Here is a 144,179-nt window from a genome sequence, read left to right as displayed (position 1 = left end):
TGTCTAATGCATGGAAATTTGACTCAGCCATCAATTTGGCTAGTCCCTAACCTTTGATTAACTTGGTGGGCTTGATTTCTAAGTCATATTCCAGAATGACAACAATCCATTTGCCTCGCTTTCCATCAGGTCCATTCTGTGTCAAAATTTCCTTAACCACTGCATTAGGTACATAAGCAATAATATGGGAATGCAAAATATATACTCTAAAATATTTTATTGCTTTAACCAATGAAAAGGCATGATTTTTGCATAATAGTGTATTTCAAAGGTGCATCTCTTAAAGCTTTACTAAAAAATGTAATACGCTATTCAAAGCCTTCACTGTTTTTCTGCAGTAAAACTGCTGCAATAGTGTGTTCGGAAGCAAAAGAGAAGATTATGAAATCTTTGGTAAAATTTGGGCTGATCAATATTGGTGCCTTGGTCAATGCTTGTTTAACTAAGTCAAAGGATTGTTTAGCTTCAATACTCCACTTGATTTTAAAATCCTTTTTAAGTATGTTTGTTATGTTCCTAAGAAGTTCTACCAGGTTAGGAATGAATCTCCTTAGGAAATTTATTTTTCCAATAAAAGATTGAAGCTCTTTGATGTTTCTTGGATGACTGATTTTTAATATTGCTTCAATTCTATTGGGATCAATTCTAATTCCATCCTTGGAAATAATGTGACCAAGAATTTTTCCTTCCTCAAGGCCAAACATTGTCTTCTTAGGATGAAGTGAGATGCCAAATTTCCTACATTTTTCAAACACTCTTCTCAGATGTGCTAAATGTTCTTCATCATTTTTAGAATAGACTGTAATTCCATCTAGATAAAATCACAATAAAATGGCCAATTTCATTAGGAAATATCCATTGCTCTTTGGAAAGTGTCTCCAACATTCATTAACCCAAAGGGCATTTTCACATACATGAAAGTGCCCCATGGTGTAGTGAAGGAAATTTTATCCTGATCATCAGGATGCACTAAGACTTGGTTGTAACCTGAGAAACCATCTAATAAGGAAATCCTACTAGACCCTACCACCTTTGGAATAGATGATCCATTTTAGGTAACGGGTAGTTGTCTTTAAGGGATACCTTATTTAGATTTCTAAAATCAATACACAATCCAATTTCTCCAGTTTTCTTTCTAGTAGGCACAATGTTAGACATCCATTTAGAGTATCTAAGAGGAAGTATAATTTTATCATCATACATCCTTTTTACTTCTTTCTCAATCAAAGGCATTAGGACATGATTTATCCTACAAAGTTTTTTCTTGAATGGTTTTTGATCTTCCTTGATTGGGATTTTATGTTGTATGATGCTAGTGTCATATGCTTTTAGATCCTCATAACTCCAAGCAAAGACATCTATGAACTCTTTGAAAAGGGATATGTATCGTTGTTTTGTGATAATAGGAAGTGATTTTGAGAGTTTTATCATTTTGGGATTCTTCTCACTACCTATATTGCATTCTTCTATGTCTGTCCCTGTGGGTTCCATTTTTGGCTTTTTTTCCACATCATTAAAATCAAAAAGTTCTTCTAATGGAACTAAACCCCTAGGCAGAACATTATCCTTAAGCTCTAGTACTTCAAATTCTTCTTTTTCCAGATCTATTTCATGCAATTCTAATTTATGTACATCTTTATTGACTGAAATATTTACATCAGAATCATCAAGCTGCTTATCTATACTAACATATTCAACAATCTGATTTTCTACTTCACACTCTAAATCTATGGTGTACTCTTCATACTCATCCTTGGATTGCAAAAAGCTTTCAATTTATTTGTCACTTCCAAATACCTGCCAATGTCTCATATTGTTAGGTACATTTGGACGATGTTTAACCTCCACTATATATTGTTTGTTGGGGCGAGGCATTTTACAAGTGCTAGCTAAAAAAGCTAAACCATTATCCAAGACATTATGATTTCTGGGAATAACAGCAAGATCATATTCTTCAAAAGTTCCTAGAAAGTCAAGCACAACATTTATGTAGGATCTCAACCTAGGATGTTTGGCATAATATTCTCCCTTGATCCGTCTTACAATTAATTCAGAATCCCCATGAACAACAATTATTTTAGCACCTAAATTCTTCAATAATTGCAATCCTAAGAGAAGTGCCTCATATTCTGCTATATTATTGGTGCAATGAAAGTTGAGTTTATAGGAATGATCCTTACCATGGTTTTTCCCTGAATTGGACACCCAAACACCTGCCCCTAAATTCGCTTTGCTACAAGAGCCATCAAATATCATGTTCCAAAAAGGTTCATTTTCAGTGTTTTTTTTGGCACAATTAGTGTTTGATTTTCATGTTTTTCATCAATATCATTTTCTGCTTGAGTAACCTGTGCATTAATGCCCTCATCATTATAAAGAATAAAAGATTCCAGGTTAGAATGAATAGAGTAGAGAGGGTAGTTATGTGGTTTATCTTGACTGCTAACCATATACTTCATTAAAGTTTCCCTATATAGTCTTCTCTGTTGAACAAACACTGGTATAGTGGCATAAGTCATGTCCATTTGCAGGGTTCCTTGTAATTTTTCTCCCCATGAGTGTGACAACAACATGCCATACTTTTGGGGAATATCTGCTACCATTATATCCATCACTAGACTTTTAGCAGGGATTTGGGCTAAAGTAACACATAGGTATTTGATAAGACCTAGGCATATGACTTTGCTCGAATCAAAGGAATACAAATCTTTGTATTGTCTAGTAATGTCTAGTCCTAGTTTCTCCATGACTGCTTTGGGCATTAAATTAAGGGATGCAGTTGAATCTAGCATAGAATTATGAAGAATTTTATCATGAATATTCAAACTGACATAAAATGGAGGGACTCCTCCTTCTTGTGGTTTTCCTTCTACTTCTAGCCCAAATAGGAGCTTAGGTTGATCATCACTCAAATTTACATCATCAATTTTCTCCCCAATGTTTAATGCCTTCAGGACCTAAGTCCTGTATACATTCTTGTTGACTAATTCAGTTAAGGGGATAGAAATTTTCAACTTGGCAAGTTCATTTTCTATACTGAATAATGTTTGATTTTTAAGCAGATTTGAAAAATCAGACTTATCAACAATTAGTTTTGTGGCTAGTTCAGTTTGTTGGCTGGTATATGGCATATCAGTTTGAATATTTCTAGAAGAAGTATCAACTATATTTTTCATGGTAGATTCTGTTGGCTTCTTTCCAAGATTTTCTGTGGTTTTCTTAGGGGATTTTCTGTTGTTTTCTTGGGATCAGAATCAGAGACCTTTTTGACAGGATTTTCAACATTCTTTTTAGTTGCAGTATCTTGATTTTTCTTACTTCTAAGATTATACTGCCTATGAACTTCCATTATGGAATTTTCAAATCCTTGTTTGTATTCCTCTGACTCTTCAGAATCCATTTTAGTCTGGGCTATAAGAAAAAGTTCTTGTTCCTCCTGAGTGAGGAAAATTGCTTCATCATCACTTATCCCTAACAAATTAATTTGGTTATCATCCAAATCTTCCACAATATTCCCCTCATCATTTGTGTAATTTTCCTAAAAAGGAGGTTGAATCTACTGATCTAGTCCCTTTTGCTCTCTTTGTTTAATTTGGGGAGTATTTCTTCTAAAGTTTTGGTTTCTGGTTTGTTGGACATTTTGGTTTTGACTTGCTTGATTTTGGTCATTGATGGTCACTCTTTGCATCATTTGATTCACTACTCTGACTAGGTTATCAATCTTATGGTCAACAACAGAAGTAGAAGGTTCTTCTTTTATGGTTACTCTACATTCAGACTTCAGTTTAGTTTCTTTGGCCATGATGTTGGCTTCAACTTTAATTGCATTTTCCTGCATTTCTTCCAAAGTTGTTGGGTCTCTTTCCCTAATTTGATACTCTATATCTACATCGAAACCATCTGGAAAATCAATTAGGGCTAGGCTAGGGGAGGGCTTGATGTCTTGTGGAATGACATTGTAAACAATATTGAATCTTTCACAATACTCTTCCACAATTTCATTGGGTTTTCTTTTTAACCTTTTATATTCGTTTAGGAGTTGAAGTGGGTTCTTCTTGATCTCCCATCTAGCTAAAAAATCTTGATGGAAAGCAGCAAGGTTGGCTATAATTCCTGCAGGTAAACCCCTAAACCACTTCTTCACATCACCTCCTAAGCTCTGGGAAAAAAATCTCATTTTAACACCAGCTTCGTCCAATTCCTGGAGATCAAACACATCATTCATCCTATCTACATGTTGTTGGGCAGTGTAAGCACCAATATTATCAAAAGTCACAATTTTGGATGGATAATCTACAGGCATAACATTTACCTAGCCTGGTAACACCAAAGGTGCATACCTTCCTGCCATAACTGTCTTGGTAGATTGAGTTGAGGATGGATCTAGTGGAGGTGTAGTCTAGATAACTACAGGATAGTAGGTATAGTAGTTTGAGAAACTAGAGGTAGGGAATTTGAACTACCAAAAGATTAGGGTTGCGAAGCTATAAATGTACAGATTGAGAAGACTGACTAGACAAAGAGGCTGCTGCAACCATTAAAGAAGAGAATTCAACAAACTGCTGAATAAAAGCTTCTTCTATAGCTTGGTCTAATACTGAAACTAGACCTTGTAGTTTGTCAAATTGTTGTAAAGATTCAAGATCGGGATCTGTTTCAAGGTGTTGGGTTTGGGAAACATATGGTTGCAGTATGGCTTTGTCTATGACAATTTGATCTATAAAAGCCTCAGACTTGGATCTAAACAAACTTTGCTAAAAAGGCAAATCAAATTCTATATCTTGTAAAGTTTCAAATTTCTCTGGGAGAGAATTAGACCTTGACAAAGGAGTATTTTCCAGAGGAGAATTGAATCTAGACAAGGGACTATTACTACCTTGACTCTCAGTAAATATTTTCTTTCTCACCAGTTTCTCAGGGTCATCTACAATTTTAGCAGGGTTGGGATCAGGGTGAGATCTAGTGTGAATTCTTTTGGGAGCCAGGGTTATGAAAAATAATCACACAAAAATCAAAATCAGGATCAAAGATACAACAAATATCTACAAAAAAAACCCCAGATCAGGTATTTCATATGGATACAACAATTGCTTACTGAAATACTGATTTTAAACCAGGGAATACTAATGTTTTTTATTAAAATGTATTCGTCCCCAGTATGGTCACCTCTATGTTATCATTTTGTATTTTTGAGGTTCTGGGAGTAAATACATTGGACAACATCAAAACCACTTTTGAAGCTGGGATCTAGCCCTGCCAGCTTCAGAGAGAGATCTCTCTTTATGATTTAGCTTGGTTTTTAAGCTGATTTTAGGTTAGTTATGATTTTGCTTGGTTGTTTGTTTGAATTTGTTTGATTGGTTGGTTGGTTGACCTGATCAAATTACTTTCTTTCCAATGGGCTATGGAGTCAAATTAAGCTGGATGCTGCATCAAAGGTTCAAAGAGTAATCACAGGGCAAGCTAATTACATTTACTGGATCTTTAAATTGAATTATGGAATGGAGAAAAGAGGTGATTCAATAGTGATTGAAAATCATTTAAGAATTTCTCAATCAGACTTCAGAAGAAAACATACATATTGTAAACGCAATACAAATATGGTGCTCAAAAACATATCTTATTTTTCACATCTCCTGTTTTAAAATTAGATTTCAAATGATAAACAGAGAGAGAATAACAACGGAAACACAATTGCACTAAGAAAAACATCACCAGTATATTGCAATACAAGCATCCTGTGAAGAGTCTTTTTGTTAATGATTCTCCAGCAGCGTGGAAAAGTACAATGCTTTGATAAAAAAAGTTACAATGATCAGGAACCGACCCTCAATACTTTGACTGAATGAAGTATTTAAACAAAATTTACAAAAAAATTACAATTAATGCCTCATTGACATGGAATTATATTATTAACTTCAGACTAACAGAAATGAAATAATGTGACCAAAAGAGGTGAATTGGCAAAGTGATATGGACATCTGGCACTGCTTTGGTGGAGAACAATTGTTGAGTGGCCACTATTTGTGTGTCGCGCTAGTGAAGCTAGCCCTTTCTTTAATCCTAGAATTCACACAGTTTATCCCACCGCTCCTCATCTGGAATGGAAATTTTTGTTACTTTGCAGTAGATCTCATCTACCTCAGTATACCAAGAAAATGTGGGTTTTACTACAAGAATGTGTTTTATCTCATTCTGGATGAAACTCATGTTGCTAATAGCTTCATAAAGTGCTCTCCCTGTCATAGCACCTTTGATGTGGGAATACTTAGCCATATCCTTTGCAATGTATTTCAGCTTCTTCATATAGTCTTCCCTGGTCATCATCTTGTCATTGATCACAGATAAAGAAGGCAGGCCTTTCTTATTTAATGATTCTATTCTGGTGAAACACCTGTTAACTGCTACTTCCAAAGTGTGACATTTCTCTGTCAGCTGCACAACCAAGTTCCTTTTGATCAAAACTTTCTTTACTTCTGGGATTGTTTCTGTCCTGTCATCTACTCCCAAATCATCCAATTCACATCTGTTTTCAGAGTTGAGAAATTTGATGATGTGGTTGGCTGTGGTAGGAATTTCTCCCAATCCTTTATTGATAGTGGAAATGGCCTGCTTGGCTTTCTCCATCAACTCTTTCTGCTCAAATATAATTTGGATACAAGGCCAGATTTCATCCATTGCCTCAATGATGTTAATCCATATAATTTCTTTGACTTGGGCTAGTGTGTGGCCAATAGAGGACTTAGTTGCTGACTTCCTCCATACTTCTACCTAGTTTTGAGCTCTCTGTAGCTTTGTTGCATGGAAAGTCTTAGTCTTTGTCTTCTGATCTTGTACAAGATTGACTTGAGCCAGTAATCTTTTGATTTCTTCAGTCTAGAGAGACATGTTCTACACTACATTTGCCAACTGATCTGCAACAACCCCTGTGTTTGTTGTAGAAGATGTAGCTGTAGGAATTGATGTGATAGGGAGTGCTTCCAAAGGGACAACAACCATTTTGGAAGCTTGCTCCTTTTCTTTGATTATATTTTCCATCTCTGTCTCCATTTGCTTCAACTGTGCACTCTACTCCATGATGAGCTTCATCATATCTGCCTTTTGTATTTCTATTTCTTCATTGTCCTTGGCCAGAGGATCTTCTGTGGCTGGTAACTTCAATTGATTCCTTAATGCTACTATGTCTATATTCTTTTTCCTCACGAGCTCTTATGCAACATTGATATTTGCAGGATCATAACCTTCTTTGATCACCAAGTCCTCCAAAGCTTTGATCCTTGTGTCTTTGGCAGGTGTAGAGACCTTCTCCATATTCAATTGTGATTGAACATTGGCCAATGTAACTTGCAATTTAGGCAAACTCATAGCAGTGTTAGTGAGAGTAGATGAAATCATCGACCCAGTCTGCTTGTGCATCTCCATTTGGTCAATGGGATGCATGTGTTTCACATCAAATTCAAATGATGTCTTATTGTAGTATGATGCTCCCTTGGGCTGGGGAATCTGTTCTTAGGGGAATGCCATTTGCATTTTACATTTCTCTGATTAAAGGCTGACATCATCTTGCTTTGAGAATAGGAAGTCTACTTCCAGAAATGAGTGTATGTGTTGATTTTCAAGGCCTCATTCCTTACTTTAATCTCCTTGAAAATGTCAAATATACTCTTTTCTATCTCCCCTGTGGTAGATGTGCTGGTCTGCATAACCTTCTGCTGATCTTGTGAAGCTGTGGAGGTAGTGGGAGACAGTGTAGTCTAATCACCCACTAATGAGGAAACACGTGGCTATTTAGTGGTAATAATGTTCTCTTTCTCTGAATCCTTGGTTAGGCTTAGTTTAGAATGCAGCTTGGCCTTCTTTCTGTAAATGATTTTAAAGCCTTCACTAGAAATCTCAATCACTGAAGGTGACTCTTCTTCTCTGCTCCTCTTTGCTAATTTCTCCTTTGTGATAGGAGTCTACACTGTTGAAGTGGACACTAACTGCTCCTCTGCCTCTTGTAGAGTATTCTCAGTCCATTCTAGTTGGTTTTTATATCTTTCAATCTCTAGTTTGGTTGTGTGAAAATAAGCAGTAGATTTGTTCTCTACCCTCAACTTGGAGATGACCCCCAATGGATCATATGACCAGGTGAAACTGACGCTGAACTAGATCTCTTTCAGTAATTTATTTGCCTCTTCCTCTACTACCATTCCATTGCAAATGAAAGGCCCTATTTGAGTTTTGGTTTTGAATTGGGATTTCTTCTTGATAGCTACAAAGTGGATCTCATTCTATTGAGAATTTTCTTGATGTATTCTAGAGAAAAAAATCCTCATTAGGAGGAATTTTGGCAGCTTATAAGGGGATAGCTCACACCCAAATACCCTCAGCTCTGTGTAATTCTGATAAAGGTACCAATCCCTTGTCTGGACTTGTTCTGATAGCTGTAAAACTTTCCAAATTTCTTCACTAATCCTTGGCTCTGTCCTGTTGCTTAGGAGTCTGAGTGTTGGATGTACAAACATCTCTATGAACTGTTTGTATGAAAATTTCTTTTTTTCCTTCATTACCAGTGTAGTCTAGAAGATGACTGACTGCTGATTTCCTTCTTCATCCATCTTTTTTAAGGAAAGCTTGAGGTTGTCTCCCTGAAAATATAAAAAAATATAAACTAACACGGAAGCATATTTGAATACTTCCTCAGCCTGGAATTTGATAAACTTCTCATGGATAGAGTCTGCAAGAAACTGGCTAAAGTTAAACAAGATGGAAGGCTTAGAATTTGCAGAGAAAATGGAAAGAAATCCTATAATTTCCTCATCTACCCAATGATTTGAGTAATAGCCAAGGAGGTAGGAGATGACTGTGATGATTTTCTTGTCTCTCTCAGGAAAAATGGAGGATGGATAGGGAGGATTTTTCTTGGGTAATGGGACATCTTTAGTCAAGAAAAACTCAAGTGTTTTGGTTCTTCTAGCAAAGTCCAACTTCTAATACAATTCAACAAGTGTTTCATGGGAAAAAGGAGTGGCATTCTCTACTATAGGGGCTTGCATCATTTGGTCTATAGCTTGGGGAGTGATAGTGAATAAAATTTCTCCAGTGGGGGCAATAATAGTTCTTTGGATTGGAAAATAACATGCATGACACTTCCTAATGAATTTAGGGGTGCTGTGGGTACGAGGAAAGATATAGTGGGGCAAATTGGATTGAGTGTATGGTGGAGTAATGAAACTTAGGAATAGGGGATTATATACCAACATCACTTGATATGCTGAACTTTAGAGTCAAATTCTAATTCTTTTTTTTTTTTTTTTCGTTTGCTCTGTACATGAAAATACATTTGAAATTCATCTTAGAATAAAACTTTCATGCTTTTCCTCTAACCACCATAGTGCTTCTACCTACCCTTTCTCATTTCAATTCTTTTTCTAAGCTAACATTTTCTCTTCTTGTTTTGTAGGGTGCATTTAAACTAGCAGACCCAAATCATTTTTCTTTTGTAAAAATCTACCTCATCCTATCACTTATTTCACCATTGATTCAGATTAAACTATTGAATCAATTTTATTTCTACCTAACTACTGATTTACCAAGATTAAACTATTTAGTAAACCTTTATTCACTAACCTATTTAACAGAAATTTAAATGTGTTCAGTCATGATTAATCTATATGACCTAAACATAATTTCAATCATTTTGGCATTTCAAAAACAATTTTCACACAACCTTATTTGCTAATGAATCAAAAGAACTAACTTATTAGTAGTGGCACTTAGACTTGCAACACTTTCAATATTAGTTTCTATTTTTTCTTTTGTGGGGTTCTTATTTCCTTTTTTATTATTTATTTTTTAACATACCCTCTTTTCATTTTTATTTTTTTTGGAAATCATTTGAATATTGAAATTATGTACAATATGGCCCATGGGGCTTTGGATTGACGGTGAATGGGTGTGCTGTTAAGACACTCCTTGCGATAGGTCACCGGTTCAAATCCCCAGTGGGTACTTAGGTTAGTCTTAAACTAGAAAAAAAAAGAAATTATGTACAATATGAAATCTCAAATGCAAAATACTCAATCATCTTGAGATCCTATAATTTATAGGACCCTAACATGACTTATGTTGACATTGCATGTGGAGGTGACTTGGAGGAGGGTTGGACTTTGGAATTTTAGTGGAATTTAAGATCTTGGTCATGGTCGTGGATATTTTATTTTGATACTATTCCATAAGAGAATGATTGTTGTTGAGTTTCCTCCTTATGGGGTTTTTCCCTGGCTTGGAGCTTAATTTATGGTGTCTCTTGTTTTGTGTGCACTATGAGCTCTATTTTTCTTGTTTTGAATGGTAATTTCTTGAATAATAATAAAATAATAACAAAAGAAGAACATTAAATAAATTCACATGTAATTATCATGTTAATAAATTCCCCCTTGCATTGGAATTTCAACACCCCCTCAAAGAGACCCAAATTGGTTTCAAAGGAAGTTTTTAGATTCCTTCTAAAATAAGAAGCCTCCTTGTAGTAGGAATTGGTTCCATGTGATTTAAAGGATGATATAGAAGCAAAAAGCCACACACACATATATATGGTTAATTGGGGTTGTTCTAAGTGGTTGGGTGGAATGACTATTATTTTCCCCTCCTAGTTTCAAACCATTGCTAGTAACATGATGAGCTATATTGCCTTGATAATTATTGTTGTAATGGTTTTGTGCCTATAAATATTGTTGTATTGTCTTCTAGCCTTATGAACTCTTTAATGTGTATACTTGTGGGCTGGCCTAGTACTATCAACCTCACCCTCATGTTGATAGGGAAGTTGGATTCTTTACTCGGAATATATATCTATCTATATATATATATATATATATATATATATATAATCAATTATTATTATTATTTTCTATTTTTGTAGACAAGTGGTACACTACCAACTGAGGGGAAGTTCCAACTTCGTATACAACTATGCATGCAAAAATATGTACATATAAAAGGCACTGAAATGAATTTGGCATTAGTTCCCTTCTCATGTTCAAGGATGTACATAAGATAAGACAAAATATTAGTCAAGTATACAAATGTTTGAAAAATAACCATGAAAGTAGGTCAATGATAATAAAATATTATAGTAGAAAAAGATAACAAGTTAAAAACATATCAAAATCAATAACTATAAGTATATATTATTTATAACTCCAAACTAAACCTTCTTATATAATCATTGAATTTTTCCTCTTTTTTTCTTTTCCAAATACAAATATTAGTCTTTATTCATTGTCATCTATATGCCCTATATTGATAGATTAACATGTACATCATAGAACAAAAAAGTACTATGAAAAATGTGGTATTTTGGATTAACTTACAATAGAGTATTGTTTACTGAAAAATGAAAGATAAATCATATAATTACTCACATTATTAGATTTATTATGGCCAAGTCTTTTAGAAATTAATGCCTATTACACTGAACGCAAGTAACCATTTTCTCTTTCAATGAAATATATTAATATTTCATATGAGGAATACACATGTTTTGGTCCTCGAGGTACTCTCAGAAAAAAGGCTTGAAGTAATTACAAGGATATACTCATTATAAGCTCAAGATGTCACATCAAAAGGCTTGGAAATGGAATATTTCCCTTAAATTAAAATGTCTCATTTGGTTGGTGGTTCATAATAAAATTTTTACTTGGGAGAATTTGTATAAGAGGGACATACATGGTCGAGGTAGATATGTACTATGTTATAGTTCATCAAAAGATGTTGATCACCTCTTTTCACAGTGTCCTTTTTCAGATCTTGTATGAATTGATAATTTTCAGAGCCTTAACATCATAGTCATGTGGGGTAGGTCTTTAGTGAGTCTATGTCTCCAATAGTGTTTTCGGGATCAAAAGGAATACAAAGCCTTACCTTTTTTTATGATGTGGGGCTTATGGAGAAAAATAAATGCTCAAATCTTTGAATACATTGAGCCAACTATTAGTAAGACACGTCATAAGATCCTGGCTTATTTTTTGGAGATTGACCCGATTAAGGATAAGCTGCCCAGAAAAAGGTGTATTCACAAGGACAAATGGGCTTATTTTCCAGTTGGTTTTATTCGATGGGGCATCTTCTACAGAGGTATGTCAAAGTGTCATGCATATTGTTATCAGTTTGGGGGATTTCTACCATTTTAAATGGTCTAGCGATAAGGGTTCTAATAATAGATCAAAGATCCTCGCTTTTTGGGATGTACTATTTTGTGTCAAGTGGCTAGCCTTGGATGAAATGGTAGTCTTTGGGGACTCTAAATTGTCCATTGATTGGGTTAACAAGGCATGCATTCTTGAGATTCTTGAGCTTCACAATTGGATGAACAAGATCAGATTGCTGATCAGGTCATTCTCAAGGATATCTTTCTTCCATATTTACTGTGAATAAAATCAAGTTGTGGATCATCTTTCAAAAGAATGTTTCTCTTCTATTCCAGGCATGATCAAGTATTTTGCATAGGAAAATGATTCATTCCTAATCTTGGGTCATATTCAGATATGAGGGTTCCAATATTAGTATGATATTTTGGTATTTGTATATCTCTTTTTTTTTATTAGTCTCTACAAGTTGGTAGAGTCAACACTTTAGAGATATGCATCATTAAGTTTGTGTTTTTTGAAGTCTAGGAAAGTGATAGGAATAGGTATATAATAAGAGATTAATAGAGAAATATGTGGTTAAGTTGTAGTATCTTTGTTGTGAAATGTTAGTGACGTGGTTGGATCAATTGAAAACACATGTAAATGAAACTTCTTTTATAATTAAAGCAAGTTGTTTTTCCTTTTTGGAAAAAAAAAACTCAACATGTCACATGCAAGAATTGAACTTGGATGGGAGGGATAACGACATTTCCCCCAAACACTAAAACTACATCCAATTGATGAATGCAAGTAATCCATATCTAAGTATGGTCTCTTTCTTTTTGGTATACTCTTTATAAACATTGCAAAAATTTCATTTTTTTGAAAAAATAAGTCATACTGTAGTAAGTAATGATTATGACTATAAATATAACTTATTATAAAATAAATACATATTTTCCAATACTATATAATAATAATTAAATATGTAATTACAACTCATGATGATGTTTTTTCTATAGTGTTTCATTGAGGTTTGCAAAGTCCAAGAACTAATCATTTGATGTAGTTACTATGTTGGTCAAAAGGTTAACCAAAATATTTCAATTGAAAAAGATGAAGAAATTGACCATTGAATATTTTTGAGTTGATGCCAAAGAAAACATTATTTGGAGGAGTTAAGTTGAAATGTTACTCATTTGAGTATCCTTACTTGCACCAATTCATTGGATTTAGTTATTGTTGAACCTGCAATAGAAATACTCTACATAAAAATGTTGGTACTCAAGTGTGGACAATGTTTGACATTCTTTTAGAATTTTCATGATTCATTCCTATATATTTATATTTTCTCACATATGGATTACAGTGTAGATGGCACACATGTTACACACAAATTTTGGATGGGCTATGATTAAGATACTCTATTTGTAGCTTTATATGGCATTATAACATCTAATTTTATATGCATATGGGTTGATGTGTATATTATTAACTTGGATGCATATGATATTAGGTAAAATGAATTGAAGGTCAACATAGGATTTGACTAGAAAGGTCAACTAAGTAGTGAAATAATCAGATGGGATGAGGAAGGTGGTCTTGACTTAATGGATTTGTGGGTAGTGCAAGGTATAAAAGTTGGAGATGGAGACACACTTAACGTGAACAAAGTTAGTATGTCTTCCTCATTCTAATGGATTTAGTTATACATCATATTATGTATAGATGATCATATGTATTGATTTATCAAACAATTTTTATGTGTTATTCCATAAATTAATCTATGTTCACTTATGTTTTTGTGTTATAATGATGTCTTTAAATACCATCTTTTCTTGGAATTTATTGTTCTTGAATCTTATAATTTCTTGGTTCTCCAACACCAACGATTACTTCTTCCCACTAATCACGAATAGCTATGTAAAAAAAATACTTTTGTACTACATATATAACTATTAAGATATCAATGCAACTAAAAGATTACATCTTTCTGATTTGATTTATGTAATCTACCCAATTTGGTATTATCAAGGTTAAAGAACCACTTACATTAGCTTAATCCTGGCCTCTTAGTGCCCCGCACTGGTGGTAAGACTAGAAATGAGGCAATTCCACTACATTCACTTGCTAAATATTGACCATGGAATACAAGTAGCTTTATTCCTATCCATTCCTTGAAGGTAATATTTATAAGTTTTTGCATTTGTGGTCAAAACATAGGACATAGTTATTTTTATGTAGCAAAATATGGAAACTTGCTATTGACCTAATGTGTATTTTTATTTTTTTACTATCCCTTGAAGCTTAATGGTGGGGGTCTTCCTATTAATAGAAGGTTAACATACCTAGAGTTCATAATCTATGTTAAACTATATTTCCCACAATGTGCACAAGCTAAAACCTTTTTATAATTTTCTCCGCTTAATAGGATAGTTTGGACATTGGGCCAAGGTTCAATTTTCATGTCAACAATTTTTACCTCCCTCCCTACCCTAGTGGATTACCTTATAGGGCGATTACCTACCCTAGGCCATAAAATTTTAGGCCACTTGTTGTTGAAATATGTAACTAGGTTCAGTCTTCATAATGACATACATAAACATGATTTTATGTATTTAATGTAAAAATAAAAATAAATTTATTGTTGTTGTTCTTGAGGCATCGATTTCATGCTCAAGAGAAATTTATTTTTAGGTCAAGCACCCATTGATTGCTTCTGGGTCAATTGAGTCATTATAATGTATTTAAGACCATTTGGGCATGTTACATATTGTAAATAAATTTTTTATTTGAGTCCAATGCAAGTCAAAGACCCTACAAGACCTCATCATAATGCTCCTAGACAAGTTGACATTTTCCAAGTGTCAAGTCAACCTAGAGAAAGTGATAACTCGACCCTTAAAGTAGGACAGTAATCCTATATATATGAGGCTAGTTGACCACCTTGAAGGGCATCCAAGCATACACCAAGAGTTCGATCTAAAGCACAATAATCACTAGAATATCCAATGAAGAAGGAAGAAGATAAAATGAAGGAAAAGTTGGATTTATTTAGGACTGTTTTGGGTAAATATCTCATATGTGTGGACTATTATTATGGCATCATTTCACCTACAACAAGATCACGTTACAGTAAGGTCAAGGAGTCACGTGAAGGATTAAATAAACATTGATATTCATTCTAATTTTTTGAAGAGAGAATTGCTTCCCAAGCGAAGAAGAATAGAGACAATATTCACCATATTTCTGTCACACGTGTGAGCTAGGGTTACTGCAAGAGGGTGCGAAAATCACAGTCAAAAGTGCAAGTCTGAAATTGAGGTTGAAGAGGAAGCAAACATCTATTGGAAGGCTAGTTTGAATATCATTAAATTTATGGAAGACGATCTGATCCGTGAGAAGTTTGACTTGGTATTGGAGGGGTCTTGGTCAAGGGTCATAGGTCTTGGAATTTGTCAGTTGAAGTTCTCTAAGAAGAGAAGAGTTCTTGTGGGTTTTCCTCTCAAAATGAGAGGTTTTGGCCATGGATAATAACCTACATATTTTGTCCTATTGTCTCATTTATTTTATTTTTTGGTATATGTTTGATGATAAATAACACTAATAATAATAAAGTGAAAGGAGAATATAATCAAACTAAGTTAAAAATACATCACAAACAGTTATCAAAGAAGAGAAATCACCTAACTTGTTTCCCCTAGATTTCTCAACACTTGGATGGTTGCCAAATCTTAAATTCCCGTTGGATATGGAAGAAACACCATAATGCTCTATTTATAGAGGTTGTGTCATCTAAATAAATCTTGTGGTATGATATGGATTTTATATGTGTTGATTTGATTATATAGATCAAAATATATTCGTTAAGCATGTTGTTGGAAATGAAACACCTCTAATTGTTTCCAGACTACTTGAAACACCCCCTCCCTACCCCACAAGTACCATGAGTAGGGTACCTCTTCATCGCCCTAGTGTGTACTCTATAAGAATGTTTGACCATTTAAGACCATATAAGCTTCCCTCATTGTTTTTCAATTGGATCTAAGTTTGATGACCTAGTTGGATTAACTCATATTTCACCTTTCCACCATGTAGGCCAATATATTTGGGGGTGGTGGGAGAGAGCATGCAATTGAAATCTTAGGCCCTTTGTAGGTAGACAAATAGTTCCCTACACTAGTGTCGTTGATCTTAGAGGAGCCCAAGCCCCTAAAGCATCCTATTGATAAGCAAGGCCCTTTTGTATCCATTAATGTGGATGCTCTAGTGATAGGTTGAGACAAGGGCCTAGAAAACCATGGTTGACATCCTCTAGGAGATGACATGATCATTGTGTTGAGTACACAACACTCAAAATTTTGAAATTTTGGGTATCAATTTTCAAATGATTTATTAAGTAAATTTGAACATATTTTTCTCTAATTAATTATGCATTTCATACAACATAGCAAGTATCTCTGGCCTTAAGAAAAACACAAAAAAATTTATATATCCCAAAACTCCCTTTTAAAGCTAAAGTAGTATTGATGTTGTCAAAGTTCTCATTAACATTAGATAAGAAATTTTGAAGTTCGTTGATACAAGAAATAATTTTGAAAGTGATGATAAGAAGGACTTTTCAAAAAAGCCAATACAAAATAAATGTAAGTTCACAAATATTAAAGTTTTAATGAGCATCGAAAAGAATATTCTAAAGTCCACCAAAAGGGTAAGGAAAAGAAAAGTTTGCCCATAAGACAAAGATTTGGAAGCATTGATGCAAAAGATTTATAACAACAATACAAAGTTTCAAGGGTGACATTATAAATATTTTTAGAGAACCAATAGGAAGTTTTTTAGGTGCCAATATGAAGGTTAAATATTTGGTTGATAAAAAAAAGACCCTTTTGTGTATTTTCATGATACTTTTTCATTTTGAACATTTCAAGTGTTCCTTGCACCATTGGGAAGGTTTTATCAAGATCTAAAACTTTGTAGTGATACTTTTTCATTGATTTAGCACCATTTGTTTCAAAATGTTGAAATAGAGCTATGGTATGGAAAAAATATTTATATATTTTATCATAACTTTTATTTTCGATCCTTGTTTTGAGAGTGCTTTATATCATTGAGATGGTATGACCAAGACTTACAACTTTATTGTTATATAATTTCATTGAATTGGCATGGTTTGTTTCTAATTTTTTGAAATAAAGATATCGTATAACCGATGTTATAACCCATTAAAGGAAATCGAACTCAAGAAAGTAAACTAAAAAAGGCTTCTTGTAATATCAACAAAAAAATTAATGGTCAATGTGCTTTCTAACTCATCTATCTTGCAATGTTGACATTCAAATCCTTACCAGTTGTAGATGTGTTGGAAGCATTGCAAGGAATGTAGGATGGGGCATGAAAGATAAATTATGAAATTTCTTCCTTAGCATGTAACCACTTTTGAATTTTTTTTTATCATTAAAGATTAAAATATGTCTCAGATGGAGTCGATTCGCCTAGAGAAAAAAGAAAGAAGAAAGAAGAAGAAGAGAATCATTTATGGGACCACACCTTTTTGAATTTACCAAAAGAACTTTAAGTATTTCCATGCTATAGTATACGTGGTGAATTAGTTAATCAATAAATTTTTTATGAGGCTAAGCATGCATGAATTCAAGATTTTAATTGATTAGAGATATGGTTGATGCATGAATTTTTGCATATGTTGGGAATCACTATTGCCGTTAGACTAAAACCTGTAGGTGTTAGTCAATATTCACATTTCCAGAGATAAGGATCCACGAGAGTTAGTGTGTCCATGTCATGAAACACACGGGGAGCGTTGATTTATTCAATGTCCAACAATCTCCCCCCCAATGCAATATGCATGTGTATCAAGCTCATGACCCATGATCTAATACCACTTGTTGGGAATCACGATTTCTATTAGACAAAAACCCACATGTGTTAGTCAATCATCACATTGCTAGAGATAAGGATCCACGAGAGGCGGTTAGTCCATGTCACGAAATACACAAGGATCGTTGATTTATCCAATGTCCAACAATATCAATACCAAATGTAGGTGTTAATACTATAAATAAATTACCTGCAAATGAATTCTTCAAATAGAAAAACAAAAGTAGAGAGAACAAAAAACCAAATATACACAGATATTTTCCCTTGGATCCAAAAACTGGGACTACCACATTGATTTTTCTTTATGTTATTTTCAATGTTACATTACATATACATGCTGAAGCATTCATAAACCCCAATCCATTAACCATGGATTAGAACATAACCGTAGTTCTCTTGACATAAAGCCATCATGCCCAGAACCATGCATGTGGTGCTAGTCATGGAAATAATATAACACACCCAACAACAAAGTTTTTTTATTAAGAATTTTTATTTTTTTTGAAGATGTAAATTGCATGAATAGATTATGTTGGAAATGTAACCCTCAGGGATTATGAGAATTTCATTTTTCACTTGAGAGGAAGGTAAAAATACTTTAGTGAACTTGAACAACCATCGCGGGTCTAAGAGATCACTTGGAAGATGAAACCAACGGTAATAAAATTGTATCTATGTGTATCATATGAATGAATATTGAATTTCACACCTTATCAAATTTTGTATTTCAATTTTGTGAGACTAATAGTGTCATCAAAGCTACTACGTGTGTCCTTCTTCGACCATTAGTTTTGTGCTCTTCCTTGATTTATGTTGAAGAATGTAACTAATGTCGATGTTCGTAGTTATATTTGAGTTGTGATGTAATGTATTTTTCAAAAGAAAGAAACATGAATTTTATTATTTTAGAAATTGACTAAGCATGGGTTTCATGCTTGGGTCAATTTTTTTAGGTAAAAGCCTCCATTGAAGGCTTTTAGGGCTTATGTCAAGTGTCCTTGTCCATTTCATAATGTAAAATACCCTTCTTGGATTTCATTTAACAAGAAAGAAAATCATTTTAATGTAAAATAGGTCAATTAGGCCTCCAACAAGTCAGCCTTAAAATGAACAAGTCGACCTAACTAAGGGGTATAATCTCCTATATAAAGGAAGCAATTCAACCTCATTTGGAGTATTCACTCACCAAGTTCGATCTGAAGTTGTTGGGGTCGTAAAAAGTGTGAAATTCAAGGAAGAAAGTGGGAAATGCTATTGAAGTAGAAGGAGGTCTCTATCAAGCACAAGAAGTCGAAATTCTCTCTCTCTCTCTCTCTCTCACACACACACACACACACACACGTTTGATGTTGCTAAGTTGTTGGAAGGGTCAAAGTTGCAGTAATATAGTTGGATCGAAATTCTAGTTCTGCTAGGGGCTGAAATTATGGGTTGTTGTTGGGTTGAAGTTGTTGGACAAGAAGAAACTAATGAAGTTTGTTGAATCGTCTTGAAAGGTTGACTTGGTGGAGGATGAAGGTATTTTGGGTCTACGGTCTTGGTCTATATCAACTTGAATTTGATAGTGGAAGAGTTTGACTGAGTTTTCCCCTATAGAGGGGTTTTATCCCTAGAAGAGTGCCTGCATTTAGTATATTTGATCTCCATGTTTTGCTTGTGATAATTGCTTGATGAAACAAAGATAAAAGAAAAAAATAATAAAGTTAATAAGAACACAAATATATCACAAGTAATTATCAAAATAAGAAAATATTTTTACCTTTCTGATTTTATAACATGGTATCAGAGTTAAGGTGAAGAAGGAAGAAAAAGCAGACTGAAGATGTTCAAGGAAGGTCACAAGGAGTAGAAGATAGAAATATGACAAACTAAATGAAGGGAGAAATCAAACTAAAATGATCCTCCAATTACAAGGTCTGGAAAAAGAGGATAGATCTTATCCTCTCTAAGCACAAAGTTTTGGATCTTGTTCAAGGAAAAGTCAAGAAGCCTATAGATGAAGTAGAGAAAGAGAGGTTTAGAGAAACCGAAATATTCGACATGAATATAATAGTAGATGGAGAAAAGGACAACCTAATTCCATACATATCTAATATAGACTCCGCTCAAGAAATGTATGAGGCTCTCTCCAAATTATGCACCATTAAGAACATTTGTCAAATAACAAGCCTCAAGAATGAACTAAGGCTAATATGGATGAAAAGAGACGATAATGTATCATCTTAATTGGTAAGGATATCTATAATAAGAGATGAAATCCAAGCAATAGATGAAGATGTACAAGAAAATGAGCTTGTAATTGCTTCTCTTCTAGGACTACCAAAAATTTGGAGTGCTTTTTCATTAAGAATTAGTAGTTGGAAGCATAATCCAACATTAGAACAAATGTAGAATGCATGCAGTCAAGAAGATGTCTGAATATCATTAGTAAACAAAAAGAAGGAGTATGAAGAAGAAAACACCTTTTTTTTCCCATGGAGAAAATTCGTAATATTCATTTAAGAAGATTACATATTGTAGATGCTTGAAGCATATGCAGAAACGTGGGTAGTGCCACTCACAAAAAAATACTCCAAAAGAAGTATCCAGAAAAGCCCTCAGACAGGGCAGCAGACAAAAGGGTATGTAAACCCCAGCAAAACTGCTTCAACAGTGCCCAAATTAACACAAGGCCAATATTGAGCCCCTAAAAAACAGAGCTGTAGAGGATACCCATACCTATTACAAAAAAACAACAAAAAAGAGCAGAGGTGCAGCACCCAGAAGATCCGGCACCAATGCACCACATGCAGATAAAAGCTCCTGTGGAGGCAATAATAGAACAGAAGGTGCTAAATCTGGCTGCAGAAACAAGAAGGAGAGGCATGAAATGAGGAAGAGAGCAGCCAGGGTAGCCACTCCTTCCCTGCCCCCTCAAAACTCTCCATCCGAAGCAGGAAACCAGAGGAAGAACAACTGCCCCAAACATCCACAACAGCCTGCAGAAACCCCAGCGAAATCAACCATTGTTGCGGCACGAAACAGTGCTGAGTCAGAACTCGATGCCCCTGTTCCCTCAATGCACCAAAAGGATAAGCCCGCGTGCGGCCTAAACAACACCAACTGCCGCCGCGAAGGAGAATCACCAACCGGAGCAGAGGCCAGTCCGGGGGCAGAGGCGGCAAGGGCAGCCACCTCACCCCCGCTCAAAGGAAAAACAAAGGACCAGATACGATCTATTCCACACCTGCGCCGCTGCCAAGCTAGACCTTTGCCTGCGGGTCATGGATGGAGGAAGCTCTGCGGCGATGCCTGGTGAAAACCTTAGGCTAGAGGAAAAACAAATGACCAGATACAATCTATTTTGCACCCGCGCCGCTGCCAAGCTAGACCTTTGCCTGCGGGTCATGGACGGAAGAAGCTCTGCGGCGACGCTTGGTGAAAACCCCAACTAAAACTAAGGAATATGAAGTCGGATGATTCGTAGGGATTGAAGAAGAAAACACCTATAATTCCTATTCTTCTCATTGCAAGAAGAAGGGAACCTTCAAGAAGTTCAAAGGACCAAATAAGAAAGTTGACCTATCCAAGATTGAATGCTACAACTGTCATAAGATGGGTCATTACAAAAATTAATGTATTAAGAATCCAAGAAATAAGAAGAGAGATAAGGAACAAGCAAATACCACCGATGAAGTTCAACCTAAGAAGAACAAGACTGAAGAATCAGAAATCAAAGACTTATACTACTAAGTCCTCTCTTACATATCCTTCTTAGTCTTCTGTTCTAAGTTTTGTATTGCTTTCCTTTATGTGAGTTTGTAGGTATAACATGTCTTGTTAGAGCATTTTTGAATTATTTTGATAAGCTATAGTTGTCCCTCAGAAAGATTAAATTAAAAGGGAGCCTCTACCATTTTACCAAGAGATAAGTATTTTGTTATTTGTCTCATATTTTCATGTTTGGTTTCCTCCTCACATCAATGTTTGTTTGTATTATAGGCTAATAACCTTTTATGTTTTACTTGGTAGGAAATATAGCAAGATACACAAAGGTTATGGAGGAGACTTCAAAGGATAGACTTGAATCAAGGAAAAGTTTTTTTGCAAAGGAAGCCCTTCAATATTTGATGTCCTACAAGGTTTGTTAAGGAAAAACTCAAGGTATGTCTTAGACTGTAAGTTTTGTTATAATGTTCTCTTCATGTAAAAGGTACGATCATTATTATTTTAAAATTTGCTTTATATTACTAACATCGTTATGTCTATGGTTTTGAATCACAAAGATTCTTGTTAGGGTGATTAATCATTAGATTGAATCTACCCCTATTATACTATCATTTGATCATTTTTGTGAAACCCTAACCTTTAGGGTTCACTGTAAAACCCTAGCCTTTTGGTGCTTAGGATGTGTTAACAATAATGTTGAAACCCTAGCTGTCTTAGATGAAATCTAGAACCTATTATGAAAACTCTATTCCTTTGATATTATTTTAGCAAAAACCCTAGTCTTTTAGGGATTGTTGTTATTGTCCAAGTTATAAATTGAAACCCTAGATCTTTAGGATTTTGATAAGTTAGGGTTTGTTGTTAATAATTTGAAATCCTACCTAGATTTTAGAGTTTTGGTGAATTAGGGTTTATGAGCAAGACCCTTAGCTAAAATAAACTCTTAGGAATGAAACCATGGGTATGTATTCTTCTGCATAATTGAAACCCTAGCTTGATTGAAATCGTTGCATATCTAACTTTGATATATTGATGTTTGTACCTAAGGGTTTACACAAATAAGTATTGATATAAGTCTTTAGTATATGATAATGCATATGCTGGCGAGATAATATTCCCTAAGGTAAGGGTTGACAACCTCAACAAATCGAAGGCATACTATGAACAAGAAGCATACATCCAAGAAAGCAAACTATATAAACTACCAAATTTGGGTTTGAGAGGAGTACCTGTAGGTCCTACGTTTGATGTCGATCCTGTAGGGTCCAAACCCTCTACTTCCTCCAAAGTGATCAGACCTGCAACACAGTTTAGAGAAGCATATATATAACAAGTAGTTCAAAGTGCGTGCATAATAAAAATGTTATATCATCAAGCATAAACATATAAACCATGATATATTACACATGAATCATAAAAAACATGAGATCATAACATATCAGGAACAAGACAAAGCTTCTTTATTAATATCAACAAATAGTAGTGGATAGATACAACCTAATTTGACCATGACACCAACAAAACCTTCCTCTGGATCCGCCCAACCCAAGACTCAAATATCACCTCTCAAGCATGTGCAAAAGCATGCCATATAATGGAAGATGACCATCTCTGTAAGTAAACAAGGGTTTCCTATGACTAGGAGTACAAGAGGCACATGGAAAATCAGACTTGATTTGGGGACAAAAAAGACTATAATGTCAATATCCTATCTCCTCCTTCTATTAGGAATTCCGATGAGGTGTATAAATACCACCAGAAATTAGTTGATTCAGTTAGGCCACAAGCTCATGTAAGTGCGATTTCGGTGAAACCCGTAAATCCCGCCCAAAAAATAGGATATATTTTGATTTTTTTCATATTATAAATCATGTACACAAGTTCTATATTATGGTACCCGCGTGTGTACATCCTTTTTAAAGGGCTGAGTCACGTATGGAATTGAAAATATTATTTTTTAATAAATGATCAAGTCTGAATGGGGATGGGATGCCCAAGGCCATATTAGAGCATTAAAACTACAAGAGTGTTGAATGATGCTATAACATATGCCCCCTAATATATGAGGTCAGAATGGGTACATGACGGCCAAATTTTATTAAGTACAAAGAGAGATATTTTGAGGACCTAAGAGGAGATCACCAGATTCCAGCTCACTGAATACCTATAGAAGGAATAAGAAAGAAGACTCATGTCTGAGGAAAGCATATCCATGCTCAGAGATAGTAAAGCATGTCCAATGATAAAGTACAAAGTAGATCCATCATGTATAAATAAGTGTACAAATAATACTGAATAATACACTAATCATAGATGCAAAGGAACACAATGAAGCTATGTCTCAATATCACATATAAAAGAAAATTTGATCAATGATGTTCGAAGAATGCATGATCACTAATGCTACATAACTGATCGTCATAATAGTACCATGTCATGCAAGTGGAATAGTGGTACTGCATAAAATCAAGTGTCAACATATAGGATGCTGCTCTGATGAACTGCAACATATAATGGTGGATGGTAACAATGGTAGAAAACTGAAAAAGCTGACAAATGAACCAAGAATCTGACACAAACCGAGGTCTTCACCGACCGTAGATGGTTAGTTTCTACACTATGGGAATAAATGAGTTGAAGTCGACCATGTGATAAATCGTTTGATTACCAGTCATTGATGCATGTAGTTAACAAACGTGAGACAACTCACCAATAATGATGATGATATTCAAGGTTCCCCAATACAATCTCACAAGTGCGAATAAATGTGTTGAAGTCGAACACTTGAGACAAGTTATCAATCAGGAGACGATGATGTATTCCCACTGTCGATAGAGAAGGAGTCTGCCACTGATGACTACAAACCTGTTGATGGTGCTAGACTTGCCAACATTCAAGGGATCTCCCTAGTATTAATTCCCAACAAGACCTCACACCGTTTGGTGGAGGAGTCCCATCCGGTATGATGGCCTAGTTTCCATTATCTTAAAGGTATTCCTTAGCTCTTTCTTGTCAGCACATGAGAGTGGGATACTTTGTCTTCAAACAACGAGGTTTGTGTGTCTAGTGAGTGCTTAGTGTTGCTTGTGTCAAAGTTATTTCACTGTAGAGGGAGAGGGTGAGAGTGAGTCTCAAGTCGAAAGGGAATAGTCCCAACGTAGTTAGAGACACAAAACAAAACAGGATCTGTGCAACTTCCAGATTGAGAGGCTAGATTAACTAGTCCAAGACAACAGTGACATCTGCAGGATCTAGCTCATATGGGAGGCAAAACTGCACATATTTCCAGCGGAGGCCGAGAGCGCGTTGCGAGAGCTTGCTGGCCAAAACTATGCAGATCTGGGAGGAAGTCAAGCAGGAAATATCTGCACAGTTTCTAGACTGAGTGGGGTGTTGGGAAGCAAGTGGGTTGTCCATGAAAACTGTGTAATTTTTAGGAGGAGTGGAAAGCAGGTCGACAGGGGGGACTGACTAACAATACTGCACAATTTCGAAAGACGTTGAAGTGAAAGGAAGAGAGTGCATGTCCCTCTTGTCTGCACAATTTATTCAGGCAGTGCAAGTAGGTGGGCTGAAAACTTGTACGTAATTTTGAGGATGAGTGTAGCCCTAGGTCACTGCCCACGTCAAATATTCTTGTTGACCAACAGGAGGCTTGATGGATAGGCTTGTGGGAAGCGCAAACTGAGATATCTCCTTGGGAAACTTCTACGTTGTTTTGGGTGACAGTCAACTAGGTTGATTCTAGGATTGCACGGTGTAGACTGCATGGGGGGAAACCTCAAGCTATGCATAGTTCTGGGCAACAATGCTTGGTCACTGAGAGCTGAGACTATGTAGTGCTACTCAATGCGGTCTGGCTGATGGAGGGTGGTCCGGTCAAAAGATATTAAAAAAATGGTTATGTGTGTGGGCGAGTGAACTCGTGTATACATGAACACACACTCAACATGTCTCAACGACAAGACACCTCAAACCAACAAGACAACATGTGTCAGTGTGACTTTCTAAAGAGCGACAAGTGCGACACTTGAGATAGATCATTGAATGACTGTGACAACACTTGTGCGACATTGCTTACTAATTTGTGTGAGAGTGCGATAGATGTTTACATAGTGAACACAACTCATACACACAAAGAGAAACCTTCAACATCACCAGAACAAGGTCGCAATCATCACATAAAAGTCAACATGCTGAAGATGACAGTTGGTCAAACAAGTGAAAAGGAAGCAAGACATGTAGAGGAAAAACATGAAATGAATTATTTGTTTGTATACATGCATGTTAATGAAGACATGATAATATGACACTAACAAGCGGTCCTGTAAACTCAACTAAGAGGTGTATTTCGAAAGGTTTTCTTTACTTCCCATATTTACCCTCGAGATGATAATGCATCCGACGGAGTTTGCATGTGGTCCTAATCTTTTTCCATCACTTGGTCTCTTGGTCCTTCTCCTCAAATCCTTGGGAGTGATCTCATCATGTCACCTTTTCTTGTTGTCACTGAGAGATAGGCCAACGTTGTTTCAGCGGGCGGTCATTGTTGCTGGAATGAGGCCTTGAGAGGCCCATCTGCGCAGTTTCTACATGCAAGATAAACAGGGAAGCTTGGACAACATTCCGTAGTTTTGAGGCATAGGAAACTACTGCGGGATGGGGGTCTCAGGAGGAGACCTCTGCACAATTTCTGAATGCAGGGAAAATAGAATGATCTACGCATTTCTGGAGAGCAATGCTAGATGCCAGACTACTCTGTGCATTTATGGAGAGTAGTGCTAGCTGCCGGACTGCTCTGTGCATTTTTGGAGAGAAGTGCTGGTTGGGCAACTAAGGCACAATACTACGCAGTTTCTGAAGACAGTGAGGGAGGACACTGGAGGAAACCACTGTGCAATTTTGGATGCCAAGGGAGGTTGGGGTCTCTGTGCATTACGGAGTTCTAGTAGGAAATGGAGGAAGATTGAGGGTTGAAGAAGCAAAGTGCACAATTTTGAGAAGTTGGATGAGGTTAGGTTGCTCGGGAAAATGACTAAGTGTGAGATCAATGAAATTGATGTAAACAATAATAGGACTCGACTGTGATCGCACACAGACACTTAATGATACAACGTAGACCATCCAGAATGCATAAGACATACTATGATTGATGCAACAACCTTCGTGACAAGAGTGCGTGAAGTGAGTGTGAAACATGTCTATGTGATGATATCAACTCATACAAACATGATTCCCTTGAAGCAAAACAACATCCCCTTTGCATGCCAAACAACAATCCCTATGCCCAAAGGTGACACATGCTGCATAAAGATGAGAACATGAACAACTCTTATGATCAAGGAGGGGAGCTTGAGATCATCAGCTTACCAATAAGTGACCAAGGAATGATCGATCGCAAGATCGAAGGTAGGCTCCAAAATTTGCATGTGAGCCAAAATTTTGGAGGGTGGTTGTAGCCGCTACAACATTTGTGACACACTAGTAGAACTCCAGCTCTTTGTATGGACCTTGTTTCGTGAAAAGTGAGTCTAACCCTTCCAGAAGTATTGTTTGATTATTTGATCGTGATGGCTTCCACACTAGCTTGTGTGAAAGATGTAGTCCCTACCATTCTCTTGATCGGTTAGCACACATTCCAAGCCAAGTCAACTTAGTTGTTTTGATTGGGGATGAGGGGTATATTGATGCACAAGTAATATAATTGTCAGAGTTTAAGTTTCATCTATGTGGTTTCTCTGCTACTAGCAGGCCTCGATAGTACCCCAATAGAGTCACGTAGGAACACAAGCATCGCTCTGCTGCCAGCGAGCCAGGTCAATACCCTGACGAAGTTACTTGTATCATCTCTCTGTGAAAGAAGGATTTCTCTTCTTTCACCTTATTCATTTATCATTTCTTCATTTTTTTTCATTTTTCAAATAATTGTGCATAGGCTCTTATTTATTTCAGAGGCAGAAGAGGGATCCCGACTTAATGAGAGTAGAAGAGGTTGTTCCTTCAAAGAAGTATTTTATATATACCTCTAACATACTTGTTAAGGTTTCCCCCCTCACCTTATTCTACTTGACTGAGCTGACAAGGGTTAACAAAAAATAACCGATTAGAGTAGGTGGTACTAGTTAACAATGCAAGAATTGTGTTTTCACCAAGACTCACTTTGAATAGAACGTATTTTCCATCAAGGCATCATCGACTGAGGATAACAAGTTCTTCGTAAAGAGAGAGGATAATAGACAACCATATGTTGATAGTTGTACAACTCCTCTTAGATTTTTCTAGCTTGTCTCAAGAGCTAAACATGGTTTCATGAGAGGCTAACCTACAGGTGCAAGAAAGAAAAGAAAGAAAAATAAGAAGTAAACTAAAAGAAAAACAAGTAAGAAAAGCAAGAAAGCAAGAAAACCAAACCAAGTAAGAAATCAAAGCAAACATGAAAACTAGGAATTAACGCAAAAGAAAGAAAGAAAACACTACTCCTACTCCTATGCTAAATAGTGCATGGGCCTACTCACGTGAAGTGATATGTCCAATGCAGCCACTGATGCATTGGCTGGACCATGTTGGCGAAGGCATGGTAAACATGAAAGATATACATGTAAAACAATGAACAAGAAAGATGGAACAACGAAGACCAACACGCTATGAGTTCTAAAGCATCTGCAAAAAGTAAAAGAGCGAATGCATAAGACAAACATTTTGTAGACGTACCATGGTATTGTGACGTTCTGCATGTAGACAGTAAATATAAACACTCTTTGGACTGTGACATATGAGTGAACATGAGAAAGACAAACAACTTATGTTTTGCAAGCATGCTCGTTGTGTAAGATTCCTCCAGGGCATGAGCGAGGGGATCACGTGATTCGAGTGGAGGAAGTAAAATCTATGTATGGGATTGATCATTAGTGTAAATCAGAGAGTGATGAGGAGCTTTGGGTGTTTCAAATTTTTTCTAATCGGAAGTGGAACTAACCTTAGGACAACGAGGGCCTGACATAACCATAATCTCACGCTGAAGTGCCTCAACAACTTGCGAGGTTTCCACTTCGTCAATAGATAGATCGTCGAAAACCAACGGCTTAGGAAGATTAACAGTGAGTGAATCAACATCATGATCAAATGAAGAAGTAAAAAGATCACAACAACCACGATCAGAAAATTTGGGATTTTCTTCGGTATCCTCATGATTTGATGAATCACGCAGAGGGGTAAATGAGAAACAAGGATGTTCACCCTCTGTGTTTTCATAAATGACAGATGATAGATGAGACTGATTTTTAGAGGAAGATGTGTCCTCTCCGCAATGTAATGACACACTAACATCTGGTGTGTCTTGTGAATGGTCGAAAGGAGAAACATCCGGAGATGAGTTTTCACAGGGGAAATCAAAAGTGGAGGAATCACAAAGGATGTCAGGCTAGAGAGAATGAGGTGCGGATGGAAGGGATTCATCCTACAATGCGGGTTCTTCTTCAAATTCTCGCACACACTCATCATGAAAGATAGCATAGGTTGGTTGCACAACACCAAATCCATAAACAACTTGATCCTTGTGAACACAAGATGTGGAGTCTAAAATGGGAGAACACAACATAGTACAATCCAGAGGGTCAATGGAACATGGGGACGAAGGTTGAGGTAACACTTCCACATGAAAACTAGTAGGCTTGTAAGAAAAATTTGCGTAGATATCAAGAGTAGGTGGAGTAGGAGGATGTGACAGTTCAACATATGTGTGCGCACCCAACTTGCATTACAGAGCTAGAGATGTTTGATGAGAAGAGGATGGAAAGTCATTTGTGACAATGACCTTGTTCGTTTTAGATTTGGCAGCTCTAAAACCAAGGTATGCTGGGAGGGGTTCGAATGGTTCTAAGAATTCTGGATTTTTGGATATGTAAATAATATACTTAAATATTCCATTGAGGAATTCCCAATCAATTTCATCTTCAGGAAATTGATATGCAAGATTACGAAAGCACATGTGAAATTTTTCAACAGATTCATCAGGTGCTTTCCGTAATTTCAGAATTTCTTTATTGAGTGCTTTATAATAAAAATGACTGAAAGCACGGGTTATCTCTGTGAACAAATGATGGAAAGAGTGAATGTATTTTTCAGGAAGCGTGGCACACCATAGAAATGGGTTCCATCGAAGTGTGTATGTGAACAATGCACAGGTCATGCAATCTTCATGGAGTTCATGACTTTCATAGGACCCTACGACACCAACTGTGTGTCTAAGTATGAATGCTCCACCTTCACCATCGTATGTATTACGTGACAAATCATTTCAGAGATCTTCCGAGATTTCAAAGTTGTTTCCATAAGACATACTCTCCAGAAGATAGATTCTATGGTTAGTCAAGATAAGTATGCGAAAATTCAAAACAAATTGTGAGGACTCAACTTGTCATATGGCCCTCCTTCTAATGCTAGAAGGTTGATGATACTGGACCCACCAACATTCAAGGGATCTCTCCAGCATGAAGTCCCAACTAGACCTCACACCGTTTGGTGTAGGAGTCCCATTCGATATGATGGCCCGGTTTCCATTATCTTAAATATATGCCTTAGCTCTTTCTTGTTAGCACATGAGAATGGTATACTTAGTCTTCAAATATTGAGGTTCGTGTGCCTGGTGAGTGCTTAGTGTCACTTGTGTCAAAGTTCTTTCATTGTAGAGGGAGAGGATGAGAGTGAGTCTCAAGTCAAAAGGGAATAATCCCAACTCAGTTAGAGACACACAACACAACAGGATCTACGCAACTTCCAACAGAGTAGTCCACACGGATGTGGAAGTCACAAACACAAAGTGAACAGATAGCACATACAACAACCAATGGAGGAGTCCACACGAGTGCGATGGTTGTTTATAACAATTTTACAAGAATGAGTCTGTCCAATGTCTGGCGGAGTAGTCCACACGAGTGAGACAACGATAACAATTGATACAACACATCTCCAACAACATATGCACTAAAACACTTAAATAGTTCAACTATCTTAGTAAAAGTTAAAGCAACATGCATTACAAGTGTCCAAAGAATAGTCTTACAAATGAATACAATACATGTGTCAAAACGTGTTGGCTTGTTAACAAGCTTCTGAATTAAGTGAAAGTTCCAAGACACATCCATACACCATATATCACTAACCCCGATAGCGGGGTGTTGTAGCCACTTCTCACTCCTTAAAGAAAATATTACAGACTCTCAATGCTATGTGGTAGGAGCCAAGGTGAAAAGTCTTTTGCATGTACAAATGAGGGGTATATATAGTCAAGGGTGAAACTGACCCTTGTGACTATTCGACTTCCCTCATGACTATTCGACTTACATGACTCTTTGAATTTATCCGTGGGTATCTTGGACTTCCATGTTACATTACATTGGTTACACAATTATGACCCAAAGTAGTGATGTGGCCAAGGCGACTTATGACAAAAATCAACATAATGCTACAGGTATGCACATGTTGGATGTGTTGTCCGTGTGGAGTTGCTGTGCTACTGAGTGATGAGTGTGCCCATGGTGTACCATAGCTTCACCTCCACATGGCAGAGTGTGTGGAGTCTTCAATGGTCTTGGTGTTCGCTTGATAGTTCATGCGTGCGCATGTGTCTCCTTCGCTTGGTACTTGGTATGATTTATGTGTTTGTCCAACCATGAGAAAGTATTCTAGCATGTGCTCCTTGTTCATCCCATTCGTTGTCACGTTGTGTCTCATCCATGTACCTATTTCTGCAATCACTCATGACGAGACGACATCAAATCCAGAAATCCCCCAGTCTACCATGATGCATTGTCTTTCGTTTCCAAGTGCAGGTGACTCGGAGAAAGGACAAGGTTATAAAACAACGCAGAGCACATTTCAGGCCGGGATGCAAGGCTCAGCTGGGAGGCAAAACTGCGCAATTTTTCTAGGTAAGGCAGGGTGGGCTGTAGGAGGCATTAACAGTGAAAACTATGCAGATTTCCAGAGGAGGCCGGGAGCGGGTTGCGGGAGCTTGCTGGCCAAACCTGTGTAGATATGGGAGGCAGTCAAGCAAGACATATCAGTTTAGTTTTGGGGTTGAGTGGGGTTTCAGGAAGGAGGTGGACTGTCCATGAGAACTACACAATTTTGAGGAGGAGTGACAAGCAGGCCGACAAGGGGGATTGACTAATAAAACTGCTCAATTTCCAAAGATAGTGCAGTTATAGGTAGCAAGTGCTTGTCCCTCTTGTCTGCATAATTTCTTCAGGAAGTGCAAGCGGGGGGGCCGCAAAATTCTGTGCAATTTTGAGGATGAGTGTAACCCTGGTTCACTGCCCAAGTCAAATTCTCTGGTTGACCAGCGGGAGGCTTGATGTATAAGCTTGCGAGAAGCGTAGACTGAGATAGATCCTTGGGAAAATTCTGCATTGTTCTGGGTGACCGTCATCCAGGTTGATTCCAAGATTGCATAGTGCAAACTATCTGGAGGGAAGCCTTAATATTTGCACAGTTCTGGGCAACATTGCTTGGTCATTGAGATCTGAGACTGCGTAGTGCAACGCAGTGGGGTTCGACTTATGGAGGGTGGTCTAGTAAAAAAAATATTCGACAAAATTTTTAAGTGTGTGGGTGAGTGAACTCGTGTATACATGAAAACAAACTAACATGTCTCGATGACAAGACAACATGTCTCAGTGTGACTGTTTAAAGAGCGATAAGTGTGACACTTGAGATAGATCATTGAACGATGGTAACGATACTTGCACAACATTGATTACCACTTTGTGTGTGAGTGCAATAGATGTTTACATAGCAAACATAAATCATACACACAAAGACAAACCTTCAACATCACCAAAACAAGCTCGCAACCATGACATAACAATCAACATGCCAAAGATGACAGTTGGTCAAACAAGCGAGAAGGAAGAAAGACATGTATAGGAAATGCATGAAATGACTTTTGTGTTTCCACACATCCATGTTACTGAACACATGATGATATGACAATGACAAACGGTCCTGTAAACTCAACTAAGAGGTGTACTTCAAAAGGTGTTCTTTACTTACCATACTTGCCCTCAAGATGATCATGTATCTGACGAAGTTTGCATTCGGTCCTGATCGTTTTCCATCACTCAGTCTCTTGGTCCTTCTCTTCATCTCCTTGGGAGTGATCTCAGCAGGTCACCTTTTCCTGTTGTCACTAAGAGATAGGTCAATGTTGTTTCAGTGGGAAGTGATTGCCAGAATGAGGCCCTGGGAGGCCCATATGTGCAGTTTTTGCATGCAAGATAGACAAGGCAGCTTTGACAACACTGCACAGTTTTAAGGCACAAGGCACTACTGCGGGATGGGGGTACCGAGAGGACACCTCTGTGCAATTTCTAAATGCAGGGAATCTAGAATACTAAGCTCATTTCTAGAGAGCAGTGCTGGTTGCCGGACTGCTTTGTGCATTTATGGAGAGAAGTGATGGATGGACAGCTGAGGGACAACACTACACAGTTTCTGATGACAATGGGTTCTAGCTGGAGTAAGGACACTAGAGGAAACAAATGCGTAGTTTTGGATGCCAAGGGAGGTTGGGGTCTTTATGCACCGTGGAGTTCCAAGAGGCAAGGGAGGAATCTTGAGGGTTGCAGAAGCAAAGTGCATCATTTCGGGAAGTTGGATGAGACTAGGTTGCTCGAGAAAATGGCTAAGTGTGAGATCAGTGAAACAGATGTAAACAATGATAGGAATCGACTTTGATCGCACACGAACACTTAGTGATACAACGTAGACCATCCAGAATTCGTAAGACATACTTTTCTTGATGCAACAACCTTTGTGACAAGAGTGTGTGAAGTGAGTGTGAAACATGTCTATGTGATGATAACAACTCATACGCACACAATTCCCTTGAAGAAAAACACCATGCCCTTTGCATGCCAAACAACAATCCCTATGCCCAAAGGCGACACATGCTACATAAAGATGAGAACATGAGAAACTCTTAATATCAAGGAGGGGAGCTTGAGATCATCAGCTTACCAACAAGTGACCAAGGAATGATCGATTGAAGGATCCAAGGTAGGCTTCAAAATTTTCATGTGAGCCAAAATTTTGGAGGGTGGTTGTAGCTGCTACAACAAAACCCTAAGGTACTGAAAAGACGACTATAGATATTGTTCCTAGAGAAATGAGTTGGAGTCGATGGGAAAATATTTGCTAGAAGGAAGGCATTAAGGCAACCCACATCAACCAGCGAGAGTGTAACCCGCAGGCTAAGAATTTGGAAGAAGTCAGACAAAATGAGATGAAGTAACCATTTCGAAGTACGCTTCTGGCATACATAAGATGTGGCTAGCGCATGCTTTAACCCTCTGAACCAACCAATAATGAGAGTTGAAACAGAGGCTAGGAATCCACCAATAGGGTCAAATGGAACCAAGGTACTTCACGAATCCTAATGTGTGATAATGTAAGTTGATGTTGAACACAAGGGAATCCACTTCGTCAAAGACCCATGATACTGATCGATTCTGAGCACAAGGTCACATATCAATGATGTAAAGAGGGCCAGGGTGCAACTCTAGGGCTACTCTCAAAGAAATTTGTTGGAGTTGATAAGAGTAGACTCGCCAACAAGAAGTTAGTGGAGACCTTCTTAACCAGCACGAGTGAAGGACCAAATAACTGATGTGATACTGAAGATAACTTGACAAACCGGGTATGGCCAACAAAAAAAATGAGACAAGAGACACTGCAGAATGGATAACACGGGTTGACTTCCCTTGAAAAAATAATGACTCATATGTGAGTCTATGGTAGCATAAAATAACTTTGTATAAGTTTGCAATGTAGGAGGCATTAAAAAAATATCCATATGATTGGAAGAGATAACCAATTGAAGGAGGACTGAATTAATAACAAGGTTATGGCTTACCTACGGTTAAAATAAGTCCCATCCCAATGGAGGAAAGACTTATTTTGAGTGCTTTGTTCACAGGAAAAATAACTAGCCCTTGCTACCATCAAATATGGAAGTAAATGTCCTGTTCCCGCTATTTTTTGGAATATATATATATATTTTTTTCTTTTTTCACATTTAAAGCTTGAAAAAGAATAAAAGACTTCCAATAGTACGATGGAAATAATTATTGTTAAAGGCATATGCACTAGTTCCTAGGACTAGAACATTCCTATGCTCAATGCAAGGTGGTGAAAACTAGTTGTCAACACTCAAAGAAATGTTCTTTCCACAAATACAAATGTGTCAAGTTGCAGAGGCTAATGAATGCATGGTTTGAACTTATAGAAAGGTTATGGTAAAAAAGTGGCTTATATACGAGTCCAAGTGAAGTCAACTTAAGGCCAAAAGGGTACAAGTAGTCAATATGCAATGCAGTAGTACAACTTAACACATGGGAGCCTCTAGGGTATAAAGCCAAAATGATAGCGAAGAAGAAGAGGAATGAGGCTTCATCGCAAAGTCATGGCGGGACTAAAGAGGACTCCTGAGCCTAAGCAATTCGTGCAACATGGGAAACATATGCTAGTGAGGATCTAACTAGGAAGCCCATGTAAGGAATGGATCTACCACTATGTTACAATTTTATAAGACGGCGAGTGAAAGTGGTTTGAAAACCACAACATAATGGGGTCGACCCTATGGAAAAATATTGCAGTATGAGGTTAAGATGCATAATGCAGCAGAAAAAGTGATATGTCCTAACCTATATGCTAGTGACAAAAATGATACCTGCCACGATAGGTCTGTGATCATGGAGTTGAAGTGTTGAAAAAATTTCACAAAGTCTTCATTTACCCTGGAAAACAACCTCCCCCAACACTTCAAGCCAAAAGTTAAAAAGTTCATGAAATAATAAAGTTAAAAATTATGAACTTTATAAAAGTGGGTTTTAAAGTTTTAATATAAAAAGACATTTCAACTCACCAAAATTCATTTTAACTTTCAAGTGTTGAGAGTTTCGAGCTTGGGAGAAAACTTGGGAAACTCCTTTTCACAATTTCCTCAACCAATTCATTAACCGAAGGCTCCTGGGTAATTCTAAATCCATATTATCTTCCATTTATTTGTATGTTGAATAAATTCAATCGATTTTTACCTTAGAATTTTTGTTTTTAAATTTTGTTACTATGTGTATGCAGGTCATCTCTTTGGAAACTTCTTATATAAAGCCCTACATGAGAGTTTCTAGAAGAAAAGCTACGTGTACACGCGAGTGTCATTTAATAAAGTCACATACGCACAGAGAAGTTTGAAAATTTCGATTTCTAATGGATGAATTCTCTTGAATTTGAAGGATGTCAATTGTTTGGAAAGAGAGGGAGCATAGTGATGTTGACAATGAGGTTCTAAACGATCCAATGACATTAGATTCACTGAGAGGATTTGGATTGCTCAAGTTTTTCATGATGTCAAATATGAAAACCTAAACTTGATTGCTAGACATGCTTGTTCATTACTGGGATCCAGAGCAAGAGGTTTTTATGATTGATCAAATGTCCTTAAGAATGATGTGGAAGATATTTACTCCATCACAAGACTTTCCCAAAGAAAGGACACAGTCGATCTGAAAGAGAGGGCCAAGGGAGGCCTAAATGTCTCAGATTACATAGATATCTACTGCACACCAGGGACAGACAAGGTTGGATCACATATCCCGATCAAAAATGTGAGGAGACTACCAATTAAGATTGTCCTCTTTAACATTGTCATGGTAGCAGGCTCGACAACTCTACAACAGGCCTCTCGACTTGCCATGTTATCGACAGTAGAATGCCTTCGTTTGAAAGTCTTTGATTGGTGCACAAGGCTCTTGGTCTTGTTGGGTTGTGTTATATTCTTTCCACGACTAGACGATGTAGTTAACCAGGGGGGAGGAGCCCCCCCCTTTTTTGCACCGATTACGTAGCGGGGGGGTCACAAGGGGTTTGAAGGGGGCGGTTATCCCATCTCTACGGGGTTCGTGGCAGCACCCTGAGGAAAATTTTTGGGACCCTATATTAGGAGGGGCGAACTACCTATGGTTTTGTGCATGGTTTTAGCACATGGTTTTGGGCGCGATGGTTTTCGGTCCATGGTATTGGATGCTTCGGCATGTATATATATGTATTGTAACATTGAAAGGAACATAATGAAAATTCAAGTTGGTAGTCTCGGTTTTGGGATCTAGGGGAAAATATCTGTGTGTATGTGTTTTATGTGTTATGCTCTCCCATTGTTTATTTTATGTTCTTAAAATTCGTATGCAGGTAATTTCTGTATAGGGTTAAAACCCACATTTGGTATCAAAGCTGTTTTGGGTTCAAAGGGATGCCTTTGTTGCTAAGGGGTTTTTCTCGGGCCTGTGGTAGACCCTGTTCAGTGAGAGATCTGTGGGATCGATTCTAGTGGTGAAAGAAGATGGTGAGCATTGGAAATATAGAGATAAAAAAATTTAATGGTCAAAGTTTTGAGTTGTGGAAACTCAAGATGGAGGATCTATTGGTGGACAAGGATCAATGGATCATGGTAGATCTGGGTACTAAACCAACGGGAGTGTCTGATGAAGAATGGAAGAAGTTGGATCGAAAGGCAAAGAGCACAATAAGATTGTGTGTCTCAGATTTAGTATTTTTGAATGTATCAAGGGAAGCTGCGACGAAGGCTTCGTGGCACAAGTTAGGGACTTTGTACCAATCTAAGTCTCTGGTGAATAAACTGTTCCTACGGAAAAAGCTGTATAACCTAAGGATGAAAGATGGAGACTCAGTGACAAAGCATCTTAGTGCATTTAATATTGTGGTAAGTTAGTTATTGTCAGTTGATACTAAAATTTTAGATGAATATAAGTGCATTAGTTTGTTGTGTTCTCTACCAGATTCGTGGAATAGTCTGGTTATTGCAATAGGTAACAATGCAACTGCCTTGTAGTTTGATGAAATAGTCTCATCCTTGATGACGAAGGAGATGAGACAGAAAAATATGGAGAGCCAGAATGGTGATGCCTTGTCTATACGAGGATGGTCCCAGAACATAAACAAAAATAAGTCATCGAGTGGGAGATCTAAATCTAGAGGAAAATCTAAATCTCCAGGAAAACTTGTAAAGGTGGTGTGCTGGAAATGTGAAAAGGAAGGGCACTACAAAAGCGACTGTAAATCTAAATCTCCTTACAAAGGAAAGGGATCTGATGATGCTTCTTTTGCAGAGGAAAAACCACCTCAGATGAAGGTGGGGATGTATAGTTGGCTTCTTCAAGTACACATGTAGATCATGAGGCATGGTTGATTGACTCAGGTGCATCCTTTCACTTCACTCCCCATAGAGAGTGGTTCTGTGAGTATGAGAAATACGATGGTGGTGATGTATTCTTAGGGGATGATGGGAAGGCTAGAATAATTGGTCACAGAAAAGTAAATTTGAAGTTGCAAGGTGGAAGGGTTAGAAAAATCCTAGGCGTTTTGCATATTCCTGCATTAGCCAGAAATCTGATTTCTGTAAGCAAGTTGGATGATGCAGGTGTAAAAACAGTGTTTGAGAAAGATACCTACAAGATGGTTCAAGGAGCACTGGTATTGATGCGGAGAGTTTGGATTGGAACTCTGTACAAGCTACAAGGTAGCACTGTTATTGATGCGTGCAACAGTTCTGTGGTTCCTGAGAGTGGAGCAGAAAATCTAGTGGTCTCTAGAGAAAGGACCATGCTATGGCATCAAAGGCTTGGACATACTGGAGAGAAGGGCCTTTGAATACTTCATGGTAAAGGTATGAATAATAGCTCTTTGGATGTTAATTTCTGTGAAAATTGTGTATATGGGAAGCAAAATTGGGTGAGTTTCCCCTCTGGTGGTAAGAGGGTGAAACAGATATTAGAGCTTGTGCAGAGTGATGTGTTTGGACCTATGAAGGTTCCATCACTGGGTAAGTCTGTGTACTATGTATCATTTATAGATGACTTCTCAAGGACTACATGGATATATTTCCTCAAGAAGAAATCTGAAGTCTTTGACAAGTTTAAAGAATTTAAGGATCTGGTGGAAAACAAGACAGAGAAGAAGATAAAGGTGCTGAGAACAGATAACGATGGAGAGTTTTGCAGCAAGGAATTTAAAGAATTATGTATGAAGTGTGGTATAGCACGACATAAGACTACTCCATACACACCTGAGCAAAATGGAGTTGCAGAAAGAATGAACAAGACGTTGATGGAAAGGGCAAGAAGCATGCTTAGTGGTGCCAGGTTAGGACATGAATTCTGGGCAGAGACGATGGAGACATCATGTTACCTGGTCAACAGATCACCTTCATCAGCATTGGAGGATAAGACTCCACAAGAGGTATGGACTAGTAAGAAACCCTCTCTTTCACATCTGAGGGTGTTTGGATGTGATGCACATGTACATGTTCCAAAGGAGAAAAAAACAAAGTTGGATAGTCAATCTGAAAAGTGCATCTTTATTGGGTATAAGGATGGTTTAAAGGGTTATAAGATTTGGAAATGAGTAACAAGGAAGGTTGTGTACGGCTGAGATGTGGTGTTTAGAGAGGTGAAAAATGTTACTAAACATAAAGTCCCATCAAAGGAACCTGAGAAGATAAAGTTTGAGATAAAGGAGGAAGAATCAGACTCTGCAGCAGAAGAGGAATCAGAAGATGAAGAGCCACAAACTCTAGCTGTGAGAAGATCAGTTCGAGAAAGAAGGCAGACATAAAGGTATAGTCCATCTTCTTTCTGCTCAAATTTTTCTTTATCTATTACTGATGATGATCCCAGAACTGTGAAGGAAGCAGTAGATTCAGAGGATGGAAAACTCTGGAAAGAGGCCATGGTTGATGAAATGGCATATTTTCACAAAAATGAGGCTTGGAATCTAATGGAGTTGCCAGCTAGAAGGAAACCCATTGGCAGGAAATGGGTGTTCAAGAAGAAGACAAATGCAGAATGAAAGGTGGAGAAATACAAATCTTGGTTGGTAGAAAAAGGTTATTCCCAGGTGTTGGGAATTGATTTTGGTGATATTTTTTCTCCTGTTGCCAAGGTAGCTTCTATTAGACTACTTTTATCTATTGCTACTGCTTTTTATTTTGAGATAGAACAGATGGATGTGAAGACAACATTTCTTCGTGGGGATCTGGAAGAAGAGATCTACATGAAGCAACCTGAAGGATTTGCGATGAAGGGTAAGAAAGAACTAGTATGCAAGTTAAAGAAGTCTCTATATGGGTTAAAACAGTCACCAAGGATGTGGTATTAGAAATTTGATACATTTATACGGGGACTTGGCTTCACCAGAAGCAAAGAAGATCACTGTGTGTATTTTAAATTAATTGGTGACCGTGTTATCTATCTGGTCTTGTATGTAGATGATATGTTGCTAGTTGGAAATGATAAAGAACTTATCCAGGATTTGAAGACTCAATTGTCCTCCAAATTCAGCATGAAAGATCTTGGTGCTGCAAACTATATTTTGGGCATGGAAATTAAAAGAGATCGGGAAAAGAGGAAGCTTTGGTTAAACTACAGGAAGTATGTTGAGACAATACTGCAGAGGTTTAATATGCAAGATAGTAAACCCGTGAAGGTTCCTATTCATGTAGGTGTAAAGTTATCTACTAAACAATGTCCCAAGACACAAGAAGAGGAAGAGGACATCTCCCGTGTTCCATATGCAAGTGCAGTCGATAGCTTGATGTATGTGATGGTATGTACTAGACCGGACATTGCACATGCAATGGAAGTATTGAGAAGGTTTAGGTCAAAACCAGGGAAGGATCATTGGATAGCAGTGAAGTGGGTTTTCAAGTATTTGCGTTGCACTAGTGATTATGGTTTGTGCTACCAAAGAAGACCAGGATTGGACAGAGTTTTGGATATATGTGGCTTTGTTGATGCAGACTAGGCTGGAGATCTGGATCAAAGAATATCTACAAGTGGGTATGTGTTTAACCTATTTGGAGGTGCAGTCAATTGGACAAGTAAGAAACAATTTGTAGTGGCACTATCAACTACAAAGGCAGAATACATGACAGCCACTCATGCAAGCAAGGAAGCAGTTTGGTTGCAAAGATTGTGTTTAGGTATGGGGTTAGTATAGGGAGCTATAACGATAGACTGTGACAGCCAAAGTGCAATTTTCTTGGAAAACAACCTTGCCTACCATTCAAATAAACAGCACATTGATGTTCAGTATCACTTTGTGAGGGATATGATAGAAGACAAAAAGGTATTGCTGGTAAAGGTGGACACTTTGAAGAATACCATAGATGCATTGACAAAATATGTGAGCTCTGAGAAGTTCTCTTAGTGTAGAGAAGCAATGGGTGTTGTAGGGTTGGATAAACGACTAATCTCACGTGGTCCCTTATGGAAAGAAAACAACAAGTGGGAAAATGTTGGTTTGTGTTATATTATTTTCATGACTAGCCAACGTAGTTAACCGGGGGGTTAGAGGGGGGGTGGAGCTCCCCCTTCGTTGCACCGATTACGCAGTGGGGGGGTCACAGGGGGGACGGTAGCCCCCCCTATCCAGGGGGTTTGAGGGGGGCGGGTAGCCCCCTTCAATGGGGTCCAGGGCAGTTCCCCAGAGAATTTTTTTTGGGACGCTATATTAGGTGGGGAAAACCTACCTATGGTTTTGTGCATGGTTTTAGAACATGGTTTTGGGTGCGATGGTTTCCAGTCCATGGTATTGGATGCTTTGGCACGTATATATATGTATTGTAAAATTGAAAGGAACATAATGAAAAATCAAGCTGGTAGTCCCGGTTTTGGGATCCAGGGGAAAATTTTTGTGTATATGTGTTTTATGTGTTATGCTCTCGCATTGTTTATTTTATGTTCATAGAATTTGTATGCAGGTAATTTCTGTACGGGGTTAAAACCTACAGGCCTGCATGAAGAAGCAATTGTCTTTAGTGAGACGAGGAAAAAAGAATAATTTTGGCTATGTGAGCATACTTTGTTCCTTTTTATTTGAGAGAGTACTAGCACTCCGACCCAAAGTATCTACAACCATTAGCAGTCCCAGGGATCTAAGGATGGCTAGATGGGAAAAATTTATCAAGCAACTTGGTGGACGCGAAGTCGCTCGAGCAACTTTTGATGATGAGTTCTCCCTCTAGTGGGAGGAACAGGTCATAGCTATAAATGACCACCCCTATGCAGGCATAGATTAGTGAGAGGACCTAGAACTGGAACTTCTTAAGGGAGATGCATGGGGTGACATGGATAAATTTTTATGTTATTTGATTTTTTGAATTTTAAATTTGGTCTTAAGAATTTTTTTTTTTTTTTTTTGCGTGAAACAAAAATCTTACAAGATTATTTGATCGTGATGAAGATGTTGGACCAGTGAGTCCTGAGGGTCTACCTAGTTATAGGCGTCACGACAAAGACACTGAGAGAGCATCAACATAGACTGAGAGAGTCCTTCATACAGTTCAAAGGAACTTAAAGAGTTTGAATCACCAGGTTCTCATTGTAGCCATATAGGATCTCCCTAAGGCCATTCAGAGGCGAGTGGTAGGAGTACCACGAGAGTGGGTGCGGGTCATCCAACAGGTGGCAAATTCCATCATATTATTCTATGATGCTCATCCAGGGTAGGGCCCACAGACTTAGTTTAGATGACTGATCTTTTTATGGACATGATTGAGCTTAAGCCCTAATTTTGCAGGACATTTGTCCACATTTTGTAATATTTTGGACATATTATTCCTATCTATATATAGACAGTTTCATGATGATTTGATCATATATATAGATGATTTTATGATATATATATATTTTTTTTATTTTAACGTGATGAATGATTAATGTGCCAATCTAATGCTTGATTAGCTATATAATCAACAAATGAATTTTCGGGTAGTGGAATATGAATATAAGTAATAAAATTAAATGATCTTTGTAGCAATAACACTCTCAGAAATTGGAAATCTAATAAAGGATCTCTCACACAATATATGTTATTTAATTGAGACACCACTAGTTGTGAATCCAAATAAACCACTAACGATTCAATACCAAAAGATATTGCTTCAGATAGTAAATTAATGACAACACTGTATTCAGCCATATTGTTGGATGCAAGACCAATACATATGCCTCTTGAGACTAACAACTGACCAGATGGATAATATATTACCCAAGCAACGGAAGCTAAGTTCTGAGTATGTCTACTAGCACCATCGGTGAATCCTAGATACACCAGATCACCCATCAAAACCTACCAAAGCAGATCAAAAATACCAACATCACCATGAGACCCATAGACAGAAACAAACAACTATGTACAATATTTACAAAACAAATCAAATTCTAGGCAACAACCTAGGCATAATACTTCTTAAGATAGAGCCCATTTCTGGGCTCCAACAACATGTTTCCATCAAAGTTAACCAACTCATATACACCTTTCTTCAAGATATTTTTGATGATGAAATGACCGTACCACATGAGTTTGAACTTGCCTACCCCAAATGTGTCCTTATCTTGGTCATAGACCAGGACAAGGTCACCTTTAGAGAAAATCCTAGGATGCACAATATTGTCATATTGGGCCTTTACACTCTTTTTATGAGCTTCATTCATTGTGGATGCATCCCAACTTTGCTCATCAAGATGTTCCAAATGAATAAGGTGTTCTTCGAGACTAGATGTGTCTGGAAGAAATTCGACTACTAATTTAAGAGATGGGATCTCACATTCCGCATGGAAGATTGATTTCAAACCATAAAATAGTTTAAAAGGAGTAAAACCCATTGCGGTCTTGACAAGCATCTGGTATGCCCAAAGCACAAGATATAACATTATGTTCCAGTTGAATTTAGATTTATTGATTTTCCTTTGCAGGATAGTTTTGAGGGATTTATTCACGGCTTCAACCTGACCATTAGCTTGAGGATAGTACACAGATGAATGCTCCTGCCAAAATCCCAATTTTAAAGGCAATTAAGACATCATATTATTCTGGAAATGACTTCCATGATCAGTGAAAATCTCCCTTGGAATAATGAAACATGAAATGATTTGGTTGAACAAGAAAAGAGTTGTTGTATCACCATAGTTATTTAATGTAGGCATAGCTTCGACCTACTTTGTAAAGTAGTCTATTGCTATGATAATGTACTTGTGACCCTTAGCTGAAGTCGTGTTACAAATCGTAAAATAAATACCCCACTTTGTGAAAGGATTGACAATGATGGCGGGGAAAAGAGAAGCTAGATTAGAGAAATTTTTCGATTATATACCTGAAAAGGATGGCACTTCTTGGCCGCTTCCATGCAATATTTAAAAATTGAGGGCCAAAAATAGGTTTCACGCAAGATTTTTTGGGCTATAGCAAACCCCTATAGATGACCTCCACAACCTCCACTGTGGTAGTCATTAAGAACAGACTCAACTTCCTCTAAAGTTAAACAACACCTATGGATTGAGTCAATCCCATGACGATACAATTTGTCATCGATAATAATACAGTTTTTAGCTAGGTGACACAATTTTATATGTTCATCCTTCGAAAAATTATGAGGGAGCTTTGAAGTTTGGAGATGTACTATGATATATCCATACCAAGGATGTTGTGAAGAGACTAGGAAGTGATGTTCATTAGGAAATGACTCTTCATAAACAACATATTATTCAAAAGGCAACTCTAAAATCAATTCCACGAATACTAAAGCTTTTTTGGACTTGGCTAACATAAATTCAAGATCGAATTTCTGTAATATGGTAATCCATTGATTATACTTTCCCCCAATCACTCACCTACTGAGGGCAAATTGAAATGGGTTGATGTCAGCCAACACAAAAGTTTTTCTAAGAAAAATATAATGACGGAGCCACTGGAGAGCATGAACTGGTGCCAAATTCAATTTCTCTATATGAGAATACCTAAGTTTAGGACTGATTAAGCCTCAACCCAAATAATAATCACATTCTCTCTAAGAGAATCATCTTCCTAAACCAAAACCATACCAATGGTTGATTCTGCTGCAACAAGATACAAGAGGAAATCCCTGCTATAATTAGGTGGAATCAAAAGAGGAGCAGAGGTCAATGCCTTTTTCAAAGCATCGAAGGAGCACTAAGTGAAATCATCCCAAACAAATGGAACTCCTTTCTTCAGTAATCACATAAATCCTTTCGTAATCTCAGTGTAATTTACGATAAATATCCTTAAGAAATTGGATTTTCCTTGGAGACTCTGAAGTTGACGAACCATCGACGGGGGAGGAAACTGAAGTATTGCCTCAACCTTGAAGGGATCAACACGAATCCCTTCATTGGACACAATGAATCCCAATAATTGACCGGATGTGATAACGAAAACACATTTATTAGGGTTCAACCGGATCTTATAGTGACGACATCTTTCAAAAACCAAACGAAGGTGTTTTGGATGATCAATTCTCTTTTGAGAATGAGCAACTAGGTCATCCAAATATGCCTCTATTATGTGCTTGATGTCATGGAAAGCATAAGACATGGCCCGCTGAAAAGTATCTCCAACATTTTTTAGGCCAAAAGGCATCTTTTTGTACACAAAGTACCATGGGGGCAAATAAATGTTGTCTTGTGTTGATATTTAGGACGGATAGCTATTTGATTATACCCAACAAAACCGTCCATGAAGGAAAACACATCATTTCCAACACACTAATCAATGATCTGATCAATAAATGAAGCAAGAAAATTATCTTTAGGACAAGCCTAATTCAAATCCATAAATTCGATGCATACTCAGATAGTTCCTTTCTTTTTATCAACATGGAATGGATGTGAGACCCATTCGATTAGAGGAACGGGGTATATGAAACCTGCCTTAAGCAACTTTTCAACCTCATCTTTAATAGTGCTACATTCCTAAGATTACGAGTCGAAGATTTTTCGTATAGGCTTAGCATTGTCATATGTCTTTATCTCATGTTGAACTATTGATGGATTGATTCCAAGCATTTCTTCATAAGACCAAGCAAACACATATCAAAATTACTTAAAGAGGTAAGTATAAATCTTGATTTATTTAGGGGAACATGCAGCTCCAATGAAGATATTCTCGATGATATTGGGATTCCTAGAAATGTTCACCAGAATGGTTTCTGAAATATTAGACATATTACCTTGGGAAAAAATTTGTGATGGGGCCAAAGGATTTAGAATTTTATGAACACTTCCAGTTGAATAAGGACCAGACATATTTGATTCAAATTCATGCAAATTAGGGAGAAAATATGACCGATGATGCAAATCATCCCATGGTCTTTCTGCACCAATCATTGCTTCTAAGATTGCCTCCTCAGATGGTAAGACAATGTCAAGGCAATCCATAGCTGAAGTAGAGTCAATAGTCCAGACTAGAGCCACATCACCATCCAAATCCTCTGATGGGGGAGGAATCTACAGAATTCATAACAGATTAGTACGTGATTTATTCTGCAGATATAGGATATGTCATTCCACCTACTTGCCCCTCTTCTAATGTGGTAGTAGAGGGGGGTAAGGGCCAAGGATCAGAAAAATAATGAGTTCTGAATGAACCTTTTCGAGGAGTGATCCTGGAGGAAGAAATGGAATTAATATGAGTGGTAGGAGAAGGAAGATCAAAATTACCCATCAGTGATGAATACATTCCCACTCCCAAATTCATAATAGGTTGCTTGGTATTCTTAACCAAGGGGATGGTAGAGTCAAAAGATGCATTGGGATCGTTAGGAGAATAACCCTTTTAGCAATTGTAACAATTATCCCTTCATGAGGGAAGCAAAGGATACAAAACAATGATGAAACAATAACACCTATTGCATAAACCCAATTTTGACCGAAAAAAAGATTATAATCAAGGTTGGCATCAATTATCTCTACCTTGACATTGACAACCTTACCCCCCAAAACAGACAAGAAAGCCTGGAAGAATTTCATGAGGCCTATGAGAATGACCATCAAATGTAGTAAGGAGAGTATGGGAAGGAACAACTTCTGGAGACCTGATAGATTTCCAACATGACATCTACATAACACACATGGAAGCCCCTTCATCAACTAAAGTTCGAAAGATATTGATTTTCTAATATGTAGATTTAATCTGGAAAGCCATGTGATAAGGGAGTCTCTTATTAACACTTGACATATAAAATGTAATAACAAGAGATTTATTTGGATCTACTGCTCCAATCATAGTGAGAAATGCACTTTTTTGTGCAAGACACGATTGGAGTACCTCTAATGTTGACAACGCATAGGGGCTCTGAGCTAGATCTTTGACAATCAAATAGTTCTGAGTGGCCCTAGCATTGGGATTGATAGTCAAATGTTTTCTAGAGCCTTTCGGCATCCAAGGTATAGAATCAATTATGGGCCTCTTGATATGGAGCGACTCTGGGATATCGAAAGTAGCCTTAGCCTAAGAAGGGTCCAACTTGCCATAATCATGTGATATTTTAGCAACATCAACATGAAACCTCACCATATATACATTTGATGTTGATTCCCCATCCTGGTTTACCCCTGTGGGGATTCCAGTACCAACATTAGTGCCAACAAGCATTTTTTTCCCTTGGGGAAAAGCGTTAGTTAGCACAACCTGGGAGCTTTAAGAACCCTGCTGAGCTAACAAGTGGTGATCATCCTAAATCTTAGAGAAAATATGTGTAAGATGATCCCGATTGCATAATTTTCATGGGAACTTTACTTTCCTTTTCAAACCCTTCTTTCCCTCTTCAGTATCATTACTAGGCTTGTTCACATTCCCCTTCCTTGCCTTATCTTTATTCTTACGATGTCCCTTCTTCTTCCCATCAGATTTTTGGTCTCCTTTGGGATTTGAAGATTGCACAACATTAACTTATAAAGGTTGGGAAGGTATAGACACTAACGATGTAGCTTATGCCGGAGAAGCAGAGTGTAAAGACAACTGATAAAATTGATTCAATAGATTAGCCGCACTACTATCAATTAACCATAAAATTCCGTCGGCCCAACTTAGGCTTGGCTAGGTCGATCTTCGATTGAGGAGCATCATGCAAAATCTTGTAAAGGACTCCAAATTAAGAATATATGAGTTCTAACTATTGGGCTCTAAAGATGGCATGTTCTTTAATGAACACTTCGGAGAGTGACATATTCTTAGAAGTATTTAGCTGCATTCAAAAACCATTCGAGAGGGAACTCATCAGGGATACATGCCTTGATGAGCCTCTCCCTTCTGTGCCACTCTTGGATGTGGTCAGAAATATGAGTTGCTTTGTCCTTTTCAAAATTGTCTAGAATCTCAGTTCCAACAACATATCAGACAAGCAACTGAAAATGATTTAGAAACATAATAGCCAATTCACCAAGCGTAGCAAAGGTTCCCCCTCGAAGCTCAATATACCATTTTAAAGTGATTCCTCTTAGGGTGCGTTGGAACAACATAAACCTGATTGAATCATCGATCAAGTAGTTAGATGAGCACCACAAATACAACATGGTTATATGATCAGCCTGATCCGCTCCAGACTTCCCTTCAGATTTTGGAATATCAGACGGAATTTTGGTGGGGACCGAAGGCCAAGATAGATTTTAGTAGATCATATCATTTGTCAATTTTGAAAGATCTGGAAATTTTAAAGTTTCCAGGAATGGTAAGCATGGAGGAGCAGGAAAATTCCACCCACCAAGAGAAAAATTTCGGACATTAGGAAAAGAGTGTCATGTATTTTGAGAGGCACCAAGTTGCCAAAGGCTACTCGTAGAAGGACCGGAACCATAAGGAAATCCTGTGGCCCAGAAGTATTCAGAGGGTATCCACCCCCTACCACAGGGTAACCATGCATAGCGTAATTTCCTCCTAGCGGAACATTGAAAGAAGGGGAAATCCCTTTATAATGATTTGATGCACTAGCTAGCAAAGGAAAGACCTGTGAGGTCCCGACATAAGGGAACTATATACTCCCCTGTTGACCAAATATATGGGACAAGTTCCCAGTCCCTTAACCACTAACGGAAGGATTTTTCCATCCTTGAACTCCTTGGAAAGGATTAACATTCTGAGCTTGTCCTAAGTTGAAAGATGGGTTGAATGGAGGAGTATGACCACTTCCAAAAGAAAAATTTTGAAAATATGTTGAACCACCCACTCAGACCCAAAATGTAGGTAGAGCCAACAACTATTGTACTAGGCGTAAAAATAGAGATAACAATAGTACCCCCTACTTTAACTAAAGGAGGGGTATACACACCAAAAGTATAAGTATCCATAATTACACCACTAACATTAGCCATCAGAAAAAAAGGAGAGTGAATAGGGCTTGCCGGCCTATGGGTCTAGGTACCCCCGTATGATACGAGGTAAGGAATATGGGAAGGAAGGGGTGTCAAAGGAGTCACGGGGGACTCAGGGACGTCTTAAATATCAATCTCATCTTTCAATTGGAAGAGCACCCTAGCAAGGACCAAAGCATTTCCATCCAAATTATGAATTGAACTAGGTTCACCCTATGAAATGACAGGCCCCAATGCAGGATTAATCTTTGATGCATCAACTATTACTGGTTGAAAATCATCGGCATAACTAATCCTATGCCTTCTAGATGAAGGCTCGACACTTGCAGGAGAAATATCACAAAGCCTTCTAGACTGACAAACCTGTCAATCAACCACTTTTAAATATTAAGAGAACTTTTAAAAACTCAAAAAATAAAATCTTATGACAATCTAGGAGCAAAGAGAACTCACTAAAAAGTCCCTAAAGATACAAACAAACAAGTAGCTTCCAGGTATTTCCGCTCCAGTTGATTAGGACAAGACACCAAAATACAAGAAATTGAAGATATGGACCTTCTTAAGATAGTTTGGGATAATTACGACCCAAGGCTACCAGCAAAGGTATCAGAAATAGTTACACTAACCTACATAAATAGCCTTTCCTAGTGCAAGTACCCGAGCCTCACAAGGGCACCCTCCAGAAGTACTATGAAAGTGATGAAACATTTGTCTCAGGTACCACAGGCATTCCCCCCCAAAGTCAAGTGTGTGGTCCGTAGGATAGGAAACTAAAGTTACTAGTTCGTGATCATAAACCATGTTGAACATTCGCGGGCGCAAAATCCAACAAGTAGGAGAGGGTGTATCTCTCTTTCCTTGTCTTCAGTCACCCTTGTGTTTAACTCATGTGTTAGAAGAGATTTCCCAGACAAATTAACGAGACTGGATTTACACTCTTTAATCAACTTCTATGTTTCAGTTTAGAGTGGCCTTGAAGAGTTTACTCTCCACACACCTATTCCAAGGCCCTAAATTCCCTATACTAATTGATGTATCCATGACAAAAAGGAAATCTAGTTAGTTTTAGATTAAGCACTTTATTTTATTGGTTGTTATTTAGGTCACGGGTAGTGGAAGTGAAACTTCTAATGTTATGATGCAAAAGGAAACCAATAGAAAACTAGGCTACATGCAAATGCAACTTCTCTTTCTTCAATGAAAAGTGATGTCTACAAGGTTCTATGAGGAACCTATGAAAGAAAAAAGTCTTTTGCTTTTATTTTAAACACACTTCCACATTCAACATCTACCGAAAGAGTTTAGAATGAATAAAATGAAAACTACCTTAATGCATACTAGAAATGCCTAAATGCAAGATTCTATGGAATGATCTAAACGAACAAATGTGTTCTTTCAAAGATCTAAAGCCAAAATTTGACCAAACAATGAGAAACAAATATCCAGGAAAATATCTCCCAAGTGAAGTAAATTTCAACCTCAAACAAAGATTCACACACTTGTTGGTAACCTAAAAGGATTAAAAACCAAAAACCAAAGGAAAGGCAAAAGCAAATGTTTTTTTTTAAAGGAATTAAAACGAAAGTTTTAAGAGGGCAAAACAATCAATCACCTCAAGATCAAAATCAAGTGAAAAGACTCCAAACTTCACAAGACATAAAAAATCACCAACATGATAAGACTAAGGTGACTAAGAGACCAAAACACTTGAACATATTGGCCCAAAGGATACATAAAAGGTTAAGAAAACAGAAAGATTTTAGAGAACTAAAATCCTTCACTGAGCCAAAATTGCAAATACCTTTCTCAAATAACCAAAAGGAGACCAAATGAGCCAACTTCAAAAATCCAAAGTGAAGTAATTAAAATATTGGATTATAGGAAATTTGAGAACAACTCAATGTTCTAGAAGCATAGAACAATCAGACACTTCACTGAGAAGGTTTGAAACCCAAACTTAAAATACAAAAACTTCAAAAATTGCAAACCCTAGGTTGAAAAAATCCTTTTGCAAAAAGAGACAAAGAAACTGACACCAACAAGAAACAAGACCATTCTAGACTGCAAATGACCTTAAGAAAGCAAAAAAACCAGGCTACACCCCTGACAGAAGGCAAACTTTGTTTGTTTTTTTGTTGTTTTCTTTTCTTTTCTTTTTTTTGTTTTTGTTTTTGTTTTTGTTTTGTTTTGTTTTGTTTTGTTTTGTTTTGTTTTGTTTTGTTTTTTTTTTTTTTTTTTTTTTTTTTTTTTTTTTTTTAATTCATTCATTTATTTACTTACTTTTTATTTTTATTTTTATTTTTATTTTTATTTTTGTTTTATTTTTTATTTTTATTTTTATTTATTTTATTTCATTTTTATTTTCTTTTCTTTTTCTAAATATACGTGACCTCGTTATAACAGATCTGCATGTACATGTGATTTTTTCTAAATAAACTAGCACATACGCAGGTTTCTTTGGTAGAAACCACATGTGTACGCTTCTATATATAAGAAAAAATGCCTATATGTAGAAAAATAGGGAAAAATAAAAAATACAGACATGATCCAAAAGATTATACTGATTGCCCAGACTACAAATGAGTCAACAATAGTGGAAAAATCAAGAAACAATAAATAAAAGCCCAAATCAAGGAAAAAACAACCCTTATAGTCAGTATGCGACTGTATTCCCCAATAGAGCCGCGAATTCTGTTGGCGAGAAAACTTCCCTAAGGTAAGGGTTGACAACCTCAAGAGAATAAAGGCAGACTATCAACAAGAAGCATACATCCAACCAGGAAAACTATATAAACTACCAAAGTTGGGTTTTAGAGGAGTACCCATAGGTCCTACATTTGATGTCGATCTTGTAGAGTCCAAACCCACTGCTTCCTCCAAAGTGATCAGACCTGCAACACAATTCAGAGAAGCATATATATTACAAGTAGTTAAAAGTGCATGCATAATAAACATGTTATATCATTAATCATAAACATATAAACCATGATATATTACACCTGAATCATAAAAAACATGAGATCATAACATATCAGGGACAATACAGAGATTTTTTATTGATATCAGCAAATAGTAGTGGATAGATACAACCTGATTCGACCACGGAACCAACGAAAGCTTCCTCTGGATCCATCCAACCCAAGCCTCAAAGATCACCTCTCAAGCATGTGCAAAAGGACGCAATATAATGGAAGATGAGAATCTCTGCAAGGAAACAAGGGTTTCCTATGACTGGGAGTGCAGGAGGCACACAAAAAATCATACTTGATCCGGGGACAAAAAGGATATAATGTCGATATCCTATCTCCTCCTTCCATTAATCCTTCCCATGAGGTGTACAAATACCACCAGAAATCAGTCTATTTAGTTAGGCCATGGGCTCTTGTAGGTGGGATTTAAGTGAAACCCGTAACCCTTGTCCGAAAAATAGGATATATTTTTATTTTTTCATATTTTAAATCATGTACACGGGTTTTGTATTATGGTACCCATGTGTGTACATGCTTTTTAAAGGGAAGAGTCGTGTATGGAATTGATTTTTTTTTTAATAAATGATCAAGTCTGAATGGGGAAAGGGCTGCCCAAGGCCATATCAGAGCATCAAAACTACATGAGTGTTGCATGATGCTATAACAACATCCTAGATATGTATATGCAAGTATGCTAACCTAATTGTTGATGCTCATGTTTTAGTTTGTAAAATATAGGGTTTGTAACAAAATACTAATAGACATTGATATTGTAGGATATGATGATATTGTTTTGAATATGATTTAGTTTTGATGATAAAATCTATGGTTTGCAACAAATCCTAGTAAAATTTGACATGTAAAATCATATTGTTGAAACCTTAGATGTATAATACGATTAAATTGTTGATATCTAAGGCTTTGTGTCTCGAATATGGAGTCTAGGGTTTATGACAAACCCTAGCAATATGTTGAAGTCTAGTATATAAAAAGATGCATCACTTGCTGATTATGAACCTAACTAGGTTTAGGTATTTGATGTCTAAATTTTGAATGTTTGGATGCTTCTATTGTAATGACATGATACACATGTTACAATTGTCTTCATGTTTCTATATACTTGTTGTTTAATATTTGCAGGTACATAATATTCATAAGTTGAAGATGATAATAACGAGCATGATGAAGGAAGTTATAAGAATAATGATGATCAAGATGATCTTGATGCCATAAGAAATAAATGAAGTCTTGAAAGAATGAAGTTTATCCGAAGTTATGGAGATGTTGATCTCCCCAAGTTGAGAGGGAGGGAATATTATGACAATCACAATGAATACCTTGAAGTAAGAATGAAACTGAATGAATGAAGGTACTACAGATGAATGTTCATGATTCATGAAGTTATAAACAAAAGGAATTAAGAAGTAATGAGACTGTACTCAATGTTGTTGAAGAAATGGACAAGGAAAACTTCTGATAAGATTGAAGATGATACAAGAAACATTAGAATGATTGAGGACCTTGAAGGTTTATGTTTACTTGTATATATACATTTGAAAGTTTATTACTAATTGGGGTTGTGATTATGCAAGATCTCTCTATAAAAGATTGAATGATTAGGAGAGATGAATCATGAACATATCTAATTTAGTTGATTAGGAGAGATGAATCATATTATGGAAAGATTCTTGGGAGTACATCTGGGTTGCCTATATGTTGATGTCTAGTTCCAAAAGTACGGAGGGTGGCGTTGGTCATGGAGCTCCGACCTTGGATACACACCTAGATCCCTGAGTTGGTGGTAGAGCTTAATAGCCTGATAGTACCTATAGTGGGTAAACTTTGATCCCATCCTAGTCCCACCTAATTAGAGTACCCTGATCAGGTATCTAATTTGTAGCACTACATGTTTTTTGACTCTTCATAGAGCATAACATTTTGAGATCTTCCATCTACCTTTGTATGTATGTAATTATGAATACCTCCCTAGTTAATAGGGAGTGTTGGAGAATGAAACTATTGTCGTTATTCATAACTATATTTGAGTCGTGATGTAATGTATTTGTTAAAAGAAAGAAAAATGAATTTTATTATTTAAGAAATTAAATTATTAAAGAATGGGTTTCATGCTTGGGTCAATTGGTTTTAGGTCAAATATGTCAGTGACGACTTCTAGGGATTATGTCAAATGTCCTTGTCTGTGTCATAATGTAAAATACCCTTCTTGGGCTTCATTTGTCTAGAAATAAAATTATTTTAATGTAAAATAGGTCAATTAGGCCTCCTCCACCAAGTTTCTTTCAAACTAAACAAGTCATCCTAACTAAGGGGCATAATATCCTATATAAAGACAACAACTTGACCTCATTTGGAGCACTCACTCACCAAGTTTGATCTGCAGTTGTTGGGGAAGTAAAAAGTAAGTAATTTAAGGAAGAAGGTGGAAAGGGCTAGAGAATTAGAAGGAGGTCTCTATTAAGCACAATAATTCGAAATCCTCTCTATATCTCACATGTGTGAAGCTTCTAAGCTGCTGGAAATTGCAGTAATATAGCTGGGCGGAAATTCTAGATTTTCTAAAGGCCGAAATTCTGGGTTGTTGTTGGGTTGAAGCTGCTGGACAAGAAGGGACAACTAAATTTAGTTGAAGTGTATTGGAAGGTTGAATTGGTGGAGGAGGAAGGTATTTTGGGTATAGGGTCTTGGTCTATCTCAACTTGAATTTGCTAGTTGAATAGTTTGACTAGGTTTTCCCCTATAGAGGGGTTTTCGCCCTAGCAAAGTGCCTACATCTGGTGTCTTTGTTCTTCGTGTTTTTATTTTGATAATTTCTTGATGAAAAAAATATAAAAGAAGAACATAAGAAAGTTAATAAGAACACATATATATCACAAGTAATTATCAACATAGGAAAATATTTCTGCCTTTCTGATTTTCTAATAATTTAGACATGTTTCCATTATAAACATTGCAAATGGCCTGAGTTTATTGGTAGTTTCAAACCCTTGTAATTGATTCTCTATATCTTCTCTATCTACAATCGTTTATTTGAATGTGAAATCCTCCTTATGCAAACTAGGACGTCTCTCATAGCCATAATCTCCATTCTACCCATATGTGTGCCCATATTAGATCCATGTGCCTAAATTTATCTTAACAAATGAAGTTCCAATATATCTGTCCACAAATTTAGAATTTTTTTCTCATGAAATTGGATCTCTACAACCAAATTCCAAGCTACTTATAACAACCCCGCCTTTGTGATTTTTTTGTAATTTAAAAATCATGATTGAAATGCCAGCATGGAGGCACGACTAGCTAAGACAACTAAATCTCAAAATAAAATAAAATAAAAACTAATGTAATTTTAAATATTATACTAGAGGAGTAGAAAACATGGATTCATTATTTGAGGGAGGATGCAAGCTCACTTGTTTGAAAATCCATGATACAACTTGAGATTCATTGTTGAAGTTGGTTTTGTCCCAATCGAACAACCTTTTCCTAACATAAGTTATAAGATTGGACTAGAGCATTGAAGGGTAGAGGACAATTACCATTATTCTTAATGATCAAGGAAATATTAGGTACAGATGACTCTTCAGGAAGAGGAGTTGGAAAAAACAAAATAATAGGAAGAGTATAAATAAAATTGAGAAGGAAAGAGACTACGCTCCTTCCGAAAATGAAGGGATGCAGAGGAAGTATAAATGTAGGTAGCAGGGAAGTGGAAGGGGGTTCTTCTCCTAGTTTTTCTTCCTTAGCTAGCTATTACGCCTTGAGAACACAATAATGGTGCGAATAACGTAGAGCTATGGAGCACAACAGAAGGAAGTTGAGGAAATCATGGAACAAATGGCTAAGCCTTGTATTCTGTTAATTTTGGGTGTTATTCTCTGTGTTTTGTGTTTGAGGCCATTGAACTGTGTTTCCATGCCTAAGTGCTCAATGGGAGGCTGAGTGGATAACCAAACCACTGTGGTGCTTTTCATATAGCTAATTATCCACCTAGACAAGGTAATCTGAGTCATTGTAGTGCTTTCTAAAGAGAAGACAAACCACCTAGACAATGGACTATAGACCCCTATGGTTATTTCTTTGAAAAAAAACTGATAAACCACATATTATTGACATGATTAATTTCAAATACAACTTCAATATCAATATGGATCACAAAAGTATAATATCTAGCATGAATATTGTCATTACATTCATTGCTTGTTATCTCAAATGGTTATGATTTCAATGAATTGTTCTAGGACCGTGGAGATACTATTATAATCATGAATTATAGGCTACTTTAAAGTATTTGACTTGAGTCTATACATGGACTGTGTTTGCAAGTATTTACTTTATAAATGATTATTATAAGCTGTGAGTTTTTGCACACTTTCTTCATTGCTATGATTATGGACTGTAATGCATCTAAAATACTCAAAAGTTCATAATGTTATGAAATGAATGATAAAATTATTAAGAGTGGGTTGTAGACCTATATGATCAAGATGCATACCTATGTGATCTATTGAAGGATTGAATTTTGGGTTTGGATTGTGGTTTTCAGGATGTTTTGACTGCTGTAAATACTAAGAGGGGTGAATCCATATTTCTTATTAATTAATATTTTTAACTTCACAGAGAATTAATTAACATCAACATTAGATAAACATAAATAAACATCACATGAACAATAAACAACACCATTCAACAATGTACAATCATCAATAGAATAGACAACAAATTTTTGGGTGGAAACATTTTTGAGAGCAAAATCACTGAATGCTTCTTAATATTTGTCTTCAATAATTTTACATCAATATTCTTAGCTACAACTAAAAGAAACTCTAACCCCCTAATTTATAGGCTCCATTATGAAGGACGCTCCAATGCCCTATTTGCAGGCTCCAACCTGAAGGATGCTCCAACAAATTGTTTACTAGCTGCAACCAGAAGGAAGCTCCAACAAATTGTTTGCTAGCTGCAACCAGAAGGAATCTCCAATGCCCTATGTAGGCTCCAACCTACCCTAACAACATCTCACCACCCTAATCAACCGATGGACCACGTTTCACAATTTTTAGTCTGGATCCACCTGTGCTCCAAATTAATACAAAGAAACTAAATACGAAAAATTGTTATACTCTCTCTGTCAATCAATTCTTCCTCTGCTCAAGCATTAATCAAATATACTTCTGCACCAAACATCAAACTCTATCAATTCACTGCTCAACATCTTTTCAAAATGCACTATCAGTCCATATACAATCCCTGCTCCAACTACATCAATTGTCACAAACAAATCACTCTCTGCTCAAAATTAGTACCAAAACCATGTAATTTCCTATGCCTCCTTTGTCATAACACTTTCTCATTAGAAAGGTATAATAACATCGAAACCTAGTATCACTGCATAAATCTCTATTCAACAATCATTAACCATGTCAAGGTTCTACTATACAAATCACTGCAATTCCTAACACACATTTTGGAAAACCCTAACCAAGCAACTCAACAAACTACAATGTAATTAATCATAATAAATCTTTGAATGTTGATATAATCAACCCTTGGAATCTAACTGAGATGTAAACCTTTGATTTCAAGGCTTAGGCAACAAACTGTTAACTAAATGAATCTGTGTTAATATGTACTAGAAGTATTCATAAATAAAATTCTCTACTAGCATCGTCATTCTTTCTCTGCTTTACATAGTAGTGACATTCTGAAAAAACTATAATCAATAATATTGTAATAGCATATGCTGAAAACAACTAACATCAATATTTATTCTTGGGTGCACGAAACCCCAGTTCATCAATACATTTAGACCAACAAACTGTTATGAATTTATGAAACAACCAAAATACTCAAGACAAACTCTACTTAGATATGCCAACGAGTGCAATGCAAATCAAAAATCACCATAATTTTTCTATATTTTTCTTCTGCGCGCACTGCTATAGGTTTTCTCACTTATACTTTTTTATATTGAATCTATTATGCCACAAATGAAATCCATTATATAGATCCAATTTATGTCACAAGGATCCAATTTAGAAGGTAAGAATAGATTGGTCAAAGGTCCAAATATCAATGTGCTATAGGACCTAGTGTGAATGAATGTGTCACATAAGATCTGCCTCATCATTTTAATAAAACATGATTATGTCTACAAGTAGGTTAGTCAAATATTGATTCAAATGTGAAGACTTGTCTTATACCTTCGATGAAAGAACAACTATTGTTTCATGAATCATCTTATCACAACAAGCCTTCTCAAGCATTTTTCTACATGTGTATTAACATATTGAAGTTCCAACCTCATTATTCAGTGATATGCACAAAAATTATAGATGTAGGGCATTTTTTTCTCATATACCATTCAAAATTTCAACATACATGCTAGCACAACCTCCAGCTTATGTGTCAATCAACAATGGATCAATTTCGCTGAAGTGTTGATGCAAGAACTAACCTCAATCTCATTGTAGACACTTGTACTAGGTCAAACTCTTGTCACTATAAGACTTTAGTTATTCATAGGCTTACATAACACGACATGGTGTCAATATACAAACCCTTAACATCTTAGAATCTTAGAAAAAGAAACTGAACAAAACTGCTTTATAATAATAGTTTTGAAAAAAATACTTCAAGGCATACTACAACTAGATATTGCAGTGTCACGTCTTAGTAATAGTCTTAGTTTGTATGAACAAATGGTCTGTGACATAGATCCTCTCAAATTTCCTTGAAAACCATAAGCAAGCAAAGTCACAGAGGGTTTTTATCTCAACAAAAGGTCGCATTCATATAGATAAGTTACATATGTTGTGTGGATCTTGGCCTCTTTAAAACTTTGAACAGAGCTCAAAATTACCTCGACCTTACCGCCAAAGAAAGGCCAAATATGTCTCAGAGATCAGTAAACCAATATAAGGTTACTTTGATTTGCTTCAAGATAATGACCACAATAATGTTCATAACTCCCAAACAAAAACCACAACAAAAATATTTGACCTTACAACCTTTGATCTGCCTTGCTAAATTTCCAAGAGCTCTAGAAATTTATTAAAAGTGTCCAACCATTTCAGAACTCACTCAAATTTATGCCCTAATAGAGGGTCGAAGTTTCTTCATAAAGAGAAGACTATTATACCAAGAAGAGGGTTAAATTTAGAGTGTTATAATCTGCAAAAGAAGTTCAAACATGCTCAACAAAATTTTCAATTACAGAATAATGCTGCCAAAAATTCATCTGCAAAACCCACAAATCCCTTGAGCAAAAATGTAGTAAAAAAAATTTCCAAGTGGGCCTTCATCTTATCTTCCAATCCTCTTCAAAGTAATGTAATTTCAGAGACAAGAAATAATGTGAATTGATTGATAATTTTTTGGTGAGGATCTATCCTCTTTTTATAGTAAGGGATGGAACCTTTAGGAGGTTGATTTGACATAAATTAAGAAATAAATATTCTTTAAAATTGAATAAAAGAGCCTATTTTAGGCCAACCTACTTTGGAGTGAGGGTACACTTTTGAATTTTGAAATTGTCCCTCTAATAATTAATTTGAACTTTCCTTTTTGACCTTGACCATGGATAAATTATAAATTTTAATTTCTTCATTTAAATTGCCTTAGGCCAACTTGTAATACCATGCCACATCATCTTTGTGGTATTGCCTACAAGATGGGGTTTCCAACTTTGATAGGGCATATATCTCAAACCGTGAGGAGGCTCGTGACGATTCATATACAGTTGGAATTGGCATGATGAGAGGAATCCAAGATAATTGTCACGAGCCCAAACAAACTAATATTCATACCCAAAATTTCTCATTAGTTGTAGGGCATCTAGGGATTATTTTCCTTTGGAGCTTCAACTAATGGAATCCAAACCAATATTAAGGGTGTTCAAGAATCAACCTTGGAATCAATGACAACACCATTCAAACCCCCCCCCTTTTTCATTGATGGCAACACATACTCCCCCTATGACAACTGCTTCCCTTGACTCCATGCCTCTGATCTTCTTTCCCTAATTTATCTCCCCCTTTGACATCAATGGCAAAAGGTGACCCCCCCTGCACCCCACCAATGCTAATTTGGTAGCTTAGGGAAAAATTCCCTCCATTTGACTATCTTCATCATCCATAGTGGCCCTAATTAACCTTGGAAGAATTTAATTTGGTTAAGGAAAAAATAATTTTGAAGTGAAAAACCACAATGGCACAAAAGTCAAGGTCAACCTAAGAGACAAATTATCTCTCCTCCAACGCCTTTAAATACAAGTCAAGTTGTTGTCATTTGGACATCATCTCATCAAGCATTCTTCTTCTTCTTGGAGGTTTTATACATCTAAAAATTGCAGGTATTGTTCCACACATGCAAAGGGGAGAGAGTAAATTACAGGAGGCTAGAATCTGTATTTTACCATCACTTTGACCAACATTGACTTTTGTTATTTGGGCCTTGTTTGACTTGACTTTTTGGACTGTTTTGGAGGCCTAACTTATTGGAACAAGGAGCGATTTTTTCTAGGAATGTTGACTACAATTGACCACTAGTTTGACTATATGCCTTCTCTCTATGTTAACCAGGTTTGACCATGATTCTTGGAGCTGTTTTGACTAAGGTTTGACCAACACTGAAGGCTGACTTTATTGACTATTGACTGAGCTCTTGGAAGGCAATTTGATCGTTGACTATTTGACATGTTAGGGGACATTTGATTTTTGTTGACTATAACAAATTTGTAGATTTTGACTTTGACCAGATTTACTTGAGGTAGATTTGACTATTGGCTCATCATTTGATATTGGTTGATTGACTTTGTTGGATAGTCAAATATTTTACTTTGACTCTTAGTTGATGAATTTGGAACATTGTACTCTCTATTGAACATTTTATGACAATCTAATAAGAAGAAGAATTTGAAAGGGCTTTCCTCATTGTGGATTTTTCCCTGGTCTTTGAACAAATCCTTGTGTCTATTATTGCTCTTTCTTGTCTCTTACTATTCATTGCATTTACTATTGTATCTACAATTGTTATTGATCATTGGAATATTAAATTGTTTTGGAAATATTGCTAATTGAAGTTAAGAATTGGGCTAAAGTGATTATAACAACATAGAAAAGTGGAAATTTAACATGATATCAGAGCTAAGGTAAAGAAGAAATCCCAAGGAGACAAGATACAAGAGAAATCATCTTTGAAAGAAGTTGAAGGATCCTATTTGATTTAGACAATATTTCTACCTCTTTTTTCAAGGACAATGAGAAGTTGGGTGATTCATCAAATTTTTTGCTTGGAACATTACGTTGGAAGTTATACTAGATGACAATGATGTCTTGGAATACGTGCAAGGAAAGATACCTAAGCCCCTGGAGAATGCTTCTTATGATGTCAAGTCCAAGTACAAGAAATGTGATTTCAAAGCTAACAAAATTATCATTGATGGTTTGTAAGATCATTTACTTGCTTATGTTGGTAATTTGAAGAAGTCTAAGGACATTTATGATAATCTGGTTGGGATGTATCAAGTCAACAATTTGAATCACTTGCTCCCATTGAAGAATACTCTCAAGGAATTAAAGATGAATAGGGGAGAATTTGTGCAATCCTACATCATGAGGGTATCCCAACTAAGTGATCAATTGTAGATTGTTGGTGAGACTATGTCTGATAGAGAGTTGGTGATGATCACTCTTCAAGGTATTCCTCCTATTTGGAAAAATTTCATTACCACTATAAGAGACAACAATATACTCCTGACATTTGAAGAAATTGTTAGATAATGCACTCGAGAGGAAACCATGATGATTTCCGGAAGAAGGATTAAAAATCATGAAGAAGGAAAGTCCTCTCCATTTTCTCTACAAGATAAGAAGAAGAAAGGTAGAGGGAGACTATCCAATCCAAGAAATTGTTTTCCCACATCCAAGGACTCTAAGGGAAGGCTTAGAAAATACATGCCTTAAGTCGAATGCTTAAACTGGCACAAGTATGGTCACTATGTCTGAGACTGCCCGAGGAAGATATATGGTCCAAGATCCAACCAAGGCTACAAAAAAAAACAGGTAAAATGATAGGAGAATAAATGATATAGAATAGGGTGAGATGATAGAAGATGAAGAGATGCCCCTGATCATTGAGGAGGAAGTTATCGTTCTCAAACGAGAGCGAGCAATTCCACGTATGAAAATAATGCAACCGCTAGCCAATCTGAATATATTCTTATTTCCACTCTTTCTAGTTCTTCTCATATGGATTCATATGATATTTGGTTGGTAGATGGGGCTTCTAGAAAATTCTCTGAGTATGAGGAATTCCTCTTAAATCTAGTTTGAGAGGGAGACAAATTTGAAGATCATTCTTGGGGACAACTCTCCATATCCATTGAAGGGATTTGGTACTATCAAATTTGATTTGGACTCTAGGGAATTTTTTCTTCTTCATGAAGTAATGTATGTTCCAGGACTAAATAATAACTTAGTATCCATATCTACCTTAGAAGGCAAAGGGATGAGAGTAGCCTTCATAAGAAGAAAAGTCCTCACTTGTTCAATGGAATCCCAGATGACAGATGCTTTCACCTTGGGATCTAGAGTTGAAGGACTCTATAGAGTCAATGAGAGAAATTTGTTGGCAATGTTCCATGGCACCAATCATCAAACTAAGCTATGCTGCAGCTAGAATTTGATTAACTCAGCCAAGAATGAAGGTATATCAAACAGATGGTCTAGCCACATCATCTCTCTCAGAAACCCTATGGTGGCTTTGGTAGCAATATTGGTGTCATCCTCCCTAAACAGCTGACCAATTACAGTGATGATGTGCTGCACTTCCTCTGTAAAGGTAGGTGATCCATAAAGTGTCGTGGATATTCTACTAGACAGTTCATCACAATAGATATGATAATAATATATTAAAATACTGAAATTTTATACTATTACTGTTTATTAAACTTTCATATTTGTGGATTTAATTGTAAGTAATGCGTGCATGTGAATGGAAATCATGTAGAAAAGTAGAAAACAAAAGAATAATCTCACACACACACATAGGACACAATATATGCTCTATGGGAAACCCTTTCGGGAGAAAACCCGACTATAAGGTGAGGTTGCTTCGCTCTCTTTCTATGTCTCGAAATATGGTTGCAAGTACAAATAAGTAATGCATGTGGCTCGTGGGCTACTACAATGAAAATATCCTCTTTGTGTGCTCTACCTCCTATATCTCCTAGCTATCTTTGCTCAGCTATGGAACAAAATTCTCTCGAAAGAATCGAATGCCTCTTCCTCCTAGTGGCCTGTTTATAACACAACCTGATAGCCTACTAGTGGTTAATTTTGACTGCATCAACTTTTAACTAGAGTTATGATATAGAATATTCTAGAATATTCGACATCAAATTCTACATCATAAACACGTGGCTTGCCCCTTTTCCATAAATTATAGGGGCTGGCGCAGCATCCTCTCGAACTATAGGTGTGAAAACGGGAAGGTCAACTTCTGAGTGGCATAAATTTTGCATATGGACTCTGATTGATGCGCTTCTTGCACAGTTGGAAAGGTTTATGTGTGCAGAATAACATGAAAATGTGCTACGCTACAGTGGCAAAGTTTTACCCCCAAAAAACGTCATTTGATGCCTCAAAACGCTCCTAGAAGGTTTCAGACCCCATTTTGCCAAACTGGGTCCTGGGGGTAAAAACAATCCTGTGAGATGATTCCTCCACTTTTTCCACTCCAAATACATTGACATGGATGAAAAAAAATATAATATTCCAATTCAAATCAGTAGGTATTTGGAAAGTATCAACAATAGGCAAGGATTTGTGACCATGGGCCAAAATCATTTGTAAAAAGGATTATTGTTCCCCCGTTGAGAGGTCACTGTAACTGCAGAACAAGATGGTTTCAATGAATTTTTTTGTCTTAGGAGAAAATAGGTATACTAGAGCCTTTTGAATCATCTCTGGGGTCACCTCTAGGATTTTGACTCCAGTAGAAGGTGGTAGGGACAGGATGGGTCAAAGATTTGTGCCTCTGTGTCCATCAGTGGCTCAGTGTAGGACGAGGGTTTGGCTTCCCGTGCTTTGGGGGTCTTTGGGGTCGATTTCTTCATTTTGAGCAGGGAGAAAAAAATTACAAGTAAGAGGCTAGTGGATTACATGGTTGACTAGTTGAGAATTGGAGAACGACTTTGGTGGGAGCTCTGGAGCAGTCTAATGGATGAATGATTTCGCGGATTAGTTGGAAAACAAGAGAACTTGGATGCAAGAGGAATGAATTTAAATTCAAACGGATAAATGGGTAAGGCCTTTATAGGCAGAGTGAAAAATTCACGTGACGTAAGACAAGGTCATGAGGAGGAGACATGTGGTGGAGAATGATAGGAAGGGTGACATATGGACCATGAAGGGGGTACTTTACCATTACCTCTGTGCTTGCTTGCTGGCATTTTCAGCGACCTAATGCATGGCGGATGTGGTCCCCACCTCTCTCTATTGGGTGGGGGAGTGGGATGCGGGATCAATCTGAGACCCCGTGGAGTTGATCTAGGTTGTCGATCGGATGATCTCACCCTGTTTAATTTTCAACTTCAGGGGGAGACGCAGATGTATTAGTCATTCTAGTCCCCTTGCTAAAATGCTTCTATGAGTTGATCGAGCCATGATGAATGATGATAGGCATGTTGGCTACATGATCTTTAAGTAGGGGGGCTCCTACAAATTCCCTTCATCCTTTAAGTTTTGACTTGTCCTTTCGGCTTCCAAATTTCGACTTTCGACAGAAGGAAATATTTTTCTTATATTTAACAACATCAGCTCCAATTTAGGATAACGTATTACAAGTAATGCATTGAGAACCTGTAGATTAGTGCCTCTATATATTGTGCATGGATTCCATTTATTCAGGTAAAACATAAAGAAAAAAAGAAGCATTAAGAAAATAAAACATTACTGGTATGTACAATGGCTCATTGGTATATACAATGGGTGAAAATGGACCTCTTTAATGATGAAAATAGAGCTTGAGAAAGTGTCCATTCACAAGTAGTTAAAGCACCTCATCATCTAGATTTTCTGGTAAGAAGGTGTTGTTTCCCTTTACTTTAGATATATTGAAAGGTACAGAGCACAAGGGATCAAACTACCAATGCTTTCCCTTGTCCTCTCTCCTAAAATCCCATATGAGTACCAAAGCTCTTAGCTCTAAGGATATGTCCCTTGCCTTTTTTTCAAAAAGGGCCTTCATATTTTCCTGATATTTAATCAAATTATGAGTCACCTACCTTCTGTTTTATTACAGTTCTACCAACTAATTTATCCTCCTGGTCAGAGAATTGGGCTCCTCCTCAACATCTTGTATAATTTTAGCCACTGGAATGGCTAGTTGGATAGGGAAAATTGCAACCTTTCCATATACCAACTCAAAAGGAGACTTCCCAGTTGACCTCTTGGTAGTAACTCTATTGGCCCATAATGCAAATTTCAGTTGTGAGTCCCAGATTTTCTGATTTTCTGATTTTCTAATATGGTATTTTTCAGAATCCTCACTAGAGTTTTATTTGAGGATTTAGCCAATCCATTTCCCTGTGGATAGTAGGTGGTGGAGTGGCCCACGATGATGTTATAATTTTGGAAGAAACTAATAAACTTGGCTGACTTAAATACCTGAGCATTATCAGTGATAATATTCCTTGGACAACCAAATCTAGCAAGGATATTCTCCTCCATAAACTTGATGACCACTGCATCGGTTGCATTTCTGGTTGGGATGGCCTCCACCCATTTTGTGAAATAATCAGTGGTTGTAAGTATCCATTTGTGTTGACCACTGGATGGTGGGTGTATTTCTCCAATGAAGTCTAGCCCCCATTGTCTAAAGGGTTCTTCTACAAAAACATGGATCAGGGGGGGGGGGGGTTCCAACCTCTGCTTCTCTACAAAAATTTGACATTTTTCATAGGCCCTAACATATGTATGAACCTCACTAAATAATTTAGGCCAATAGAAACCAACTTTGAGAATATTATGGGTTGTGGCTCTCCAGCTGTAATGTCCCCACAGACACAGTTATGGAATTCATCAATCACCTTAGGAATCTCCTCTTCTACCAAACATAATAGAAATATCCCCACTGGGTCCTTCCAGTACAACTGACCATTTGAAATAACAAACTTATGAGCTTGTAGCCTCAAGGCCCTATATTTAACTTTGTCAAAATTTAATGGGCAGTTCAAAAAAAGTAAATAATGGACAAGATACTTATACTAATGCGAGACTAGGTATTTCATCTAGATTTTTTGTGTTGAGGTCTCAATATTCTTATGTTCCTCTTCTCCTCTACTTTCTCCTTCCTCATTTTCCAGCAAGTTAATGCCCAATGCCTGGAAGTTAGCTTCCGATAATGTTCTACTTAATCCCTGCCCCTTGATCAGCTTAGTTGGGTTGATATCCATCTCATATTATTGAATCTTGGCAATCCATTTTTCTCTCTTGCCTTCACTGTCACCATGTATGAGAATATATTCTACAACAGTTATAGGGACATAAGCAACTATATTGGATTGTAGTACATAAATGCAAAAATCCTTCAAGACCTTGACTAAGTCATAGGCTTGTTTTTCTAAAATATTATATGTTAGCTCAAAATCTCACAACACCTGGATGAAAACTGAAACTGGATGCTCATGTACTTCATTATTTTCTGCAATAAAACAATGACCATCGTGTTAGGCGAGGCAAAAGAAAAAATGAGGAAACACCTTTTATAATCTAGGATGGATAAGATCGGGGCTTCCGCAAAATCTATTTTAATTCTGGAGAATGGCTCCTGAGCTTCTATAGTCCATTTTACTTCCCTATCCTTCTTCAACATTTTTGTGATTTCTTAGACAATTTCAACATAGTTTAGTATAAATCTCCTTAAAAATTTTATTATGCCCAAGAAAACCTGAATTTCTTTCCTATTCCATGGTAATGGAATATTGTTAATAACCTCCACTCTTTTGGGATCAATATTCACTCCTTCCTTTGCCACAATGTGGCCCAATATCTTCCCTTCACTTAAAGAAAACTGTGATTTCTTGGAGTTTAAAGACAGACCATACCTCCTACATTTTGAAAAAGTGAGCTGCAAGTGTTTAATGTGCTCTTCATCTATTTTTTAGAAAAAAATGATATCATCCAGGTAAATCACTACAAATTTATCTCGTTATCCAACAAATGCTATATCCATTTCTCTTTGGAAAGTAGCTCCAACATTTATGAGGCCAAAAGGCATTCTCGCATACATAAACATTTCCCAAGGTGTAGTAAAAGTTGTCTTCTTCTGATCCCTGAGGTATACAATGACATGATTATATCCAAAGAAACTATCCTTCATGGACATTTAGGAAAACCCTATTACTTTCTGCAGAATGTAGTCTATCTTAGGCAGAGGTTAGTTATCTTTTAGTGAGGCCTTTTTCAAATTCATGAAATCTACACATAACCTTATTTCCCCGTTTTTCTTCCTGATAGGAACTAAATTTTCTATCCAATTGAATACCTCAAAGGCACAATAATCTTAGCTTGTAATAATTTCTTCACCTATTTTTCAATTGATTGGAGTAACAAAGGGTTGATCTATCTGAGCTTCTTCTTATATGGCTTCACTCCAATTTTTAAAGGAATTTTATGTTTTATGACACTGGTGTCAAAAGTCTTCAAATCATCATATGACCAAGCAAACAATGTTGGCCAATTGACATTGTCAGATTATGGCATTTGGTGTGTTGGCATTGATGTCAACTAGACTAGCATTGAGGCAGAGAGATTTGAAACCATTTCTCATGTAGTATATGGGCCTAAATCCTACATCAAACCCTCTCCATTGGAAAGTTCTCTGAAAGTGATTTCGAATGGTGTGTGGAAGCCTAAAAATGGCCTCATGGATCAAAAGTTATGACTACCGAAGTGAGGGTCTTGAGGTCCTTTGAAGCAGGTCAAATATTGAGAGCGGAATTTCGGAAGGCCAAATATCATAAACAGATCCAGGACTTCAGAGGGAAGTTAGAACCTCATAAATTCTAATATCAAAGGAAGGAAGCATATTAGAACCCGATAGCAAAAGGACCAGAGGATCAACATATCAAAATTTCATAACTCCTTTATAATTCCTTTTAAGAAAAGTTATGATTCAATACCTAAGCAGGAGCACATCGAGACCCGATATCAGAACCTTGAGAGGCTTGAGATTTCCGAATCTGAAATATCGAAGAAGGTCATAATATCGAAGGTCAAAGCCTTAGTTAGTCATAGTAGGAGAACATTGGGCATTGATTTTCAGAAATTTGGGGCCTGTTGGGACAGGGTCCCTTGGGGTCAATTTTGAAAATAGTTTTTGTTAGCTTTCTAAAGTCTCCACATTTTGAGGAGAGGAGGACGAAGATAGTTAGAAGTCAAAGGGGCTTTAGGAAGGTCAAATCCCCTTAGTTTGTTAGAAGTTAAGTTGTTTTGTGACCCGCCCATGGTTCACGAACCATGGTATTGTAAAAGAAGATGTTATAAAAAGGATTCATAGAGATTCATAGGAAATAATCAATCATTGAAGATGTATGTATGGGAAAGTAATCTAAGTCAAAAGAGTCTATTTTATGTACTTAGGTGAAGGGGAAGTATCCTGCAGCTGTGTGCGTAGAGACCTTGATAAGTCCACAACTGAGTGTGCAGGGCCTTGCAGCTATTTGCGCAAGGAAGAAAGAGGCTATAACAGAAGGATTGAACATAATAAAGACTATTTTGGAGCAGTATATGTCTATCTATGTGTTTATGTTTACTTCTGCATTTCTTGTGAATTAGCTTTTTTTATTGAAAATATCATAAGAAACACTTAATAGATGCACGAAAGTGGTATATATGTTGGGTTACTTGATGTTATGAATGTTCAACGCAATCGACACACAGTCAGAATCTGTTTACTGTAAGTTACTGTAATTTCCATGTTTTAAGGGTTAGGATTTTCGAAGTTTTTAATAGAGCCCTAAAGGTAATAGAAACCCATCACACAAACCTATGGATGCAGAAACATAGTTCTGTCACCCCCCAATACTGCCTCGGGTGAGACTGCAGCCTGTGGTACGTGGGTTATTGCCGAAAGGGCCAATAGTGTAGGGTTTTGTTGGTTGGCACAACAAACTCTGAAACTGGATCCAAATCCCCTCAATCCAATAAATGGTTTCGTTGCTAGGACTGGGATATGTCTGAGAAATGTGTGATGTCAAATAAATGGTTCCCAACTAAGAAGGAAATTGAGAAGTGGATAGATCGGAAGTTGCATGAATTTGCAACCCAGGAAAACAGGAATCTGTGCCTATCGAAGGAAGAGTGGTTGAATAGATACTTATATACAGACGAACACGAAATTTTCTTCTGGTCTTTTCCATGTGAATTACCCGAGTGGTTGTCTAAATTAGTAGAGAGTCAAGGTACGTCGAAGTTGGATAACCCTATTGTGTGAACTTCGGAGTTGGTAAGACACCTGGAAACTTTAGAAAACAAGATCACGAGGTCTATCAATTACTGGATCAATAGCATTTTGGACGGGTTCATCACTGAGTTCGCGATCGATACATCTGTCAGTTATAGCAAAGCTGAACACCGGTTTTTGAAAGGACAAAGAAGTAAGTATTTGAATTCCCTGAAAAATTGGATTAAAATTCTATTATGTGAAAGAAGGGTTATGTCATTGAATTAATGTTCAGAAGGGACTTGACGGGAACTACGCGAAGTGGAAAGGCATCAGAAGAGATCTAGATTCAGGTGCTAAGTACAGTCCTCTGTTGGGAGCATTTGATAGTGATGAAGAAAGTAGTATTCTGAAAACACCTCTAGGTGCACTGCAGATGGTAAATCAGGGTATCGCAAGAATACCACATCCATCCACTCCACCTCCACCATCACCTCCACCTCACACACCTACACATACACCTACACCTCCACCTCCACATCCACCTCCACTATTCAATATAGAAAACACTATGAAGATGCCTGTATTTATGGGCCTGGGGATAGAAGACCCTGAGCAGTTTTGGTTTGTAGTAGATGTTGTGTGAAAGTCCTAGTAGGTAACAGATGATGACCTGAAGAAGCAAAATTGGTCACAGCATTGTATAGAGTGCTAAGATGGTATATTAAGTATAGTATGGGTCATCCAAAATCAACGTTGAAAGAAACAAAGGAAGCGCTAAATAATGAAATCAAGAAGCCTAAGCCGCAAGCCCAGTCAGTAACAGAGGTCAAAGAGATACAACAAAAGGTGAATGAGTCTGCATGGGACTTTGATCAAAGGTTGAAATGTCTTCTCCAGCAAGATAATATGCATATCACAGATGACCAACACAAGGACTAGTACATTTCTTTGCTATTGTCCCATTTGAGATTGTCATTGTCGCAACAAAATATTCGAACACAGGTTGAGGCCCTAGAGATTGCTATGAAATTAGAAGCCTCACCTATTCATGATATGAATCTGGGAGTACAATAGATTCAATCACAATTGGCTAGCCTACATATGGAGTTGCAGAGCCTCAAAAAGGGAAAATAAGTCCAAAATGAGGCCAGCATAGAAGTATGGTGTTTGAAATGTAAGGGCCATGGTCACAAGAATGACCATTTCATGATGTATCAGAATTACCTTGTTGGGGGAGGACCTATCCCCCTGAAGCCAGAGAACATCGTTGGGCCAAGTATAGGAGTGGTACCCTGGTCCGCTATTTGTCAAATTACAGGAAAACACACGATAGACAATTGTCATTTACGACAAAAGTTTGTGCAAACTCCACAACAAGTGTTTTGTAATTTCTATAAGTCTATGGGTCATGACAAGCGCAACTGCTGAAGTTATGAATTGATGATGGACAAGATACCAACGTATAGAGTACATATAAAGGCTCTTCCTCAGGACCAAGGCGTAACTGCATCGCGCGGAGGGTTTTATGGATGAGGAAGAGGACGAGGAGGAGGAGCTGGAAGAGGTTGTGGCCAAATCATTTATTATAATTATGGAGAACCAGGTCACTTTGCACGAGATTGTCAGAATCTGATGCACCCCCCATGCCAATATTGTTAAAAGTTTGATCATGTCATAGAAGATTGTCCTATGCTCATCATGAATATGCAAGAAAAGAAGACTCAAACTCAACACCCTACCCAAAACATCTAGATGATGAGATCAGAACTCCACGAAAAGGGTCCTAGTGTTAATATCGTCACACGAAGCAACAAAGCTACTGGGGAGGATAAAGGGAAGAAAGCAGAGGAAAATTTACAGGTTCACAAGGTTGCTGATAAGGAGGTTAGATTCAATGTAAATAAAGTAAAGGAAACGTTTATGGAAGCAAAAAGGAGCTTTGCAGATGTAGGAGATTCTACATCAAGGACTCAAGGTACGTGCATGCGGAAGCTTGAAGACATCTATACTACGCAGGAGGCAAACCCCTCATTATTAGCATCATTTTTACAAACCTGCACGAAGCTCCTAAGGGATAAAAAGGTAGTAGAGGAACTGTAATAATTGATAAATGACTGCAGTAGAAATAATAAAACACTACCAGAATAGCATGCGGTATATAAGGTGAGAAAAAGTAATAAAAGGACTGGTCGCGAAATGAGGTTGACTACCTAGATTGGCGAATTCGAAATGGATCAGTTAATTCTTGATTTGGGGTCTGATGCAAATGTTATGTCGGAGAAAACCTGGGAAAGAATGGGAATACCAGCGCTACAGTGGTCCCCGATCCAGTTGACAATGGTGAATCAACAAAATATTATTCCTATGGAGCGCCTACATGGGGTGATTGTGAATATTGAAGGGGTACGCACCATAGCCGATTTTGAAGTGATCGAAATAATGGACAATAGTAACCCATACCTAGCACTGCTTGGAATTGATTGGGCATTTGATATGAACACAGTCATCAACCTTAAGAAGCGCAATATGACATTTGAAAAGAAAGAATTAAGGGTTATTGTGCCATTGGATCCAGCCAAGGGTGCTCGGTAAACTGAACTAGTCCGCGATTATGATGAGGAGGACGATATTGAGAGGATCTATAAGTTGACTACGAGATGAATATTGGATCAACCATACGGAAAATGGGCGAATTAGGTGGGAGAAGGACAACTCCTACAATTCAAATTTATATGAGGAGCTCGAACACTAGAAAAATAGGTTGCATGAGGTATCGTTGCTGCAATGCAACAGGCTTACAAAGTCACTCTGATGTATATCCATTGAGGTACACAACTTACCGTATTATGATGGTTTAGAAGATGTCAATTTATTTATGGATAATTTTGAAAGGGATGTACCAAAGGAACATCGGTTCCAGGCATTAGACATTGCGCTGAGAGCTACGCCTGCAAGATGGTGGGGTACACATAAGAAAAACTTTGCAGATTGGAAGGAATATCGACGAATGATGAAGTTTCAGTTTGGGTATGCCAATACTCGCATTATAGAGAAATATATAGGGAAGGATGATATGCACAAACATTTGGCTCGATGGATGAAAGCATGGGGAGAAGAACCACAACCATAATGGGTTCATATATTCTACCACACTTTGGATACGATTCTGATGAACTGGTATCTAGAAACGGAGTTGCAACACAGAACCGCAGAATGGGATATTTTGAAGGAAATTTTTTTGCTCACTTTCAGCTTTGAAGATGGATTTGAGTGTATTTATGAAGTGTTACAAGAAATCAAAGCTGCAATATTCAGAATTCCTGAAGAACCTGTTGCATGGGTACAACTAGATTGGAGTATGCAACTGCACCATGCGACCGAATGCTACAATGTGACCATGGAGGAGGGCAAAGAAGACCCTAGGAACATCAATGTTCCTGAGTCAAAAGCACAACGCGAAGTCGCAGGGCCTATGATGGAAGTCGTTGACATCTCAAAGCCTTTGAAGACCAATAAGGTGAATATTGGATCCGAAGTTCGCAAACATAGGCAACTATTTGGACAAAGACACAATAGACAAAGTCATGGTGTTACTACGAAGTATCAGAACTTGTTTCCCACCGAGTTCTCTGATTTGAAACGGATACTAGGGGATCTAGGGAAGATCACTCTAAAGCTAGATGTGAAGCCAGTGAAGCAATGCCCCTACTGGTTGAATCCTAAGTATAAGGAAAAAGTGCATGAAGAATTAAATAATATGCTTGCAGCCGAGATTATTGAACCTATCGAGGAATCAGACTGGGTTAGTCCCATGGTGGTTCAGGAAAAGAAGACACAGGGTGAGATTCAGATATGCGTAGACTTAAGGAAGTTGAATGATGCTTGTGTCCATGATCCATTTCCTATGCCATTCACAGATGAAGTATTGGAAAATGTTGGAGGTCAGGAAGCTTATTCGTTTACTGATGGGTTCTTAGGGTACCATTAGATCAAGATTTTGCTGAAGGATAGGAATAAGACCACCTTCGCTACTGAATGGGGTTATTTCCAGTATACATTTATGCCTTCTAGACTTAATAACACCCTTGTAATCTTCTCTCAGGTGGTAGTCGTAGCTTTCAAAGAATTTATTCACAAGTTTTTGGAGATTTACTTCGATGATTGGACAATGTTTGGGTTAGTAAAAATACATGTTTCTAGTCTTCACCTCATGTTAGATACTTGTCGAAAGTATTAGATATACCTTAATATAAATAAATGCATATTATGTATACCGTATGGGATACTGTTGGGCCATGTAGTCTGTAAGCAAAGGGTTGATGGTAGACCCTACCAAAATTGCAGTGATTATTAATCTAGAACCTCCAAAGAATGTCAAACAACTGCACACAATGTTGGGCCACATGGGGTATTACAAAAAATTCATCAAAGCGTATGCGCAGATCACTACGCCCATGGAAAAATCGCTGAAAAAGGATGCAACGTTTTTCTGGGATGAGGATTGCCAGAAAATCTTGGATGTCTTGAAGGAAAAGATGGTCACTACGCCTATTCTAATATTCCTCGACTGGAAGAAGGAGTTCCATGTACATGTAGATGCTTCCTGCATAGCACTAGGAGTTGTGTTAACCCAACCAGGCGAAGGTGATATCGACCATCCGATAGCGTTTTCAAGTAGGAAGTTATCGAAGGCAGAAAATAATTATTCCACCACAGAGCGCAAAGGATTGAAGATGGTGTATGCGCTCCAGAAATTCAAGCACTTTTCATTGGGTGCACACTTCAAGATGTATACAGACAATTCTACTTTGAAGTACCTGGTCAACAAACCTGTATTGTGGGGGGGGGGGGATTTTTCGTCGGTTTCTCATCTTTCAAGAATATAACTGAAGTAATTGTGAAGCCAGGGCGACTGAATGCTGGACCAGATCACCTCTCACGGATTGAGAATGGTGACGAACCTACAAATTTGGAGGAAGGATTGCCTAATGCGCAACTCTTTGCTGTGTGTGTTGCAGATGATCATTTCGCAGACATAATCCAATTATTGTCTAACTGTATAGCTCCTAAAGGGTATACAACAAAACAAAAGAAGGAATTGGTGGTTCGAGCTGCAGATTTCTCAGTCATCATATGACACTTATATAAAATGGGGTCTAATGAAATATTGCATAGGTATGTCCCGGAGTATGAACGATAAAGTATCCTCACGAAAGAACATGGAGGGGTTGTGGGAGGACATTATGAGGGAAGATAAATTGCACAAAAGATCCTATGCACTAGACTCTTATGGACGACTAAGCATAAGGATTCCAAGGCTTTTTGCAGGGCATGTGATGTCTGTCAGAGAATGGGGAGGCCATCACGTAGAGATGACTCATTACAGGCATTCGATATGTGGGAAATAGACTTCCTGGGGCCAATTCAACCACTGGGAAAGAAGACAAGGGCCAGATACATCATTACAATGATCGAATATTTAACCAAGTGGGTTGAGGCATAGCCTATAAAGGATTTTAGCGCAACAACGACTGCAAAGTTCATTTTTGAATATATTTTGTCTCGGTTTGCTTGCCCTAATATTTTGATGAGTGACAGAGGTTCACACTTCTTAAATGAAACATTTTTTTCTCTGCTCGAAGAATTCCATATGTATCACTAGAAGAGTACTCCATATCATCGTCAGGCGAAGTACACAGTGGAAACATTTAACAAAATCTTGGAGAACGCCTGAACGAAGGTCTGCAATTCAAAGCGAAATGATTGGGATGTACACATACCAGGTGTTCTATGGGTGTATAGAACTACCTGCAAAAAGTTGACGGGACAAACAATGTTCAGACTGGTTTATGGACAAGAAGTTGTAATTTTGATGGAGTACATCGTCACTCGTGCCAAGCTTTTGGATTGTTGCAGTTACAGATATGTCCGATCAGGATACGCTAAAGAACGCCTCACGCAACTCGTTGAGTTGGAGGAAGATCGCTTCTTATCAGGTTTTCATTAGCAGGTGCAGAAAGACCGTGAAAAGGTATGACATGATAACCATATCAAACTACGCACCTTTAAGAATGAAGATTTGGTATTACTGTATGACAGTAAGTTCACAAAGTTTCCGGGGAAGTTCCAAAAGCACTAGTTAGGGCCATATATTATTAAGGATATTATGGATGGAGGCACGGTTTAGCTCGCGAAGCTGAATGGGGAGTTGTTTCTGGGAAAGGTCAATGGGAGTCGGTTAAAGTTGTACAGGGGTGATCCCACCTCTGCGCAATGACTATATGGATGCATGATAGTCTTAATACTTCATATAGTTACAAGGGAGTGCAAGACAATAAAATACACTGCCATAAGGATGGTTGGGCGAAGTGAATGGGTTGTGCGATGAATCAAAAGAAGGCACAGAGGAGAACTGCAATGAAGGAGTTGTGCTAGGATGGTGGGTCTAGCGCAATCTAGCCAGAAAGTGACCATTAGAAGCACTGTAGCTGATTGGATGGCGATTTTCCCATTAAAGGGAGCGGGGGGGAGCATTTATGGAGCATATCTTTAAAAATATGCCGCCAAAGATGCATTAATGACAGGGATTTGGAGGGAACTTATGGATTTGAATTCAAATTGAGCTATAAATATGACATGCTGCTCCACATTCGAACACTTTTCTTCCTGAGAATTTTCCTTAAGATTTTTTGCCTGAGTTTGCACCAAGAGAAGTGATGTATGTCTAACAGGGATTGGGAAAGGATTAAGGAGCAAATTTCATAACCTGGATTTGCAAATTTAATTGACTAGAAGTGAGAGATATTCATTGAGAAGATGACTGCAACTAGAGTTGATGTGAATCTGACCCAACTTGTACCTACAAGGTTGCCTAATACAGTGCCTAGGTCACCAAGGCCTAATCTATGTACTTCCACGGTGGGAGATAAGAAGCAGAAGAAGCCTCAGCAAGCACCAGTGCAAAGGTTCACTAGATTACAGGAGGGAAAGCTCATCCAGAGTGAAATTGATGAGCTGCTTGAAAGGAAGCAATCATATCTTCAAGGATGCAGCCTTGGGAAAATGAGGCAAGTTAACTGACATTATCAGTATAGAGCAAGCTGAAGGTGATGCAATAGACACAAAGGACCGTGGGCCTTGCAGTCGAAGGTCCAACCAAAGAAAAATTGGTTGAAGAAGTTCGTCAGGCTGCTGTGCAGGGGACAATAGACCTAGAAGTGTTAAAGATTGAACTCATTAAGATGTAGGTGAAGATCGAGGCGCCACTAGCAGAGTGACTCGAGGACGAGTCACGACTTTGTGTTGGGGGCCTGTTGGGACAGGGTCCCTTGGTGTAAATTTTGAAAACAGTTTCTGTTAGCTTTGTACAGTCTTTGCATTTTAGGAGTGGATCGTGAATATAGTTAGAAGTCAAAGGGTCTTTAGGAAGTTCAAAGCCCCTAATTTTGTTAGAAGTTAAGTTCTTTTCTGACCCGCACATGGTTCGCGGACCATGGTATTGTAAACTAAGATGTTATAAAAACGAGTCATAGCAAGTCATAGGAAATAATCAATCCTTAAAGATATATGTATGAACAAGTAATCTAAGTCAAAAGAGTTTTTTTTCTATACTTACACGAAGGGGAAGGCTCCTATAGCTGTGTGCGCGAAGGCCTTCGTAAGTTTGCCGCTGAGTGTGCGGGCCCCTACAACTGTGTGCACAGGGAAAAAAGAGTATGTAACAAAAGGATTGAACATAATAAAGATTGTTTTGGAGCATATATGTCTATCTATGTGTTTAAGTTTACTTCTGCATTTACTGTGAATTCATTATGTTTATTGCAATTATCATAAGAAACACTTAATAGATGTGCGAAAGTGGTAGATCTATTGGGTTACTTGATGTTATGAATGTTTAATGCAGTCGGCACACAGTTAGAATTTGTTTACTGTAAGTTAATGGAATTTTTGTGTTTTAAGGATTAGGGTTTGTGAAGGTCTGAATAAATCCCTAGAGGTAACATAAACCCATCACACATAACTTTGGATGCGGAAACCTAGTTCTATCATCCCCCAATACTGCCTAGGGTGAGAATGCAGCCTGCGCTACGTGGGTTTTTTCCAAAAGGGTTGGCAGTGTAGGGTTTTGTTGGTTGGCGCAACTAACTCTAAACCAGGTTCCAGACCCCCTTAAGCCAACAAGGCCATCAAAACCTTGGAATATCAGAGGTCGGAACCTTGTAATTCCTTATTAATGGAACTCGTTTGAAAGCACTGAGGAATGCAGAAAATTATATTACGAAGGAACTTGGTGAAAAACCAGGGACCAAGAGGACCTTTTCTCTCTCTTCTGCAGGACACATGGCAATAACTAATTAGAGCCTTAGGAGTTGACGAGGAAAATGATGTCAACATGATGTAGAAGTTCATGGGACACGTGGAATCTAGATTTGGCAACATTGGGTGGCCTAATGGGGAAACTCTTGGTGACAAGTGTCACCACTAATAAGATGCCACATGGAAAAGACGACAAAAACATGACGCCATTTTGGAGGTCAACATATTGGAGGTTTGATTTTTTGTAACTCCTGGCTAATTTTTTAAAAGAAATTTTCTGATCCGATGAAAGGGGATCCAATGGGACTGGAGCATGGTCATGAGAGACCCAAAGGACCAAGGGAAAACAACAAGGATAGCACCAAAGGGCTATATAGTATTTCGGAGATTGAAATTTCAGAACTTCTTCGAAATTAAATTAAGAGGAAGCCCTGATACTAGGAGCTTTGATGTGGTAACGCTTGGTCGTAGAAGCCAGAGAACCAAGGGTGCAGTGCTATAATACAAGGAGATATGTCCCAGACAAGTCCTAAGTGGCTTAGCACCTAAAATCTATGTCAGTGGTCACAGCACCTGGTCCTATGGTGAAAATGTGATAAGGAGCTAAAGGCCAACCAAAACCTTGCAATTTCGTAACGTCTCTTTTAATAAAAGTTACGAAATATTGAATCCCCGAAATTACAACATGGTGGAAGCCACTGGTCATAGGAAGTGGTCCTATGGAGGGGAAACATGAAAAGGGGCTATGCAAGAAGGAGCTAAAGGCATTAGAATATTATAATATCGTAACATTATTTTAATAAAAGTTTCAATGAATAGAGATCTGACAGTGCAACACAAAGGTGTTAAATGATGAATGGGTTAGCAATAGAGTAAATGTTTGCACAATGATGTTGGTTGCAGGATTAAATAGCGACTATCAAGGGTCGATGGAGTCAATGACAACTATTGAAGGTAGGAGACCATAATAGAGAGGATCACGGTTGAACAGGATGAAGTGTTGGGCATGTCATGAGCTAATACATGCCTCAATGGATTAAATGAAGAATAAAGAATCCATAATGAGGTACATTCAAGGTTAAAGATCCATGAATAACCATGGGAGTGCTAGATGAAGTGTACAGTTGGATTGATATTGAAATCTCAGCATGGATAATCACACACAGAGTCGGTAAAGCGCTCAGGATCCCATCCTTGTGTTCAATGCAGTAGAGGAATTCCAGCATTAGACACAACAACAACATGGAGGAGCCATACAGAGGTACACTCAGGAAGTGTAGAACATGCATCAAAGGGACATTGAGCAGTCTAAAATAGATGAACAAAACTAGTGATTTCCATTGATAAAAACTGGGGAAGAGAGTATTGTTGTGTATGTGTTGAAGAGTGTGGAGATGAGAGTGAACTGAGTAACTGGGCCAAGTGTTGAACTGAAGCAAAGTGTTACAGAGAGCATGTGCAAGAGAAGGTCGAAAGCAGAGTATATGCAGTTGTGAGAAGAGGATCGTGTGCTACTATGTGAGGTCGAGAGAGCTTGTGGAGCAATAGAGAACTGAGAGAAGAAGTTTATATGGTGAACCAGATTGGTATTTCTCTGTATATGTATTTACCTCTATTTTCAGTTTGAAAATTGTATGAAAAGTAGAATAGTGGCAAGAGCGAGTGGTGTCCTCAATTCATAGGAGGTTGGTTCCTCTTGGAAAGTAGGCACTCGCTATCCTAAGGGGGTTGGTGCCTCCTGTGAGTGGGTGCTCACAAACAAACTCATGTATTTAAGTAGGTTCTTAATTTGCATCATAACAACAAACAAATTTGTGGTTTTTTCCACTTGGGTTTCCACGTGAAAATACTGGTGTCAATATGTGTTTGCTTCTCATGTGATGGATTTTATGTACATATGAATGTCTCATCTTGCTACTCATTTTAATTATGTATGAATTCTCTCATAAGTAACAGACCATAGAGGAAATAACTAGAGACATATTCATAAAAATATTTAAGAAACTCAGTATTATTGATTCACCCCCCCAATAATTCCTTATTCCAACAATTAGTATCAGAGCCAAGTTTCTTCAGAAATAATCTAACCACTAGAAGGTAGATCCATAAGGAATTATGTATAGGCAAGAGAGTCAAGATGCTTACTCAAGCAAGATAGTAGTATTTGATGGGACAAATTATGCCTTCTAGAAATTCAGGATGGAAGCCTATATTATGTCCCTAGGAGTAAATGTTTGGAGCTTTGTACAGGTAGATTATGATGTCCCTTATGTCCCTCCCACTAATGCATATGATAAAAATTTGTTTGGAAATAATGCTAAAGCCGGGAATTCCATTCTCTTTTGCCTTAGTCAATATGAACTCGTAAAGGTTAGGCATTGTAAGTATACCAAGGAAGTGTGGGTGAAGCTCAATTAGAGTCATGAAGGAGATGAAAAAGTCAAGCATGCCAAACTTTCATAATGAGGTTTGAAAGTTTAAAACAAAGTGAAGAAGAAAGCATAGCATAATATTTCCTCAGAGTTGATAAAGTAACCAATATGATTAGGGGACTTGGTGAAGAATTCAAGGAGGATATGATTGTTCAAAAAGTCTTAAGATCCCTACCCATGAGATTTAATGTCAAATTCTCAGCTATTGAAGAAATGGCTAATTTAAAGGATCTCAACATGGGCCAGTTGCTTGGTACTCTCATAGCCTATGAAATGAGAGTAGGAAGAGAGAAGTTTGAACCTAAGGAGGCAACATTCAAAGTGTCCAAGAAGATCAAGGAGCACAAAGATCATCAATACTTCTCCATCTGTGAACCTGATCAAGAGTTGGCTCAATTTTGCAAAAAATTGAAGCGTGGCTCAGGAAAAGATAAAGGGAAGTTTACCTTTAAATGCTTTGACTGTGGGAGTGTCAGACATTTCTTGTCCAAATTCCCTTACAAGAAAGAGTAGAAAAGGAATATGCTCATAAATTTAGAAGCAAATCTCAGAAACATCAGAAGAAGAAGTTATATAAGAAAAAAGGGGCTCTACTCCAAAGAGGATATTTCATCACTAGAGTTAGACAGTGAAAACTCTTCAGAAGATGATACATAAAAGTACTTACTTATGGCACTTGGAAGACTCCAAGAAACAAAATATTATTGACTCTGAAGAGGAAGAAGAAGAATACAGAATGGTGGACCTTGAAGGGGAACTCATCAATTCTCTTGATGAGTTAAAGAAAGAAAGGGAAAAGAATAAGCCATTGAGAGAACAGTGGAAGCGTGCTGAACAAGGTATGCACAACTCCGACAATGAGGATTTTGTTTATAAAAAATAAATACTTGAAGAATCCATTAAAAGCTAAGATAGTTTAGCCCTTCTACTAGAAGGAAAACAAGGAACATGTGAGAAACTAGAAGAAGAGAAAAAGAAATTAAAGCAGGGGTTTTTCAAGGTAAATAAGGAAACAATCTCAAAAACATGCACAGATGAAATTATGTCCTTGAAAGTAAAACTAGAAGAAGCTAAACAAAAGGAAGAGGTTCTTCAAGATTTGACCATGAACGAGAAGAGAATTGTCAAATTATTGAGGCAAAGGTTATATCTCTGAGAATAGATCTTGAGAAAATGAACATCGAAAAAGGCATAAATGAAAATTTTGTTGTAGGAACAAGAAAGCTAGATCAGATCTAAGTAGTCAGATATCTTCAGGAAGCAAAACAAGCTTGGGATACTCTAGACCACAAGAATATTATATGGGAAAGATGAACTTTAGGTCCACAGGATTTGAGGAACCTCAGAGCAATGCGAAGATATATCTAGAAAGAACTAATGAAGAAAAAAAGGGAGAAAATGAGAGAGGAACCCATCACTAGAATAATAACTTCATCTACCCCAAGGAACCACACCAACGAAGGATAAGTCAATCAGCCAGAAAATAGAGGTACCTTCATGCACAAACTCATGAACCTTCCAACTTTAGGTAATCTCATTGATTTTATGGTCATTGTTATAAATGTCACATCTTTGGGCATAATGTTGTTGATTGTAAAAGGATCAAAGTTGAAAGACAAGAAAATTTCAGATACAATAAGTATCAAAATTTTAGATCTCAAAACACTGCATTCAAAAATCAAAATGCTTTCTCTCCCCTAATGAGTGATGTTAAATGTTTTAAATGTAATAATTTTGGGCACAAGGAAAGTGAGTGCAGAAGCAGGATAGAGTACCCATCCAAGTCTCTGAACACTTGGCAGTAAGTTGTTTGAATGGATAAGGAGAATTGGAAACAAAAATGTGGAAAGAACATGGAATGTGGACTTGCTCTATCAACAAAAAATCAAGAAAAAAAATGGTATATGGATAGTGGTTTCTCCAAGCATATGACTGGGGATAAGAGTAAGTTTATGTTGCTAAAATAAAAGGACAAAGGAAACAATGTCACTTTTGATAACAATGCTCCAACAAGAATTAAGGGGCAAGGAATACTCAATCTTGATCAAAAGACAAAAGCACAAAATGTGTTGTATGTGGAAGGTCTCAAGAAAAACTTTCTTAGTGTAAGCCAGATGTGTGATAATGGGTATTATGTGACCTTTCATTCCAAGGAATGTGAGATCTGTAATGTGAAGGATGGAAATATGGTGGGTAAATCAATCAAAACTCACAATAATGTATATGTGTTTGATGATTCCAGAGTAAATTTCTATTTAAGCAAGATGAAAGAAGCACGATTGTGGCACAGGAGCCTTGGCCATATGAATTTTGACAGTTTGATCAAAGTCAACACACTGGAAGCTGTGAGAGGATTTACAAGATTGTTAAGCTCTGATAACTCAATTTGCAAGTCATGTCAATTTGGTAAGAAAATCAGGATTCATTTCAAGTCAAAAGAGTTCTCTTCATCTAGACCACTGGAGATAATTTACACAAATATCTGTGGCCTAACTAGAATAAAATGCCTAAGAGGAGAAAGGTATTTTATATTTTTCATTGATGATTTTACCATGGCCACTTGGATCGTGCTCTTAAAAGAAAAAACAGAAGCATTTAAGCATTTAAAAAAAAAAGCTCAAGTAGAAAATGAGAAAGACTTTAAGGTCAAATGCTTAAGATCAAAGAAAGGAGGAGAATACACTTCAAGAGAGTTTGAAGAATTATATGAAGATCATGGAATTAGGAGGAAGTATTCAGTAGCTATAACTCCTCAACAAAATGGATTAGTGGCGACAAAGAATAGAACAATCCAAGAAATGGACAAAGCTTTGTTGGATGAATCATATGTATCCCACATCTTCTGGGGAGAAGCAACTTAAGCAACAGTGTACCTATCAAACAAAACTCAACTCAGGCCTAATAGTGATAAAACTCCCTATGGGTTGTGGAAGGGAAGATCTACATCAGTTAAACACTTCAAGGTGTTTGGGAGCAAATGATTTATCAAAAGGAATGATAAAAATCACGAAATTTTTGATTCATGCGTTGATGAGGGTATATTGCTTGGGTACTCTTCTCGAAGCAAAGAATACAAGTCTTAAAACAAATCAACAAAGAGGATTGCATTGATGCAGTAGTAGATGAAATCACTTCACAACCCATGTCCTCCAAAGGAAACATGAACTTAGGTGGAGAAGAGAATTCAAACATTGAACCATCATATCAGGATGAAATAGATTCAAATAATGAAGACATGGAAAAGAGCACAACTCTAAGCCCCAAAACACCTTCCAGATATGCAATGAAGGAAAATCCTGAAAGTCAAATTCTTGAAGATCAAAGACATGGTATTTAGAATAGGAGGAAACTTGTTCGCAGTTCAAGTTGTGCAAATCTTGCTATGCTGTCTTAGATTGAGCCTAAAAATATTAGCTAGGCAACTGAGGAAAAATCCTGGGTGAGAGCTATGAATGAAGAACTTGACAAAATTTAAAAGAATGACACTTGCGAGCTCGTTCCAAGACCTAAATATAAAAATGTCATTTGAACCAAATGGGTTTTAAAAAAAAAGATAAATGATCAGGGTCAAGTAATTAGGAACAAGGCTTGATTGGTCTGCAAAGTGTATGCCTAAATAGAAGGGGTAGACTTCGAGGAAACATTTGCACCAGTAGCGAGACTGAAAGCTATCAGAATGTTTATTTCTTTTTCCAGTCACAAAAATACCAAGGTATATCATATGGATCTGAAGTCTGCATTTCTCAATGGAGATTTGGAAGAAGGGGTTTATATTGAGCATCCATAAGGATTCACACTCACCAAAGATAAAGAGTTTGTGTGGAAACTAAAAAAGGCCCTATACGGACACAAATAGGCTTCGAGAGCTTGGTACGCAAGACTAAATCAATACCTTTTGCAACAAGTCTTTAAGAAATGTATTGTAGACAACAATTTATACATCGAGTCTAAAGGCGATCATCTACTAATTGTAGTAGTATATGTGGACGAAATAATCTTTGGCAGCTACATGGAACAATTGGTACATTAATTCAAAAATTGTATGCAAACAGAGTTCGATATTTCCATGATCAGAGAGTTGTCTTTCTTCTTGGGAGTGAAAATTTCTCAATCTCAGAATGGCGTGTTTATCTCCCAACCCAAGTACCTACGAGAAACTCTGAAGAATTTTAGCTTGGATTATTGCAAGCCAGTTAGTACACCTTTGGTTACAGGCTGCAAATTGTGCGAGGAAGATTAGACACCGCTGGTAAATCAGAGTGAATACATATCCATGATAGGAATCTCATTGTACCTCATAACTTCATGACTAGACATCATTCAAACAGTGGGTCTTGTGGCTAGATTTCAAGCTTTCCCTCATGAAAGTCATGTCATCGGTGTCAAAAATATCTTGCAATATATTCAAGGGATAGCGAATTATGGATTGTCGTATGTTAAAAGTAGAGAGTTTAAGTTGAAGGCCTACATTGATGTTGATTTGGCAGGAAATATTGATGATAGGAAGAGAACCTTAGGTGCAAAATTCTTTTTGGGAAATCGCTTAGTGTCATGGGTCAACAAGAAACAAGTGTCCATTTCTCTATCAACTGCTGAAGCAGAGTATATTTCAGTTGCCACTTGTTTCTCACAAATTCTATGGATGAAGTAGACCTTGAAGGATATTAAGGTAGAGTTGAATGATCATATTCCAATCATGTCTGATAATACAAGTTCCATAAGTATCTCTAAGAATCTTTTCATGTATTCCAAGACCAAGCACATCCCTATCAAGTTCCATTTTTTAAGGGAATGAGTTGCAACCAATGTTGTTAGACTTGAATATGTGTCCACTAAATACCAACTTGTAGATATATTTACTAAGAAAATGGAAATAGAACCATTTGAATATCTCAAGAAAAAGATAGAAGTTGTGACTCCTCCTCCCAAATGACTCAATTTTGGCGTGTGTTGGCAGTTACTTAGCATGTGGGATCAATGGAAGAGTAGGTTGTAGTGGTTTAGGGGGAGTATTCAAGGGCATCCTTTGCCATTGATGCCAAAGGGGGAGAAGATTACTAGAGAAACTGAGAAGAATAGAAGTAATAAAATATTGCATGGTTTCAGGGGGAGGTTATGTTGTTTCCATCAATGCCAAAGAGGGGGGGGGGGGTTGTTGTTGGCAAATTGACATTGTCAGATTATGGTATTTCATATGTTGGCATTGATGTCAATCAGACTATAATTGAGGTGTAAATATTTACAGCCATTTCTCTTGTAGCATATGGGCCCAAAGCCTACATCAGACCCTCTCCATTGGAAAGTGCTATGAAATAGATTTTCAACTGTGTGTGGAAGCCTGAAAATGGCCTCCTGGCTCAAAAGTTATGGACTGTCGAAGTCAGGGTCTTGAGGTCCTTTGAAGCAGGTCAAATATCGGGAACCGAATTTTGGAAGGCCAAATATCGGAAACAAGTTTAGGATTTCGGAGGGAAGTTGGAACCTCGGCACTTCGAATATTGGCGGAAGGTAACATAGCAAAATTCGATATCAAAAGGATTAGAGGATCGACATATCAAAATTTTGTAACTCCTTTATAATTCCTTTTAAACAACGTTGTGATTTGATACTTAAGAAGGAGCACATCATGACCCAATATCGAAACCTCGGGAGCCTAGAGATTTCAGAACTTGAAATATCAAAGCAAATCACAATATTGGAGGTCAGAAACTTAGTTAATCAAAGTTGTATAACATCTAGAACCGATTTTCGAAAGGCTAGGGCCATCAAAACCTCAGAAACTTGGAATATCGGAGGTCAAAACCTTGTAAGTCCTTATTAATGGAATTCGTTTGAAAGAAATGAGGAATGCAGAAAATGATAATTACAGTGGAACTCGTTGAAAAACCAAGGACCAAGAGGACCCTTTCTCTCTCCTTTGTATGAGACATAGAAGCAGTTGATTGGCCCCTCAAGAGTTGACGAGGAAGACGACATCAACATGATGTGGAAATTAGTAGGACACGTGGCATCCAGATTCGATAACATTGGATGGCCTAATGGGGAAAATCTTGGTGAAAAGTGTCACCACTGAGAAGATGCCACGTGGAAAGGACGACGACAACATGACGTCATTTCGGAGGTCAGCATATTGCAAGTTGAATTTTTCGTAACTCCTGTCTAATTATTTTAAAGAAATGTTTCAATCTGATGAAAGGGGCTCCGATGAGACTAGCACATGGTCGTGAGAGACCGAAAGGGCAAGGGCATAGAACAGGGATAGCATCAAAGGGATATATAGTATTTTAGAGGTCGAAATTTAGGAACTTCTCTAACATTAAATTAAGAGGAAGACCCAATACATAGATCTTTGATGTGGTTGATCCAAAATGGATCCTAAAAACCTCTAAGTCTTCATATACATAACTATCAGAAACACTATTGCATGGGAAAAACATTAAGAAATGCGAGAAAAAAAGTAAAGCGAAGGTTCAGACAAGATGCACAGGAGCCATCAGATTGGACTGATCAATGGTCTAGATCAAATCGGCATATCGCAATTGGCGGAGGCAAGTGGGAGATATCAAATGCAGCCATATGAAAATTGCGATAGCAATCAACGTGAGTCAACGAGGACCGATGATCGAGCTCGCAGATCAACGGTCCAGATCTACTCGCAATATCACATCATTAAACCAAGGGGAAGACTTAACCTGTGGCCCAAAGACTAGGCGATATGCGATTGCGATATATCACATCACAACTATACAAGGGGTGATACCAAAGACCAGCGACCATGCGATGCACCGATAGCCGATAAGGCTGATCAAAGCAATCAGAGATCAGAGATCAGGGAAGATATGCGACATGCGATAAAGCCGGACCTGAAAGGATTTATAGATGTGGCTTGATAAATTTTGAGTTCCGATAAAAAGGGATTTGTCGGGATTTTCTGTGTATTAGCGCATTTCCGAATAAAAACCGAAATACAAAGGAAATGCACCCAAAGTGATAAAAGCCGGACCCGAAAGATTTAAAGACACAACTTTATATTATTTGAGTTTTGTGGTAAGCGGGATTTCAGGCGGGCCTCAGGCGGTAAGTGGTATTGGATGGGCTCCGCCCGATCCCATACACTGGCCAACACGTGGCTTGGTGCAGGAGAGAGAAAACTGCCTTTTCAGTGGGTAATCTCCGCGCATATAAGCCACCCGAAATGAATATTAGCCATTGGATCTGAGATCACACAGATCAATGGTGGGTGTGTGACAGCAACCAAAGGCGGACCCGATAGGATTATAGGGCGGATTCAATATTGTTTGAAGTCCGATAGAAAGCGTTTTGTCAGATTTTTCAGTGTTTTAGTGTATTTCTCTGTGTAAACAGAGAAACGTGTTCCTGGGGATTTCAACCGCGCCAGTGGTCCTTTCCATTTAAAAACAGGTGGCCACCATACCTGAGGGCATTCTACAATGATTGTTTAACGCTCAAAGAGGGATTTGAACGGACAGCGGCCGGGAGCCAGAGAGTCCGAAAGGGGAGATGAACAGACAAGCACCGATAGGCTTAAAAGCCATTCAATGGCAGAGACAGAGGAAGCAGTTGCTGAGACAAAGAGAAAACAGAAGACAGAGAGCAAGAGGGAGAGTCTGTGTACTCTTGTAGACTTGAGGATTTCAAGTAAATCCCTGTTGTTTTGTCACTGTTGTGTTGAGACTCAGTTTGAGCTCACACTTGTAATAATATGCTCTTGAAGACATAATATAGAGGTCAAACACTGAAAGCTGGACCAGGAGACGTAGCCAGGAAGTCTAGTGAACTCCTTGATTATTTTGTTGTGTTAATGTGTGTGACTATTATGTTTTCTAACTACTCATTGTCTATATTATTCGCAATCTTTTTGATCCATTGCACTAAGTAATATAGGCATTCCTGCACATAAGTCTGTACTACCTTTATATTGAATTAAGATCTCATTTTCATATCAAGTGGTATCAGAGCTTTAGGTTTTGTTAAGGTTACACAAGCTTGTGTTGGATTTTGACTGCCAACTAGATTAAAGCTCAGAATAGGAGAAGGAGAACTTGTTGAGGCTAGTCCAAATATTGGAAGAGTCTATTCTCAGAGGAGAATGGCAGAAGAAACTCCATTGGGATCATAATCTCAATTTATGGAAGGTTTTAAGGCACTCCAAGCCATGGTGGAAGAGATGTATCTAGAATTTAAGAAGGGTCGAGGTGAAAGCCCCTCAATACCTAAATCAGGCAAAGGAGAAAAGAAATCTTTTTAGTTTCCTCTCCAGAAGGAAAAGGAAAAGGATAAATGCCTACTCCACCAACTTCTCCAACATCACCTTCATCATCCTCATCATCTTCTTCACATAAAACTAGCCCTGTAAAGAAAAAGAAGAAAACTTCTTTGATTAAATTAGATGTGAAGTTTGATTTGTCAATTTATGATGGAGAACTAAATGCAGAGAAGCTAGATAATTGGTTAAGACGTATATTGCAAGGTGCAGAACATTTATTTAGAAAGGAGAAAAATTCAGCTGGCTAGCCTTCGAGTTGGAGGAACTGCACTAGTATGGTGGGAAGGCAAGACACAAGCTGATCTGATACTCAGGTTGTGTCTAGCAGCACAATACTCAGGTTGTTCCCCAAAAGTTGTATAAAAGGGAATACGGCCGAGGTAACCACAGACCAATCTTGTAGATGCAGGTTCTAGCCAATCTGCGTTGAGAGAGGGCTCTCTCTTTATAATTTAGCTTTTTTTAAAGGTATATTAGGCTAGTTATCAAGTACAAGGGTTTGTTTGATTTTTGGATGGTGATATTCAATAGAACAAGGGTGTAAATCTGAGAAGTTCAGTCCATTGGGCTAATGGAGTCCATGAGGATGAACTGCTAGATGCGGTTTCTTTGACAGTGGGGTACTACAGAGCAAGGTAATCAATCACTGAACAATTTATAGGCTGGAATCAGATGGGATGGAGTCAGTGGGTGAAGGGCAATTAAGAATCCTTCATCATGTTGACAGAGGGAAAATGGTTGAGTACTGCTAAGGAGCAATTAAGAATTCCTTAGTAAATATTCAGGATGTAAGAACCAGGGGAAACAGGAGCAGTTAAGAATTCCTGCTTATGCTAATTCTAAAGAAAACATTAATAATAACAGAGATTGAACACAGAGTGCAAACAAACAAATTCTGAGTTATTATTTTTCTCTATTATTCAGATCATGAAACATATATGATATAGTAAACACAGAAACTGAAAACACAAGTAAGAGAGACTTATTGATCCATAAGATGATTCAAGAATTCTGTAACAAGTCCTCTGCTATCAATTCCACATCCAGAGAGTCCAGCAACAATGGATTCCAGCAGCTTTTGTATTCAGAAGGTTTTCAGAGTTACAGTGCAGTCTAAGAAATGTATCACCAACCCCAAATACTTCGCTTGGGGAGGTATTTGTACAAAAGTGTTTACAAAATATCTCAAAGAGATAATATCTAGTAATAACTCATTCTACCTACTTTACAGGAGAAGTAAATGATCTTGAAAACAGGGAGAAATAAATGAAGAAGTAAATGCTATTATGTTGGATGCTCAGTTGGTGAGATGTGTTCACTGTAAGCTCGGTGAGTCAGCTGGTGGCTGTTTCCACTGATATTCCGCGTTGCTGCCTCAGCTTTCTCGGGCATATTTAATTTTGATTTGATAGACTGTTGCCCCGCGTGACCCTTATCCGTTCCTATTCTCCGCTTTATGGTATCTGTTGTATCCTGGGTAAAACAAAAGTTGTAACATGCCTATAGGATTTCCAACATGCTTTGCCACCACTTCTCTTCTGGTAAATTATGTCTTTATAGTTTTCTCAAAGTCTCATCAGTGTCTGTGTACCTGAAGAAGTTAGGCTGGACTGTAAAAATATGTTGCACTTCATGCTCAATATAAAATAGATTTTCCAAGTTGTTGTACAGAGTTTGGCCAAATGTAAGGGCCTTCTCTACTGAAGTACTTGATAATGTGTTTACTTGATCAGCAACATGTTTATTTAACCTGTGTGTGTACTCAACTTGTCTCAGCAGGCATTCATTATTTCCCAACAGACTTGGCAAGCCCCTTTCATGCAAAACTGCAAATCTTTCTACAAAAGAATTTACCTCCACTTGCATGTCCTGGCTCTGATGTCCAGTGCTGCTAGTTCTTCGCTGGTTTTAGTGTTCAAAAAATGTATTAACCTGTTGGCCTATTCGGGCATATGTCCCAATAAATTTCTGGCCTTTTGAATTTCCACCTGGGCTGCTGCTATCAAGTCAATCTACTCATATATAACCTGAATAGATCTCCATATATTACAGATGGATTGATTGATGTTAGCCCACAAAATGCCTTTGATTTCTCCCAGAGGCTTATCTAAAGAGAGGTCCTTTTCCAATGCTTTCACTTTGTTCTCTAATGCTTTCACCTCTCTTGTCTTTTCTGCCACAGTCATTTTGGATTTATCATAGCTTATTTCTAACTTTTCCAATTTCTCTTTGGCCTCTTTTAATTCTAACACTTGGAGTTTTAACTCCTCCATGGATTTTATTAACTCCTCTGTGGTCATAGTAGTGCTACTGCCTGTTGCTGTTGTTGCTGCTGAAGTACCTGCTACTGATGTTGGGCCAGTGGGAGGCACTGCTGTTGTAATTGTGGGAGAGGTAGTTGTGACTATTGGAGCTATCTCAGGTGGCTGGGAGGTTGACTCTCCCTGCTTATCTTGTAGTGCTTTCTCCAAGGCTTGCTCTATCTCACTTAATCTTTCATTCATTCTCATCAGCAAGTCCATCATGTCCTCCTCTGCTTTTTGTTGTACAACCTCTGTAGTTTGTGGATGCATAGTAGTAGGCAGCTTCAATTGTTTCCTGAGGGCAGCAATGTCCTCTTCCTTCTTCTTAATCAGTGCTTTTATTCCTTTGGCATCCTTGGGATCATGTCCCAGCTCGATGATAATATCTTCCAAGGACTTTATTCTGTTGTCTTTGGCTAAAGAAGATGCCTTCTCCAAGTCTAGTTGGGTCGATGTGTTGTTCAATGAGTTCTGCAATTTGTGAGCCAATATTGCCTTATCCGCCAATGTAGAGTAGACCATCTTTCCAGTTTGCTTATGTAGCTCAATTTGGTCCATAGGATGAATATCTTTGGCAAGGACCTCCAGATTTGTTCTAATGTAGTTAGTGGCTGCTGCACTTTAGGCTTAAAGTGGCTCAAGATCATTTTTCCTTCTTTTATATCATATGCAGACATTAACCTTTGCTGGTTGGCAGGGGTCATTTTGAGAAATTGAATATAAAGTTGTAGCCTCATTGGGTCATTCTGGGCCTTGATGTCCGTGAATGTTCTTTTGATATCAGAACCTTGCTTGCTTTGCGGCCTTGTGGATGAAACTTCCACACTGTGTTGCCTTTCTGGGTCCTGCCTATGAGAGCTGGTGGATGTTTCTATTACCGGGGAGATCTGTGGGCTGGTTGCCTTCTCACCTCTTAGGCTTTCTATGGTTTCCTCAATAATTTCCTCTTCAGATAGAGGATTTATTCTTTGCCTTTTTGCCCCTAGTTGCTCTGCTGGTCCAGTTACAGGTGTGGGCTCTTCTATGTCTCTTTTCCTGCCCCTTTCCTCATTTAGAGGAGTCTATAGCGCTGGTATCTCTAGTGCTTTGGTGTGGACAGGAGGAATTTACCCTTGGCCCTGTTCCTTTAATGTTGCTGGCTGATATGTCATTATGTGCTGCTCTGTATCCAGAACTTCTTTGCCCTTTTATGTCCTTGCAGCTGGTGTAGTGCTTTCTTAGGCAGGCTGCTGTGAAGTTCCAGCAGATGATGTACCTACTTCAGTTTGCTGAGGCAGCTTGAAAAATACCTATCTAAAAGAGTCCAGGTCAAGAGTCTTTTCTAGATTTTTCATAGCTTGTTCCATTTTCTCTTGCTCAGTGAGTTCTTCTATTAATGTGCCCTCTACCCACTCATCTTGATTAGCAAATTGCTCTATTTCAGGGATCCTACAATGTTTATAGGCTGATAGCCTGTTTTTTACTTTTCTTTCACTGATAAAGCCATTTGGGTCATAGGGTACCCACCAAAAGCTCTTCTTTAATTTGAGTTGTTCTCCCAATATCTTGTCAGCATCTTCCCATGCTTCCCTTTTGTTAAGGATAAAAGGGCCTAGCTGGTTTCTTATTTTCAGCTGGGCCTTTTTCTTTGCACTGTAGAAGTGAGTTAGATCTGAATTTATTAGTTGCCTGAAATATTCTAGAGCAAATAGTCTCATAGGCACATATTTTGGCAGTTTATAGGGGCACAGCTCACAACCATATATCCTGATCTCAGTGTGATTCTGGTAGAAGTACCAGTCACCTATCCTGTAGTTCTTGGAGAGATGTAAAATCTTCCTCATGTCACCAGAGAGCCTAGGAGGAGAATTTCCTATTAATAGAGAGGAAGCAGGATGTATAAACAGGTCAATGAACTCACAATAGGTGTAAGGAGTTTCACCAATTCTGTGGAAAACAGAGGTCCAAAAGATTACAGACCTCTTCTCTCCCTTGGAATCCAGTTTCCTGATGGGAAATATAAAAATGTCTGGATGATAGTACAACAACAAATGATATATGAAACTTGTGTATTTAAACACTCCTTCTCTTTCCAAATTCATAAATTGACCATGGATTTTGTCAGCAATGAAAGAGGCATAGTCATACTTAATAGCAGGGGGTTGTCCAGGAATGAAGGTAGATAACAGAACCAGGATTGTTTCATCCACAAATTCACTGGTCCTAAATCCGAAGATCACTGCTATCATGTCAAGAATAATTCTTCCAATTTCATTGAACCAGACATGTAAATAAGGAGGAAGACTTCGGGGCTGGCAATCTGGCTTCATGAACATCTTAGCAATCTGGCCTATTTCTGCAGTGGATAGTTGAGAGCCTTGCTCAAGCAGAAATCCCATGGACAGAGGAGCAAGAGGCTGAACTGGATGGAATTGTAGCATTTCATTGATAGAATCAGCAGTTATGTAGAAAAGGACAGCTTGTGATGGAGAGAGGACTGCTTTAGTGACAGGGTCATAATTTGCACAACAGTGGCGAACAATATCTGGGAATATATTGACTGAGGGCAGGTAATACCTGGGGAGATTGGATTCCCATACTCCATAGATATCAGAATTGTTCAAATGATTGTTTCTGATTAGGCAGTAAGTTTGCAAATGATTTTGTATACCAATTGGGTCTTGTATCTGAAAATCTTTGTCAGCTAAGGGCAAATGATGCTGGTCAGTATGAGGAGCATTGAGAGGAGCAACATTGAGGGCCACAGGGGCTTCCATTGCTCAATTTCTGTGATTTTCAAATTGGAATTTGGGTTTTTGTAGCAAAAGTAGGAAAAACAACAGTTCTGGGGCTTTTCTCCGGGAATTGCAGACCAAAGTCGATTTGAATTTAGCTCACTGGGTGAAATCTATAGAGAAAAACGAAATTTGCAGGGTTTTTGGTAAAAATGGGTAAAAGAGCAGTAGTTCTGGTGTGCTTATTTGAAGGCAGTACGGTGAATTCAACTAGAATTTGGCTTCTTTGGAAAATTTTGCAGAGAAAACTGAAATTCACAGGGTTTGGAAACTGAATTAAGGTAAATACCTGTCTTTGAAGACGAAATGTGCAGTTTGCAGGTTGCGGGACGAGCTGGATAACAGAACTGCGGACTTGATTTAGCTAGGTGGAAAACTATATGGTCGAGCAACTGCTTTGCATGTAAACCACATGCAATAGTCGTGCAGAGAAAAACAAGTGAAAATGACATTTTCACGTCTTTTTAACAAAAAATTGACTTTGGCGGGCTTTTAACGCTTTTCGGTCGAATGACGTTAGAATGACGAAGTATTTTGTCGTGTAGCGGGGTGACATGGCGATGACGTCACGGATGACGTGGCAATGATGTCAGTGGGGAGGGTCAGGGGGGGCAGTAAGCGGTATTGCCCTGCACCACTTTATCGGCTAAGGTGGTGTCGGAGGAGGGGCAGCGAGCATTGTGGGAGGGCGTTGTGCGTCCTTGGTACGACAAAAATACCGTTGGCTCCCCGAGTAGTAACGTACAAGCGACGGAGGGGTTGTGATATCGATCTGGGTCGTTGGATGAGGAGGGCCAGATCCAACGATTGGCGGTGAATGAAGTTGGCGGAGGGCTACGGTGCAGGGACCCACCATTAAATCCATGAGTTTAAACACATCGGGGGCGCGCTGATTGGCTGTCGGGGCGCTTAATGGTTAATTAACCAGATATCAATTAAATTTGGCATATGCGCGTGCAGGGAGGGTTTTTATATGGTTCCAGCCGAACCATTAATTCCCTTTGTAAAACTAAAAATATGGTCGTAATCGACCGGGGGCGGAATTATTAAACTTTTTGGGGTTTTTATATGTTTATATAGTACGGGGGGGACAAATTATATAGGAGTTATATAATAAAGTTAAGGTTAATATGGAAATTGATATATGTAAAAGGGTAAGCACTAAGGTAAAATGTTTTAACCACTTAGGCTTAGGAGAAAACTGGGATTTTTACATAAGAAATGTGGCTTCTAACCATTAATTCCCTTTGTAAAACTAAAAATATGGTCGTAATCGACCAGGGGCGGAATTATTAAACTTTTTGGGGTTTTTATATGTTTATATAGTACGGGGGGGGGGACAAATTATGTAGGAGTTATATAATAAAGGTAAGGTTAATATGGAAATTGATATATGTAAAAGGGTAAGCACTAAGGTATAATGTTTTAACCACTTAGGCTTAGGAGAAAACTGGGATTTTTACATAAGAAATGTGGCTTCTTTTCCTTAGAAAAATAGAGTTTTACTTAGGCTTCTTCATGAAATGGAATGATTTAAGAGTATTGAGCAGATCCCGATATCTTTAGGGGGGGTTAGTAAGTGTTTTAGGGAGAAGAGTGAAGGGAAGTTAGACACACTTCATTTGATCTGCCACCACATAGTTGCCATGGTACTTATGATAGTGATAATATGAATCACCTTTGAAAGACAAAATTACTCATAACCCTGCTTCTGCAACATCAAAACTGCCTACCCAACCTATTATACCTAACATTTTTTCTTCCTTTTTCCTTGGGTGCATTTAAACTAGCAAACCCTTACTCTCTTTTTTTCTTTTAACTGCCATCCTATCTAAGTCTACCCTTATTTCTTCCAGGGGCTCAGATTTAGCTATTGAGCACCTTTGCTTCTCTACCTAACTACTTATCTGCCAAGCTTGAACTGTTTGGACAGATTTTGTTCTCTATCTCTAAAACAAGAAATTTAAAACATGAACTTGCCAAGATTAAGCTGTTTGGCCATCCATCGACTGTGGCAAGAGTCAACTGATTGCACACAATGAGATTCTTTGCAAAAATAGAATAGTAGTGGCATTTTGGACTAGCACACTTTCCTGGTCTTCTTCATTTGGGGTTCATTTCCTTTGTTTTTGACCATTTCATTGTTTTTGCCCTTTGATCTTTCTTTTAGGGCATACCCTCTTTTCATTTTTTAATTTTTTGATTTTTTCAAAATATGGAACCTTTGCAGTATGGAAAGGATGAACATATTTGGGATTTTACCGGTCGATCATGAAATATGACACCTATTGGTATAAGAGCATAACAGGGGAAATTTCTCTACTTTTTAGGCTCCATACTCTTTTGGAATGGTATTGGAGGATTCTTTATTAGTTGGTGAGACAGGGTTGAGTGGTTTCTCCCCTTTATTTGCTAGCTTAGGGGGACTAAGGTAAAGAGTTGCTTCATTATGATATTTCCCCATGGACCTTTTCCTACAGGACTTAAGATCACATTTCCTATGTACCTAGGCTTGCATGAAGTCAACAAACTATTTGCAATAACTATTTATCTCATCATCATCCAGTGGGGCATCAAAATCCTCCCCTTCTCCTTCATGTGCTTCTATTTCATCTTCCCCCTCTCAAAAAGAAGAGAATTGGTTTTCTTGAACTTCCATAGTTTCTTCAATAGACTCCTCAGGATCATATTCTAAATACAAAGGAGGTTGAATATGATATTGTTGATCCTTCCTCACCCTTTGAACGAGCTGCAAGGGAGACCTGTACTCGGGATTAAAATTTCTTTTAGGAGCTAGTTGAATTTTTCGAGAGGGGTTTTTGTTTTCCAACTCCAGTTTTATGAGTTTGTTAGACAAATTCCTTATCAACTTGTTCATCTCATCTAACTTATGTTCTTGAGTTTCCTTCACATGGCCTGAAGAACTGGCTTCTTCCTTTCCCCTCCTCCTGTCACCATATTCAACCTTCCCTTTCCACTTTCTAGTGGAGGTGAAATTTGCTTTGACTTCCAGGGCATCTGTTTGGATTTGGTCCAGAGTACGAGACTTTATTTCTCTGAGGGTAAACCCAACTCTGGTTCAAAGGCTCCAGCAAAAACCACTTTGGGAGTTGTCTATGGAGGTTTAATTTCAGCAGGAAGACTATTATATAATTTATTAAACCTCTTTATAAATTCAAAACATCTTCGTTATGTTTTTTTCTTCATTGCATTAAATTATGTAAGAATATACCCATGGTCCCTTTTCTCCCCCCATTTATGCATGAAATAGTTCTCCATCTCCTCCCAAGTATTAATATAAGCATTAGGGAGGATCTTGAACCATTTCCTGGCCTCTCCATCCAAATACTGAACAAAAGTCTTAGGACTACATCCAAATGTTCCACATTCAAATTATCAACAAATGCACAGAAAGTTTATATATGATTTTGGGATGAAATATCATCTTCTCTAGTGAACCTTGGTAGGAGTTTAAGGTAGTATTGTGGCATCCCATTCAAAGGTTGTGGAAAGTTGAGTGGAGCATATCTATTAAGCAGAAAACCAGGGACAACCATGTTTTGAAATGGAGGTGGTAAAAGATTTACCATAGGGCCTTGTTGAGGAGTTGTATGAATTGTAGCTAACTAGAGCTGAGATGGAATGTTAGCAGTGCTCTAAGTCAGACTATTTATGAGGATATCTTTGACTTCTTCAAGTTCTGGGAATGTCGACAATATGAAAGAATGTGTAAATACTTGGAATATGTAGATGTCCATTGAAGATACAATAATGTATATTAAAATGTATGAATGAGAATGATTACAATGAGGATGAGGATCTGCTTATATACCTATGCAGATACGTCTTCACCAATGGTCATGTCCTTAGGGACATACCTCTTCATTACTAATTACTAGTCAATTTATCATTAATCATTATTATAGTTTATTTACATTATATATATATTGTTAGGATATTCTGACACATAGGAAATAGTTAAGTACAACTTGGTCTAGTTTAGAGTTAGGTATAGAGTTAGGTAAAGTGTGTTTCTTTACCGTTGTACATATTGTAACTTACAATCTGACGGTCACGATATGTAGTGATCCGACGGTTCATTCTCTCCTCGGTATTACCGACACTTGATCCGTGGCTTGACACCCGATTGGTCCATGAGTTCTATTTAAAGCGCATGGAGGGTCATTGTTCGGGTAATCCGTGCATGAGAGAAGCTTATGTAAATTTTCATTCTTTGATTAATAAATTGCCTGTAGTAGCCACGTTGGCGCAGGCCGTGGACTGTTTCCCTCTTTGAGGGTTTTAACCACGTCAAAAATACTGGTGTATTGATCTGTGATCTGGTTGTGAGCGGTGTCCTTTTGGTGTTCTTTCTGAGGAACTTACCCTGTAAATTCCTACATGGTATCAGAGCAAGATCCTCGGGCTTGGTATGCCAAAATGGATAGCTTTCTTTTAGAATCTGGCTTTTCTAGGTGTTATTCTGACAATACTGTCTACACCAAGAAAGTGGGCAACTCTCTTTTCATCCTTGTTCTTTATGTTGATGATCTTATTCTTAATGGTAGTGATCCCAACCTTATAAACCATGTGAAGTCCAACCTTAAAAAGAAATTTGAAATGACAGACTTAGGACACTTACACTATTTTCTCGGTCTTCAAGTCTTGCAATCCAAGGAGGGTATTTTCCTTTCCCAGTCCAAGTATGCTTGTGATATTCTTCGTCATTTTCACATGGAAGACTGTAAGCCAGCCCCTTCTCCCTTTCAGTCTGGAGTCAAACTTTCAGTCTCTTGTACTTCTCCTGAAGTTGATGCTACCTTATACCGTCAACTTGTAGGAAAACTCTTGTATTTAACCCATACTCGTCTTGACCTTTCCTTTATTGTTGGCCTTGTTGCTCGTTTTATGCAAAACCCCCGTGAAAGTCATTGGAAAGTAGCTAAAAGAATACTTCGTTATGTTCGAGGTACAGTACAGTTTGGGATTCATTACAGTGCCAAAGCAGCTCCTCTATTAGTCGGTTTCACTGATTCTGATTGGGCTAGTGACCCTGATGATCGAAATTCTACTGCCGGTTATGTCTTCACTCTTGGTTTAGGACCTATTACATGGGCTTGTAAGAAATAGGCTGCCATCTCTCTTTCATCAGCAGAAGCAGAGTATCGTGGTGCCATGGAAGCTAGTAAGGAAGCCTTGTGGCTTCGTCAGATCCTATCAGAGTTTGGCTTTGAGCAGCAGCATCCAACCACACTTTGGTGTGATAATCAAAGTGCCATTCAGCTATGCAAAGATCCAGTCCATCATCAGCGCGGCAAACACATTGAACTACACATGCACTTCATCAGAAAGCTCATTCATGACCATGTTCTTGAAGTGCAATATTGTTCAACAGATGATCAGGTTGCAGACATCTTCACAAAGGCTCTCACAAAGGCGAAGTTCACTCAACTTCGATATATGCTTGGAGTTCAGGAAGTTGTCACTAAGGGGGGATAGGCTCTAGTGCCTCCTTCCTTCTCCTATTGTGTCATATTTGTAAATCCTTCAATCCTATCCCAAGTTGTTCTTAAGGGGGGATGTTAGGATATTCCGACACATAGGAAATAGTTAAGTACAACTTGGTCTAGTTTAGAGTTAGGTATAGAGTTAGGTAAAGTGTGTTTCTTTACCGTTGTACATATTGTAACTTACAATCCGACGGTCACGATATGTAGTGATCCGACGGTTCATTCTCTCCTCGGTATTACCGACACTTGATCCGTGGCTTGACACCCGATTGGTCCATGAGTTCTATTTAAAGCGCATGGAGGGTCATTGTTCGGGTAATCCGTGCATGAGAGAAGCTTATGTAAATTTTCATTCTTTGATTAATAAATTGCCTGTAGTAGCCACGTTGGCGCAGGCCGTGGACTGTTTCCCTCTTTGAGGGTTTTAACCACATCAAAAATACTGGTGTATTGATCTGTGATCTGGTTGTGAGCGGTGTCCTTTTGGTGTTCTTTCTGAGGAACTTACCCTGTAAATTCCTACATGGTATCATAGCAAGATCCTCGGGCTTGGTATGCCAAAATGGATAGCTTTCTTTTAGAATCTGGCTTTTCTAGGTGTTATTTTGACAATACTGTCTACACCAAGAAAGTGGGCAACTCTCTTATCATCCTTTTTCTTTATGTTGATGATCTTATTCTTACTGGTAGTGATCCCAACCTTATAAACCATGTGAAGTCCAGCCTTAAAAAGAAATTTGAAATGACAGACTTAGGACACTTACACTATTTTCTCGGTCTTCAAGTCTTGCAATCCAAGGAGGGTATTTTCCTTTCCCAGTCCAAGTATGCTTGTGATATTCTTCGTCATTTTCACATGGAAGACTATAAGCCAGCCCCTTCTCCCTTTCAGTCTGGAGTCAAACTTTCAGTCTCTTGTACTTCTCCTGAAGTTGATGCTACCTTATACCGTCAACTTGTAGGAAAACTCTTGTATTTAACCCATACTCGTCTTGACCTTTCCTTTATTGTTGGCCTTGTTGCTCGTTTTATGCAAAACCCCCGTGAAAGTCATTGGAAAGCAGCTAAAAGAATACTTCGTTATGTTCGAGGTACAGTACAGTTTGGGATTCATTACAGTGCCAAAGCAGCTCCTCTATTAGTTGGTTTCACTGATTCTGATTGGGCTGGTGACCCTGATGATCGAAAGTCTACTGCCGATTATGTCTTCACTCTTGGTTCAGGACCTATTACATGGGCTTGTAAGAAATAGGCTGCCATTTCTCTTTCGTCAGCAGAAGCAGAGTATCGTGGTGTCGTGGAAGCTAGTAAGGAAGCCTTGTGGCTTCGTCAGATCCTATCAGAGTTTGGCTTTGAGCAGCAGCATCCAACCACACTTTGGTGTGATAATCAAAGTGCCATTCAGCTATGCAAAGATCCAGTCCAGCATCAGCGCAGCAAACACATTGAACTACACATGCACTTCATCAGAAAGCTCATTCATGACCATGTTCTTGAAGTGCAATATTATTCAACAGATGATCAGGTTGCAGACATCTTCACGAAGGCTCTCACAAAGGCGAAGTTCACTCAACTTCGATATATGCTTGGAGTTCAGGAAGTTGTCACTAAGGGGGGATAGGCTCTAGTGCCTCCTTCCTTCTCCTATTGTGTCATATTTGTAAATCCTTCAATCCTATCCCAAGTTGTTCTTAAGGGGGGATGTTAGGATATTCCGACACATAGGAAATAGTTAAGTACAACTTGGTCTAGTTTAGAGTTAGGTATAGAGTTAGGTAAAGTGTGTTTCTTTACCGTTGTACATATTGTAACTTACAATCCGACGGTCACGATATGTAGTGATCCGATGGTTCATTCTCTCCTCGGTATTACCGACACTTGATCCATGGCTTGACACCCGATTGGTCCATGAGTTCTATTTAAAGCGCATGGAGGGTCATTGTTCGGGTAATCCATGCATGAGAGAAGCTTATGTAAATTTTCATTCTTTGATTAATAAATTGCCTGTAGTAGCCACGTTGGCGCAGGCCGTGGACTGTTTCCCTCTTTGAGGATTTTAACCACGTCAAAAATACTGGTGTATTGATCTGTGATCTGGTTGTGAGCAGTGTCCTTTTGGTGTTCTTTCTGAGGAACTTACCCTGTAAATTCCTACATATATTTCCTTCCTATTCAAAAAGATTTGTCCTAAAATCTTGATGATGAAAAGGCTTGATCTCTTTCTTTGTTTCGAATGTCTTCTCATTTTGGAACTGTCATCTTCATTGATAAAAGTTTATATGTTCCATGGAGTGATAAAAAAAATTGTCGAAATAAAAATGGATCTAATCATCTTAAGTTAATCTTCTTTTTAATCTTTTGATTATTGGAGACTTGTGACGAATTGTTATCAATCAATTGAGTTGTGCACACTTCAATATTATTCAGAACATAAAAGTTGTTGTTTATGTTCTGAGTGATATAGACTCATAGATTGACTAGGGTGTTTATTTTTGTGATTTGTATGTAGATAAGGATTTCTTCTTATTTGACCTTCCTCTAACATGTGGGTGGTAATTTCCTTATTTTCTTCAGGTACTGATGTTGTTGAGTAGGCTACTGAATCATCACTTGGAGTTTCCATCGTTTTAACTGCAACCTCTGAGTACATCCTCACTTCAGTTGGATTTATATTTGTCTGAACTTTTAGATTAATGGGACTTGTGTTTGTTCCATTTTCTTTTACATGGATTGTTACATCTAAAGACTTTGTTACTTATTTCGTAAGCGACTCTTCTAACATTTTTTTAATGATTTATTATCATCCTTAAGTTTCTTAATTTGAGTGAGTAGACTTTGATTATGGTTTCTCAGACATAAGAGTTATTTGGCTTCTGATTCATCAACCTTATTTTCAATGTTTTGATTTTTAAGCTTCTCATCTTTTAGATCTCTAATTTGTTCTAATAACCTTTGATTTAGGTCTTTTAAGCACAATTTTTTTTCCTTTTCTCATAGAATCTCGTTGAACTTATTCTCGACACAACCCTTTATTTTGCGTGATTATATATTTAGTATAATTGAAATAAGTTAACCCCTAACAAATACTTTATAAATTAATAATATTTTGTAACCAACTCCTAACCCATACAATATTATTTTAATTAATTTATAATCTTTCTCACTATATTAAAATTAATTTATATATATATATATATATATATATATATATATATATATATTCCTAACAGCTACTTTTTAATTAAATATATAATATTTTAATAGATAACTCCTAACAACCAATTTTAAAATAGTATTTTATTTACCTTATTAACTAATTTACCAAGGACTAATTCTGGGAAATGACGCATCCATGCTATTTCTTCCTGAAGATCGATTGATTTTTTCACCTTGTCCTAAGGATGAACCACATTAGTTGGTTCAAAATGTCGACCAAATCCTAATGATGTGATTAATCCGAAAGAAATTTATCCACATCCCTTTTATTCTTCTAATTTTTTCTTTTTTTCCTTGGATTTCTTGACCTTTGCAAGTAATTTTTGGATATGGTCCCTTAGATGCAAAATTTCCTCGTCCTTTTCTATTAATTTTTGTTCTAGTTTTGCAAGTTTTTCATCTATTTTGTCATTTACAACAGTACAATTCTTCCACATTAAATAATTTTCAACAGGTTGAACAAAATAATTCACAATATTTATGAATCCATGGATATTTAATGTATGGTATATAAAACAAACATTTACACCAAAATAATGATTGTAGGAACTCATTTTTTTTTAATTAGTCAATATATATATATATATATATATATATATATATATATTTATTTATTTATTTATTTTATTTTATTTTTCCTTACTTTTTTTTCTTAATCCTTTATATATATATAACTTTTTTTCAAATTAAATCTGGAATTTTTTAATATTTTTTTTCCTATATACATTTTCTAATCTTTTTTCTTCCTTTTTTAAATATTTTGACTTTTTATTTTTATTTTTCAATATATATTGGACCTTTTTAATAATAATAATAATAAAAAAAAAAATCAATTCTTTAATAATATATTGAAAAATATACAAATATAAGTTATCTATTCATATATCATTCACTAATTTATATTGTCTAATTACAACTTAGTAAAAACTGAGACCTTAGTAAATTTCGTACGAACGCAACTTACCATAGAGACCAAATTAATTGGTTGTGTATGGTCTGGCACCTACGGAACAGGGGGATGGTTTTCTTGATCACGAATAGGCTGATAGAGATGGCGATGGATAACAAAGGGACGTGATTGTTAGTTGTGATGAGGACTAGACATATCGGATAAATGAGGAAGATCAAGGAGGGGCCCCATAGGGGTTGATGAAGGTAGGAAGGGTGAACATGGGCATGGCTTGTTAGGATATTCCGACACATAGGAAATATTTAAGTATAACTTGGTTTAGTGTAGAATTAGGTAAATTGTGTTTCTTTACTATGTACTTTTGTAACTTACAATCCGACGGTCACGATATGTTCTAGACATGAAGTGATCTGACAATTCATTCTCTCCTCGGTATTATCGACACTTGATCTGTGGCTTAACACCCGATTGGTCCATGATCTCTATTTAAAGGGCATGGAGGGTCATTTGTAGGGTGACCCTTCATGAGAGAAACTTATGTAAATTTTCTTTCTTTTATTAACAAATTGCCTAAAGTGGTCGTGTTGGCTAAGGCCGTGGACTGTTTCCTCTTTGAGGGTTTTAACCACGTCAAGAAGACGAGTGTATTGATATGTGATCTGTTTGTGAGTGGTGTCCTTTGGTGTTCTATCTGAGGAACTTACCTTATAAATTCCTACATGGTATCAAAGTTATTTAAGGACCGCATCCATTGGTGATCCAAATCAGAAGCCGGTACAACTGCATCCGACTGTCGTTTTCTAGATCTATTGTTTCTGACCACTTTCAGACCGAGAGGATTGCTCTATTGTGTTAGGAGCATCTATTCTAATGAGGAACCCCTTTCATTTCACGCGAAAAAATTTTCCGATAGCCATAGCTACGTCATTTTTAAGATCTGGAGGTATACAGTCTTTATTTGTTGTTTTAATTATTTATCTCTCTGTTTATTTCGGTTTATTTATCTCTCTATTTTTTATCACTGGATCTATAACTTTCACTTTTGTGTATGCTCTTTGCCCCGCGACTCTATGCGATCTGGGAAAATCAGAAACAGAAAGGAAAGATTTTTCCCATGCATATGCTCTTTTCCGTCACACCTTAGTGTGATCGTGGAAAATCAGAAACATAGAGGAAAATATTTAATTTCTGGCGAAAGCTAACTTCAAGCCATAAGGTTTGGTTTTTTTTGTATGTCCATGTTGGGTTGTGTGGTTTTTTGTTTTGTAGGCAAAAAGATATTTTTCAAGTAAGCATACGCCCCAAAGCTTCAGTGACTAAAAAAAAAACCTTTTCTCTTTTCCAAAAATTACTAACCTTTTAAACTAGCTTGCTTGGTCCAAAGTTACTTGATGAGAATAGAGGTCTTGAGTTCAAGTCTTTCTTTTTGTTGAGTTACTTTTTCAAAAGGCACATGTAACTTATGTTTTAAAGTTACTTTATGTAAAAGTGTTCTCACCCATTATAAAAAGTGAGTCACTTATAATTCTAAAGTCTCTTTATCTTTTATTTAAGTTACAATTTAGTGGGTAGCTCATAAAGTACCATTGTAAAAGTGACTTTCACTTATTTATAAAAATGGGTCACATAAAATCTTTTTTTAAAGTGAGCTAATTAGATTAATTTTGGAAAGAGAGGGGGGGCGGGGGGAAGGGGGGTTTTAAATCTAACATTGTCATTCACTTCCACACATTCACGCACTTGGTCAGCATCTTCATCAACTTTTTTTCAAAAAACCATAACTTCTTTATTCAGAAGCCGGTTTTTTTAATCGACCTAATTTTTTGAGATCTTTCCATTGGAACACTTAGCTTCAGAATCTACATCTTCAGTTTCTGTTAAAATGGAAAGTCCATGCCAAGTTATTCATGAAAGCACCAACTACTTCCATTGGTGGTCCTACATTGTAGATTTACTTAGAAGTAAAGGTTTTTACATAATAACCCCAGGCCAAGAAACTAAACCTAAATATGAAGATAAGGCAGCCAAATGGGAAAATAGACAAGATCAAGCACGTGGGTTTATAGGGATGTCTATTTCTCCAAACCTTAAATTCCATATCGCAGAACTTGATACCCCTAATGAAGCAATGAAACAACTCACTAAAGTTTTTGGAATTAAAAATGAAATTAGAGCCCATCAACTCGAAAATGAGTTGCTTATGTTGGACCTCAATAATTTTTCTTCCATTAAAGATTTTTTGTCCAAGTTCAAGACGCTTAGACTTCTCTTGGAAGGTGTTAAGGTTAAGAAAGAAGACGGTAGCCTTATTTATTCCATTCTTACTAAGTTGGGACCAACCTACTCTATGTTTGTTTCCACCCTCCATTCTACTAGATAAACATTTATTTCTCAAGGACAAGACTACAAGTCCCCCTCTTTTGATGCCTTATGTGATTCTTTAATAAGAGAAAAAGCAAAACTCTTACATCTTGGTCTTCTTAATCTTGGAAACTCTTCTAAGAAATCCTTAGCCACCCAACAGCAACCAAATTCAAAGAATCCTAAGAAGAAGTATCCTAAAAAGAATGGTCCTAAATCAAACAAGGGTCCTAAGCAATTTCAATCTCAAAATGAAAACTCAATTCAGCAAAATGATAAGGCAAATAAAAACAAATGGAAGAAGATTGATAGACATTGCAAATTTTGTAATCGAGATGGTCCCTTAGAATCAAAATGCTTTAAGAAGATGGAAGCCTTGGAAGCAACAATGAAGAAGCATAACATCCATTTGGAGCACTCTTCAACTTCAACTTCAACTTCATGAATTTCACTTTCTGCATGTGGTTGTCAGGCATCTCAGTCTGGTTATGCACTAAATGTATCTTATTCTTCTCATTATCATGAGTGGCTCATTGATTTTGGAGCTTCTTATCACATGGCCAAAAACAAAGCCATGTTTTCTTCTTTGAATAATTGTAACAAAAAAAATACATGTTGGTGATCATAGATCCCTTAGTGTTGTAGGGACTGGAACTATTCATATAGACAATGGTCAATTGAATGATTTATGATGTGTTCCAACCTTATCTTGCAACCTTCTATTTGTATATCAGATAACTCATTCAGGTGAAGATAAAATCATTAAATTATCACCTCATGATGTTGTAATTAAGGACCTAAGAGATCCTAGACAGATTTTAGCTACTGGAATTGCTGATGATTCTACAATGTTGTATAAGTTTAACAACTTTGGGTCATCAACTCTTCCCTCGGTATTTGTTGCTCATAATGATGAAGTGAGAAAACTTTGGCATGAGCAATTTGGTCACTTAAACTATCGCTCCCTTCAAAATTTATGTAAAGAAAATATGGTGACAGGTCTTCCTATGGTATCTTGTAGAGATGGTGTTTGCTCCGGATGTGTACTCGGAAAAAATCATCGAGATAGTTTTGAAAAACGTGCCTCTTGTCATGCCTCAACCCCTTTACAACTCATGCATAGTGATTTATGTGTCCACTTCCAGTTGTTTCATTCTCTGGCTACAAGTATTTCTTAACTTTCATTGATTATTTCTCCAGATGCACTTGGGTATACTTCTTAAAACTCAAGAGCGAAGTATTTAACATGTTCTTGGCCTTTAAGGCCTTTGTTGAGAAACAATTTGGACATCAAATTCTTATGCTAAGATTTGATAATGGAGAAGAATATGTTAACAACAAATTCATCAAATTTTGCACTGAGCATGGAATTCAAATGCAACATATTGTTCCATATACTCCACAACAAAATGGTGTAGCTGAAAGGAAAAAACGTACTTTAAAGGAAATGGCTAATTGTATGCTTCAATCCAAAGGAATTAGTCTTAAATTTTGGGCATAAGAAATTAACTGTGCAAATTACATAGTAAATCGCACTCCTACTAAGGTTTTAAAGAATATCACTCCAGAAGAAGCATGGAGCTCAATTAAACTAGATGTAAGTCACTTTCGTGTTTTTGGAAGTGAAGCATGGACCCATATTCCAGATGAGAAACAAAAAGCTTTAGAACCTAAGAGTGAAAAATGTATTTTTGTTGGATATTCTGAAGATGTCAAAAGATATAGACTTATTCCACTTAAGTCCAAAAATGTTATCATTAGAAGAGATGTAAAGTTTGCTGAAAATATATCGGCCTACGAGCCTAGTTCAGCGGATGTCCCACCTCTCTCTATCCCTTTTACTCTTAAAATATTTCTTCTTCAGATGATGACAGCGAGGATGACAATCCTCCCCCACCTTCTCAGGATCCTCCTTCAGCTCCACAACTTCCAAAATGGGTTCGTGCTACTCGGGATGCAATAGGTGCTCTTGCAGGTGATCCTACAGATCAACAACATACATGTTCTCAATTCGATAGAGCCTCTTCCTTATTAGCTCAAGCTTCAACGAATTATGATCCTGACACCTTTGCAGAAGCTTCAAGCCATCCAGATTGGGACACAGCTATGAATGAACAATATCGTTCATTATTGGAAAATGATACATGGGATCTTGTTCCTCTTCTAAAGGGACGAAAACTTGTTAGATGCAAATGGGTTTACAAAACCAAGTTTGGACCATATGGAAAAGTTGATAAACATAAAGCTCGTCTTGTTGCTAAGGGTCTTTCACAAGCTCAAGGCATTGACTATAATGAAACCTTCTCCCCTGTTGCCAAAATGAGCTCTATCCGCCTTATTCTTTCCCTTACTGCCTCTTTCAAATGGGAAGTCCATTCGATGGATGTTAAATCTCTCTTCTTGCATGGGGACTTGCATGAAGAAATCTATATGGAACAACCTCCTAGATTTATACAAACAAAATCCAGCCTTGTATGCCGGCTTAAGAAATCCCTTTATGGTCTCAAGCAAGCCCCTCGGGCTTGGTATGCCAAAATGGATAGATTTCTTTTAGATATTAGCTTTTCTAGGTGTCATTCTGACAATACTGTCTACACCAAGAAAGTGGGTAAGTCTCTTATCATTCTTGTTCTTTATGTTGATGATCTTATCCTTACTTGTAGTGATCCCAACCTTATAAACCATGTGAATTCTAGCCTTAAAAATCAGTTTGAAATGACAAACTTAGGACACTTGCATTATTTTCTTGGTCTTCAAGTCTTGCAATCCAAGGAAGGTATATCCCTTTCCCAGTCCAAGTATGCCTGTGATATTCTACGCCACTTTCACTTTGAATACTGTAAGCCAACCCCTTCTCCCTTTCAATCTAGAGCCAAACTTTCAGTCAGTTGTACTTCCCCTAAAGTTGATGCTACCTTATACGATCAACTTGTAGGAAAACTTTTGTATCTGAACCATACTTGTCCTGAGCTTTCCTTTGTTGTTGGCCTTATTGATTGGTTTATGCAAAACCCACATGAAATTCATTGGAAATAAACTAAAAGAATACTTCATTACGTTCAAGGTACAGTTCAGTTTAGGATTCATTACAGTTCAGAAGCATCTACTCTATTGGTTGGTTTCACTGATTCTGATTAGGTTGGTGACCCAGATGATCAGAAGTCTACTGCAGGTTATGTGTTCACTCTTGGTTCTAGACCTATTACATGGGCTTGCAAGAAACAAAGTGCCATTTCTCTTTCTTAGCAGAAGTAGAGTATCGTGGCGCTGTAGAATCTAGTAAGGAAGCCCTATGGCTTCGTCAGATCCTGTCACAGTTTGGCTTTCAGCAGCAGCATCCAGCTACACTTTGGTGTGATAATCAAAGTGTCATTCAACTATGCACAGATCCAGTCCAACATTAGCACAACAAACACATTGAACTACACATGCACTTCATCAAAAAGCTCATTCATGACCATGTTCTTGAAGTGCAATATTATTCAACCGATGATCAAGTTGCGGACATCTTTACAAAGGCTCTCACAGAGGCGAATTTTACTAAAATTTGATTTATGGTTGGAGTTCAGGAAGTTGTCACTAAGGGGGTATGGCTCTAATGGCTCCTTCCTTCTCCTATTGTGTCATATTTGTACATCCTTCAATCCTATCCCAAGGTGTTCTTAAGGGGGGATGTTAGGATATTCCAACACATAGGAAATAGTTAAGTATAACTTGGTCTAGTGTAGAGTTAGGTAAATTGTGTTTCTTTACTATGTACTTTTGTAACTTACAATCTTATGATCACGATATGTTCTAGACATGAAGTGATCTGAGGGTTCATTCTCTCCTCGGTGTTACGAACACTTGATCCATGGCTTAACACCCGATTGGTCCATGACCTCTATTTAAAGAGCATGGAGGGTCATTTGTAGGGTGATTGTTCATGAGAGAAGCTTATGTAAATTTTCTTTCTTTTATTAATAAATTGCCTGAAGTGGCTGCATTGGCTCAGGCCATAGAATGTTTCATTCTTTGAGGGTTTTAACCACGTCAATAATACTGGTGTATTGATCTATGATCTATTTGTGAGCGGTGTCCTTTGGTATTATATCTAAGGAACTTACCCTGTAAATGTTGGCATTATGGCTAAAGTGTTGTCCTTGATGGCAACCCATTCAGGTGATAGATCGCAGTACTTCAAGTCAGCAGCAGAGATTGATGATCAACTATCAAATATTGAAGAAAATAAGGGGTACGCAGGTACACCTTACATAAGGTGCGTACACGCAGGCCGGTGTTACATAAAGTGCGTACATACCCGCATTTATCCCGTTCAGGAGGTGCGTACCCCCAGTTCACTTACTTCAAGGTAGAGAAAAACACACGTGGGGTTTCTTATGTTTAACCCTTGGTATTTAGCCGACGGTATTGTGTTATTATGGCTTCAGCCCGTGGTATTGATCCATGATTTGAGGAAGAGCTTTCCTATATAAAGCAAAGGAGATCATTTGTCTTGTGTATGTTTTGGGTTGAACATCTTATGAGAGCTAGATCTGAAATATTATGATCTCTTGGGAGTAATGTCTAGATTTAAACAAGGTGAATCTACTGATGGATTGAGATCTCTTCGGCGCATGATCAAATCTGTAGATCTGACTGTCTGGGTTATTCTTGAAGTCTTGAAATTATCTATGCCCGAAGGTACAGTGAAAGAAAAGTGCGTATATACGCTGGCACGAAGCGTTTCAGGTGCGCCGGTACGCAGGAACAGAAGGGTTGCGGGTGCGGAGGTCCGCAGACAGTTCAATGGACACAGAGCGTGGGTAAGCAGGTGAGCAGTTGAGTACAGTGCGTACGTAAGCAGGTGAGCAGTTGAGTACAGTGCGTACGTAAGCAGGTGAGCAGTTGAGAACAGTGCGTACTGTAAGCAGGCATTACATGGGTGAAGCTGCTTACTTCTCTTGAAATCTCTGCTTATCATTGCTGTGTTCTGGGTTTTGAAGTGATGTCTAATTTCTGATATTATGACAGTATTCTGAGAAGTGATAGAGTATGTTTCAGTTTTGATAGATGAATGGATCGGGTTCATAATGACTTATCTTCATGTGATCTGATGGACTAGATCTGGTTGATGACTCACTTGTATATATATGGATCTAGTGCTTGCGTGATTCAGAAGCTTGTTTATGTTGTTGTTGGGTCCAGTATGAAAATTGGATGAAATGTGGCCTTTCAGATTATGTGTTGTGCTTCAGTGTATCCAGTATGAAAATTGATGAAACGTGGTACCTGGAGGAGAGAAGATTGTAGGTCAACACCTACGTACTAGTATCTAAGCTAGTACAAGAGCTAAAGGAAATCTTTGGAGCATTGTAGCAGGTAGCAGCCTGCGTATTAGTAAATGGATCGGCTAGTACAAGAGCAAAGGGGGTTGTAGCCCCCGTGCTGGTATAAGACTGCACCAGTACAAAATATTGTAAAAGGATTTTCTTATTAAAGAAGATTGAGATAACTTGCAGCAGGTGGTTTTCTCCCGCATTGGGTTTCCACCTTATATCATGGTGTTCATGTGTGTGCCTTATGTGTGATGATCTATTCTCTATTACTGCATCTGTTATCTGATAATATGGTTGATAATGTTCTAATGCACTCATTGAAGATCAATTAACTTAATCATAAGAGGTTGTGGAAGTAGCATATATGAATCTGATTATGGAAATGAAAAAGTTTCATTAACGTGATAATACTAATTCACCCCCCCTCTCAGTATTATTTCCAACAGTAAATTCCTACAAAACGAGGGTGGTTGTATGACTGATAAAAGAAAGGAGGGTAGATCTTTAAATATTTGTAAAATGAATCTTTAAGTGGAAAAACAACATCTTATGGATATATTAAAGTCTTTAAAGACATAATATTTCCACATCAAAGTTCTAAAATTTAAAAATATTAATTTGATGTACTTTTATTATAATTTTTGTTATGATGCCATAAAAAACATTATTAAATCTAATATTAATATTATTAAATTTAATAAATTTGGATTAATACAATATTAAATTTAATATGATATTTAATTTGTTATATTATAATATATATTAATATATCATGATATATATTAACTTTAGATATATACATGGAGGGGAGAACAAAGACATAAAGTGGTAGAGGTAGAGAGATACAGGAAGTGACAAGGGAGATATGGAGATAAAATGAAGAAGAAGGACATAGAGAGAGAATGGTAGAGAGAGAGAGAGAGACAAGGGAGAGATGGAGAGACAGTGTATATGTTTTGGAGTGATATAGAGAGACAAAGAAGAAGAGATGGAAGGAAGGGGGAAGAGAAGGAGAGAGAGGGAGAGAGAGATGGAGTTGGAGGGAACACTAGAGGGAGGTAAGAAGAAATACATAGAGAGAGAAAGGTGGAGAGAAAGAGAGAGGGAGTGATAAGGGAGATATAGAGAGATGGATAGACGAGAGGAGGGAAGAGAGATAAACGAGGGAGAAATAGAGTGAAGGGGAAGAGAGAGGAAGAGGGAGGGAGAGATATATAGATATGGAGAAAGAGTGGGTATGTTTTGGGGGGTGATATAGAGAGATAAAGGAGAGGCAGAGGGAGATAGAGATATAGATGGGTGGTGAAGAGAGGGAAGAAGAGATAGAAAGAGAGAGGGACGGAGAGATAGATAGATATGGAAAGAGATATAGATGGGAGGTGAAGAGTGGGAAGAAGAGATAGATAGAGAGAGGGATGGAGAGATATATAAATATGGACAGAGAGAGAGAGAGAGAGAGTGTGTGTGTTGGGGGGGTGATATATAGAGACAAAGAAGGAGAGATGGAGGTAGATATAGATATAGATGGAGGGGGGAGAGTTAGGAGGATAAAATTAATTTTTACTAATGTGGGCCAAAACATTAGCTTGAATTTTAAATTATATATAAGTTTTTAATCTTATTAATGGACTAAGATTAATTATTAAAATATAACTATGTATTATTATATATAATTATAATTATCTCATGTGTTTAATAGTTCCTTTATCATATACCTGAATTTGAATGATCATAAATTTACCTTGAAAAAAAAAACCACATTAAAATTCCAAATTAGGTAAAATATTAAATGTTTTTACTCACATTTACTAAAGTTAATACCATCTCTTAAATCAAAGGAAATTAAAGGAACAAAGTTAATTCAAGACAAAGAATCGAAAATCCTGATCAAAATCATTTAATATTTCTTTTAATTAAATATTTTTAAAATGAATCTTTAAAGGGAAAATTATATCCTATGAATATATTAAAGTCTTTAAAAACATAAATATTTCCACATCAAAGTTATAATATTTGAAATATTAATTTTTTATAGTTTTATTATAAATTTTGTTATCATACTATAAAAAACATTATTAAATCTAATATTAATATTATTACATTTAATAGCTTTGGATTAATACAATTAAATTTAATATGAATTAATAATTTATTATATTATAATATATATTAATATATCATTATATATATTAACTCTATCTTTCTATATATGTGTGTGGAGGGAAGAACAAAGATATGAAGTGATAGAGGTGCAGAGGGGAATGACGAGGGAAATATGGAGATAAAATGATCCACATAACACCAGATCTATCCTATTCTCGGAGAGGGATCAAATCCCTTGAGGTGCAAACCTTTCCTTTTGTTGTGTAGAACTTGAGGAAAGATTTGCACCAAAAATGTGGTTTCTTCCCACACGTAATTGACTAATCCCTTGAGGTGCAAACCTTTCCTTTTGTTGTGTAGAACTTGAGGAAAGATTTGCACCAAAAATGTGGTTTCTTCCCACACGTAATTGACTTCCTTTCCAAATCAGGGAAAATGACTTTAATTGACTATACACATAAAAGGATGGTTTTATCTTTTTACCACCATTTTTGTATTAAAACTCACAAATTATATTTATATATATATATATATAATAAAACATCATAATTATTTGTTCAATGTAATAACTATGATGCTTTTTTATATATCATTTACCCCCTTTTCATCCATGTTTAAAGTAACTTATTGAAAGTAGCAATAAATTTCACTAGTTTTGCCCCCACAGTTAAAGTGGGTTTGAACTCCCTTTGAATGGGGGAAAATCACTTTGATTCGCACGTGCACATGGAGGGTGTATCAACTTTTCACCCATGAAATTTGTGTTAAAACACATACACGTTAATTGTGTGAAATTCATGAGAGTCCTTACATCAAGGGATTTTACACCATCAAATCAAAGCTTCTCATTAAAGCATTCTCCAAATATATTTATATTATAATATATTAGGTAATAATTAATTTTTATACCTAAAATTTCTACTCATGAAAGTATGACCCCAATGTGTAAGTATGTCATTCAACGTTGTAAAGATGTCATGTATAAATAATTTTCGCTAGTGTCCGATAATCTAAAATTATATATAACTTTTTAATCTTATTAATGGACTAAGATTAATTATTAAAATATAACTATATATTTGATTGGACAGTAAATTATCTCATTCTTTTAATATTTCCTTTATCATATATGTGAATTTCAATGGATCATAAATTTACCTTTAACAAAACAAAATTACCACAATAAAATTCCAAATTAAGTAAATTTTTAAACATTTTTACTCCTTATTGAAGTCAATGTCATTTCTTCAATCAAAACAAAAATGTTAGTTCAACACAAAGAATCGAAAATCTTGCTCCAAAATCTTTTAATATTTCTTTTAACTAAACATTTGTAAAATGAATCTTTAAAAGGAAAAACCATATCCTAGGGATATATCAAAATCTTTAAAGACATAAATATTTCCACATCAAAGTTGTAATATTTGAAAATATTAATTTGATGTAGTTTTATTATAAATTTTGTTATCATGCCATGTAAAAAAAAATTATTAAACCTAACATTGATATTATAATATTAATATTATAGTTAATATTAATGTTAATATATTATAATATTAATATTATTAAATGTAATAACTTTGGATTAATGCAATATTAAATTGTATATAATATTAAATTTTCTATATTATAATATATATTAATATATCATGATATATATATTAACTCTAGATATATATGGAGGGAAGAACAAAGACAGAGAGTGATAAAGGTGGAGAGATAAAGGGAGAGATAGAATGAGGTGGGAGAGAAAGAGACAGATAGGAAGGAAGAGAGAGAGGAGAGAGGGAGTTAGAGGGGGAGAGAGAGGTAGGTAAGAAGAAAGACATAAAGAGATACAAGTGGAGAGAGAGGGGGGGAGTGATAAGGCAGAGAGAGAGAGGGAGATAGAAGAGGAGGGAAGAGAAATAGAAGGGGGAGAGAGGGAGAGGGATAGTAAGATGGAGGGAGAGATAGATAGTTATGGAGAAAGGGTGTGTATGCTTTGCGGGTGATATAGAGAGACAAAGTAGAGGCAGAGTGAGATAGAGATATAGATGGAAGGTGAAGAGAGAGATAGAGAGAGGAAGAGAGGTAGGGAGGGAGAGATAGATATATATGCGGATATAGAAATTATGCAAATTCTCTACAAATCTTGTTTTAAGACCATGTACAAAATCTGACTATAGATTAACCCGATAATGCAATATAATCAAAGCAAAATACTATAATCTACTTCTACTATCAAACTTGTGGAAGCTTAAAGATTGAGCAAGATCGAGCTGAACACATATAACCAGAAGAAGAAGAATCAATGCACATGAAACACAGAAAATACTCAGGGGAAAGCCTCAGCTAAAAACCCCACTATTTGTATTATCATACAAGGTGGAAATACATCAGAATTCTACAAAGCCTTAGCTCTCACAGCTAGCCAACTCTCAGTACAATCCTCCTGGATGATCACAGGCAATCAAAGCTTATCATAAACCTTCTCCTCAACCCTCCACGCCTCCTATTTCCTTGCACAGTTTCTCCTCGGTGATCCTATTGTTACCAAGTGTAACACTGACCACTCACACTAATCTCACACCATGTAAAACTGAACAATCCTCAAGGAACCTTATTCCTTCTGCATGGATGAGTTTCCTTTATAGGAAAACTCAAGCAACGGATAGTACATTGTCCTTGTCTTTAATCTCAACTAGGTCTTTCTCAAAATAGACATGCATGAGTTATTTATGAGAGAATCTTCAGTTATCTGGAGTACACTAGTTTGATGCATGCATGCATTAACTGACTGAACTCAAAATTAGTTCCTCAAACTGTTTGGAACTAATTTAACTGGACTTAACTCAGTTAACTGAGCTAACTAATTACAACTCAACCTTATCTCCTTAATTAAGGGATAATCTCCTTAATTTAATGGATAATTGTTGCATGACTTTACAAAGACTTCTAGCTTGAATTTCTCCAACTAATTAACTCAAGATGAATTAATTAATTATTTTCCAAGCAGGTGAGACTAAATTCAAATTTTAATTCAAGGACAAATTAAAATTGGAATATTCTTGTTGCCACATTTCAACACTCCCTCTCAACAAGAAAGGGATTATCTGCCACCCCGATCCTGTCTCTATGGAACTCGAATTTACACTTTGACAATGCCTTAGTCAAAATGTCAGCATCTTGCTCCTCGGTCGAAATATACTGCAACAACATAATCCATCTCGCACACAGTCTCTGAGATGATGACACTAAATGTCGATGTGCTTTGACCTGTCATGAAATACTCAATTCTCAAAGAGTTTGATACAACTCTAATTATCACAATAAATCACAGTTGGATCCATCCTCTAATCAAACAAACCAACTATAATTTTACGCATCCAAATGGCCTGACATGCTGCCTGACTTGCAACCATGTATTCAACCTTTGTTGAGTTGAGTGTAACCGACCTCTGTTTCCTTCTGTACCAAGAAACTACAGTTGACCCAAGGTTGAAAATTCCTCCTAATGTTCTCTTCCGATCTGATGGACTCCCTACCCAATCTGCATCAGTGAAGCCCTATAGCTTCACTCCCTCTGTCTGTCTGTACCAAAATCCATACTAAGATGTGCCTCTGAGGTATCTCAAAACATGCTTAGCTACCTTCCAAAACATCTTGGTAGGTTGAACCATAGCTTGACCCCGCTGGTTCACCACATAGCACAAGTCTAATCGTGTGTTCACTAAGTACATCACTAAACCCACAAGCTACCTATACACAGTAGCTTCTACTACTTCTCTTGAAGTAGCATCCTCCTTCCTCCAGTTACCTACTAGAGGAGTCTGTATGGGATTTCACTTCTCCATGTGGAATCTCATGAGTATCTCACTGGCATACTTGCCCTGAGACACAAACACTTCCCCATCCTTCTACCACACTTCCATGCCAGGAAAGTAGTGAATGAGACCCATGTCTTTCATCTCAAATTCTCTTGCAAGGTCCTCCTTGCAAGGCATGATCAACTGATCATCACCTGTTAATATGAGATCATCAACATAAAGAATAATGATCAATGGCTTACCTTTCACAATGATGTGATATAGGTTCGCATCCACTTCACTCTTTGTGAAGCCTAACCGGGTGAAGTAGTTGTCGATCCTAGTGTACAAAGCACGAGGTGCTTGCTTCAGCCCGTACAAATCTCTCTTGAGTTGGCACACATGCGACTCACTATCGAAGGCCTCAAAACCTTCTGACTGCTCTATGTACACCTCTTCCTCAATCTTGCCATTGAGGAATGCAGTCTTCACATCCATCTGATGGATCTTCCAACCCATCTGTGCTGATAGTGCCAACATCGATCTAGTAGATGAGTACCTTGCTATAGGAGAAAAAGCCTCATCATAGTCGATCCCCTCGACCTGTGAGAGACCATGGGCAACAAATCTTGCCTTATGTTTCTCCACACTACCATCAGCATCTTTCTTTACCGTGTAAAGCCAACGGGAACTCACAACTGACTTGTTCGTCGGTCTTGGAACCTATTGTGGCCACCAACAACCCCCCTCTTTGTTTAGTATTAGCAATAACACTAAGCAAATGGGGACCCTTAATAAAAAATTCAAAAAAACATTTTATATAACTTTTTGTATTCTACTCCTTGAAATTATGTCGCATCGCGTGGAGAAGATAAAACATCCCCTTATGAGCATAATAAAAACTGCGAAGAAGCGACGCGAAATTCATCACATCGCACACATTAAGAAGTGCTCTTAAATGAAAATCTTAAGAAATCTCCGACGGCCGATGTGCGACGTCGCATATCGCAATATCACATAAGCAACACACAATGATTTAATGACTCATGCGATCCGCGATGCTGCGATCTTGCGATATCTGCGATCTGTGATCTGCGATAATCCGATCTGAAAAAATTTGCGATGACACATCTAGGTAATGCGATGACGCGATGCTGCTATCGCCCATCGCAAATTTCCTCGGCTCAACATTCAAGAAAAGCTGTCTATAAACCAAAATTAGGCGCGCGCCTTAAAAGAAATTAATGAACATATGCCAAAGTGTTAATGAAGGACGGTTTTGTGTTTTTCGAAGAGTCAGTTCACGATGGGTGTCATGATTTTATACATTCATAGAGGTTAGAGCTTTCGTATCAGTATTTATTATCATTACTCTTTTCCTTTGCGTGAACTGCAGGAATGTAAAATAGGAAACAATATGAAGCAATGAGCAGGAAACATCTAAGGAAAAGGGGAAAGCGTCAATGCTCGGAGAACAGAGAAGAGATGCCTTCATAAACGGATGCCGCATGCAACAAAACCACGGATTCCAGAGTATCACTCAATAGATGCTGAGGTCGATAGGTGATTCAACATTCAGGGTCAGAAAGCTCACAAAAGCAGCATGTTTACCAAAAATCCTGAAACTTCTACCCGGTAAAGGAAAAAGGCGCTAAAGAAGGAAAACGCACCAGAAAAGCCTAGAATAAAGAACAGAGGTAGTTTTCAATGCGTGATTAGCGCCTAGCGCTAATCGCGCATCGCTAAGAAAATTGTTCAGAAAGCAAATTCCCTAACTTGCTTAGTCATTCGCAAGTCCGGAAACCGAAATAGCAAAAGCAGAAGCAGTTTGAGAGAAATTTGGGTTGTTGCCAAGTATATACGCAGTAAATTCGCCCAACCAGAAGATAATTCTCAAAAATATCTTCTAGTGTACTAAAAAGTGGTGCCAGCGCTTGCCATTCTGTTTGCGTAACTCCAACAAAAGCAGAAGGCAACCAGCCGACTCTTCCTAGGCAAATGTTGAATACTCGCAGCAGTAAGGAGCAAATACAGAAATAATTATGAATTAGATTCAATTTTTACTAATAGTTTTGCTTTAGAAGAAGGGCGGTCATTTAAACCGTATCCTAAATTTATGTAATCAAGTTAATTAGTTAGCAGTATTTAAACCCTTCTCATGCATTTGGAGAAGGGTCCAGAAATTTGTCAAAAACTTGTCCTCAGAACATGCACTTTTGCACCCTCGGAGGGGGTTTTGATGAATGGATGGATCAAGGTTTATTAATGTTTGCATTTGATATCTGCTACTGATGTTGCACTTTTGTACTCTTAGTAGATGTTAGAGCAAGGAGAGATAAATCATTGTTGCTTGAAGCTTATGAGTAGGATCAGTCATAAATGGTACTTTTATCTCTTGAACATTTCTGCTTATATTCTTAAAGTGATATACAGTTTTTAGTTGTTTATATGTTATTGCATGAATGTGTGAGTTACCATTTGGCACTTTTGTACGGTGGAGCCATTTATTTATGTCTGATATATGAATAATTTATTATGTGATATGCTGTTCACAACTGTTTTGCCTAACTTTTTATGCAAAGTAGTTCATCTTAATTGATTTCTATTCTTGTGATAGCTGAATGATCTTTATTACCAGTTATTGTTTGAAATCTTTTTAAATCGCATAATAGAAGAAATACACCCTGGGTTAGCATAGATTAGATGTGTTGTTTTTCATTAGATTACAATAGCATAAAGTTAGTTTAAAAGTTTGAATTAGATTAGCTTTAAGTATTCTTAGATTAGCAACATCCAACTCTGCACACACACACACACCCTTAGATTGGGAAACTGGTCCCATTATCCCCAGTCGGACCCACTATACCAAACGGATAAGGAGCTGCCAACCAAGGTCCGGACTGGGTGGGTATCCCCCTTGTTGTCGACCCGATTTTCGGGGCTTCAACATATTTGGCGCTAGAAGGAGGGTCGATATATGAATGGCACCTAAATCAAAATCTAAATACCATTCTAAGAGTAAATCGCCCTCATCAAATCCCTCGACTTCCCCAGTACATTTAAATCCAGAGTCAGAAGTCGCTCGAGTATTAACCGCTGCTACACAACCTAATATTTCAGACCAATCTACCATTGAACCCCCTGAAGTTCAAACTCTGATTCACAAACTCCAGGGATTTTCCATTTCTACTCAGAGGTCTGATAAATCTCAAAGCAGCATGACTTCGCAGTACAATCTTGCTCATCCCCTGACCAGATTAAAGAGTGAAAAATTTGGCATCCAGCCAACTGAATTGCCTCTCCCCACCAGGAAAAGAGCGAGGAAAACACCACAAGAGTCTGACAGTGAGACTCTTTCATCTACATCGTCCATTTCAACTCCCTCACCGCGAAGTCAGCCACCCACGTCTTCATTCCAAACCATCATCCATCCGCTTACTGGAACTCCCACAACCCCTCTTCAATCATCTATGATCATAGTGTCCTCATCTTCCCAGCCACAGGGATCATCTTCTGCACTTTCATTCACTAGCAACTCAACGATGGCCCAGTCTCCATGGAATAATACTGGGGCAGTCTTAATGCCTCCACCCTTGAGTCAAGTACCTGTTGGCATTATGAGATAAGTGTTGTCCTTGATGGCAAACCACACTGATGACAAATCATAGTGCAGATGGTCAGCAAGAAGGAATTGATGAAGAAGAGAAAGTTCATACGCGCAGGTTCATTAAGCCCAAGTCGCGTATACAAGCAGGTTCACTATATACCAAGTCGCGTATACGCAGGTTCGCTATATACCAAGTCGCGTGTACACACAGGTTGGCTTCAGTAAAAGCGCGTGTATGTGGAAAACTTATCTTTGGTCCACGACGGTTATTCCTTGGAAGTTGTGCCTATGGTTTCGGACCTTGGTGTCTCGACGGACGAGTTGATCCCTAGTTTTGAAGCTGATGGTATTGGATTTCTATGGTTTTGGCTCTTGGTATTGAACAAGGCCTAAGGCTATATAAGGAGAAGGAAATCATTAGGAAAGGGTATCTGAAATGTCTTGAATATCTGAAGAAGTATGAGATCCAGTATGCAGGTTATGGGTTGATGATGCATTGCTTGATCTGAGCTAAGGAGAGATCTCACCGGTTGATGGAGAACAAGATCTAAGGAGAGATCGGGATCAAATGGTTTGAAATGAACTATCTTTATATGGTTGATTATGCTTATTCTAGATCTGCATACTGACGCAAATAATATTCTATAAGTGTTATAGTATGATTGATGTCTGGTATAGCTGCAAAGTTATGAGAAATTATTTTTAGATCTGTACGCGGGTTGTCTTTGGCAAAAGCGCGTATACACGCAGGTTTGATTCATCGAAGTAGCGTGTACATTGTAAAGCTTGATATTTGAAGTTGCAGATGGGTCTGATGGTTATTACAGAGTTCTGTGTCTGCTCTGTGTTCTGGTGATGGTGTTGTTAACAAGGTTTCAGTGATTCAGAGTTTGATGATTGTTTTGAGCTTCAATGACAGTTATGGGTCCAGTATGAAAATTGGATGAAAAGTGGCCTTTCAGATTATGTGTTGTGCTTCAGTGTATCCAGTCTGAAAATTGATGAAACGTGGTACCTGGAGGAGAGAAGATTGTAGGCAAGCACCTACGTACTAGTATCTAAGCTAGTACAAAAGCTAAGGGAGATCTTTGGAGCATTGTAGCAGGAAGCAGCCTGTGTACTAGTAAATGGATCAGCTAGTACAAGAGAAAAGGGGGTTGTAACTCCCGTACTGGTATAAGACTGCACCAGTACAGATATTGTAAAAGGATTTTCTTATTAAGAAGAAGATTGAGATGACTTGCAGCAGGTGGTTTTCACCCACATTGGGTTTCCACCTTATATCTTTGTGTTCATGTGTGTGGCTTTTGTGTGATGATCTGTTCTGTTATACTGCACCTGTTTACTGTTAATATGGTTAATAATGTTCTGATGCATTTACTGAAGATAAGCTAATTGAATCATAAGATTTCTGGATATACGCTAGTTGCTTTAGACACAGAAGCGTGTACACGCGGGTTCACTTAACTGAAGTAGCGTATATGTTTTTGAGCATTGAAAAAGTTTTAATGATCTGATAATACTGATTCACCCCCCCCCCCCCTCTCAGTATTATTTCCAACAATTGGTATCAGAGCAGGTCCTTCAGAGAAGCTTGATCGCTTGAAGGAGATCCGTGGAACAATGGGAAAGAAGCTTAAGAAGAAAGCTCATAAGAAGAAGAAGACATCTCAGAAGATCTATGACAGTGGGAGAGTCGATTGGGGATTAGGTATAAGAAGTTCTTCAGATTCAGAATCAGATTCAGAATCATTATCAGGTATGAATGTGTTATCCTCTGATGTTCCAGCTATATTTCCTTGTGAAAGAGATGAAAGTGATAGTGAGACTACTGAACTTGCTCTTATGGGTGAGCAAGAAAGATGTCAAATAGAGGTAGAACTTAACAGGCTGACAAACAAAATTATTGAACAAGAAAAACGTTTTGACGTAAAGAGTGGTGCTCTCAAGTTATGCAAGGAAAGGTATCAAAAGTTGCAGGAGGAAGCAACATCTCTAAGAAATGAAGTCATTGAAAAGAACACAACAATCAAGGAGCTCAAAGATAGATCCAACTACTATGAAAATCTTGAAGCTACAATCCTCTCACTAAAAGGAGATCTTGAAGAATCAAAGAAGCAGAATACAGATCTACTCCAAGCTATTGCAAAACAAGAAAACGAAGTCACCAGCTTAAAATCTCAACTAGAATGTGCCTTCCGAGTTCGTCAAATGCAGCAGGATCTGAATGAAGAACAAGAAAAGGAGATTCTCAAACTAAGGCATCAGTTGGAAGAAGGAAGGAAAGATGGAGAAGACATGAAGAAGCAATGTCTAGAAAAGGAGGAACAACTTCAAGTTGAGGTAAATATCTTGAAAAGTAAATTAGAAGAAAAGGATAAACTTTTGAGATTTCAAGATAGTACTAAAGCCTTGGATGATATTCTTAGTAGTCAAAGGTCTCCTGCTATCAAGACTGGTCTTGGTTTTCATGAATCTGTTGAAGGTGAATCTAGTTCACAAGGTGAGGCAAGGAACTCTAAAGAGAAATCTAAAATGATCAACAAGGAGATGAAAGGTCAACCCCATCAACAATCAAGGAAAGAGGCTACTCAAAGAAAATCTTTTACTCCTCCTATGAATAATGTTGAATGTTATGTATGTCATAATCTTGGACATGTTGCAGCTAGATGTAGAAGAAGAAGGGTTCAAGATCATCACACTCAAGGTACTTTAATGGATATTGCTTTGCTTGCAATATGTTTGGTCACAAAGCTGTTGATTGCTACAGGAGGAATATGAAACATGTAAGATGTTATGCATGTAACAAGCTTGGACATATAGCAAAGGAATGCAGGAACAAAGGATGGACATCACACCAAAAGGAGAAAACCTCGTCACACTTGAAGATATGGAGGAAGAAGGAAGTACAGTCAGCACAATGTACTGAGACACAGCACAGCACAGACATATTAGACTCAGGGGGAGCTGAAAGTGTAAAACTTCAGCGTTCTGAATCTCATACGCATGTTCCTTAAAGGGAAGTCACGTACATACGCGAGTTAGACACTGCAAAGTCGCGTATATGTCAGTTTGAGGAAAAGCAGTGGGGACAGGATCAGAAAAAGGATCTGATATGATTCGGTCTATTATTTGCTCTATTGGTTACAGTCTGTTGAGGATGTGTGGAAATGTTTTGTTACTTGTATGATGTCTAGAAGTGTTTTGATCCTAACTTGAGGATGATGATGTTTTGATGCTTATTGCTGATATATGCATGATCAGATCTAATAGATGGCACTGGTTGAGGGGGAGCATATGCCTTTAGTAATTCATTGTTGGCATTATGGTTAATAATCCTTGATGATGATTCTTATATGGCTAAATGATATATCTTGCTATGATATGATGTTGTGAGTTGTCTATGATAAACTCTCATATGATTCTTGAAGCTACATCGTAGATGTTCAGATCAGATTTATGATTGATCCTTTGATGATGCTTACATGGTGATATTCATAAGGACAAGGAGAAGTACAAAGCTTGAATACACATCTTCCTCACTTGATGATGAGTCACTTATATACTGCTGTTGTCATATGCATAAAGATCATACAGTTATGATGCAGGCACTCATGTGGATAAGGATTGTTGCTGAAGCTTTGTCAAAAGAGTTTGAGCTCAAGATACATAGTGCTGATACATGGATGACTCCTCAAAGTCACTTTGTTGGAGACATGATGATGAATTCGTGTCTATATGATGATAGGTTTATACTTACATATGTTGGTTGATGTAGATGTTCCCAAGTAATGATACTTGAATCATGTAGATCTTGACGTTGATGAAATGGCTATGGTGGTTTCACATGTAATGTGAATGATTTCATGATGATGTTTAAAAGGAGGAGTTGACATCTATGTTCAGACATACCTTGCTGCAGGACATTTACAGGTTGCTGATATGAAAATAGCTGTACGCGAGTTTCATAAGGCCTATCCGCGTATATACGCTTGTTTATGTGGATGCAGACGCGTATATGGAGTTTTGAAGGAAATCAGCAGGGACAAATGTTGGTTGCAGAAAGTCTGATATGGGTCTGACAGAGATCATCTGGCACAGGTTCAGGGGGAGCAGATAATCTTCCAATGATGCATTGTTGGCATTATCTTAAAGCTTTTGGTTCTGGTTCACATTTGTGGTTAGTTACAGGTGGAACAAAGGCGAAAGGAGAACAGAAGGATCTCTTGGTTGCTGATCTGAATGGTGATTATCAGATGCTGCTGGTGACTTTCATAAGTCTTGGTCTAGTTCTTTCGTCTCTATGTCATATATCTCTTTTGTGGTATCTCTTTCATGATGTCAAGGTCATGTAACGGCCTATTTTGGTTTCCCCACTATGCCTGGGATGATTGATGCAATATGATTGGTTGTCATATGTAAACTTTTGATGTATCCCCACTTGGTTGGGTGGATGAGTCAATTTTTGTATATCCTCACTTAGTTGAGAGATGGATGTATGTATGAGTCTTTGGTGATAGGAAGGTCTTTTATGATGTATAGAGTCATGTTCTTCTTGAAGAACATCTTTTGCAGATCTTGCCTACAGTCAGGAAGAGCATGAATAGCACACTTCAGCAGTACAGAGACTTGGCATGTACTCAGGGGAGCATTGACAGATTGGTACACTTTGGCATATACAAAGGGGGAGATCATTCAGAGATTTTAACAGATACTCAGGGGGAGTATGGACAGCGAAATGTTCAGCAAAAGAAGAGAACATCTTGGTCCACCCTTTGCCCTTGATGTCAAAGGGGGAGAGTGATTTTGTGTTGTTGCCATCAAGTCCAAAGGGGGAGATTGTTGGCATTATGATGCATGTGTTGTACTTGATGGCAACCCTCTCATAGAAGAATATCTCACTTATGTATAACTGGATGAATCTTCAGAAGAGATATCAGATGTGACTGATGGAGGACAGCTCAAAGGAATCAGATGATAGTTCTAAGTGTGACAAGTTAGCTTTGCCATCAAGTCCAAAGGGGGAGATTGTTGGCATTATGAGATAAGTGTTGTCCTTGATGGCAAACCACACTGATGACAAATCATAGTGCAGAAGGTCAGCAGCAAGGAATTGATGAAGAAGAGAAAGTTCATACACGCAGGTTCATTAAGCCCAAGTCGCGTATACAAGCAGGTTCACTATATACCAAGTCGCGTATACGCAGGTTCGCTATATACCAAGTCGCGTGTACACACAGGTTGGCTTCAGTAAAAGCGCGTGTATGTGGAAAACTTATCTTTGGTCCACGACGGTTATTCCTTGGAAGTTGTGCCTATGGTTCCGGACCTTGGTGTCTCGACGGACGAGTTGATCCCTAGTTTTGAAGCTGATGGTATTGGATTTCTATGGTTTTGGCTCTTGGTATTGAACAAGGCCTAAGGCTATATAAGGAGAAGGAAATCATTAGGAAAGGGTATCTGAAATGTCTTGAATATCTGAAGAAGTATGAGATCCAGTATGCAGGTTATGGGTTGATGATGCATTGCTTGATCTGAGCTAAGGAGAGATCTCACCGGTTGATGGAGAACAAGATCTAAGGAGAGATCGGGATCAAATGGTTTGAAATGAACTATCTTTATATGGTTGATTATTCTTATTCTAGATCTGCATACTGACGCAAATAATATTCTATAAGTGTTATAGTATGATTGATGTCTGGTACAGCTGCAAAGTTATGAGAAATTATTTTTAGATCTGTACGTGGGTTGTCTTTGGAAAAAGCGCGTATACACGCGGGTTTGATTCATCGAAGTAGCGTGTACATTGTAAAGCTTGATATTTGAAGTTGCAGATGGGTCCGATGGTTATTACAGAGTTCTGTGTCTGCTCTGTGTTCTAGTGATGGTGTTGTTAACAGGGTTTCAGTGATTCAGAGTTTGATGATTGTTTTGAGCTTCAATGACAGTTATGGGTCCAGTATGAAAATTGGATGAAAAGTGGCCTTTCAGATTATGTGTTGTGCTTCAGTGTATCCAGTCTGAAAATTGATGAAACGTGGTACCTGGAGGAGAGAAGATTGTAGGCAAGAACCTACGTACTAGTATCTAAGCTAGTACAAAAGCTAAGGGAGATCTTTCGAGCATTGTAGCAGGTAGCAGCCTGTGTACTAGTAAATGGATCAGCTAGTACAAGAGCAAAGGGGGTTGTAACTCCCGTACTGGTATAAGACTGCACCAGTACAAATATTGTAAAAGGATTTTCTTATTAAGAAGAAGATTGAGATGACTTGCAGCAGGTGGTTTTCACCCACATTGGGTTTCCACCTTATATCTTTGTGTTCATGTGTGTGTCTTTTGTGTGATGATCTGTTCTGTTATACTGCACCTGTTTACTGTTAATATGGTTAATAATGTTCTGATGCATTTACTGAAGATAAGCTAATTGAATCATAAGATTTCTGGATATACGCTAGTTGCTTTAGACACAGAAGCGTGTACACGCGGGTTCACTTAACTGAAGTAGCGTATATGTTTTTGAGCATTGAAAAAGTTTTAATGATCTGATAATACTGATTCACCCCCCCCCCCTCTCAGTATTATTTCCAACAGTACCGGCCCATCCTGAGAAATGGCTACCCAAATTCAATCCAGAAGCAGGCATGCTAGCTGAAGAACACATAAACAATTTCATGCTTTCTGTCAATCTCAACGGAGTTACTAACGAAGATGTTGTTGTTCGGATTTTTCGCTATACAATGCAAGGAACAGCCGGGTCATGGTACTTTTCATTACCCTCCGGGTCTATCACAAGTTGGGACATTTTCCAAAGTCAATTCCTTACCAAGTTTGGTGATGACAGATCAACGGCAACGTTAATCAATGACCTATCCAATATTAAAGCCGAGGCTAGAGAACCCATCAAAGATTTCAATTTACGGTTCAATAAGATCCTCAACAAAATTCCCACTGCTTCCCAACCCAGTGAAGAAGTACGATGTGAATGGTATATTACGGCCTTACCATCAAACTTAGCAATCTTCGTGGATAGGGCAAATAAAAAAACCTTAGTTGAAAACTTGACAGAGGCGATAGCAGTAGAGAAACGCGTAATAGCCCTGGAAAAGAGATCTGCGATAGAGGAACGCAAGTCTAAAAAAGTCACCTTCAAGGAAGACTCCAAGAAGAAACAAACGAAAGACCCTTTCGATTTGGAAGGATTGCAAAAAGTATTAAAGACCATGTCCAATGAGATGATTGACATAAAAAAACAAGTAGCAGAAACTTCTTCGAAAAAGCCCTACAGAGCTTTTAAAAGAGGTCCTTCAATGGATGTGAAACCACCCAACGCTATTTCAAATGTTGAATCCGAAGAAGAGGAAGAAGAAGAGAATACCACTGAAGGGCAGACTGATGACGAAGAAGTTGTGGAATTACAAGGAATGTGGGATTTCATCCTCCCATAAGAAGAAGATCAAGAAGCATTTCCGGTTAGCACACGAAGCAAAAATCAACTTGATCCTCCCCAAACTACCCCTAAGCAGAAGAGCACAAGATCTGCAATAAAAGATAAAGTCGCAACAAAAAAAACGACCACTAAAGCGACTCAACCTAGCCTGGTCCAATCAGATTAGACAACTCCATCAAAAACACTAATAGTGTCGGATGAAATGGAATACAATATTATTGACGACATGAAAAAGACTAGGGCTAATATTACCCTTTACGAATTGAGCAAATTGAAACATCAACAGAAGATAATGATGAAAGAATTACATGTCATCCCTATTACATCTTTGCCTATAGTTGTAGCTTCCCACAACATGGGAAGACCTCCAACCAACACGATTAATAAGATTGATCCAAATGACATCGCCTTGATTGGAGGAAGATCAAGGTCTCACACTCCCCCTTTCCTTCTCACTTATGAAATTTTCAATAAAAATGTGCACAATTGTTTGGTAGATTCTGGTGCTTCAACGAATATTTTACCCAAATCAATAGTTTCCAAGTTAAATGTTCAACCACAAAAATCCGCAGTGTGCATAGTTTAGCTTGATCGATCTCAAGTCGAAGTGATTGGTGAACTTAATCAAGTAACCATAAGATTGTCATCCAACCCAAAGGTATGTCAGGTTATTGACATTCTAGTGGCTGATATCCCAAAATTCTATGGCTTGATTCTTAGCAGGGATTGGTCTGAGAAACTCCATGGATACTTTTCAACCGACTGGTCACACATGTGGTTACCCTACAATGGTAAACCGAATCAAATAAAGGTTGAACGAGAGTTACACCAGAAGTACATAGTAACGGAATTGGAGGGAGAAAATGAAGCAGTAGCGTATAACAGCAGTATCATAGGCAATTACTCAGTAGATTCTTTTCTCGGCAATTTCAATGCTCATACATCACCTTACTTAGAAAATTCAGTTTTGTCCCAAGTCGAAAATTTTTCCCAAACTGATAATTCAAAGTGTGTTAATTTTGTAGATAAACCTGTAAATACATCTTTGTTTTGGAAATTATATTTTGATGGCTCTAAATCTAACGAAGGAGCAGGAGCAGGATGCGTTCTGATTAGTCCAGAAGGAAATAAGACCATGCTTACGTGCAGACTCGAATTCAATTGCACAAACAATATAGTAGAATATGAGGCCTTGGTGCAAGGCCTATACAAAGCAATCGGGTTGAACGTCAAGTATCTTCAAGTCTTTAGAGACTGAAATTGTTATCAAACAGGTAAGTAACACTATTCATTGCCTATCAAGTCATTTAAAACACTATCAATCTTTGGTGCAAGATCTGACTGAGCATTTCATAGCATTCAATATTTCTTCAATCCCGAGACTCCAAAACGCAAGCGCAGACCTTTTGGCTAACGTAGCCTCTAGGCTTATTCCCTCCGAAGAGTTTAGTCCAGATAGATTCTCAATAGAATTAATCTTTAGACCATCCATCCCTGACAACATTACAAATTGGAGAGTATTCAACGACGATCCTGATATTGTAAATTTCCTCACTTCTGAAGGATCCTACTCCAATCAGATAATTGATGAAGACCATCACGATCGACAAATACAACAAAATGGCATTGATAATTCTATACCTAAATCGGTGGTTAAGTTAGAAGACCTATACGATTTGAAAAATCGGTTTAAAAGGTCTGCAAATTCAAAGCTCTGCAGTTCAACTCTGAACTACGAATTAGTAAACCTAGGAACCGATGATAAACCACAAAATGTTAATATAGGCATCGGCTTAGCCCCTGAAGAAAAACTAGCGTATATTCGTCTTTTGAGACAATATAAAAATGTCTTCGCCTAGAATTATGATGAGCTGAAGACGTACGACACTTCTATCATTCAGCATACAATCCCTATAATTGACAACGAAAAACCTGTCCAACAGAAACTGAGAAAGATCCACCCCAATTTAGAAAATCAGATAAAAATTGAGCTGAATAAGTTATTGAAAGTGAGAACAATCTTCCTCATCAGACATTCCAAAGGGTCTCCAATATGGTACCCGTTAGAAAGAAAAACGGAGATATTAGAATCTGTATCGATTTTCGAAATCTTAACAAAGCCTGTCAAAAACACAATTTTCCTCTCCCACCTATGGAGCAGATATTACAGGCAGTAGCAGGCTCAGAACTGATGTCTTTCTTTGATGGATTTTCATAATATAATCAAGTGCTGGTACATCCCGATGATCAGTTGAAAACCACATTCAGAACTAAATGGAGCACATACGCATATCGGAAGATGCCATTTGGCTTGATCAATGCCGGCGCTACATTTCAGAGAGCCATGGACATTGCATTCAAGGGATTAGTCAATAAATCTATAGTAATTTATTTGGATGATATAACAGTGTACTCCAAGAAGCGAAGCGACCATCTCAGAGACTTAAAACAGATCTTTCAACGATGTTTAAGGTATGGGATTTCACTTAACCCAAAGAAATCGTTTTTTGCACTAAGTGAAGGGAAACTTCTAGGATTCATAGTGTCAAAATCTGGTATTCACATCGAGCCTGACAGAATCAAAGACATTTCTGAAATATCCCTACCTCATAATAAAAAAGCCATGCAATCTTTCCTTGGTCAAATCAATTTTGTAAAGAGATTTGTCCCAGATTTTTCACGAATTGTGTCTCCTTTGCAAACCATGATTAAAAAGAATTCAAATTTTAAATGGGGTCAAGATGAACATGAAGCATTCAACCTGATCAAACAAGCTATCATTAATACTCCATCTTTAGCAACCCCGAATTTTTCAGAATCTTTTATCTTATACACATTTGCCTCAGAGAAATCATATGTTGCGATTCTAACTCAAGCAAATCAAGAAAAAGCGGAAGCTCCAATCGCATTTTTTAGCTCAAATTTACAAGTTGCTGAACTCAACTATTCAAACGTGGAGAAACAGGCATATGTTGTTTTCAAATCGATCAAATATTTCAGACCTTTCTTACTTAAAACCCATACTAAGATCATAGTACCGTTTCCAGCGGTAAGAAATCTTCTAGTACAGAAGGATGTGGGTGAGAAAAGAGCAAATTGGATCACTGCTTTACAGGAATACGACCTTGAGATCAAGCGAGCAAACATTCTAAGAGGTCAAGGCTTCTGCAAAATGTTGGCCGAAGCATCGCAGATTTCTGAAAATTAATCTGAACAGGTACAACTGTATGAGGTAAGCCTAAACGATGCAGAATCATTATATGCTGACATCATTTATTATCTTAAGAACGGATATGCTCCATCACACCTAGATCACACTAAGAAAAGAGCTCTGAGATAAATGATGTTCTTTTTAGAAAGAATTATGATTCTGTTCTTCTTAGATGTCTTGAGAAAACTGAAGCTGAAAAAGTTTTGCAGGAACTCCACGATGGACCAGCAGGCGGACACTATGCTGGAGATGCTACTGCACATAAGATCTTACGTGCAGGATATTACTGGCCTACGTTGTTCAAAGACTCACACAGTTACGTAAGGAAATGTCAAGTCTGCCAAACAACTGCTGGAAGACAAAAGAAGTCGTCCCTGCCACTACAGCCGGTAAACATCGAGCAACCATTCAGTCAGTGGGGCTTGGACATAATAGGTGAGATCGTTCCTCACTCTTCTAAGCAGCATAGATACATCCTCACGGCAACAGATTATTTTACTAAATGGGTAGAAGCAGTTCCTCTCAAGACAGCTAATTCTGAAAATATTATTGAATTCATAGATCAATTTATAGTCACTAGGCTTGGATTGCCAACGGCTTTAATGTTTGATAATGCATCATACTTTTCTGGAAATGCAATGACTGAGTTTGCACTTAAAAGAGGGTTCAAACTGAAATATTCGGCCAACTACTATCCGCAAGGTAATGGGTTAGCTAAGTCAACAGATAAAAGCCTAATCAGGATTATTAAAAGAACAGTTGACCAAAACCAAAAGAATTGGCACAAAGCTTTGGTAAATGCTTTATGGGCAGATAGAATAACGAAGAAAGCTTCAATCGGCACTTCTCCCTTTAATTTAGTTTATGGGAAAGAAGTGGTTCTTCCAACTCACTTAGTCATCCCCTCTTTGTCTTTAGTACAATACATCGATGAAATATCTACTTCCTCCATACAACTAAGACAAATGGAAATAATTAAATTAGAAGAACAACGAGAACAAGCTAAGAAAACCCATGCTCATCACCAAGCACTAATAAAATCCTCTTTTAATTCAAGCATAATGACCAGAAAAAATTTTCAGATGGGAGATTTAGTTTTGAAATGGGATAAGGCTCATGAAGAAAAGGGCAAACATACGAAATTTCAAAAGATGTGGCTTGGTCCTTTTCAGATTGTTGAAGTCATAGGTCCATCAACGTTTGTGTTGCAGGATTTAGCAGGTAGAAGGGATTCTTTGCCTGTTAATGGAAAAATCCTTAAAATATATTTTCCATAGAAGATTATTCTTCTATTTTGTAGAATAGTTTTTCTTTTCTTTTTCATAATAAAACCAGTTGTGAGTGGTTACTACAGGTATTCGCGGAAAAGACACCAATTCTCTTTCAGATTTTGAGCTTTCGCTTGTATAAGTAGCAAAAAAATTTGAAAATCTGATTTTTATTATTGACAGATACAGTTAAAAACTTTAGCCTAGATATGATACTAGTTTCAACTTCAAAAATTTGATGAAAGCAACCTTTAGCGAAGGAATTGTTTTATATCAGCACAATGAAAGGTATCAATAGCAAAATAAGGCTTCTCTGTAAGACTGCTGTTTTCAAACTCTATTATTATCGTCCAGAGCTTTCTTAAGGAAAAACAATGACTTCCTCCCTGCTAAAGAAAATCGCAGCATTCAGAGGAATAATCCAAGAAACACTATATCTCAAAGAATAAGAGGTCTCATCACGAGCCGGCTTATCATGATCACAGATATTATAACTTGCTGACTTTGCCAATACTGTCCACCAAAACAGGGCAATGACTCAAGATTGTTGCAATCAAAAGACAAGGGGTCTCATCAGGAGCCAGCTTGTTCAGCAAAAGTGTAAATCAAGTGAATGACTGTGTCATAATTTTAGCTACCAAACCAAGACATTGTTCTTTGAGAATAAAAAAGGGAAAAAGTGTCAAAATGGGTTTTTCTTTGAAAAGTTGTAGATAGCCTTAAGCAGGATAAAGGATCATTGCTGGGTAACAGGTAACCCTGTCAAGGCTATGGACGCCTGCTGGCAGTAGAGGCTCTACCTACGACAAACGAGCATATTTTAAAGCTGGCACACAGAGAAGACTTTATTTTATCTTTAAAAGACCAAGTAATGGCTGATGTAAATACAAGGACAAAGCCTGAGGAAGCAAGCAATTAGAATAGAAAAAGGTTGAAACAAAATATCATTAATAGGATAAGGCATAATGTACTCTATCTGTCCATAACAAAATTTAGACTTATGAAAATTTTTCTGTTTTGGAAGTTAAGATTCAATAGAAAAGCAGAGATAACTGGTTCTTCCCAGTGAATTGCCATTGTTGTGGCCACCAACAACCCCCCTCTTTGTTTAGTATTAGCAATAACACTAAGCAAATGGGGACCCTTAATAAAAAATTCAAAAAAACATTTTATATAACTTTTTGTATTCTACTCCTTGAAATTATGTCGCATCGCATGGAGAAGATAAAACATCCCCTTATGAGCATAATAAAAACTGCGAAGAAGCGACGCGAAATTCATCGCATCGCACACATTAAGAAGCACTCTTAAATGAAAATCTTAAGAAATCTCCAACGGCCGATGTGTGACGTCACATATCGCAATATCGCATAAGCAGCACACAATGATTTTATGACTCATGCGATCCGCGATGCTGCGATCTTGCGATATCTGCGATCTGTGATAAATGCGATCTGCGATAATCCGATCTGAAAAAAATTGCGATGACACATCTAGGTAATGCAATGACACGATGATGCTATCGCCCATCGCAAATTTCCTCGGCTCAACATTCAAGAAAAGCTGTCTATAAACCAAAATTAGGCGCGCGCCTTAAAAGAAATTAATGAACATATGCCAAAGTGTTAATGAAAGACGGTTTTGTGTTTTTCGAAGAGTCAGTTCACGATGGGTGTCATGATTTTATACATTCATAGAGGTTAGAGCTTTTGTATCAGTATTTATTATCATTACTCTTTTCCTTTACGTGAACTGCAGGAATGAAAAACAGGAAACAATATGAAGCAATGAGCAGGAAACATCTAAGGAAAAGGGGAAAGCGTCAATGCTCGGAGAACAGAGAAGAGATGCTTTCATAAACAGATGTCACATGCAACAGAACCATAGATTCCAGAGTATCACTCAACAGATGCTGAGGTCGATAGGTGATTCAACATTCAGGGTCAGAAAGCTCACAAAAGCAGCATGTTTACCAAAAATCCTGAAACTTCTACCTGGTAAAGGAAAAAGGCGCTAAAGAAGGAAAACGTACCAGAAAATCCCAGAATAAAGAATAGAGGCAGTTTTCGATGCGCGATTAGCGCCTAGCGCTAATCGCGCATCGCTAAGAAAATTGTTCAGAAAGCAAAGTCCCTAACTTGCTTAGTCATTCGCAAGTCCGGAAACCGAAATAGCAAAAGCAGAAGCAGTTTGAGAGAAATTTGGGTTGTTGCCAAGTATATACGCAGTAAATTCGCCCAACCAGAAGATAATTCTCAAAAATATCTTCTAGTGTACTAAAAAGTGGTGCCAACGCTTGCCATTCTGTTTGCGTAACTCAAACAAAAGCAGAAGACAACCAGCCGACTCTTCCCAGGCAAATGTTGAATGCTCGCAGCACTAAGGAGCAAATACAGAAATAATTAGGAATTAGATTCAATTTTTAGTAATAGTTTTGCTTTAGAAGAAGGGTGGTCATTTAAACCGTATCCTAAATTTATGTAATTAAGTTAATTAGTTAGCAGTATTTAAACCCTTCTCATGCATTTGGAGAAGGGTCCAGAAATTTGTCAAAAACTTGTCCTCAGAACATGCACTTTTGCACCCTCGGAGGGGGTTTTGATGAATGGATGGATCAAGGTTTATTAATGTTTGCATTTGATATATGCTACTGATGTTGCACTTTTGTACTCTTAGTAGATGTTAGAGCAAGGAGAGATAAATCATTGTTGCTTGAAGCTTATGTGTAGGATCAGTCATAAACGGTACTTTTATCTCTTGACCATTTCTGCTTATATTCTTAAAGTGATATACAGTTTTTAGTTGTTTATATGTTATTGCATGAATGTGTGAGTTACCATTTGGCACTTTTGTACGGTGGAGCCATTTATTTATGTCTGATATATGAATAACTTATTATGCGATATGTTGTTCACAACTGTTTTGCCTAACTTTTTATGCAAAGTAGTTCATCTTAATTGATTTCTATTCTTGTGATAGCTGAATGATCTTTATTACCAGTTATTGTTTGAAATCTTTTTAGATCGCATAATAGAAGAAATACACCCCGGGTTAGCATAGATTAGATGTGTTGTTTTTCATTAGATTACAATAGCATAAAGTTAGTTTAAAAGTTTGAATTAGATTAGCTTTAAGTATTCTTAGATCAGGAACATCCAACTCTGCACACACACACACACCCTTAGATTGGGAAACTGGTCCCATTATCCCCAGTAGGACCCCCTATACCAAACGGATAAGGAGCTGCCAACCAAGGTCCGGACCGGGTGGGTATCCCCCTTGTTGTCGACCTGATTTTCGGGGATTCAACAGAACCACATCCCAAACACTGTTCCAAACTATGGAGTCATACTTATCCACCATAGCATCAACCCTAATCGGCTGATGCACTGCTTCCTCAAAGGAATATGGCTCGGTCTCAACACATTCCCCAACAAGGGCCATGTATCCAGTGTACCTATCAGGTGACCTCCTCTGTCTGCACTGAGAAGATGGTTCTCCCACATTCTCTCTTGCATCCAACAACAATCTGTCATCTTCTCTTGTGCACTTCCATCCATCTTTGGAAGACTCTACTTGAGTGGATGTCTCCACTCCTGGAACCTCTGCATGTGGCTGCTCCACATCAGTCTGAGGCTCCTCCTCCTTAGGAACCAAAAGTTCCTCCATAGCCTCTAGTTGGAGCTCCCTCTCAAGGGAAACTCGCATGGCCTTCTGCTCATCAAACTTGAGATCTCTGTGAACCACTGTCTTTCGAGTGGTAGTAAAGTACACCTGATAGTTGTGGGTGCATTAGTGTACCCCACAAGTATTCCCAACTCAGTTATCGGCTCAAGCTTCTTCCGTGCATCCTTTTTCACATGCAATATACCGATGAGCCAAAGATCCTGAAGTGACCCATATCTGGTTTCTTACCAGAGAAAGCTTCCTCTGGTGTTTTCATCCCAAGTATGTGATGCGGGCTTCTATTCTACAAATAGACCGTTGTGTTGCATGCCTCATCCCACAAATGAAGTGGTAGGCCTTGGTCATGCAACATCGCCCAAGCTTCCCCCACAATCGTTCTGTTCTTCCTCTCGTCCACCCCATTCTGTTGTGGGTTATGAGGTGCCGTCAACTCCTATTTAATTCCTTCCGCTGCACAGAAGTCCTTAAACTCTTGAGAGACATACTCTCCACCATTGTCACTTCTCAAGGCCTTGATCTTCTTCCCTGAATCTTTCTCAACCAAAGCTTTGAACTGACAAAACTTTGAGAAGGTTTGATCCTTCTTCTGCATGAAATAAATCTAGCATTTACGAGAAAAATCATCAATGAAAATCACATAATACCTTTGCTTCGTGGTGGATGCTATCGAGAATGGTCCACACAAATCAATATGAACTTGCTATTATATTGCTTCAGCTCGATTGTCTCAATCATGAAAGGAAGACTTGGCATACTTTCCTAGGGTATGACCTTTGAATGTGTCCACTTTCTCAAGTTTACCTTTGGGAAGTCTGGTAGAGATCTGGTGCATTATCCTCAAGGCCCCATGATGCAAGTGGCCCAACTGCCTATGCCATAACTCGCCAATGTCTTGGATTTGCACCAATTATGCTTTTGAACTCAATGCAGCACAGTCATCTACCTCTAGTTTATAGAGATTCTTCACTCAAATCCCAATCCTCTTGGTCTGAACCGTGGATATATGTCTCAGGAATGCCTTTCCTTTACTGAAGACAACATCGTAGCCTTTGTCCTCCAACATCGTGACTGATACCAAGTTCTTCTTTAGTCCAGGCACATACTTCACATATGTCAAGGTAAGAGGAGATCCATGCTCCCTCTGAAAAGAAATTGTGCCCACTCCTTAAACATTGTACTTTCCATCGTCACATATCTCTATGCGCATCTTGAGGTCTTTCTCCTCCAAGGTACCGAATAAATTTTTATCACCGGTCATGTGGAATGAGGCTCCATTGTCAAGATACCAAACAAAACCCACCATAGATGAAACCATGCATGCGATGAGGGTAGATTCCAATTCAAACTGAGAGGCTAATGCCTCACCTTCTGATCCTTTCGAGGATCCCTTCTTGGATTTCTTCAATGGGCAATTAGTTGCATAATGGCCCATCTCATGACAATTAAAGCATCTCACTTTAGATTTGTCAATCTTCTTCCCTCCATGAGAAGAAATCGATTTGGAATGGGAAGCCTTCCCTTTCCCTTTCCTTGCCTTACTTACTAAGGCCAGATTTTCTTCATCATCATGCTTAGATGAAGAACCATCTCTTGTGCTCCTCCTGATCTCCTCCTGCATCAGATCCAACCATAGTCGTTCCCAATCCGGCAGTTTCTCCCTTCCATTCACAGAGTCCTGGTAGCTATTCCAGCTCTTTGGAAGGCCAAGGAAAGCGAGGCTCACCATATCATCATCAGCAATAGTTATTCCTACACTACCAAGCTCATCTCTACAGGTGGTGAGCTTGTTTAGATATGTAGAAATATTATCGCCCTTCTCCATCTTGATTTTCTAAAGCTTATCCTTGAGGGCCAATTTCCTCTAGTCGCTACTATTCTGATAGAGGTCCTTCAATGTCTTCCACATTGAAAATGGAGTCTCCTTCCCATGGAGACTCGAGACAATATGGTCTCGAACTCCTTCTAGAAGAATTCGTCTCGCCTTCACGAAATTTTCTGGAAAAAGAGTTGATTTTAAATCAGCGATATCTCCCTCATCCGAACTCCGATTCGGTCGATTTTTTTATTTTGATTTGGGTATTTCTTCGCAAGGAATCCAAATTTGTTATTTGTTTCTAAAAATTTTGCACAAAAATTTTCAGATCTTCTCTACAAACTCTCGGCCCAAAACTCAAAACTTTGAAATCTCCTCTAGTATATTGTTCTCAGCTCCAATAAACTTGGCTCTGATACCTTGTAGAAATTCTGCAAATTCTCTACAAATCTCGTTCTAAGACCATGTAGAAAATTTAATTGTAGATTAACCTGATAATGCAATATAACCAAAGCAAAATACTATAATCTACTTCTACTATCAAACTTGCAGAAGCTTAAAGTTTGAGCAAGATCGAGTTGAACACATATAACCAGAAAAAGAAGAATCAATACACATGAAACATAGAAAATACTCAGGGGAAAGCCTAAGCTAATCCTCCTAGATGCTCACAGGCAATCAAAGCTTCTCACAAACCTTCTCCTCGGCCCTCCAAGCCTCTTATTTCCTTGCGTAGTTTCTCTTGGGTGTTCCTACTGTTACCAAGAGTAACACTGATCACTCACACTAATATCACACCCTGTAAAACTGTGCAATCCTCAAGGAACCTTATTCCTTCTACATGGATGAGTTTCCTTTAAATGGAAACTCATGCAACTGATAATACATTGTCCTTGTCTTTAATCTCAACTGGGTCTTTCTCAGAATAGACATGCATGAGTTATTTATGAGAGAATCTTCAGTTATCTAGAGTACACTAGTTTGATGCATGCATGCATTAACTGACTGAACCCACAATTAGTTCCTCAAACTGTTTGGAACTAATTTAACTAGACTTAACTCAGTTAACTGAGTTAACTAATTACAACTCAAATACAACTCAACCTTATCTCCTTAATTAAGGGATAATCTCCTTAATTTAAGGGATAATTGTTGCATGACTTCACAAAGACTTCTAGCTTGAATTTCTCCAACTAATTAACTCAAGATGAATTAATTATTTTCCAAGCAGCTGGTAAGACTAAATTCAAATTTTAATTCAAGGACAAATTAAAATTGGAATATTCTTATTGCCACATTTCAACAGGAGAGAGAGAGCATGTGTGTTTGAGGGGGTGAGATAGAAAGACAAATAAAGAGATATGAAGGGAGATATAGATATAGATGTAGGGGGGAGAGAGGGAAGGAGATTTCTTGCACAAGATGCATTGATTTCAGTGTAGATGTTGATTTCTAATTATATTTGATTGTTTGCACTAGATGCATTGATTTCAATGTAGATGTTTATTTCTAATCCTATTTGATTGCTTGCTCTAGATGCATTGATTTTAGTGTAGATGGTGATTTCTAATCCTATTTGATTGCTTACACTAGATGCATTGATTTCAGTGTAGATGTTGATTTCTAATTATATTTGATTGCTTGCACTAGATGCATTGATTTCAATGTAGATGTTGATTTCTAATCTTATTTGATTGCTTTCATTAGACACATTAATTTCAATGTAGATGTTGTTTTCTAATCCTATTTGATTTCTCGCATTAGATGGATTGGATGTTGTTAATCTTGAGACTGTAAATTATTAAAAATATTTTTCAAGATTAGATGGAGGGGAGAGAGAGGGAAGAATATTTCTTGCACTAGATGCATTGATTTTAGTGTAGATGATGTTTTCTTATAATTCTATTCAATTGCTTGCACTAGATGCATTGATTTCAGTGTAGATGTTGATTTCTAATCATATTTGATTGCTTGCTCTAGATGCATTGATTTCAGTGTAGATGTTGATTTCTAATTCTTTTTTATTGCTTGCACCAAATGCATTTATTTCAGCATAGTTTGGATTTCTAATCCTATTTGATTGTTTTCATTGGATGCATTGATTTTAGTTTAGATGTTGATCTCTAATCTCATTTGATTTCTTGCATTAGATGCATTGATTTCAATGTAGATGTTATTTTCTAATCTTATTTGATTTCTTGTAGTGGATGCAATAGATGTTAATCTTGAGGTTGTAGATTATTAAGAAAAAATATTTTCAAGATATATAGTAATACCTAAAAGGACACTATTAAGAATTAATTAGTTGTCAAAAGTTGTGATACCTAGAATTTAAATGAAATAGATGTGCATAATCAATCTTCATGCAAAGTGCAAATTAATCGTAGATAAGATCGCCTCCCTTCTACATCACCAACTAATTACTAATAGATAATTACATATATTCAAAGTATATTCAGAATTACTAATAGATAATTGCATATAATAATGTATTCATAATATTTATCAGAGGAAAAGATATATTTATAAACATTAAAAAAAAAATGTTATTGAAGGAAATGTGATAATTGTTTGGAGAAATAAACAATGTAAATATTTTATAACTCTACCCACTCGTTACAAAAATTATTCAAAAATACATTATTTCTTGACTTTACTGAATAAAATATAGATAAAAAATCATCAAAATATTCTTGAAGGAAATAAATTATTTCAAACATTAGCAAAGAAAAAAATTATTTCAAGAGTAATCTTGATGCAATAAATTATTAAAACTACTCTTCAAGATATATTTAGTAATACTTGGAGGGACACTATTGAGAATTAATTAGTTGTCAGAAGTTGTGATACCTAAAATTAAATGAAATAGATGTGCAATATCAATCCTCCTGCAAACTATTGACAAGATTGTCTCCCTTCTTCATCACCAACTAATTACTAATAGACAATTACATACACATAAAAATATAACACAACAATTGTAACATTCAAAAACATTATCATCCAAATCCAAACACATAAACACACAAACCACTCAAAACATCCAAACAAAGATGTACAAACCATTCAAGGCAAGCAACATAGACTAAATTAAAGAAGAAATGATACGGTCATGCAAAGCAAAAAAAAAACATAATGTGATTTTGAAGTTAATCTCAAACATATACATAATAATGATAATCTAAAAATGTGACATTGTTGCCCTCAACTGGAACCAACTTAGATCCATCTAACACTGGATCTATCATGCGCTGAGAGGGATCAAATCCCTCGAGGTGCAAACCTTTCCTCAAATTCTACACTCCAAAAAGAAGGTTTGCACCTCGAGGGATTTGATCCCTCTCGATGCATGATAGATCTAGTGTTAGATGGATCTAAGATGGTTTTTAATCTTTTTTCTTTTCTTTTTTTAAATATTTTGACTTTTTATTTTTATTTTTCAATATATATCGACCTTTGACCTTTTTATATAATTTTTGTTTTCAATTCTTTAAATATATATTGAAAAATATACAAATATAAGTTATCTATTTATATATAATTCACTAATTTATATTGTCTAATTACAACTTACTAAAAACTGAGACCTTAGTAAATGTTGTATGGACGCAACTTACCATAGAGACTAAATTAATTAGTTGTGTATGGTATGGCATCTACGAAACAGGGCAGTGGTTTTCTTAATCACGGATAGGTTGATAGAGATGGTGATGGATAATAGAGGGATGAAATTGTCAGTTGTGATGAGGACCGGACATAGCGGAGAAATGACAAAGTGATTGTGTATGCAGTGCTTTGAGGGTGAACATGGGCGTGGCTAGAGCGAGGATGGTTGCACGACTGACAAGAGATAGGAGGGTAAATCGCTCAGACCGATGGCATGGTCTGTGGGTGTTGAGAAGGAAGGCTTGTGGTGGTCTAGGATCAACAAAGAAAAAGGAAATAACTCAGACTATTAAGGTGCTCGTTGGGGAATGTGGTGGTTGAGGTGCAATGCAAGTACAGATAAAGGAAATGGTGGTGAATGGGAGAATAACTACTACAACTTGGAGGACTCGGTTGTGTGGAAAAAGGACCTGGCTCAATTGGTAAGCCCGATGGTTGTGGTGGCACAACGTTGAGAACCGACGTGAGCTAGTGACCATGGATGGTTGTATGGCTTGTAAATTTGATTTTGATTTTTTTTTTCAAAGTAATTTTTTTTTTTTGCTTTTAATTTTTTTTCTATGATTTATTTTTAATAATCTTTTTTTTTATATACTTTAAAAAAATTGACAATTTTTTATTTTTATTTTTACTTTATTTTTATTTTTTTTTATAATTTCTTTTTCCAATTATTAAAAAAGAAAAAAAATATCATTTTTATATATTTATTTTTTTAACTTTTGCTTTTCTTTCTCTTTTTATTTTTCTTTTTTTAAATGGCCAAAGGCCTGAGCATTCAACCTGTGAAATGGAGAAACTCCAAATTTGGAGCGAAACACTTGAACTGTGACAACAACAAGGTTGACGAAAATTGATGGCCAAAGGCCAATTCAGACTGGTTCTCTATGTAGCAGTGAAGCAGGCAGAGGATTGAACAACTTTGATACCAATGTAATGAACAAAGTTTGTATACTTAGAGGAATGCTCTAATACCATTGTAACAAACAAAGTTCATTATAGTAAGTTAAATACTCCAAAAGACTTGGAATATGTAGATTTCCATTGAACATACAAGAATATATATTAAAATGTATGAATGAGAATGATTACAATGAGGGTGAGGGTATGCTTATATACCTATGCAGATAGTTGTCACCAATGGTCATGTCCTTAGGGACATACCTCTTCATTGACTAATTACTAGTTAATTTAACATTAATCATTATTATTGTTTATTTACATTATTTGTATTATTATATATATATTATTCATAACATCACATTTCATCCACAACGCTATACTCGATAGAGGAGAGCGAAAAAAGTACTGATAGGCGATCTTAAGACCTGTGAGCCCTACATAATTTGGCCTAGAGTGAAACAAGGTCCTCACCAACCCTAGCAGTTGGAAATCTCTCCTTAGATAGTTCACCACTATCTTGCCCTTTAAGGAGGAGGTCTTCTTGTGGGAGGAATCAACTCTACTCTTAGCCTCTACCAGCATTTGACTATACTGCTCCCATGGGATTAATCCACCTATGAGGTCCCAACTGTTGGGAAGTCCTTCTTATACCCTCAACACCTTCTCCATAAATTCTTCATCCTTATCTCTAGCAGCTTCTTTCTAGATCATTTTAGAGACCTCCATGATTGCAGTCACCCAACCTACCACATTTATGGCCCTTAACTCACTGAGTGGTTTTTCATTGACATACTGAATGAATATTTTAGTTGTCTCAACATTCTTTTCACCCTCCTCCTTGGAAGATAAGATGAAGAACTCATAGTCCTTGATTGTAACTTTTTGCTCTTCTATCAGAGTCATATACTCCCAATTATTCTTCATCTCTATTATCACTTCATCTCATATTAGTTGTTTTTCCTGAAGTAGAGACATGCTACCTTTTAGCCTATCTTTAAGATCAGTGATCTATGATTTGATGCCTATAGATTTTTGTTGATCAACTATGCATTTGTCTTGGCTCTCTAATTGTTTCTATTTTTATGCAAGGCGTGTTTGGCATTGTCTAGATCCACCTATACCTTCTTGAGTTCTCCTTCTGAGATTTGCATCTCAGTGAGAGTTTTAGTGAGTTGCTTAGTGGGATTTTGAGGATTCTCTAGCACAAGCACTGCACAAATATGGGAGTCGATTTTCTGTTGGAGCTCTGCTACCTATTGTTTGAGGGCCACCACTTCATTATTCCAGTCTATTAGCTCCTTGGCTAGAATCTCTTTTTCTTCCTCCACCTGTGCTAGTTCTTTGGACTGCACATGTTCACTAGCAGGCATCTTTAGCTTATGCCTCAGTTCTTGGATCTTAGTATGTGAAACCTAGATATGATTTTATAAGGAAACTTTGTTTTCTAGTTTCACCCCCAACTTTACAATCAGTTCCTTTAAGTTCTCATTTTTCATATGTAGAGCTCTATAGTTAGCTCTCTCTTACTTCAGCTTCATTGCAACCTTTCTCCAATAGCTTTTCAATTTTGCTAATGGTCATGGCATTTTTTCTTAATTCACTATACATCATTTCTTCCACTTTCCTATGAATTTGATTTTTTCAGGCAGAGGGACACTTGTCAAGTCCAAAGATACATCAGAAGCCTTAAAATGTGATCCTATTGGGAGGCACTGTGTTGAGGGATGGTCAATGAGAACTTCATTTGATTCCTCTCCAGGTCCATGGCAGCCAAGAGTCTAGTCTAGTAGGGGACCGAATACAATGCCAGTTGTTGTTGCATATATTCTCTAACCTTTTTGTTGCTTTCGTCTATCGCAATCCCTG

At 37.5% G+C, this 144,179-nt stretch overlaps 1 protein-coding gene across 1 annotated transcript; it reads left to right on the top strand.

Moving 5' to 3' along the window:
* The first annotated feature begins 71,625 nt into the window (after positions 1 to 71,625).
* Positions 71,626 to 74,533, top strand: LOC149145700 (uncharacterized). The gene is made up of 5 exons (XM_089452535.1): positions 71,626 to 71,984; positions 72,289 to 72,423; positions 72,649 to 73,198; positions 73,698 to 74,132; positions 74,300 to 74,533. Exons 1-5 carry the CDS (start codon positions 71,626 to 71,628, stop codon positions 74,531 to 74,533), a joined length of 1,713 nt encoding a protein of 570 aa, XP_089308661.1.
* The last annotated feature ends 69,646 nt before the right edge of the window (positions 74,534 to 144,179 follow it).

Source organism: Pinus tabuliformis, chromosome X, assembly GCF_031772625.1.
Source record: "Pinus tabuliformis cultivar Carrire ecotype Pingquan chromosome X, CPIR1, whole genome shotgun sequence".
In the NCBI taxonomy this organism is placed as follows: Eukaryota; Viridiplantae; Streptophyta; class Pinopsida; order Pinales; family Pinaceae; genus Pinus; species Pinus tabuliformis.
Note: the sequence above shows the minus strand (reverse complement) of the source record. Positions and strands in the feature narration are given on the sequence as shown.

Coding starts and splice junctions, on each gene's coding strand:
- LOC149145700 (XM_089452535.1), top strand. CDS start 71,626: ATGGATCAGTTAATTCTTGATTTGGGGTCTGATGCAAATGTTATGTCG. Junction 72,424..72,648: donor ATGATGAAGTTTCAGTTTGG/GTATGCCAATAC, acceptor GCTCACTTTCAG/CTTTGAAGATGGATTTGAGT. Junction 74,133..74,299: donor AGCGCAAAGGATTGAAGATG/GTGTATGCGCTC, acceptor GTAATTGTGAAG/CCAGGGCGACTGAATGCTGG.